General features: G+C 29.5%; 17 protein-coding genes and 2 long non-coding RNA genes across 36 annotated transcripts in view; 7 read left to right on the top strand and 12 right to left on the bottom strand.

Annotated features, from left to right (window-relative positions):
• Positions 1-2,475: 2,475 nt before the first annotated feature.
• Positions 2,476-26,418, bottom strand: LOC137834654 (uncharacterized). 7 transcript variants are annotated; one of them, XM_068642755.1, is made up of 15 exons: positions 26,363-26,418; positions 9,395-9,439; positions 8,407-8,852; positions 7,793-7,870; positions 7,161-7,247; positions 6,928-7,049; positions 6,410-6,506; positions 6,210-6,315; positions 5,807-5,964; positions 5,566-5,703; positions 5,408-5,475; positions 5,093-5,323; positions 4,547-4,566; positions 3,877-4,458; positions 2,476-3,521 (listed from the first exon to the last, which is right to left on the bottom strand). In XM_068642755.1, exons 3-15 carry the CDS (start codon positions 8,644-8,646, stop codon positions 2,644-2,646), a joined length of 2,805 nt encoding a protein of 934 aa, XP_068498856.1. In that variant the 5' UTR covers positions 8,647-8,852; positions 9,395-9,439; positions 26,363-26,418; the 3' UTR covers positions 2,476-2,643. The 7 variants fall into 7 exon arrangements, with proteins under 7 accessions (XP_068498856.1, XP_068498855.1, XP_068498854.1 ...); XM_068642754.1 differs by lacking the exons at positions 9,395-9,439; positions 26,363-26,418 and adding an exon at positions 9,450-9,571; XM_068642753.1 differs by lacking the exon at positions 26,363-26,418 and having other exon boundaries at positions 9,400-9,534.
• On the bottom strand, positions 15,221-19,763 carry LOC137836187 (eugenol synthase 1-like). The gene is made up of 5 exons (XM_068645039.1): positions 19,560-19,763; positions 18,775-18,906; positions 17,718-17,946; positions 16,704-16,907; positions 15,221-15,481 (listed from the first exon to the last, which is right to left on the bottom strand). Exons 1-5 carry the CDS (start codon positions 19,746-19,748, stop codon positions 15,282-15,284), a joined length of 954 nt encoding a protein of 317 aa, XP_068501140.1. The 5' UTR covers positions 19,749-19,763; the 3' UTR covers positions 15,221-15,281.
• LOC137834657 (uncharacterized) lies at positions 24,098-26,473 on the bottom strand. Its single transcript, XM_068642765.1, has 3 exons — positions 26,363-26,473; positions 25,593-26,213; positions 24,098-25,245 (listed from the first exon to the last, which is right to left on the bottom strand). The coding sequence occupies exons 2-3, from the start codon at positions 26,209-26,211 to the stop codon at positions 24,368-24,370; spliced, it is 1,497 nt and encodes a 498-aa protein (XP_068498866.1). The 5' UTR covers positions 26,212-26,213; positions 26,363-26,473; the 3' UTR covers positions 24,098-24,367.
• A 2,736-nt stretch (positions 26,474-29,209) lies between these two features.
• Positions 29,210-29,943, bottom strand: LOC137834085 (uncharacterized). The gene is made up of 2 exons (XR_011084882.1): positions 29,828-29,943; positions 29,210-29,483 (listed from the first exon to the last, which is right to left on the bottom strand). It is a non-coding gene; the product is annotated as an uncharacterized lncRNA (long non-coding RNA).
• Positions 29,944-33,874: 3,931 nt separating this feature from the next.
• On the bottom strand, positions 33,875-34,604 carry LOC137836186 (uncharacterized). The gene is made up of 2 exons (XR_011085201.1): positions 34,492-34,604; positions 33,875-34,147 (listed from the first exon to the last, which is right to left on the bottom strand). It is a non-coding gene; the product is annotated as an uncharacterized lncRNA (long non-coding RNA).
• Positions 34,605-40,089: 5,485 nt separating this feature from the next.
• On the top strand, positions 40,090-43,917 carry LOC137836185 (eugenol synthase 1-like). Its single transcript, XM_068645038.1, has 5 exons — positions 40,090-40,290; positions 40,781-40,912; positions 42,551-42,779; positions 42,901-43,104; positions 43,681-43,917. Exons 1-5 carry the CDS (start codon positions 40,111-40,113, stop codon positions 43,878-43,880), a joined length of 945 nt encoding a protein of 314 aa, XP_068501139.1. The 5' UTR covers positions 40,090-40,110; the 3' UTR covers positions 43,881-43,917.
• A 1,833-nt stretch (positions 43,918-45,750) lies between these two features.
• LOC137834653 (eugenol synthase 1-like) lies at positions 45,751-49,293 on the bottom strand. Its single transcript, XM_068642752.1, has 5 exons — positions 49,011-49,293; positions 48,377-48,508; positions 47,583-47,811; positions 46,234-46,437; positions 45,751-46,150 (listed from the first exon to the last, which is right to left on the bottom strand). The coding sequence occupies exons 1-5, from the start codon at positions 49,194-49,196 to the stop codon at positions 45,948-45,950; spliced, it is 954 nt and encodes a 317-aa protein (XP_068498853.1). The 5' UTR covers positions 49,197-49,293; the 3' UTR covers positions 45,751-45,947.
• Positions 49,294-53,074: 3,781 nt separating this feature from the next.
• On the bottom strand, positions 53,075-57,986 carry LOC137836184 (eugenol synthase 1-like). Its single transcript, XM_068645037.1, has 5 exons — positions 57,619-57,986; positions 57,069-57,200; positions 55,105-55,333; positions 53,850-54,053; positions 53,075-53,653 (listed from the first exon to the last, which is right to left on the bottom strand). The coding sequence occupies exons 1-5, from the start codon at positions 57,802-57,804 to the stop codon at positions 53,451-53,453; spliced, it is 954 nt and encodes a 317-aa protein (XP_068501138.1). The 5' UTR covers positions 57,805-57,986; the 3' UTR covers positions 53,075-53,450.
• A 3,817-nt stretch (positions 57,987-61,803) lies between these two features.
• On the top strand, positions 61,804-64,774 carry LOC137834652 (hexose carrier protein HEX6-like). The gene is made up of 3 exons (XM_068642751.1): positions 61,804-61,964; positions 62,548-62,870; positions 63,567-64,774. The coding sequence occupies exons 1-3, from the start codon at positions 61,835-61,837 to the stop codon at positions 64,617-64,619; spliced, it is 1,506 nt and encodes a 501-aa protein (XP_068498852.1). The 5' UTR covers positions 61,804-61,834; the 3' UTR covers positions 64,620-64,774.
• Positions 64,775-66,287: 1,513 nt separating this feature from the next.
• Positions 66,288-68,444, top strand: LOC137834651 (hexose carrier protein HEX6-like). Its single transcript, XM_068642750.1, has 2 exons — positions 66,288-66,737; positions 67,036-68,444. Exons 1-2 carry the CDS (start codon positions 66,288-66,290, stop codon positions 68,098-68,100), a joined length of 1,515 nt encoding a protein of 504 aa, XP_068498851.1. The 3' UTR covers positions 68,101-68,444.
• A 2,019-nt stretch (positions 68,445-70,463) lies between these two features.
• On the top strand, positions 70,464-73,056 carry LOC137834648 (hexose carrier protein HEX6-like). The gene is made up of 2 exons (XM_068642745.1): positions 70,464-71,020; positions 71,820-73,056. The coding sequence occupies exons 1-2, from the start codon at positions 70,571-70,573 to the stop codon at positions 72,918-72,920; spliced, it is 1,551 nt and encodes a 516-aa protein (XP_068498846.1). The 5' UTR covers positions 70,464-70,570; the 3' UTR covers positions 72,921-73,056.
• On the bottom strand, positions 72,938-76,194 carry LOC137834650 (probable isoaspartyl peptidase/L-asparaginase 3). Of its 4 annotated transcripts, none has more exons than XM_068642748.1 (7): positions 75,987-76,194; positions 75,682-75,853; positions 74,856-74,920; positions 74,351-74,754; positions 74,219-74,277; positions 73,838-73,942; positions 72,938-73,430 (listed from the first exon to the last, which is right to left on the bottom strand). In XM_068642748.1, exons 4-7 carry the CDS (start codon positions 74,735-74,737, stop codon positions 73,205-73,207), a joined length of 777 nt encoding a protein of 258 aa, XP_068498849.1. In that variant the 5' UTR covers positions 74,738-74,754; positions 74,856-74,920; positions 75,682-75,853; positions 75,987-76,194; the 3' UTR covers positions 72,938-73,204. The 4 variants fall into 4 exon arrangements, with proteins under 4 accessions (XP_068498849.1, XP_068498847.1, XP_068498848.1 ...); XM_068642746.1 differs by having other exon boundaries at positions 74,351-74,743; XM_068642747.1 differs by having other exon boundaries at positions 74,351-74,743; positions 75,696-75,853; positions 75,987-76,176.
• A 14,493-nt stretch (positions 76,195-90,687) lies between these two features.
• LOC137834647 (prohibitin-3, mitochondrial) lies at positions 90,688-93,773 on the bottom strand. The gene is made up of 2 exons (XM_068642744.1): positions 92,816-93,773; positions 90,688-90,875 (listed from the first exon to the last, which is right to left on the bottom strand). Exon 1 carries the CDS (start codon positions 93,661-93,663, stop codon positions 92,827-92,829), a length of 837 nt encoding a protein of 278 aa, XP_068498845.1. The 5' UTR covers positions 93,664-93,773; the 3' UTR covers positions 90,688-90,875; positions 92,816-92,826.
• A 2,877-nt stretch (positions 93,774-96,650) lies between these two features.
• LOC137834646 (ceramide kinase) lies at positions 96,651-109,181 on the top strand. 7 transcript variants are annotated; one of them, XM_068642739.1, is made up of 13 exons: positions 96,651-97,105; positions 97,602-97,658; positions 99,871-100,029; positions 100,113-100,280; positions 100,379-100,471; positions 101,618-101,710; positions 103,691-103,916; positions 104,485-104,578; positions 105,978-106,127; positions 106,901-107,002; positions 107,643-108,023; positions 108,666-108,732; positions 108,808-109,181. In XM_068642739.1, the coding sequence occupies exons 1-13, from the start codon at positions 96,932-96,934 to the stop codon at positions 108,943-108,945; spliced, it is 1,902 nt and encodes a 633-aa protein (XP_068498840.1). In that variant the 5' UTR covers positions 96,651-96,931; the 3' UTR covers positions 108,946-109,181. The 7 variants fall into 7 exon arrangements, with proteins under 7 accessions (XP_068498840.1, XP_068498839.1, XP_068498838.1 ...); XM_068642738.1 differs by having other exon boundaries at positions 96,728-97,105; positions 97,602-97,703; positions 104,494-104,578; XM_068642737.1 differs by having other exon boundaries at positions 96,728-97,105; positions 97,602-97,703.
• Positions 109,182-110,136: 955 nt separating this feature from the next.
• Positions 110,137-118,671, bottom strand: LOC137834645 (U-box domain-containing protein 35). 3 transcript variants are annotated; one of them, XM_068642734.1, is made up of 10 exons: positions 118,222-118,671; positions 116,988-117,198; positions 116,040-116,161; positions 115,839-115,960; positions 115,421-115,611; positions 114,546-114,868; positions 114,047-114,148; positions 113,369-113,797; positions 111,352-112,104; positions 110,137-110,573 (listed from the first exon to the last, which is right to left on the bottom strand). In XM_068642734.1, the coding sequence occupies exons 2-10, from the start codon at positions 117,187-117,189 to the stop codon at positions 110,391-110,393; spliced, it is 2,427 nt and encodes an 808-aa protein (XP_068498835.1). In that variant the 5' UTR covers positions 117,190-117,198; positions 118,222-118,671; the 3' UTR covers positions 110,137-110,390. The 3 variants fall into 3 exon arrangements, with proteins under 3 accessions (XP_068498835.1, XP_068498837.1, XP_068498836.1); XM_068642736.1 differs by having other exon boundaries at positions 116,040-116,119; XM_068642735.1 differs by having other exon boundaries at positions 116,988-117,221; positions 118,222-118,359.
• A 3,883-nt stretch (positions 118,672-122,554) lies between these two features.
• Positions 122,555-126,732, bottom strand: LOC137834644 (derlin-1.1-like). The gene is made up of 7 exons (XM_068642733.1): positions 126,582-126,732; positions 126,146-126,281; positions 125,537-125,610; positions 125,328-125,421; positions 125,039-125,167; positions 123,959-124,119; positions 122,555-123,396 (listed from the first exon to the last, which is right to left on the bottom strand). Exons 1-7 carry the CDS (start codon positions 126,596-126,598, stop codon positions 123,168-123,170), a joined length of 840 nt encoding a protein of 279 aa, XP_068498834.1. The 5' UTR covers positions 126,599-126,732; the 3' UTR covers positions 122,555-123,167.
• A 2,863-nt stretch (positions 126,733-129,595) lies between these two features.
• LOC137834643 (cell number regulator 6-like) lies at positions 129,596-132,790 on the top strand. Its single transcript, XM_068642732.1, has 5 exons — positions 129,596-129,666; positions 129,771-129,875; positions 131,034-131,148; positions 131,452-131,720; positions 132,382-132,790. The coding sequence occupies exons 2-5, from the start codon at positions 129,771-129,773 to the stop codon at positions 132,613-132,615; spliced, it is 723 nt and encodes a 240-aa protein (XP_068498833.1). The 5' UTR covers positions 129,596-129,666; the 3' UTR covers positions 132,616-132,790.
• A 255-nt stretch (positions 132,791-133,045) lies between these two features.
• Positions 133,046-136,452, bottom strand: LOC137834642 (QWRF motif-containing protein 7). Its single transcript, XM_068642731.1, has 5 exons — positions 135,796-136,452; positions 134,844-135,077; positions 134,531-134,620; positions 133,414-133,524; positions 133,046-133,247 (listed from the first exon to the last, which is right to left on the bottom strand). The coding sequence occupies exons 1-5, from the start codon at positions 136,447-136,449 to the stop codon at positions 133,167-133,169; spliced, it is 1,170 nt and encodes a 389-aa protein (XP_068498832.1). The 5' UTR covers positions 136,450-136,452; the 3' UTR covers positions 133,046-133,166.
• Positions 136,453-139,742: 3,290 nt separating this feature from the next.
• LOC137834641 (F-box protein At5g07670-like) overlaps positions 139,743-141,062 on the top strand; it is a 3,166-nt gene continuing 1,846 nt past the window's right edge. The window contains exon 1 of the mRNA XM_068642730.1: positions 139,743-141,061. Within this exon, the coding sequence (XP_068498831.1) occupies positions 140,016-141,061 (1,046 nt within the window). The 5' untranslated portion in view covers positions 139,743-140,015. The remainder of the gene's footprint in view (position 141,062) is intronic.

Genomic DNA, 141,062 nt, shown 5'->3' with positions numbered 1-141,062 from the left:
TAAAGTTTTAAGAATATTTACTAATCCTATCATTAAATAAAAGAATAGAGATTGTTTTAAATACTAAACTTTAAATTTTTTTTTTCATTTGGTAATGTATTCTTATGCAATTGAAAATTACTAATTTCAAACAATATTTTAAAATTATACATCAAACAAATTTTTGTTAATTAATAACACTGTAAATTTTGATCAAATTATTTTATGAAGAAAAGTCAATTCTATTTTTTTTTTAATTTTATAACATAATTTTTAATTTTTTATTGATTTAAAATAAAAAACTTATATAATTAATTTCATCTATTTCTATAATCATTAATAACAACTTTCTTAATGTACACAATTACTTATCCATATTACCCTTATCTATTAGTATTAATCTTTAACTATTAGGATTTCCTCTCTCACCATTGTTTAGTATACCAATTGGTAATTGAATTTACATTTATTTTTATTTTATTATTTTAAGAAAAAACTACCTATAAAATATAATTATTATAACATTAAAAAATTCAATAAAAAAATATTTAAATGTTATTATTATAGAAAAATAGTATTTCCATTTATGTTTAAGGAACCTACTTTTATAACTACGTGTTTAGTAAAAATAAGCATAACAATTATAAAAGGAATATTTGTTTGACACTTTTGTAAAGTTGAGTTAAACATTCGTTACGAGACAAATGATGAAACTTGTTTTAAGTTGCTAGACAAATGTGCAGAAAACAAAGTTTTGAAAGGGCATGAACTTCTTAGGGAACTTCTGGAAAATGGCTTACATCCTGACAAGTTTATCTATTTCTATTAATTGTCTTCTCTAGTTCTCCTTCACAAGAGCAATGAAACCTGCTCCTTAAGTGTAGAAATTGAACTAAATACTCATACATGAAGAAACTCTGAATTGAGTGTCTAGATATGTGAGGAGTTTGATTGCAGAAACAGAGATTTGATGCTGTATGCCTAACATGAGAACTATTAAAAAATTACTGTCTTTTACTTATGAACAGACTACGTATTTACTTATCAAATTCATTATTTTCTTGGTAATGCCTTTATGTGTCATGAGTTGATTCGATTGTGGAAGATTGAAGAGTTTACTTAGAGATTGTGAAAGATGCTCTAACTTGGTTGTGAATGACAAAATATTCTGTTACACTCGAGATTTTTGTTATAAACTGATGCTAGCTGAAAATTTGTCTGCTGTTGTCAATTATGGAGGAATTCTTGGTTAATGAATGGATTATTTCACAAATGGGGAATACTTGGGGATGCTTGAGTGCACAAATTCTCTAATATTGACATTTCCCATTAAGGGATGCATAGAAAAATCATTTCAAGAAAGTTCTTTAATTTATTTTAAGAAGCTTCACAGTTAGTTTTCTGACAAAAGCTTTTAGAATAAGTACTTAATTAAGCTGTTTACCTAAATACCCCATTAATCTTTGTTTCTTGAAAGTTTGAATGGATGAAACTTGATGAACTATTATCTGGCAGTGCCAATGTGAGTGGGTATAATAAGTGATTGATGAAATTCTAATGAAACTTTCAAGCTATGTACCTTACATTTCTTGCAAGTATCCTTTCTGCAGAAAAGGCATGGGAAGTAAAAGTGATCTTATCTTTGTACTTTACTTTAGCACAGGTGGCTCACATGTTTAAATGAACATGTCCATGTTCATTGTTGGATTCTCAGTCACTTGGTATTTTTTATATGAAAGCAGTTGTTCATTTTTGAAGTTACTAAGTTCACAAGCTTCATGAGTGTGCCAGGGATACAAAATATATCATGTTTGCTACACCTTACAATTATGTGGTGAATGAAGATGTCAGTAATCGTGCTATGACCATCTTAAACAGTTTTCTTTTATGCAAATCTGCTTACAGCTACATTCTTGTTTATTTTGATTTTTTTTTGTTTCTAGCAGGTGGTCTTGACAAACCTTTGCCATCATGGTGGACTTCTTCTATGCTGGTGAAAAACAATTTCTGGTTTGAACCAATTTGTGTTGGTATCTTGATCATGCACACTTGAGTTTATAATGTATGAAAAAGTTGAATCTACATCTCTTTTAAATAGACATTTACCCGTTCTACATCTACTTAAACTCTGCTTTTACAAAAATTCACTGCAGGTTATATGCTTCTGCCAAATCAGGTAGTGATATACTTAACATTTGCCTATTATATCAGGCGTCTTAACAGGTTTCTGATAGAACTATGTTAGAAATCATGAATTGAAATAAGAAATAAGAAAGAAAAGAATGTTTTTTATTGAATAAAATGAAAACAACAAGAAATAGGAGAACATGGAAGCAAGAAACTTACAGCCTAAAAGTTTAATATTACAGAATCAAGAAAAAATGGAAGCAGATCTTTCAACACTGAAAAGTGACAGGGATGGAGTGTAGTGCAGATAAATATTTTTCCTCCCCCATTTAACATAGTTTCATAAATTTTCATGAGTATTGAAGGGAATTCATCAAAATTGCTCACACATCTATAATTTTCTATTATAATGATTTTTTCTTAAGCTTCCATTGACAATGGCAGCAGCAGTTAAAGGGAAAATAATCCCAACCTAAATTCAATAACAAGATCGTATAAACATTCTAGAAAAGACCAGGATTTATAGATACAACTGAACTATAGTGATTTTTCACAGGAGGGGATGTTAACAAGCTTAGGACGTCTAGTTCTCTGATCAACTTCCACTTGTAGACCGAGTGCATTAATTTCAGGCACATCAGCAGATCCTTGAATCTCCAATTCAGCAACTAACTTCTGGTTTTCATCATTGCCCCACAACATATTCCTCACAGACCAAAGCCCCCATTCCCTCAGGAAAGGGTTGTCTTCATCAGGCACACATTGCTGCAATAGCAGTAGAATTCCATTCCTATCCCTTATTTCATCTTGTGCATGCTTCCTTCTATAAACACAATTGCCAATTAGCGCAACTATGTCGCGTCTGAAGCCCTTGTAAGGGCATGGTTTTGAGCAACAACTAGCATTATCTTGATTCTCAATTTGTTTGAGCCCTTTCCTGATTATTGCTGGAGGTTCAAGGGCACCAAGCAAAGACAAAAGAAATTCTATGAGGCCATATGATAATAGCACATCAACAACATCTTTTGTATTGCCTCTCATACCATCTTGAGCACAAATGTCCCTCAATATGGTAAGAGAGTAGCCAAGAACATCAACCCCAGTAAAGCCACTAGGAAGACCAGATTTCCCTCTCATTGCATGTTCAAGAACCCCAATAGACTTCTTGAAAATTCCAAAAACAAACAACACAACATCCTTTGAAACAGTAACATCTCCAAGCCGCTCATTCAAGATTTCTGATAGGATTTCCAGAAGAAATGCTTGTTCAAATGAAAACTGACCATTTTTTGATTCAATAACTTCACCCTCTGGAACATCCACAGATTGCAATTTGGAAAACAACACAGGCAATTGAGATTCTTCAAGGAAAATTCTTGAAAGGAGCAACTTCAACCAATCCTCATCAAAACTAGCTGGCTCAGGAGAAACAAATGGATAAGGAAAAAGATCAATTTTACAACTAAAAAACATCACAATCCCCATATGACACTCATGACAGCATAGGAAAAACAGAAACAGTATACTAGCAACATGTTTGCAGCCACAACAAAAGCAATGTCCAACAAAATGAAGTCCTGAACAACACAGATTATACAACGTCATTGTGTTTTTGTCAAAAAGACTATTCAGATCAATGAAAAGAATTATAAGCAAAAAAAGGAATGACCAATTGAAAAAGGATCATAAAAATTAAACAAAATCAGTGCTACAACTTAAACACACTCACAACACAACCCCAGATGACAGAACAGCATACAACTAACTTACCAGAAGAAGCTGTTCTCACTATTTCTGCCACAACAGGCCAGCCATCATCACTGGACAACTTTTTAAACCATTCAGGATTTCCATCACAACATGTATAAATCACCATACACAATGGGTCACAAATCTCCTTAGTGCCAACTCTAGCAAGTGAAGCAAACCCAATAGGATAAAGTTCTTCCCAAATAGCACGTTGATGTTGTTTCCCCCCCAAAGAAACATTGGCCAGAACCTGCAGACCCCACCGAACCAATCTATGATCAGGGCCTAATGAGCCAGCCTCTGATCTCAGAACACTCCAAACAACTGCTACGCCATTAAGCTCAATGAATGAGACCTGGTTTGCAGCCTCTCCAGCACACAAGTTTCTGAGGAGCTTAAAACATAGGGAAAAGGTTTGATTATGATGATGGTGATGTGAAGCTTGAGCAAGTGACTGGACTATGTTAAGAACTGCAGGGAGAATCCTTTTAGAAGCCAGTTCCAAACGCCCAGAATCGGATTTGGCATTCTGAATGAGAATCTCTAAGGACTTTTCCAAGTTGGAAGAATTGGAAGCTTGAAAGAGTAACTGAAGTGTATCCTCTGATATGGGGTGCTCCAAAAATGTTGTATCAATCATTGCTTGATTGAAAAAAAAAAAAAAAAAAAGCAAAAGTAAAATGTAACCAACCTGAGTCTAGCCCTGCACCCCTAGATAAGAAAAAGTAAAATCAGTAAAAAATAATGCATCAGATATGATGAGGTTAGGTAATATTTCCTTACAACAGTTAGGTAATACATGCAATATAACAAATCTATATATTTCGACTGCAGCAGATAACTACTAAATTTGTCAATAAATTGTAGAGAAAAAAGGGCTAATCAACAATTCTTTTCTTGCAATAAATCAAATATGAGGAAGTTAGGTAATATTTCCTTACAACAGTTCTTGAGATAAATTAATGTAGAGTGGGTATCTTTTCTTTCAATTCTTGATCATAGTTTGTTCACAGATTCCAATAGATGGATTCGATTTCTTAATAAAAAAAAACAGGGAAGCTACTATACGTAGAAAAAACATCCTTTGGAGAGCTAACAGGCAGTTATGCTTGGTAGATTTTATATCACTTCAGTTGTGATTAATAACTTTTCAAAATAAAAAAATTTAACAGATAGATAACAGTTAAATTCAAAAGAGAGACAGAAGGTCATGTAGCATTGAGTATGAAGATTGAACCTCCAAGTAACACCTTCAGGAGTGTTTAGTGTCTGATTTGGATATAATCCGGTAGGCATGGTATGTCTAGAAGGGTTTGGCCGATCCAATCCAGCACTAATTTGGCGTGCAAGCTGTTCATCACTAGATATAGTTCCCGCGTCAGAGCTTGCTTCATTTTGAGGCACACCCTCAAAAAGTGGCTTTCGACAAGTTGGACAAGTATATATATCAGTCAGGCCTTGATCCAACCTGAAATCAGTAAAGTAACCAATAGCATCGTACAAAAATTAACCCAAAGAGTAAAAGATACAGATGTCCAAAAAATAACCATACCAAGATCTCAAACATGCAAGATATAAGAGATGATTGCAGTTTAGCTTTTTAGCCTTAGCCATTGGTTCCTGTCATAAACACATTCATTATATTGTTCAAAAAATACATCTAACCAATACCAAGATCAATCAGAAAGACAGAGGGCAGAACTAGCATACTCTACAAATAGCACATTCATCATCATACGCTCTTAGCTCCTCAGTTGTTGCATCAGGAAGAGCTGCATGAAGTGTTCCTAGAGCTATCCTTAGCTTGATAAAGCCTTTTATGCGATTTACTATTGCACTAAGCAATGCCTGTTCAAAACAACACCAATGATTACAAGTAGTTAATAAATAAATGTCAGCTAAATTTCCGTGGATGGTAAAATTCACAAAGAATTGAGAATGAAGTAACTACACGTATATTTAGAAATAGCACTGCATCTACAAGATGGAAAGCCATTCCATGAAGCCTCCATATATACAAGTAATGGCCAAGTGCCATAAAAAATGTAGCCATGTCTAGGAAAAACCCCAAGTTCCGAATAAGAATTCCCTTCCATTCCAACAATGAACCTGCAGCCACACCACTTAATCAGGAAAGCTAGAATTAAGTTCCTCCAAACAAACAAACAGTAAATATTTTTAGTGATTTTTTATTTCAAAACAACAGACTTATATTTCAAAAAGATAAAAACAAAATTATTAGTATTGGAAACCAACAATGTAAAGAGAACATCCAAAGGAAAAAGTTGTTCATAATATCCAATCATATTATTGAGTTATTAAATGTTTAAAAAACAAACTTTTAGCCAAACTACCTGCAGTTAATGTGTTAAGCAGTTTAGGTGTTCGGAAATCACTGCTATTGCAAGCTGAATGATGCAGCCATATGTCAAGTAGCTGAAATCCATGTACCAAAATGGCCTACAATTCATATGACACAAAAGATTAAACCAGGCATCACTTCCCCACTGGAACCTGAACAGGTGATAAAAATGTATCTCAGCAGTCTAAATACCTGTAGGGTCTCAAAAGCAATACTGAAAGGCTCAAAGAACAATAGCAGATACATGGAGGACCCGTGTGTTCTATATATTGTCAGACAAAGCCTTATCCTACGAGCATAAAAATAGTTATGCATCAGAAGCATGCTAAAGCTATCAAATTACAATAATAACAAGGATTGTTTCAGCCGTCATGAAATTAAATATAATCTTCAAAGTGGATTGATCATACTATAAAATCAAAAGGGAAAAGCATAAATTCTACACCCTTAGCTCCCCAAAAGAACACTTGAGACTACAACTGGTGATAGTCATGGCATTGCCACTATTGATAACTAAGTGGTTCATCTATCAAACTGAGCTCCATATTGGTTACATACAGAGCAGGATATGAATCCCATTGGAAGCATTGTGTCCAGGACAAAAGCTATGCCCAAGCAGGGAATAGAAGAATATCAAGTATCATAATAATGGTAATTGCAATGGCAATATGAACAATAATATTGCTATAGAAAAACAGAGAATTTAGTACCAGAAAACATCAGCCATGAAAACAAATAATAATGCTGAATAAACACGAAGATACATCCAGGGTGTAGCAGATGGAGATGCATTCAGCCGTTCCAAACGATCTCTAGCTAAAGCTTGAAACATCTATGCAATATGTTGAGCATATCAGAACAAGTTACTAAACACTGTCTTTGTTTGTATATACCAAATCTCAAAAGAATTATCTCCATTTGTTCTTTTTAGGGTAATATCTACCTTCAGAGAGCAAAGCACAGTCAACCAAGTTGACCAAAGACCAGCTTGATAAATTGTTGGTGGCACAATCAGTGGAAGAAATGTCCCCTGTCCATCCACCATTAAATTTAAATATAAATAACAATTATGTATTGTCAATTTATGACTGATAAACATCACACAGTTCTTAATGTCCATAAACTACTCCGTTACACAATGTTTTCAAAAGTAAAATAAAAAATGAAGTGGATAATTCAAATAATAATGATGATGATAAAGATGTTTTCCTAGGCATCCCAGCAAATCAAACTGGCTAGTAAAAGAAAGACATCATAGCACCTATTCACTGTCACTCGTGGTTAGATATGCACAGATTATTTGTTTATCCAGAAACTCCACAATTTACATATCTAAGAAACACGGGAAATGATCATGTGAATTAGATAATCAACTCTTGCTTAAACAAGAGTCTTAGGAGCAACTTCTAAACACCAGACCAAACATCAAGAATAAGTTCTGTATTGTATTCAACAAAATAAAACTATTAAATGGTTTTTAAAAAAACATAATTTAGTAATATACATTGTCAATAATAATCAGAATAAAGTCACAGTGACATGTTTGATAAACCAGTGAAACAAAAAAGCACTAACCTTGTAAATGACATAATTAACAAGACGCTCAATCAGTTTACGAGTCTCAGAAGCATATAACTCTGAGAAAAACACAGCCTGCAAGTGATAAGAGGTTCATTAACAGTAATAACTTAATAAGTATATTAACTGATATAAGCATGGGCACCTTAGCCTGAAAGATTGCTTAGAAAGAAAAAAAGAAAGAAAAAGCAGCATAAACGGAACAATGTGTAAACTGTTACCCTTCTGTAATGAAGAAAGTATGTCCAAATCTCTGGCAGTAAACAAATTAATGATAATTGAATATGTCATTTTTTTTCCAGAAACTGTATTAGATTAGATTATCTTATTCATGAAACAACTCACTAGCGCAAAATACGAAAAACACCACAAACAAATTACACCAATGCACGTGGCCATTCTACTTCAGAGCTACTTATATCTCCCTCTATCTTAGTTTGTAACGAGGCAGGTGAGACTCATGATATATAGTTAAGCACGCAGCTATATTGAATGATATTATTATACACAATCTCAGCCCAGGCTGAACATACAGGCCCCCACAAATCAACATCATACATTAGCATAATACTTGAATTCTTAGTAACCAATACTCAATACAACAAACTCACCTTGATACAAAGATTGAGAAGGACAAATAAATTGATCATGCAATTCAGCAGTAGCCCTATGGTGGTGTACAAACCCGAAGGCAACTCAATCTCTTGGCTGGCATCGTCCAAGTGAATTAAATTCCAGCCTATTAGTCCATCTGATCTAAGTTTCTCCAAAGACAGGTCTGTGCAAAACTGAAGACCCACAAAGCTCAAAAATGTAGAAACCGCCGAAACTGCTATAACCCTCAAAGCCATTAGTAATAATAACTTCAGCCTCTTTGCCCACAAAAATTAGCTGAATTTTCATCTGACATTAAAAATTATAGCCATCCTTTGCCCATCATAAAAATGGTTCAAAATCAAATGGAACCAGAGGGCAAAGTCAATAAATCAGCTTAAAAGAACACCATCATTCTGCTACAGCTTTTATCATGTCAGGTCTCCAGATAAAATAGGATACCCTGAAAGAGAAAGAATTAACAAAGTCATCAGTTAAAATGCACCAAAAACAAGTAAAAAAGGATGCATAACAACCCATTTGCCAGCTAGGGAATTTACACAGCCAAAAGGAAAAAAGGTAATATTCAAATTTGCAATTTCAAGCACTAAATGAGTTGCAATTTGGACAAAAAAACGTGCGAATTTCGAATTTTTCCTGGGGAGCTATCAATACCCAAACTTCAAAAGCGTTTCCCTTCCATTTCAAATTCAACACCCACAAAACATGACGGAAATTAATAGAATCCCATTTCTATCAATCACAAAATCCTCCCACCGATCAACGAAAAAAATCTACCAATCAAGCTCAAAATCGTTGAAAACCCTAGAATCATGGTTCGCAGATGATGCAGAACTTGCAACAAACCCAAATCAATCATAAAATTCAAATGGTAATTGATGCGAAAGTTAATAAAGAAAACAATTTAATTGTGTCTGAAAAATGGATAAATGCAAAAACAAAATTGGGAAAAAAAAAGGAATGAAAACGAAACACGCAAAGAACCTGACTCGATCTAGGAGAATGGAGAGGAAGGGAGCGTTAGGGTTTCTGCAATTACCATTCGCATCGGAATCAAGACAAAGACACGAGAGAGAGAGAGAGAGAATTTAGGTGGAAAGAGAAAGAGAAAGACAAAGAGATAGAAAAAGAAAAAGAAAAAAAAAGTGTCAATAATTTTGGGGAATTTTTAATTTAATTACTTGTTAAAATTAAACGAAAAATTGTTACAATAAAATATTTATTCTAGTAGTAGAATATTTCTTTATAAAAGTTGTATTATTAAATTCACTTAAATAAAATTATATAACTCAAGTGATTAGAACAAAGTTAAAAAAAATGATGAAATTTGTTTGAGAAAAAAAAATCACAAACCAAAAATACGAAATGATTATATTTATTTATTGATCGGTTCCAAGTTTGTTTTAAATTTATAACTTAATAAAATTGACTTTAAAAAATGTAATTTAATAAAACTAGCGGGCACACAGGCGCGCGCCTCTGTATCCACATTTTTTATATTTTTATTTTTATTATTATTATATGTATATTGATATTTATTTAAATGAAATATAGATTTATGTGTATTTATATTTTTTAATTTTTTTTATAAGCTTATGTGTATATGTATTCTATAATATTTGACAATGTATTTGTATTTTATAGTATTTGATAATGTCTGTGTATCTGTATTATTTGACAACACTACACTTGTGTATATACATATAAATTTAAGAAAATAAAAATAAAAATATAGATACAGACATTGCCACACATTGACATCTTATGTATAAAAGTGTACTAACCAGGTTGTGTAACATGTGTGTTACTTGGTGCTACTTCGTTATCGTTTGACCCTTCAAATATCAAGTTAAATGAATGAATGAATAAAATTATATATTAAAATAATTATTACAAAATAATATATGTTTTGTTATATAATATTTTTGTTACATTATTTATTGATCGAGCCAAATGTCGAATAGATGTCAATCTCCTTCCTAAAACAATATTGGGATATGAATAATATTGTTTGTCATTTCTCTATAAGTTTTTCTTCGTATAGATATTCCATTTGTCTTTTAAAATATTTTTTTAAAATTTGACATCTTATGCATAAAAGTGTACTAACCAGGTTCAGTAACATGTGTGTTACTTCGTTTTGCCTCGTTATTGTTAAATCCTTCAAATGTCAAGTTAAATGAAGGAATAAATAAAACTATATAAAAAAATTTTAAAAGTAATAATTGTGGAAAGTTAAATGTATATATAACATCTTTGTTACTTGCATTATTGATTGATCGAGCCAAATGTCGAATTGATTTCAGTCCTTTGTTCCAGGTCATTCTTCGTTTTATGTTTGCAATATTTAGTTTCAAGTTTAGTTTTGTCGTTCTACTATTCATCTTTTGTATTTATATTTTAAATTTTGTTGTGTAATGTATTAAACTGTAAAAAAATAATAAACATTAGAAAAATTATTTAAAAAATTCTAAAATATAAATCAAAACTAAAAGCAAAACAAATTATAAAAACACTGTTGCAAACAAATAAAGAAAACCAAAAATCAGTAATGCAATGCAAACATACATACAGGAAGAAAAAAAAATTAGTATGTGACAAAAAATTGATAGCTAAATTAAAAATATTTTCAGAAAATATTTTACAAAATGTGAAAATAAATATATAAAATATGATAATATTTAAAAAACACTTTGATCTATATATTAAATATTGTTTATGTAAATGAAAAAATATAATTAAAAAATATCTTCATAAAATAATTCGCAAAAATATAAAAATAAATATATAAAATATGATAATATTTTTAAAAAAAATTTCATCAATATATTGTTTAAAAAAGTAGCGTAAAAAAAATATCTTTAGAAAATATTTTTCAAAATGTGAAAATAAATGTATAAAAAGCACTTATATTTTCCATTTCGTTATGTAATGTATTAAAATGCAAAAAAATAATAATAAACATTAGAATAATTATTTAAAAAATTCTAAAATATAAATCAATACTAAAAGCAAAACAAATTATAAAAACACTATTGCAATGCAAACATACATATAGCAAGAGAAAAAAAGTATGTGATAGAAAATAGATAGCTAAATTAAAAATATTTTCAAAAAATATTTTACGAAATGTGAAAATAAATACATAAAATATGATAATATTTAAAAAAAATATGTATATATTATTTAATATTTTATTTATTTAGATGGAAAAAATAGACAGCGTAAATAAAAAATATATTCAGAATATATTTTTCAAAATGTGAAAATAAATATATAAAATATGAAAATATTTAAAAAAAAAATTTAATCCATATATTTATTTAATAGTATTTATTCAAATTTTATTATTTAATAGTATTTTATTCAAATTTTATCCTTATATTTATGTTTTATTTTATTATTTTAAAAATATATGAGAGGAGATATTTTTTATTTTGTAACTTCTTTATTTTTTAAATCTAAATTTTGAATTTTAAATATTAAATATTAAATTTTAAATTACCTATATATAGGGGATCTCCTCCTAACTACCATTTTAAATTTAAAATAGTGAATTTTAAATTATGAATTTTAAATTACCTATATAGGAGATATCCTCTTAACTACCATTTAAAATGTAAAATTTTGAATTTTGAATTTTAAATATTTAATTTTTTTTAAAACTAAATTTTGAATTTTAAATATTAAATTTTATATTTTATATTTTAAATTACCGGGATGTCCTCTTAACTACCATTTAAAATTTAAAATTTAAAATTTTGAATTTTAATTTTAATTTTTTAATAATTAATATTTAATTTTGAATATTTAATTTCGTATACGTTTTATGTACTAATAAATTTTAAATTTTAAATATTAAATATTAAATTTAAAATTTAAAATTATCTATATATATATAGGGGATCTCCTTTTAACTACCATTTTAAATTTAAAATAGTGAATTTTGAATTTTAAATATTAAATATTAAATTTTAAATTTTAAATTACCTATATATAGGGGATCTCTTCTTCACTACCATTTTAAATTTAAAATAGTGAATTTTAAATATTAAATTTTAAATTACCTATATAGGAGATCTCCTCTTAACTACCATTTAAAATTTGAAATTTTTAATTTTTAATTTTTAATATTTAATTTTTAATTTTTTTAAAAACTAAATTTTGAATTTTAAATATTAAATATTAAATTTTATATTTTAAATTTCTTGGATCTCCTCTTAACTACCATTTAAAATTTAAAATTTAAAATTTTGAATTTTAATTTTAATTTTTTAATATTTAATTTTTTATATTTAATATTTAATTTCGTATATGTTTTATGTACTAATAAATATTAAATTTTAAATTTTAAATTTTAAATTTTAAATTATCTATATATAGGGGATCTCCTTTTAACTACCATTTTAAATTTAAAATAGTAAATTTTGAATTTTAAATTTTAAATTTTAAATTACCTATATATAGGGGATCTCCTCTTAACTACCATTTTAAATTTAAAATTTAAAATTTAAAATTTTGAATTTTGAATATTTAATATTTAATATTTAATTTTTAATACCCTTTTGTACTAATACTAATATATTAATTAATATAATAACTCAACAAACATGGGTTAAGAAAATCATCGTAATCCCTAAACTCCTAATAAACAATTTTCGAACTCTAAGGAACAAACCATAATCCCTGCAACTCACCCATCACTGCAATGCCTCTCAAGATCCTTTGGATGGAAACTTCCTATATGTTTTCTCATATAGTAATCTCTCTCATTGGTGCATTTTTTTCTAGTACTTAATTTCTCTTTCAACTTTTTAATAATTCTATTTGTTTGTGTGAGCACAATAATTATAATATTGTCATCATATAATGCCAAAGACATTCATAAATGAATAATCAATAAAAGTAAAATCAAAATATATATATTTTATAGTTGAAAAACAACACTTACGGATTGAACGGAAGTGGTGATTCTGGAACTTGCGACTTCTGGTAATTTGAATTTGAAAAATGAAAGTTTGATGGGATAAAAGTGAAGATGATTGGGAGAAAAAGATGATAGAAATGATAGAAAGTTTGATGGGGTAAGAGTGAAGATGATCGGGAGAGAAATATGATAAAAAGAGGATAGAAAGTTTGATGGGATAAAAGTGAAGATGAACGGGAGAAAAAGATGATAAAAAGTGTAATGAAAAGGAGAAAAAGATGATAAAAAGTTTAATGAAAAGGAGAAAAAGATGATAAAAAGTTTGATGGGATAAAAGTGGAAGATGAATTGGAAAAAAAGATGCAATTGTAGAATGTTTAAACTCTTTGAGATATAAAATTTAAACTCTTTATAAAATGACAAATAAAATAATAAGATATAAAGATTAAATAAGATGGTAGTTAAAAGGGGAATCCCCTTTATATATAGGTATAGATATATAATTTTAAAATGTAATACAATAATATTTGGTTTAATTGATTAGTCATTTTAATTTTTATAGTTACGATACTCTCTACTAACTTATATGAATTAAATCTTAGATAAATCATATTAAGAGAGAAATAAACATATAATTTACGTTTTAGTAATTATTTTTAACAATAAATAGAAGAATAGAGATTGTTTTTATATACAAAAATAGTTGATAGTTTAAACTTCTTTTTAACTATTTATAGAGTTAATTAAATTATAGTAATCATATAAACGTTCTATTATTATTTCATTTGGTAATGTATTTTTATGTAATTAAAAGTTATTATTTACTAGCAGAAATACATACTACACCTTCATGTATTTAATAACTTAAAATAGTAATGAAAATATTCTTAATAAAATAATAAAATAAAATATTATTAATATAAAGATAAAATAAAAAATAATTGTGTAAAAAAAAGTGGTTATAAAATATAAAAAATTGTTTTATCTTTCAACTACTCTGTAATTATTTTATTTAAATTTAAAAAAGTTGTTTGATAACTACTTATTAACTGTTTTTTAATTATTTTATTTAAATCAGAAAAAGTGTTCAGTAACTACTCTATTAATTTTTTTTATAGTTATTTTATTTAAATGAAAAAAACTGATAACTACTTTATTAATTATTTTATTTAAATTTTAAAAAAACTGTTTGATAATTACGTATTAACTACTTTTTTTAATTATTTTATTTAAATCAAAAAAAACTGTTAAGGCGGATAACTACTCTATTAATTATAAAATAATAGAATAATTAAAATGAAATATTAATATAAGAAAAAAATTATATATACTTAAAAAGATTGGTAATGTATTTTTATGTAACAGCAGAAAATCAAACTGTGACTTTATTTAATGTTGCATTGCTTTGAATTTTGCATTTGTCATTTTTTTCATGCATAAATGTTTATTTGGAAATTGAGAATTCTCTTGTTTTATACCAGTATTTTTTGGCTTATTAATTACTTTGAAGGTGTTATTTACAGGTAAAATTAATCATTTTTTATTTTATACCAACATTTTCACCATATTAATTCAATCCTAAAGTGTTTAAACACAACATAAATTAAAATAAACAATTGTAAATTTATTGTATATATTATAATTGAGTTATATGTGAAATTTTTACAGTAAAAACACTTTAAATTTTGACTTTATGCTGAGATTTGAAACAGTTATTGTGAAAAATATCATCAATATCAAACTTGATATCTTAACAGATTGACGCTTCAAATAATAATAATCATTTGTCATTAACCATCATTTGTCAACTTTATATCTTAACAGATTGACACTTCAAATAATAATAATCATCTGTCATCAACCATCATTTGTCAACAGATGAATGATGACTATGACTGATGAAAAATAATATTATTAAAAATAAAAAAAATACATTGCAGATGTTCATTCAAAAGCAGCTGATGCAGAAGGCAAAGGATGAAGAAGAAAGATATTAAGAAGTTGATCAATGGAGGTATATTCATAATCTGGATATAGTTGTGAAGCTTCAAGGTCATCTTCTCCAATCTCAAAGTTCATCAGGTCTCCTCTAACAAATATACTGTGGAGAATGGAAACTGGAATATTCTGTGGAGAAGGTAAAGCTGCAACAACATTAAACAACTTTAACATAATTCATTTTTAATTTTAACATAAACCATCAAGAAAATAAAATTTAATTGTAATGAAAATGCAAAGTATTTGCATATTTTACATTCACACAATTTTGTATTGCAATTTTAATTATGTTTTAAAGATATTGTTCGTTTTGAAGTTTTTAAATTATGTCACGATTTTATTTTTCAAAATGTATCAATAGATTAAAGAAGAAAAAGTGTATTTAAACTACATTGACTTCGACTCCGACTCATAATCGATGTGAGAATATATTTTTTATGATACCGAAACAAATTTTTTTTAAGTGAATCTTAATTGTACGATGTTGATTTCTCATAATTAAGTGTATAAAGGTAATATATTAAGAAAATATCTTTCAAGTTTAACTCATAATTTTTTTTAATTGAGATTTTTAACAAATTCAATATTAAACTGGCATGTATTTAACTCTCTTAAATTCAAATAACAATGAAAAAAATTATAATTATATAAATTTTAAAATAAAGTTTTAAATAAATAGAGTGTTTTAACACTACATTAGTAATTAAAATCTTTATATCTAATTAGATATTAATTTAGAAACTAGTTTATAAATTTTATTAATAATATAAATCACTTTATATACGAATAATTTTCTTAGTCTTTAAAATAATATTTAATTTAATTAATATAGTAACTAATTATTTTTTTATTTCTAAAACTAATTTTTATTTAATAATTTTCTTGTAGTGTAATAATTTAAACGAGATCTCTAACATTAATTTTTATTTAATAATTTTTTTAGAGTAATAATTTAGACTAGATCGTGAAAATGTGATAAATATGTATATAGTCATCTTTATTTTCATGTTTGAATTAAAAATGAGATATATTTAATCAATTTAAGTGTTTCTTATGAACATGAAGACAATGTTTTAATTATAAATTATTTTCATTTTTAATTATTTATTGAATTTTATTTAAGTGTAACCAAACAATGACATGTTGATTTGTTACTATGCTAAGATGTCTTAATTACACTTTTATATCACAATTGTGAAAGAAAAAAAATGTAATTAAGTCATCATGATGTAATATGCTTAACTACAACATAATTATGTAGTTAAATGATTTAATTTGAAGAATAACTAATTATTGAAAGATAAGATATGCAATTAAACCTAATTATAAAGTTGATATGAAGGAAAAGAAGTTAATAAAATGTCTTACTCTGTGATAGTTTGATAATCTCTTCCTCTGAAACAAAATCCTTGAGAAAATTCTTGCCACTTTTTTGTTCCCACAATGAAATCAAATCATTTTGTGATATAATGTTCTTTGAGGGTCGATAAATAACAACACGATTGCATGTTCTTGGATCATTTGCTGCTTTAATGGAGTACATGGCAATGTCTTCTTCATAGTTTAGCACAGCTGATGAATAATGCAATTTTTACATGAGATTTTTCTTCATTGTCCCAAGGCAATGTGTAGAGAAAATGAATTGAAAATTCAAAAGAAAAATTAAAAAATTATTATTATTTTTTATATTAACTAAATTAGATATTATTTTATGGACTAAAAACATTATTGATATTTAAATTAGTCTCTGATAGATAGTGTGAAACTGATGTATAATTAATTACCAATGTTTTAACTATCAACTTTAGGGTTTAGGGTTTAAAATTTAAATAATTGATAACTAAAATCTTAGTAGTTAATTACACTATAAGAAATCTATTAAATAGCAACCAAAATTAGAGACAAAAAATAATTAGTCATTATATTAACTAAATTAATTATTATTTTAGAGACTAAAAATTTATTTGTATCTAGAGTGATTTCTATTATTAGTAAAAATTTATAAAATGATTTCTAAATTGGTATCTAATATATTAGTAGCTAAAACCTTGGTAGTTAATAGTCAGATACCAAATTAAAAACTATTTTATAAATTTTTATTAATAATATAAACATACCAATAATTTTTTTAGTCTTCTAAAATGGTCTCTAATTTAGTTCATAATAACTAATTATTTTGGTCTCCAAGATCAGTTGCAATTTGATGATTTTCTTGAGTGTTAGCTACCAAGTTAAACACTATTTATCAATAATAGAAACTAATTTAGATATTAATAATTTTCTAATTTCTAAAATAGTATCTAATTTAGTTAATTAATTAATTTTTATTTAATAATTTTTCAGTAGTAATTGTTAAATAAAATAAATAAATAAAATGTGTACCTTTGGCATCACCACTACCATAAACCATAGTATGGTTGGTTTTGTCATAAGGACGAAGGAGATAATTAACAAAGTATGCAGCAAAGCAATTGGCAGAGATAAAGGTATAAGGAATCTCAGATGCTTCAATTTCTCTCCTAATTTTTCTTTTCTTGTCAAGAAAAGCTTGGAATGGAGGAAGAGGTTTTACTCTATCTTCTTCCACTCCAAAATCTGATGGAAGAAATCTCTGCAACACCAGTTAATGTAAAAACAATAAAATCTATCAATAATTTTCTAATATAAATTTTTATAAATGATAAGAAAAAACTTAAATTTAGTAAACAAACCTATATCTTTTCTTATTTATAATTATTTGAAAATCTTATTGTAGTCTAACTAAAATGTTTGGTTAAGATGTCAGATTTTATAATAGTGTCTATACCTTTTTAATTGATGTTTGGTTAAGATGTCAGATTTCATAATAACGTCTATATCTTCTTAACCGATGTTTGATTGATATATCAAATTTCATAGTAATGTTTATACTTCTTAACTAGTTAAGATGTCAGATTTCATAATAATGTTTATATCTTCTTAACTGATGTCAGATTAATATATCAGATTTCATAGTAATGTTTATACATTCTTAACTGATGTTTGGTTATGATGTCATATTTCATAGTAATGTCTATATATCTTCTTAATCGATGTATGATTAATATATCGGATTTCATAGTAATGTCTATATCTTCTTAACTGATGTCTAGTATGTCAAATTTCATAGTAATGTCTATATACATTCTTAACTGATGTCTGATTATGATGTCAAATTTCATAGTAATGTCTATACATTCTTAATTGATGTCTGATTATGATGTCAGATTTCATAGTAATGTCTATACATTCTTAATTGATGTCTGATTATGATGTTAGATTTCATAGTAATGTTTATACCTTCTTAACTAATGTCTCATTGAAATATCAAATTTCATAGTAATGTTTATACTTTCTTAATTTTTAACTGGAACAAAACCAAAATATTGTTAATAAGCATGGAAAATATTTTGATTGATACCTTTATATTACCAGCAACTTTGATAGCTTCTATGATTTTGAGTTGCTCCATCACTTGAGGGTAAGGAAGTGCACATATCACAATGTCTACTTCTTTAATCACTGCCAAAATCTGTTCATGCTCAAACTCTCCCTGCTCATGCAACCATACTCATATTCAGATAAAAGTTAAGTTCTTTCACATTTAAGTTTGGATAACTTTTATCAACTAACTTAATTTATAAAATTTAACTTTCACAACATAGAGAAGACAAATTTGTATTTTTTTTATCAGGTTATTTTTTCCTACACCTCCTGCATCTCAACAATTTTAAAATTTAATTTCCATAACATAAAAGTCAAAAAAAATAAAAAAATCAGAGTAATATTTCCGAAACAACTATTTTACCTTTCGGAATCTAGAACAATTATTTTCATTTTTGGAATTCGACTTTCAGAAGTAATGGGGTGCAGGAAGAAATTTGGGGAAGTACATGAAAAAACATCATTTTTATTATTATGCGGCCTACCCCACCCGTACTTGACTCACATGATTTATGGATTGTGCGTGATAGACCTAAACATATCAACAGACCAAAATAACGAGTCTCTCGTGTTTTTCATTACAAATTGCAAGTTGACGGACCGCCCCACATTATCATCCCTAACTAAAAAAATTAATAATAATAATACATAAATAGAATGCAAACCTTTACATATAAATATCAGATCGAGTTAAAGATTAACTCATTTATTTTATTATTTTTTAAAAGGCTAAAAAAAAAGGAAAGAAGATAATATACTAACTTGAACAAGTGTGACTCCCATATGATTGAACTCCTTGCAAAGTTGTGCCTTAGAAGAAGAAGTTTGTGCATTAAGAGGACGAGTATAAACAAAAGTTGGATGACCTAATGACACACTTGCCTTAACCAAGTACTTCCCAATGTAACCACTTCCTCCAAATATAACAATCTTACTCTTTCTTCCCTCCATTTTTAAGCAAATGCTTACTATGAGGATCCACCATCACACACCCTCTTTTATAGCTTCTTTCCAATTTCAAAACCTGTCAAAACCACACTATCATTTTCACACAACTTGCAACAAAATATTCAGTTAATGCAACCACAATTCAAATTTGAATTCTTTTCTTAAAAAGTTATTAAATTATAATATATATACATAAAAAAATGGGACTTAAAACTTTGAATTTGTATGTTGTGGACTCTATGGGGGCAGCCATTGGATTTGGAAGTGTGGTTTTTTTAAAGGTGTATATGTGATTAGAATTTAACTTTTTAGTTTAATAAATGAAAATATTTATTAATTAGTTAAGATTAATTAAAATCTTGATTCACGAGATTAATTGGTGTTTCACTACTAATTACTAAAAAATTATTACATTAAAACAAATTTTAAATACTAAAAATAATTAGTTGTTATATTAACTGAAGATTAAAAAAATTATTTATTTTTAAATTAATTTTTATTATTAATAAATAATTTTTAAATTAATATCTAATTAACTACCAAAGTTTTAACTATCAATTATTTAAATTTTAAATTTGGTAGTAAATTATATATTAATTTAAAAAATATTTATTAATAATAAAAACTAATTTAGAAACCAATAATTTTTTTAGTCTACTTATTTTTTATTTAAAATTAATTTTTATTTAATAATTTTTTTATTTATTAAAAAAAGTGGCCTAACTTTTTTGACAAAATTGGTACTGTACATCTATGATAAATAGTTAGTACGTTTTGGTTGCTACCAAAAGTAATGATGAAAGCTACACCACCATAGTAATTTCAACTAGTGTTGAGTGTACAAAAAATAAATATCTCATTTAACAATTCAATAAATTAATATTTAAAATATATTTATTTTATTTATTAATTTAAAATATTATTTTATTAGTATAAGGGATTGTGAAATGAATGTGTCAAATCATCTTTTTCCAACAAGTCAATCTTCATATCTATTGTGAATTCAAGTTGCCTTAACCAAATTGTACAAGTAAAGAATATCTACAATTTTTATTTTTAAGAAATTTTTATAGATAATCTTCATTGAAGTGATTTACTTTGTTATCATATATTAGAGAATAAAAAATATTTAATTTCTGAATTAGTTTATATTATTGTTAAATGGTTTCTAAATTGATGTCTTTGCTATCAATTATTTAGATTCTAAATTTGATAAAAAAAATCTTGATTGTTAATTAAACACCAATTTAAAAACTATTTAACAATAATAGAAACTAATTTAGAAACCAAAATTTTGTTAATCTCTAAAGTAGTATCTAATTTAGTCACTATAGTAACTAATTATTTTTTGTCTTTAAAAATTGATTTATATTTTATGAATTTTTATAGTGTAGAAATAGGTCGGTTGATAGGTGTCAACATTAGCTTATGATAGGTGAAGTAGTAAAGTTTTAAAAATATTTACTAATCTTATCATTAAATAAAAGAATAGAGATTGTTTTAAATACCAAAATAGTTGATAGTTTATTTTTTTAAAATATTTATAGAATTTAATTAAATTATAGTAACCATCTAAACTTTTTTTTTTCATTTGGTAATGTATTTTTATGCAATTGAAAATTACTAATTTCAAATAATATTTTAAAATTATACATCAAACAATTTTTTGTTAATTAATAACACTGTAGATTTTGATCAAATTATTTTATGAAGAAAAGTCAATTCTAATTTTTTTTTAATTTTACAAAATAATTTTGAATTTTTTATTGATTTAAAATAAAAAAAACTTATATAATTAAGTTCATCTATTTCTATAATCATTAATAACAACTTTCTTAATGTACACAATTACTTATCCATATTACCTTTATCTATTAGAATTAATCTTTAACTATTAGGATTTCCCCTCTGACCATTGTTTATTTAGTATACCCAATTGGTAATTGATTTTGCTTTTATTTGTATAATTTATTTTATTATTTTAGGAAAAAACTACCTATAAAATATAATTATTATAACATTAAAAATTCAATAAAAAATTATTTATATGTTATTATTATAGAAAAATAATATTTCCATTTATGTATAAGGAATCTATTTTTTTATAACTACGAGTTTAGTCAAAAAAAAGAGTTTAACAATTATTGAAGAAATATTTATTTCACACTTGACACTGTTGTAAGATTGAGTTAAACATTTGTCACATGATAGATGATGAAACTTGTTTTAAGTTGTAGATGGTATAATCAGTTAGACGATCTCGTAACATAGGAGTTTATATATTTTGATGATAATAAACATTATAGAATATTAAGATTTCTAATAAAATTACTAATTTAGTTAGATACTTCATTCAAATGGTCTAGACAAATGCTACTATCAGAACATCTATTGCATGTAAAGATTAAATTGTCTAGTCAGACTACTTACTTCGATTAAAAACACAAAATTAGCATAAATAATAGTTAAGATCAAAATAAATTTAATTACACAAATCTCATATACGATTGTGGATTTATTCATGATTACTGTCCAAAAACAAAGTTATGTTCGGGTTGTCCCTTGTAACAACTTGGAATGCATATATGTTGAGTTGTTTGACTGCTGGGAGGACTAATCTGGTTTGGACATTGTATGAACAGATGACAGAATCCGGTGTTGTTGCTAGCATTAATGTGAAAACTTTTGGATTTCTGATAATGACATTTTTGTGAAGAAAACAAAGTTTTGAAAGGGTATGAACTTCTTAGGAAACTTTTGGAAAATGGCTTACATCCAGACAATGTTGTTTTCAATGCACTTATTAGGGAGTTATGTAAGGAGAGATAATATGCTCGAGTATCTGAGATCCTTCATATTATGATTGCCAAGCAATGCAATTCTGATATCTTTACTTATCAAAAAATCATAAATGGACTCCTGAAGAGGAAGAATTCTGAGGGCTTCCAGGTTTTTAATGATAAAGACAGAGGAAGATCTTTGTGGTTTCATTTTCCTGACTTATGGTTGGAGAATATCATAGAAAGAAATTGATATAACTGATTTTGTTGTTTGTATCTTCTATTTACTATCTATGACCAATGAAATAGAGAATTTTTGTGAGCTTCTCTTGTAAACATGAAGCTACAGATTCTTTGTGTACGTTTTGTTTTGAAGTTTGTTTTCATTGTTAAAGCTTCCGATTGTACATGTTGAAACTGCAGCTTGTCAGCTGGTGTTTTTTCAGTTTGTAAATTTAAATTTGTGGTTCTTTTTTAAGCAAAGGGGTTATTTGCCTTATATAAAACTGCAGAGTTTATCTATTTCTATTAATTGTCTTCTCTAGTTCTCCTTCACAAGAGCAATGAAACCTGCTTCTTAAGTGTAGAAATAATGCTCATACATGAAGAAACTCTGAATTGAGTGTCTAGATATGTGTGGAGTTTGATTGCAAAAACAGAGATTTGATGTTGTAAGCCTAACTGGAGAACTATTCAAGAATTACTGTCTTTTACTTATGAACAGACTATGTATTTACTTGTCAAATTCATTATTTTCTGAGTTTAGAAGTTATTGCACTTGATGGAGTGTATAACTCACTTGTTCTTCAACTTTTTCTTTCAATGCTTAGTGATATGTGTTCCCAATTTCTAGTGAACTTTTGTGAAGTTCTTTTGCATATTCTTTCACTGCTCAACAAACTATTCCTTCTGAGTTTTTAGTTGATAAGCTAGAGAAATTAGGATTTTGTGTGCAACTTGGTAATGCCTTTATGTGTCATGAGATTGATTCGATTGTGGAAGATTGAAGGGTTTACTTAGAGGTTGTGAAAGATGCTATAACTTTGTTGTGAATGAAACCTGCTTCTTAAGTTGATGCTGGCTGAAAATTTGTCAGCTGTTGTTTTCAGTCAACTATGGAGGAATTCTTGGTTAATGAATGGATTATTTCACAAATGGGGAATACTTGGGATGCTTGAGTGCACAAATTCTCTAAGATACTGACATTTCCCATTAAGGGATGCATAGAAGAATGCATTTCAAGTAAGTTTTTAAATTTATTTTAGGAAGCTTCGCAGTTAGTCTTATGGCAGTTTTATGATAAAAGCTTTTAGAATAAGTACTTAATTAAGCGGTTTACCCATTAATCTTTGTTTCTAAAAGTTTGAATGGATGAAACTTGATGAACTATTATCTGGCAGTGCCAATGTGAGTGGGTATAATAAGTGATTGATGAAATTCTAATGAAACTTTCAAGCTATGTACCTAACATTTCTTGACAAGTATAAGAAATAGGAGAACATGGAAGCAAGAAACTTACAGCCTAAAAGTTTAATAACTACAGAAAGAATCAAGAGAAAATGGAAGCAGATCTTTCAACACTGAAAAATGACAGGGATGAAGTGTAGTGCAGATAAATATTTTTCCTCCCCCATTTAACATAGCTTCATAAATTGTCATGAGTATTGAAGGGAATTCATCAAAATTGCTCACACATCTATAATTTTCTATTATAATGATTTTTTCTTAAGCTTCCATTGACAATGGCAGCAGCAGTTAAAGGGAAAATAATCCCAACCTAAATTCAATAACAAGATCGTATAAACATTCTAGAAAAGACCAGGATTTATAGATACAACTGAACTATAGTGATTTTTCACAGGAGGGGATGTTAACAAGCTTAGGACGTCTAGTTCTCTGATCAACTTCCACTTGTAGACCGAGTGCATTAATTTCAGGCACATCAGCAGATCCTTGAATCTCCAATTCAGCAACTAACTTTTGGTTTTCATCATTGCCCTCCAACATATTCCTCACAGACCAAATCCCCCATTCCCTCAGGAAAGGGTTGTCTTCATCAGTCACACACTGCTGCAATAGCAGTAGAATTCCATTCCTATCCCTTATTTCATCTTGTGCATGCTTCCTTCTATAAACACAATTGCCAATTAGCGCAACTATGTCTCGTCTGAAGCCCTTGTAAGGGCATGGTTTTGAGCAACAACTAGCATTATCTTGATTCTCGATTTGTTTGAGCCCTTTCCTGATTATTGCTGGAGGTTCAAGGGCACCAAGCAAAGACAAAAGAAATTCTATGAGGCCATATGATAATAGCACATCAACAACATCTTTTGTATTGCCTCTCATACCATCTTGAGCACAAATGTCTCTCAATATGGTAAGAGAGTAACCAAGAACATCAACCCCAGTAAAGCCACTAGGAAGACCAGACTTCCCTCTCATTGCATGTTCAAGAACCCCAATAGACTTCTTGAATATTCCAAAAACAAACAACGCAACATCCTCTGAAACAGTAACATCTCCAAGCCGCTCATTCAAGATTTCTGATAGAATTTGCAGAAGAAATGCTTGTTCAAATGAAAACTGACCATTTTTTGACTCAATAACTTCACCCTCTGGAACATCCACAGATTGCAATTTGGAAAACAGCACAGGCAATTGAGATTCTTCAAGGAAAATTCTTGAAAGGAGCAACTTCAACCAATCCTCATCAAAACTAGCTGGCTCAGGAGAAATCAATGGATAAGGAAAAGATCAAATTTACAACTAAAAAACATCACAATCCCCATATGACACTCATGACAGCATAGAAAAAAACAGAGAAGTATACTAGCAACATGTTGCAGCCACAACAAAAGCAATGTCCAACAAAATGAAGTCCTGAACAACACAGATTATACAACGTCATTGTGTTTTTGTCAAAAAGACTATTCAGATAAATGAAAATAATTATAAGCAAAAAAAGGAATGATCAATTGAAAAAGGATCATAAAAATTAAACAAAAATCAGTGCTACAACTTAAACCACTCACAACCCCAGATGACAGGACAGCATAAACTAACTTACCAGAAGAAGTTGTTCTCACTATTTCTGCCACAACAGGCCAGCCATCATCACTGGACAACATTTTAAACCATTCAGGATTTCCATCACAACATGTATAAATCACCATACACAATGGGTCACAAATCTCCTTAGTGCCAACTCTAGCAAGTGAAGCAAACCCAATAGGATAAAGTTCTTCCCAAATAGCACGTTGATGTTGTTTCCCCCCCAAAGAAACATTGGCCAGAACCTGCAGACCCCACCGAACCAATCTATGATCAGGGCCTAATGAGCCAGCCTCTGATCTCAGAACACTCCAAACAACTGCTACGCCATTAAGCTCAATGAATGAGACCTGGTTTGCAGCCTCTCCAGCACACAAGTTTCTGAGGAGCTTAAAACATAGGGAAAAGGTTTGATTATGATGATGGTGATGTGAAGCTTGAGCAAGTGACTGGACTATGTTAAGAACTGCAGGGAGAATCCTTTTAGAAGCCAGTTCCAAACGCCCAGAATCGGATTTGGCATTCTGAATGAGAATCTCTAAGGACTTTTCCAAGTTGGAAGAATTGGAAGCTTGAAAGAGTAACTGAAGTGTATCCTCTGATATGGGGTGCTCCAAAAACGTTGTATCAATCATTGCTTGATTGAAAAAAAAAAATCAAAATGTAAAATTTCTGAATGAAAATTTGATTTTGATGAAAAATTCAACCACCCCAGAATCTAATTGGTTCAAGTTGACACAAAATTGCAAGAAAAAGAAAAAAATAGTAATTGATGAAACATGGTACCTGAAGAACACAACACGAACTGCAACAGTGGCCTGGGTTAGGGTTTAACTTACTTTCCTCTGCTCTTTACAGACACAGTTTAAGGTTTAAAGTGTATAAAAAACATTATTAATATAGGTATATGTTTTATATTTATAATTATATCAGTGCTTTAGTTTTTATACTGTCGATAATTAACATTTATTTTATATAACTAAAAATTCCAATAAAAAAATTGGTATATAAATGGTGATTTATTTGTCTCATTAGTTTTTTTATAGATAAAAAATAGTGAATAAAGTTAACTTTATTTATATACATTACTTTAAGGGATAATTTTATTCTCAGGTTAGTTAATAAAAAAAAAAGTCTATACATATATTTTTTTCTTTTTTTCATTCTTTTACTCCTTTTTTCTTATTTTATTTATTTATTGTTCCTCATATTCCTCTTGTTCTTTAATTTTTTCTATTTTTTATTTATTTTTCTCCATTTTTAATGGTAGTGATTATATAGATTATTAGGGACAAAAAGAAAATTAAATTTATTGAAGTGGTGTAGTTGGGGAGAAGAAAGAAAACGGGAAAGTCAAATATAGGCACTTTTTAGTTTTGAATAGAAAGTCGTTTTCTTTTTTATTTAAATGTAATAAACATAAAAAAATATGAAATATAATTTATAAGCCATTATACAGCTAATAATAATATAACTATTCAAATATATATTACTAAAAATCAAGTAATTATTTTTTATAGTGAATTTTTAGGAGAATGCAAAATGCACATTACAAGTATTAACACATATATGGACAATTGTTACCCAATGTAAATATTTGAAGGATGACTATAGAATGTTAAATTTAAATAAATGAAAAATCAATAAAAAGTAAAAACTTTACATATATTATAACTTAATAATAGTGACATTAATTACATTGACAAAGTTATATTTGATTGAAAATAATAATTATTTATTATTGAATTTAGATAAATTTTTTATTGTTTATTTTTGATTTTGATTTTGATTTAATATTTTATTAGATAATAGAGGCATTATTACACTAATTTTTTTTTTCTTTCCTTTACTTGTATTCTTAAATTAATTAGAGTATGTGTATTTATGTTCTTCTACAATTGATTATTAATTTAATCTTTTTCTACATATTCTTTCTAAAAATAATTCTAAGAATGATAAACCCAAACAGATAACATAACTTGTTATACACTCCACCCTCCCTCGTATAAATTCATAAAGAGAAGGAAGAAGAGTCTCTCAAAAGTTTGAGAAAGTAAAATTATTTAAAATAAAATATTTATTGTTTTTATTAAATTATATAAAAGAATCATAATCTTATTGTGAAAACAAAATAAGAAAAATTGTTTCATTATATTAGTAATTTATGTATTTAACAATGATTAACTCTAATCTTTAAAATTTAAAATTAAAATTTAATTAAAGATTGTTTCGACCTTAAATTCTGTCATATAGACTTTTGAATGGTGTATTAAATTCGTACCTAAATAAAAAAATTCATAAATAATATTTATTATTTTTTTATTCAATATATTAAAGTTAATATTATTATTTTTACTACAAGAGCAAATTGAACATAAGTGAAGAACAAGGGAGAAGATGTAATCACTAACCATATGACAATTTAGTGATCATAATATTATTTATATTATGTTATTATTATTAATACTATTATTATTAATAATACTATTATCATTAATAATATACTATTTTTAATATTATTATTATTATTATTATTACTTTTATTATTATTATTAATATTATTCTTATTAAAATTAATAATAGTATTATTGCTATTAATATCATTATTATTAAATTTAATAATATTTTTATTATCTATAACAATATATAAAAGTGATTTTTTTTACACATTTTGTTTTCTAATTTTATCCTTTGTAATATTAAAATGTAATAAACTTGACAGTTATTTATTTTAAACTGAAAATTTGAATTTTAAAATACATAGAACAATTTGAATTTGAAAAAATAACAAATTTATTTTTTAACAATTTTATCCTTTGAATAACTATTTTTTTTAAATTCAAATCATTCTTTCCAATAAAAGATCATCTACATAATAAAAAAAATACATACAATAAATTTTTTTTAAAAAAAATTATAATAAATTTTAATAAAAAATATATTTTTATTTCAATAGTTATTATAATAATAGTAATTTTTTGTCAAAAGAAAAAAAGTGTACAGTATTTACATTATTCATCTTTTAATATAAAAATAAATTATATATTTGTTTAATAAAATAAATAATTGAATGTTATTTTTATTTTAAAATACTTAATTAATTTATCTTTTTAAAAATATCGGTTACATATATATATATAATAATTTATCTTTTTTTAATATATATATATATATATATATTATTCTCTAAAACAAAATACTCAAATTTTTTATAATTTAATAAATTATTTACTTTTAAAAAAAAATTATCAGGAACCACCCTTCTACCAAATCCATTAGTATGTGAATTCAATAAGCTAACCTTATCAATTTATTATATCCTATAACTCTCAATAGTTTGTAATCTAGCATCACATTGTGTCTCATTTCTAAAAATTATGATTTTGAGAATTTGGTCTTCTGAATTGAACTTAGATAACAGCTCAATTTTTACAATTTTCTTCAATTGCTAGTAATTTGCATTTTGTCTTCTTATAATTAATTTCAAATTGAACCATCTTCATCTTCTTGTAATTAAGACTTAAAATCAAAGTTTAATTAGAAATTGTTTCGACTTAAAATCCGATAAACTGTTATTGATATTGATTTCTGAATGATGTCAGACTATATTAAATGTATGGGAACATAGATATATAAAAGAATTAAGAAAGTTTATTGATGTTTCCAAAGTTGGCTTACATATATAGAGTGAAAAATGTTATTATAAAAGAATAACATAAGAGAAACACTCTTCATTTGGTGCAACAACACCTTTCTCCACCAGGAGGAATACAATAACCACCATTTGTGTGTCCAAAGAATTTACAATAAGATACACATTTTTCATGGTTGGGACATATTCCTCCTAATACTTTTGGTATTTGGCAAACCATTCCAGCAGGTGTTGGTGTATACTCTCCTGAAATTTCTGCAAAATAAATATTATTACAAATTATATCCAAATTAAGCTTTTTCTTAACTTTTATCAAATCATATTTAACAAGCCGAGTTAATACTCTATCTCATTTTATTCCGTACAAAGTGTTAATGAAAATTATTAAGAAATGGACTTTAAGTCTAACTCAACTTTATAAAACCGGTTCAATGTGAGGTTTGCATGACCCAGCAAATTTTGTTAGGATAGGTTCGAAATAACACTTATATAATATGAAATACTCTAATTTCTAGTCGATGTGGAATCTCCAATAAAAATAGGAAAACAAAAATTACAACTAAAAACCATACTAAACAAAACATATATGAGTTTATTACCTGAAACCAAGAAAAAAGCAATGCAAACAATTTGGAAGAACTACATCAAAGTTTTGATCTTCATACTCATTCTTTGAAGAAGGTCTGAGTTTTTTTCTTTAACTTTTGAAACTTATATTGATATGTATGCTAGAGAAGATATGGTATGTATAGATATCGTACGTATATATATAGATAGATGGATGAAAGTTAAACCCTATAATATTTTTATTGTGCACAAACTTAAAGTAGAAAATACTATATTTAATAAATGTATACTGTGATTTTAAAATTAAAAATTCATCATACTCAATAATATTATTAAACTCAATTATATATTACCTTTAAGAAATGCTTACATATATAAGTATTGTATTATTATTATTGGTCTAAAAATATATTTTAAGATAATCAACTTTTTTTAAAAAATAGTTATTAATTTTAAAGAAGGAGACATTTAGATTATAAATTTAGTTTTTTTTTATCAATGAGATTATAAATTTAAATACCATATTAATAAAATACATTACTAATTATTAATTATTGATGAAACCAATTAATTATAAAATAAAAGCATTTGCAAACATAAGTATTATGTAAAAATTTCGGAAATATTTAAATAAGTACTTTAAAAAAAATAAATGAAGATAAAACTATGAAAGGAATCTTTTATTATACTTAATCAGTATATAAGTTGAATAGTTGTTTGAGTACTAATAAAATTTTTTCTTAAAAGAGTAACAGAAATTTGTACCTAAATAAATAAAATTAAATAAATAATATTAATTACTTTTTTTATTAAATATATTCAAGTTAATATTATCATTTTTACTACAAGAGGAAATTGAACATTGGCGAAAAACAAGGGAGAAAATGTAATTACTAACTGTATGACAATTTAGTGATCTATTATGTTATTATTATTAATATTATTAATACTATTATTTTTAATAATACTATTATCATTAATAATATACCATTTTTAATATTAATATTAATATTATTATTAATATTATTACTTTTATTATTATTATAATTAATATTATTCTTATTAAAAATATATTATTAATAATAGTATTATTGTTATTAATATCATTATTATTAATATTGATATTATTATTTAATTTAATAATAATATTATTATATATTATTAAAGAAGGAAACATTAAGATTTAGATTATAAATTTAAATGCCACATTTATAAAATACATTATATATTATTAATTATTGTTGAAACCAATTAATAATAAAATAAAAGCATTTGCAAACATAAGTATTATTTAATAATTTAGGAAATATTTAAAATAAGTACCTTTAAAAAAATAAATGAAGATAAAAAAATGAAAGCAATCTTTTATTATATTTAATCAGTATACAAGTTATATACTTGTTTGAGTACTAGTAAATTTTATTCTTAAAAGAGTAACTGAAATTTGTACCTAAATAAGGTTAAATAAATAATATTTATCACTTCTTTTAATATATTAAAGTGAACATTATCATTTCTACTACAAGAGAAAACTGAACATAGTATTATTACTATTAATATCGTTATTATTATCATTATTAAATTTAATACTATTATTATAAATTTTTGTTGTTATCTATAATGATATATACAAAGAATTTCTTTTACACATTTTCCCACCTAATTTTATCCTTTATAATATTAAAACATAATAAATTTGACAGTTATTTATTTAAAACTGAAATTTTTGAATTTTAAGATACATAGAAAAATTTGAATTTGAAAAAAATAACAAATCTAATTTTTTTACATTTTATACTTTAAATAACTACTTTTTTTAAAAATTCAAATAGTTCTTTCCAATAAAAAACCATCTACAAAATAAAAAATTACATACAATAATATTTTAAAAATATTTATTTTTATATTAATAAAAATTATTAATTTAATAATATATTTTTATTTCAATAGTTATTATAATAATAGTAATTTTTTATCAAAAGAAAAAAAAAAGTTTACAGTATTTAATAAATATTTATATATACATATATTTATATATATATTTAAAAAAAAAATTTAGTCATTCCTGTTATAATTTAATAAATGAATTATTTAACAAAGTTTCATCAGAACACCTTCACTACAAGAAAATAAAAATCAATTTAGTGACAAAAAATAATTAGTTGCTATAATGACTAAATTAAATATCATTTAGAGATTATAAAAAATTTTGGTTTCTAAATTAGTTTATATTTTTGTTAAATAATTTCTAAATTGATATCTAATTAGCTACCAAAGTTTTAACTACCAATTATTTAAATTCTAAATTTGGTAGCAAAAACATTGATAAATAATTAGATACCAATTTAGAAACCATTTAACAATGATAGAAACTAATTTAGAAACCAAAAGTTTTTTTAGTTTATAAAATGGTATCTAATTTAGTCATTATAGCAACTAATTATTTTTTTTGTTTCTAAAATTGATTTCTATTTCATTATTTTCTTGTAGTGCATCTACCAAATCTATATAAGAATGTCAATCCAAAAGGTTTGGAGTTCTTTGCTAACCTTTCCAATTTATTCCTTGAACATTTTGAACAACACATCAATAACAATTTTCACAACTACTATCAAATTAAGAACCTTGTTTTCCAAAATATCAAAAGAAACCACAAATAAAAAGAAATAATTGATTATCTTCATCATATAGTCATACATGTTAACTATGTCTCCTTCCATTCACTTATTTAGTTAGGTGGTTTTTCATAAATGAAAAAAAACTTTAAGTTTAACTCAATCTTATAAAATTAACTTATAAGATGAGGTTTACGTTAACTTATATATTATGAAATATTTTTATTTTAGTTGATATGGAATCTTCAATAAACCTTTCATCCTGGTAAAGTATTTCAATCAAATCTTTATACACGAAATTCTTCAACGTGAGATACCTATCTAACAAAGCTTCCAATAACTCCTTTGCTTCAGAGTTGTTCTCCACCAAGTAATTCATTGAACAACAAAGTGTACAAGGATTCTTTGAGGCCACATATACTCAAAGCTATCTCAAATAATTCAAATCACTACACTTGCAAAGGGATTTAATCAATATTTTGAAGAAAGATATATTAGGGATATACCATTAAATCAAGGGATGGTGTTCCATTATGCACCTAATTATGTCAATTTAGTCTTGGAGAATGTCTGGATTGTGATGGTTAGTGAAATCTGACATATTAGGAACAAGGTCATCTTTAAAGGTAGAGTAGTGGATCATTTAGAGGTTTTCTCTTTGGTTCAATTGAAGGTTTGGTCTTGGATCTCCTCTAAAATTCCATCTGTTAGTTTTTTACATTCAGATTGATGTCTTGAACCTTTGGTTTGCCTACACTCGATTTAGTTTTAGTTTTAGTTGGTTCGTTTATGGTTTTGGGGAATCTTGATAGAGTAGTTTGATTGAAAAAGTTACATTGACAAAGTTATATTTGATTGAAAATAATAATTATTTATTATTGAATTTAGATAAATTGTTTATTTTATTTATTATTTTGTTATTGATTTAATATTTTATTAGATAATAGTGTCATTATTACACTAAAATATTTGTTTTCTTTCCTTTACTTGTATTTCTAAATTAATTAGACTATGTGTACCTTTTATGTTCTTCTACCATTGATTATTAATTTAGTAATTTTCTACATATTCTTTCCAAAAAGACTCTTAAGAATGATGGACCAAACAAATAAGTCACTTGTTAGACACTCCATCCTTACATAAATTTTCATAAGAAGGAGGAGGAAGAAAAGTCTGAAAAGCTTGGGAAAGTAAAATTGTTTAAAATGAAATATTTGTTGTTTTTATTAAATTATATAAAAGAATCATAATCTTACTGTAAAAATAAGATGTGAAAAATTGTTTCATTATATTAGCAATCTATGTATTTAATCATCTCAGATAAAATGACTAACTCTAGTTTTTAAGACTTAAAATCAAAGTTTAATTAGAGATTCTTTCGACCTCAAGTCGGATAAACTGTTATTGATATTGACTTCTGAATGATGTGAGACTATATTAAGCGTACTGGAACATAGATATATAAAAAAAATTAAGAAAGTTTATTGATGTTTCCAAAGTTGGCTTACATATATAGAGTGAAAAATGTTATTATAAAAGAATAACATAAGAGAAACACTCTTCATTTGGTGCAACAACACCTTTCACCACCAGGAGGAATACAATAACCACCATTTTTGTGTCCAAAGAATTTACAATAAGATACACATTTTTCATGGTTGGGACATATTCCTCCTAATACTTTTGGTATTTGGCAAACCATTCCAGCAGGTGTTGGTGTATACTCTCCTGAAATTTCTGCAAAATAAATATTATTACAAATTTTATCCAAATCAAGCTTTTTCTTAACTTTTATCAAATCATATTTAACATGCCTAGTTAATTCTATATCTCATTTTATTCAGTACAAAATGTTAATGAAAATTATTAAAAAATGAACTTTAAGTCTAACTCAATCTCATAAAATCGGTTTAAGGTAAGGTTTGCATGACCCAACAAATTTTTCTACGATAGGTTAGAAATTATACTTATATAATATGAAATGCTCTAATCTCTAGTCGATGTAGGATCTCTAATAAAAATAGGAAAACAAAAATTACAACTAAAAATCATACTAAACAAAACATATATGAGTTTATTACCTGAAGCTAAGAAAAAAGCAATGCAAACAATTTGGAAGAACCACATCAAAGTTTTGATCTTCATACTCATTCTTTGAAGAAGGTCTGAGTTTTTTTTTTTAACTTTTGAAACTTATATGAATATGTATGCAAGAGAAGATATCATATGTATAGATATCGTATGTATATATATATAGATAGATGGATGTTAAACCCTATAATATTTTTATTGTGCACAAAATTAAAGTAGAAAATACTATATTTAATAAATGTATACTGTGGTTTTAAAATTAAAAATAATTATATATTACCTTTAATGAATTGTTTAAATATATAAGTATTGTATTATTATTGGGCTAAAAATATATTTTAAGATAATCAACTTTTAAAAAAAATAGGTATTAATTTTAAAGAAGGAAACATTTAAATTTAGATTATAAATTTAAATGCCACATTAATAAAATACATTATTTATTATTAATTATTGTTGAAACCAGTTAATTAGAAAATAAAAGCATTTGAAAACATAAGTATTATGTAATAATTTAGGACATGTTTAAAATAATTACTTTAAAAAAAAATAAGTGAAGATAAAAAAATGAAAGAAATCTTTTATTATATTTAATCAGTATAGAAGTTAAATAGTTGTTTGAGTACTAATAAATTTTATTCTTAAAAGAGTAACAGAAATTTGTACCTAAATAAATAATATTTATTAATTTTTTTTATTAAATATACTAAAGTTAATATTATCATTTTTACTACAAGAGGAAATTGAACATAGGCGAAGAAGAGGGAGAAGATGTAATCACTAACCATATACAATTTCGTGATCATAATATTATTTATACTATGTTATTATTATTAATATTATTAATACTGTTATTATTAATAATACTATTATCATTAATAATATACTATTTTAAATATTAATATTATTACCTTTATTATTATTATTAATATTATTCTTATTTTAAAAATATTATTAATAATAGTATTATTGATATTAATATCATTATTATTAATATTAATATTATTATTAAATTTAATGATAAATTATAAATATTTATATCATCTATGACAATATATATAAAAGGGATTTTTTTTACACATTTTGTTTTCTAATTTTATCCTTTATAATATTAAAATATAATAAATTTGATAGTTATTTATTTTAAACTGAAAATTTTAATTTTAAAATACGAACAATTTGAATTTGAAAAAAATAACAAATTTAAGTTTTTACAATTTTATCCTTTAAATAACTACTTTTTTTTTAAAATTCAAATCATTTTTTCCAATAAAAAATCATCTACATAGTTTAAAAAATTACATACAATAAAATTAAAAAAAACTATAATTAATTTTAATAATAACAAAAAAAATTAATAATATATTTTTATTTGAATAGTTATTAAAATAATAGTATTTTTTTTCAAAAGAAAAAAAAGTGTACAGTATTTACATTATTAATATTTTAATATAAAATTAATTAATTAATTATTTTAATAAAATAAATAATTGAATATTATTTTGATTTTGAAATAATTAAATATTTTATCTTTTCAAAAATAACAGTCACATATGTATAATATTTTTTTTAATATATATATTTTTTTATTCTTTAAAAAAATTATTCATTTGTTTATAATTTAATAAATGATTTACTTAAAAAAAATTATCAGGAACCACCTTCAAATAAGCTAACCTTTTCAATTTATTCTATCCTATGATTTTGCATAGTATTGTGTCAATTGTCAATAGTTTGTATTCTAGCATGTGTCTTCTTCAACTCACTCAATACCACAAAATTCATCACATTATCTTCTCCAACACATCCAAAAACAATTTTCACTCCTACTATCAAATCAAGAACCTTGTTTTCCAAATATGAACAAAAACCAAAAACAAAAAGGAATAATTGATTGTCTTCATCATCATCAATATCATTCACTTCCTCCATTGTTATATAGTTTTTCAGAAATGAAAAAGCGGATTTGAAGCTTAATTCATCTTTATAAAAATCAGTTTATGAAATGGTGTTTGTATTTACTTATATACTATAATCAGTTTATGAAATAGTGTTTGTATTTACTTATATACTATGAAATGTTATCCGGAATGAGAAAAAAGCTTTCAGATCTTAGTGTCAGAAAGACATTCCTGTGCTACCGATGATCATATCCGAAAAACACATCTCAATTTTGAATTTGCATATGCAATTATGTATTTTATATATATATATATATATATTTTATTCAAAATAGTATTAGAATATTTGTGTTTATGATGTTATACGAAATAAGATAATTTGTAAAAGTTGTGTTGAGATTTGATTGGATGAATGTTAGATAGACATAAAAATGGACCACACATACAATGAGAATTAGGGTTCATGCTAAAATAATCATTATAAGTGGTCGAGAAATTGTAAGATTGAAATAAAGTACAAATCACGATCCAAGATGAAACATTCGCTTTCACATTTATGTATTTGACGTTTATGATCATAATTCTTAATGATAGTTTTAAACTGCTATTTCTTTAACAACACTTATATTAATAATGATTCTAAACTCGTTTTTTAAAAAATATTTTAATTGGTATTAAATTTTTTAGCACAGTTATAATTATATAATCTACGTATCTTATACTGGTTAGCTTCTATATGTACTATAATATATACGATCCCTCATCTGGATATGTATATATTATTTTTTACTGATAAAAAAATTGAACTAGCTTGAGGAGTTGGAGCAGGAGCAGATGGATTTTGAACTGGTTCATGTCAAGGAAGTTAAAATTGGCTTTTTAATAAGTGTACTGAAAAAAAATTATTAAATAAAAAATAATTTTAAAAATTAAAATAATTAGTTATTATTTGACTAAATTACTAAAAAAATTATTGATATTTAAAGTAGTTTCTATTATTAATAAAAATTTATAAAATAGATTTTAAATTGATATCTAACATGGACTTTAAACCTAACTCAACTTCATAAAATCAACTCATGAAATTGAGGTTTGCACCCACTTATATACAATAGATTGTCCTCATATGTAGTTGATGTGAGATCTTCAACATAACCTTTAGTTACCAAAATTTTAACTACTTACTACCTTATATTTCAAATTAATTTTTATTAGTCTTTTAGAGACTAATTTAGAATGTAAAATATTAGTAACTAAAATTTAGATAGCTAATTTAGATATAATTTAAAAATTATTTTATAAATTTTTATTAATAATATAAATAAGTGTAGTAGCACTGAACCTTCGTCTATGGAAGAAGAAGATGGAGAGTTACGTGTGGAAAGAAATCATTTAAGTTTATGAAGTTGTTGGTTTTTAATTGGAAGAAGTGAAATGTTGAAGTTGAAGTTCCCAAGAAGTATGGTTCTTCTGATAAGAGTGGCTGCTGTTTATTTTATTAGGTAGCTGATGAATGTTGTGCCAAGGGCTCTGCATCGCCACCATGCTTCTACTATGTCATTCAATCACCAATCTGCACCCTCATCAAAAGAGGTGCTGTTTTTTTTTTTTTGCAGAGATGATAAGATCATTTTTTTAATCAATAACAAAATAATAATAGTAATAAATATATCTTGTATAATAGCTCATATATGCAATCTAAAATGGTCTTTTTATTAATATCTATCAAATTTATAGGAAAATAGTTGATATGCTGCAGAGAAAATTGAGAACGAATCAAATGAGATGATTCTATTTCTTATTTTTAATGTTTTCGATTTCGATTCCGTAGGAACAAGTCATAGAGATTGAGAAAAACAATATTTACAATGTTGCAGACCAAATTTTCTCCCATTGATTTAGCTATCGAAATTTTGGTTGCTAATTTGGTTTCTGATTTTGGTGACTAAATTTATCTGCGATGAATTTAGCGTTTCTGAATTTTGGTAACCAAATTTCCGGCGATCGAGTTAGCCATCGAAATTTTGGTTGCAAATTAGCGACCACTTTATAATTCAGTAGCTAAAGGCTTTGTGATTAGGGTTTTCACTTCCATCTTTATTTGGTGACTATTTTGGTCGCAGATGTGTTTAACGACTGATTATAATGCTTTTAACAACCAAATTTGATGGTCGCTAAAAGTGATTTTTTTTAGTGATCATATTAAAAAATAGATTTTGAGTTTAGTTCAATCTTACCAAACTCAATCATAAAGTAAAATTAGCTATATACTATAAAATATATTTATTTCAAGTCGATATAAAATTTTCTAACATTCTAAATTACAAAAATTTTTAAAAAATCTACAAACTCAAATTAAAATAATATTTATTGCTCTAAGAATATGTTTCTAGAAACAACTTTAGAGAAGAAATATACGAAAACATAAAATGAATTTTCTCATGAACTAAAATTAGTTTATTTGGTAGGAAATTAGATATATTGTCTGTAAATGAATGATTTTGACTTGAGGAAATTGTTATTGTAATTTATAAAAATATAGTTAAAATTTTATAAAAATAGATAAATAAATATGTTATACATTGTATACCATACCTTTTGCCGAACCCTAATCCAAATAGTTCCACCATGCAAGTGGTACCATTGATTTTGATTTCTTCTTTATTGATGTTCAGTGATTGGTTGGTGGGTATCAATCACATGTGACACAATGTACATGTTATGTACGTGAGACCCACTTCTTATGCTTTATTTTTAACTACAAAAATCATTAAATAACAATAAATTTTAGACATAAAAAATAATTAGTCACTATATTAACTAAAATAGCACTACAAGAAAATCATGAAATAGAAACCAATTTGTAGAAACCAAAATAATTAATTGCAATAGTAACTAAATTAGAGACCATTTTAGAAACTAAAAAGAAATTTGGTTTCTAAATTAGTTTCTATTATTGTTAAATAGTTTTTAAATTGGTATCTAATTAGCAACCAAGGTTTTTGCTACCAAATTTAGAAACTAAATAATTGGTAGTTAAAATCTTAGTTGCTAATTAGATACCAATTTAGAAACTATTTAACAATAATAAAAAATAATAGAAACTAATTTAGAAACCATTTTTTTTTAGTTTCTAAAATGGTCTCTATTTTAGTTTCTACTGTAACTAATTATTTTGGTCTCTAAAAATTAGTTTCTATTTCATGATTTTCTCGTAGTGTAGATGTTATTCTAGACATTAAAAATTTATTGATATCTAAAGTGGTTTCTATTATTAATAAAAATTGGTATCTAACGATTAACTACTAATTTTTAGAGACGGATTTAGAATCTAAAACATTGGTAGCTAAATATTAGTAGTTAATTTAGATATTAGTAGCTAAAACATTGCTGGTTAATTGAGATATCAATTTAGAAACTATTTTATAAATTTTTATTAGTAATAGAAACTACTCTAGATACCAATTATTTTTTTAGTTTATAAAATGATCTCTAATTTAATCAATATAGTAACTAATTATTTTGGTCACTAAAATTAGTTTCTATTTCACAATTTTATTGTAGTGTATTAATTGGTGATTGAAAAGTTGGTAGAAAAGACATGTGATACGTATGAGTGATTAAAAAAAGCATGTGAGAAACAATGTAGAATGTTATTTAAAGGGTTAAGCTAGGCATTGATTTGGAATAGAAGAGAAAAATTGAAGAATGGAGAGAAAGAATAGAATAGTTGTATTTGGAGGAAGTGGTTACATAGGGAAGCATTTGGTGAAGGCAAGTATCTCTTTAGGTCATCCAACAATTCTCTACACTCGTCCTTCACAAACTCTTCCTTCCAAGACACAACTTTACAAGGATTTCATCTCCATGGGAGTCACACTTGTTCAGGTTATCTTCATTCTCTCTTAAAAAGAACTTTTTTTTATCAGTAAAAAAAAATTAATAAATTGAAGTATTTAAGGAATGTTACAACTCGTATAATTTCTATTCAAATCTCCATTTTTTCTTTAGATTCTACGTTATTTAAATATTTGACTTCTTTTATTAGTACAAAATAGTAAATTAATTGAAATATTTTAGAGATATTCCGACCGTATTACAAAATTTACACGATACCTAATTCTAAATATATATGGCTTAGCTACTCAGATAAACCAATTTAAAGATATGACTAAATTATGATATATTTAAAAAATGAAAAAAAAGAATATTTTAGGATTACTTCAATCTTATTATAAGATAGGTTATCTATATATATAATACTTTTTATTTTAATAAATAGGTTGGAATAAGGTTAATTTTAATTTTTTAATAATTTTTTTTAAGAATATTATGTAGTTTCTCTAATTTTCCTAATGAGTGTTAATTGGTGGAGCAGGGAGAACTTGAGCATGAGCAAATTTTGGGTGTGATTAAAGAAGTAGACATTGTGATTTGTGCACTTCCACTCCCTCTACTTATGGAACAACTCAAAATCATAGAAGCTATCAAAGTTGCTGGTAATATAAAGGTGTAAGAACATTTTCATTAATATTTCTTTTATTGACAAAGAATATTGCTAATCACTTCACAAATCTTTATTTTTTTGGATTATTATGTTAATCCAAGAGTGATATTTTTTATCTAAAGTATAAAAATTACTTAAATTTATTTTTCTTATTGATGTCTTGATCCGTTTTTGAGTTTAGTTATGATTATAAGTTTATGATAGTTTATAATTTGTGTAAATAGATTTATTGGTATTGTTTTTTTTGTGTGTATTTGTTGGTAGGTTTTAACAAAATTATTGGATTTTTCTTTTAAATGGAATAGGTGACATGTATTATTATTATTCTTTTCTGGTAAGAAAAATGTGCTCAAATTTGTGAACTAATTCGAGTAACTATTAACAACTTTTTAAATTTTTTTAATATTTTTAATTCTAATTATTTATTTTAAATTATGTAAGTAAATATATTTTTTTTTGAAATTAAAGTTTCCCAACACTATTTATTTATTTTTATAAATAATTAATGAATGAATGAATATATTAAAATATTTATGGGATAAGTACAAACAATAAAGTCTCCCAACCCAACCCATGCTGTTATAACTCACAGCATCTATACCCTGTTCCCTCCCATAAGTACATTACATTAAATAATTACTTATTTTATTTTATTTAAAAGTAACATATTAATTAAGCTTAAAAAAAATAAAGTTTGAAATAAAAAATTAAATATTTTTGTTTATAAAATTCAAAAAGAATAATTATTATACTCTAACAATATCTAAAAGATTTTATACTACCACTCAATTCTAAATTGTCTTACAACAATATACAAAAGTACACTTTTTAGAAGACATTGCTTTAATATAAAATAAATAATTGTAACAATATATATGATTAAATTTATAAACTCACTATTATATTTAAATATGATTTAATAAAAATTTAAATATTTCATAAAAAATTACAAATATAGATAAAAATAAAATAAGGAGTTTGGGTGTTATTTTATTAATAACATAATGGACATGTACATGTTTATTCTAAATTGGAAAAGGTATAAATGTGAGAAAAAGTACCTTAGAGTTGGTGTGGGTTTAATTTTCTATAAATAAATCATGTTATTTTTTATTTTAAAACTTTATTGCTTCATATTTCCCTTTTTAATTAAATTTTAAGATGTATTATTTTAAGTAAAATACAGAAAGTGAGTGAGATTTTTTTGAAAATATAAAAGAATGAATATCATTTTACTGAAATTATAAGAAAGAGATAAACAACTTTTAAAAATTAGAAATTATGCAATTTTTATATTATTAAAAATTTAATAAATATTACTATCTATTTTAAACCTAAAGAAAATGTAACTTTGTTTAGAAAAAACAATTGCTTATCTAATCTAACCAATAATATTTCATCACCTACCAGGACAACTCAACTATGAAATAAACTTTAAACTTTTATTATGTGCATAAATATATCACTACAAGAAAATCATGAAATAGAAACCAATTTTAAAAAAAAATAAAAAATTATAGTGACTAAATAAGAGACTAAAAAAAATTTGGTTTTTAAATTAGCTTATATTATTGTTAAATGGTTTCTAAATTGGTATCTAATTAACAACCAAAGTTTTTGTTACCAAATTCTGTGTTGCAGAGATTCATTCCAACAGGGTTTGGTGCAGAAGAAGATAGAATAAATCCTCTTCCTCCATTCCAAGCTGTTCTTGATGAGAAAAGAAAAATTAGAAAGAAAATTGAAAGTGCTGGAATCCCTTACACTGCTATCTATGCAAATTGTTTTGCTGCATACTTCATTAACTATTTGCTTCATCCACATCAGAATCTCAACAATATTAATGTTTATGGCAATGGTGAAGCCAAAGGTAATAAAATCTCATAAACTACCCACATAATACTTTTCATTTATTCAAATTAATCAACAAAATTTGCATGATGTGTTTTTATTTTTGTAATATTAATTTGATTAAATTTTGTGTTGATTAGCTGTGCTAAATTACGAAGAAGACATTGCCATGTTGACTGTTAAAGCTGCAAATGATCCAAGAACACTTAATAGAGTGCTTACTTGTCGTCCTCCAAAGAATATCATATCACAAAATGAGTTGATATCATTTTGGGAGCAAAAGTGTTCTCAAACTTTTACCAAAACTTTCATTGCTGAGGAACAACTTGTCAATCTCTCACAGAGTAACTCAATTTATTTGTCAATCTCTTTCTGACACGGACAATGATATGACACAGACATAGATACGAAAATACGTATAATTTATAAAATGTAGGAGGGACACAAATCTACATATCTTATATAATTATGAATTATAAATTGACAATAAAGATTTATGTGCACAAGTATGTTTCAGTTTTTTTAACAAAAGATATTTCTCGTGGATGGTTCAAAAGGATTTGTTCTTTATTTTCATAATAAAATTTTATACAATAAATTTTAGTTTTTAGAAAATTAATGTATTTCTCCTTTCTAAAATTGTGTTAGAACCGTGCTAGAATGGTCAGAAATCTAACAAATATTTTTTGAATTTGACACTTCACCGATACATATCTTACAAGTGTAATACGAGAGTCGGTGTCCGAACTTACATGTAAATACCTTCTTTATCTTATATTATGGCTATGTTTTGCATCGCAATTTTTTTAGAAAATTGATTTGACTTTATGCATAGTATTTAGCAAATAAAAGTTTTGATGTTTGAGTGGTTTGATCTTTTGTAATGGTAAAGTTTCTTTTCCATATGATCCATCTTGCAGGTTTGCCCTCTCCCCACAATATTCCAGTTTCCATAATTCATAGTGTCTTTGTGAGAGGAGACCTTGTGAGCTTTGAGATTGGAGAAGATGAACTTGAAGCTTCATTGCTATATCCTGATTATAATTATACTTCCATTGATGAAGTTCTTGACATTTTTCTTGTTGATCCTCCAACTCCTGCATCTGCTTCTTTTGGATGAACTTATTTCAAATTCCATAAACTACCTCTTTTGGATGTGTCTTGTGGTATCAAGTTTAAGGACTTAAACCAAATGGAATTCAGTTTTTATTCTGCTATAAAGTTTATGGGTTTGTGGTTGTTTATAGAAGCAACAATTTTTTTGCTTGTGTTTTAAGATGGGAGTAATTTTTTTTAATACGATTAAAGCATTCCTTAAATACTTATTTTAATTCATTTATTTTTTTATATAAAAAAAAATATATTAAATAAATAAATATAAATTACTTGAAGGTGACTCAATCCTTATACAAAAATAAATAAATAAAATAAGATAGAGTTTTACATCCGAACCTATTCCAAACTCCCAACAAAAACTATCAACTAACCCTTATCTAAAAAACAACACATCCAAAGAAGTTCACCCTTATCAACAATCAGAGTACATCAACATGTCAAACTCATGAAAAACATAAAACATAAACAAATCACTAAGCATAAACCGCCAACAATTAGGGGAACTTATAAAAATCCCCTTTACAAATATTGCATCAATTGAATATACCACGATCTCAACAAAAATCATAGGTATTCCTTTTCACATCACTAATATTCCTCCTTAGAGTCTCTTTATTCTAAAATAAGAGATAAATGCTCTTTATGTAAACAAGCTCCTTACTCCACTTAGGAGGACAAATTGCTTAAGACCATTTTGTAAAACATACAACTTTTTCCTTCCTAAAACAAGGAGTTAGAGAGACATACAAAAATAAATTAAACAAATCTATTTAAAAAAATTTATACATACTAGAGGTTTCAGACACCAATCAGACTAAGTGAATTCTGCAATTTTTTTTTTACTAGTAATCCAAATCCAGACTTTTCTTTGAGCCACCGTAAAAACCTCTTTTTTAATACTTGGTTTGCCTTTGCCTTTTCTTTTTGTTTTCAATATTTTTCTTTTTGTTTTCAATATTTTTGTTTTGTACTGTTTTTTAACTTAATCAATTATATCAGTCAAACTTAATTTAATTGTTGTTTTATTTTTTTCTTTCTTTTCTCACCTTTTTATATTGGGTAACCTTGGCTACTATGAAAAAGAAAAATCATGGTTTTGATACAAATTATCATTGAAATAAATGCATTTCCTTCAATCAATTTTTTTTTTTTATATTTTTTGTAGTGAATGAATTGGATAAATTTACTTGTAAGTGAACAAGATGAATAATGGATAATGGATTTTCTTTTAACCTCTAAAAAAATATAATGTACAGATATAGAGTTATATGGTATAAAGGACATCAAATATCCTTTACATTTCGAATATCATAAGAGTCAAAATGATTAATGTGTTCTTTCTTATATTCAACACCATTAAGTTTTTTGAACAGACTCTTGATTGATTCAATCTTAGAATCTTACCATTGTTTTATAAGTTAAATATGTTCTTTTGTCTCTGTACTATATCGCGAAATTGATCTTCATTTTTAATCTAAACTTTAGACCATCGAGGTGTCTTTAGTATGACAATGATTGGAATGGGCCTTTGACCACATATGACATTAACTTTTTTTGACATGTATTATATTATAACATTCACGTCAGTGATAGTCGTTGTTCACATCAACATGAAAGTTCAGGTTAAGATTATTTATTACTGTTGTGAATGTTATAATAATATAATATAATCCATACTGGAACTTCATTCATCACGTAAAAAATTTTTAATGTCGTCTCGTATTAAGGATGCATTCCAATCGTTTTCATGCTACAAACATTTCGATGATCTAAAGTTTAAATCAAACACAAAAACCAATTCTGTATTGTAATACAATAAGAAAAACTATATTTAACCCTCGAATCACATGTTGTGAGTGGAATTCGAGATAAACATCTTCAATTGATCTCAAAACTTTATTCTCCATGGTGGTGTGACCTAAGTCCATGCGATCAAAAGATAAAAACACCATCTTTATTACATGATTTAAAAACTCGACCAAATCTTATTTAGACAACATTTCTTGAATAGTTTACATGAAATTTGAAGCTTAAACTTTATGTATATATATTATATAAATACAAAAGAAGTTCATTCAAAAGCAGCATATGGAGGAGGAGGTAAAGGATGAACCCTAAAAATATGAAGAAGTTCATCAATGGAGGTATAGTTATAATCAGGATATAACTGTGAAGCTTCAAGCTCATCTTCTCCAATCTCAAACTTCATCAGATCCCCTCTTGCAAATACACTGTGAAGGATAGAAACTGGAATATTGTGTGGAGGAGGTAAACCTGCACATTATATGCTCACACAAAAAAAACTTTACCATTAGGAATCTCACAAAAGCTAAGTACAAGTTAATAAATTTTCTTACTCTCTGATTGTTTCACTAGTTCTTCCTCCAAAAGAAAAGTCTTGGTAAAAGTGTGACCACATTTTTGCTCCCACAGTGATATCAACTCATTCTGTGATATGATATTCTTTGGAGGACGACAAATAAGCACTTTATTGAGTGTTCTTGGATCATTTGCTGCTTTAACAGTGAACATAGCAATGTCTTCTTCGTAATTTAGCACAGCTAATCAACACAAATTTTAATCAGAGTATAAACAAATTTATATTAACCAAAGAAAAACACTGTTATATTAATTGTTATATTAACAAAGAGACTAAAAAAATTATTAATATCTAAATTAATTTTTATTATTGATAAATAATTTTTAAATTGGTATATAATTAGATATCAAGATTTTAAATACTAACTTTATGATCTAAATAATTAGTAGCTAAAATTTAGGTAACTAATTAGATACTAATTTAAAAATTATTTATCAAAACTAAAAATTAATTTAAATATTAATAATTTTTTTAATTTTTAAAATAATATATAATTTTATCAATATAACAACTAATTATTATTTATCTTTAAAATTGATTTGAATTTAAAGATTTTTTTACTAGTTGCATGCAATTAATATTGCTAATAGTAATATACAGAATAGTATCATTGCATGCTACCACTTAATATTTTTGCAACAAAATAAAGCAGGGTTTGCTCATATTTTATTATTATTTTCTGAGATTTTATTTTACTATTCATTTTACCATCAAAATTTCAATTTTCACACATTTTATTCGTTTTTTTTTTAATTTTTACACATTTTTCTATTTGGGTTAATAAAAAAAAGTCCATTTTCAAAAACTAGTAATAATGTTTTTTAAGAAACATATCATTACTTTGTTATACATTTAACATATCAAGGTACAAATATTAAAAAATATGATATATATATAATGTTGTTAGAATTCTTTAAAAATAGATATAATCTACCTATGTATTATTTTTATTAATATATAAGTTTTGGTATAAACCTTATTTTTTGTATTTTATTTTTAATTTTTAATAATATTTTTTTTATGTGATGAAAAATGATTGTTGTTACTTTAAAAAATTTTATTAAAAAAAAAACTGAGTAAAATATAGAAAAACAATGATAGTGAAGTAGCAAAAAAATATAACATTAGGTCAAACCAAAAGCAATTACATTTTTGTGAATGCATGCATGTGCCCATTAGTCAACTTAAATACAAACTAAAATGAATAATATTTTTAAATTTATTGATTTTGAGGTGATAATTAATATATATTGCAAAAAGAAAATAAGATCTGTATATTTGTATTAATGGTAATAATTTAAATAGTTAATTTGTGAGATTTGATACCTTTGGCTTCACCATTACCATAGACTACAATATCCTTCACATCTTCATATGGACGAAGCAAATAATTGACAAAATATGCAGCAAAACAATTTCCATTAATAGAAGTGTAAGGAATTCCAGCAGCTTCAATTTCTCTTCTAATTTTCATTTTCTTTTCCAATAAAACTTCAAATGGAGGAAGAGGCTTTGTTCTTTCTTCTTCTGCTCCAAATCCTGATGGAACAAATCTCTGCAATACCAATGCACAAAACTAACTCAAATACTCAAATAAACAAATATTTAATTACTGGGGAAATCAGGTTTAGGATTATCCATATTTTTCATGAAAGGAATGTGTGTACTGATAAGTTGGCTAATTTAAAATTTATTTATATAGAAAATCTTTTCTTTGATATAATAGGTTGTCATCTAATCTGTTCTTAGAATTCTTTATGAATAGGTATATATAATCTACCTATGTATCGTTTTTGTTAATATATGAGTTTTGGTCTAGTTCCTCCATATTTTTGTATTTTCTTGATTTTTCTTTTTTAATAATACTTTTTTCATGCGATGACAAATGATTGTTGTTACTTGAGATGTCAGCATAACTAAGATGTTAAGTTGCATAAAGATACCTAACATAAAAGTTTTTATTTAAAAAACAAATATTTATTTAGACGAGTGTTTCTTTTAATTAGATTTTGTACTGAAAATGGAATTCTCAAACTTTATATTTAGATTATTTTATTATAATTAGATTTTGAAAGAGGTATATAATTTGGATTTTGTAATGATTAATGAGGAAAATGTACCTTTATATTTCCAGCAACTTTGATGGCATCTATAATTTTGAGTTGGTCCATGACTTGAGGGTATGCCAATGCACTTATCACAATGTCTGCTTCTTTAATCACTTCCAGAATCTGTTCATACTCAAGTTCTCCCTGTGCTTGCACTTTACACTCTTTTAGAAAATCACCATATCAAAAATCTATTTTTCAAAGAAAAAATATATTAACAATACACTTTCACCACATTATTTAAATGCATTATTAAGAAGTGGACTTTAAGCTTAAGTCAACCTTATAGTCGATGTGGGATCTCCAACACACCACCTCACGCTTATAGTGACAGTTCGTGTGTGGGACAAGGCTCTGATACCATATTACAACGTGGACTTTAAGCCTAATTTAACCCCATAAAACCGACTCATGGGGTAAGGTTTGCACCCACTTATATACAATGAAATATTCTAATCTCAAGTCGATGTGGGATCTCCATTTATTATTATTACTATTTTTTTATCAGCAATAAAAAAAATTACTTTAAAGTAATTCAACGCAGGTACAAAATTGCATAGAAACGAAGAACTTCTTTTCCTAAAAACTTGTTACTAACTTTTTACTAGAACAAATATCGTCTCATACAAATAAGTATATATATGACCTGTATAAGTGTGACTCCCATGGAAGTGAAATCCTTGTAAAGTTGTGTCTTTGAAGGAAGAGTTTGTGAAGTGAGAGGACGAGTGTAGACAATTGTTGGATGACCTAAAGAGATACTTGCCTTCACCAAATGCTTCCCTATGTAACCACTTCCTCCAAATACAACTATTCTATTCTTTCTCTCCATTTTTCAACTCTTCTCTTCTCTTCCAAATCAATGCTTAGCTTATCCCTTTAAATAACATTCTATATTTTCTATCAAATGTTTTCTTTTATTAGCATATATATCATATGTCTTTTTTACATGCTATTAATATTGATACCAACCCAATGAATACCAATTAAGAATAAAGCAAAACAAGTGGTCTCATATGCATAATATTGTATTGTATCATCACATGCATTAATTGATACCTACTTATCAACCACTGAATATTAATTAAGAAAACAAGTGGTGCCATATGGCACTTAATGTGTGGGGATGTATAACACGTGGTGCCATATGGCACTTAATGTGTGGGGGAGGTATAAGTACTCGTTTCAAGTTCAATAGTTTTTTTTTTTAAAAGTTTTCATATTAGGCATCACTATGCAACTTGACATCTCAGCTAGGCTAACACCTCAAGTAACAACAATCATTTGTCATCACATGAAAAAAATATTATTAACAAAAAAAAAATACAAAAATATGGGGGGACTAGACCATATTGGACGAATGATGTTTATAAATATATACTCTTCTTCACTTATTGTATGGTGAAATAAGCATTAATACTACCAAAAATTTATTTAGTCTCTAAAATGGTCTCTAATTTAGTCACTATTCCAACTAATTATTTTTTGTCTCTAAAATTGGTTTCTATTTCATGATTTTCTTGTAGTGTAATTACTAATATTTAGCTACCAATGTTTTAGATTCTAAATTAGTATCTAAAAGTTAGATACCAATTTAGAAACTATTTTATAAATTTGTATTAATAATAGAAACTCCTTTAGATATTAATAATTTTTTAATTTATCTAATTTAGTTAATATAGTAACTAATTATTTTTTATGTCTAAAATTTATTGTTATTTAATAATTTTTTAGTTAAAAATAAAGCAGAAGAAGTGGGTCTCACGTACATAACATGTACATTGTGTCACATGTCATTGATACCAACCAATCACTGAACATCAATAAAGAAGAAATCAAAATTAATGGTACCACTTTGCATGGAACTATTTGGATTAGGGTTTAGCAAAAGGTATGGTATACAATGTATAAGATATTTATTTATCTATTTTTATAACATTTTGCCACAGAGAGTTGTAAGAAAAACTATATTTTTATAAATTACAATAACAATTTCCTCAAGTCAAAATCATTCATTTATAGACAATATATCTAATTTCCTACCAAATAAACTAATTTTAGTTCATGAGAAAATTCCTTTTATGTTTTCGTATTTTTCTTCTCTAAAGTTGTTTCTAGAAACATATTCTTAGAGTAATAAATATTATTTTAATTCGAGTTTGTAGATTTTTTTAAAAATTTCTGTAATTTAGAATGTTAAAAATTTTATATATGACTTGAAATAAATATATTTTATAGTATATAACTAATTTTACTTTATGATTCAGTTTTGTAAGGTTGAATTAAAATTAAAATTCATTTTTTAATATAATCACTAAAATAAAATCACTTTTAGCAAGCACCAAATTCGGTCGCTAAAATCACTATAATCGGTCGCTAAACACATTTATGACCAAAGTATTCACGAAATAAAGATGGAAGTGAAAACCCTAGTCACAAATCCTTTAGTGACCGAATTATAAAGTGGTTGCTAATTTGCATCCGAAATTTCGATGGTTAAATCGATCGTAAAAATTTGGTCACCAAAATTTAGAAACGTTAAATTCGTCGCAGATAAATTTAGTCACCAAAATTAAAAAACCAAATGAAATTTCGATGACTAAATCGGTCCTAGAAGCAACATTATGTGATTATTGTTTGTTTCCTTTCAACATATCAACTATTTTCATGTAAATTTGATAGATATATAAAATGTCCCGCAATATATATATATATATATATATAATATAAAATTCCAATAATAACATCAACCATATATTAAGTTGATAGACAAATAATATAGGATGAAGATTTGGTACCATCTCTGTTTTCAATATAATGGTAAAAAGACCATTTTAGATTGCATCTATGAGCTATGTTGTGGTATATGTTCTTTGCTTTTGACCTACTAAGTGGTAGAGTTTTTAGCCTTATATATAAGGGTTGAAACATTTCTAAAGTGTTCCATTTTTTTATTTTTTTTATTGTTCAGAAAAAAAATATTCAAATTATTTGATTGGAAAGGGAAGGACTTAAACCAAATGAAATTCATTTTTTATTCTGGTATAAAATTTATGGGTTAGTGGTTGTGATCTTATGTGTAGAAGCATGAAGTTTAAGGACTGTTTTTTTTGCTTGTATTTTAAGATGGGAGTAACTCATTTTTTTATACGATTAAACATTTCCTTAAATAATTATTTTTATTTATTTATTTATTTCTAATAAAAAAATCTATTAAATAAATAAATATAGATTACTTAAGGGTTACTCAATCTTTATACAAAAATAAATAAAAAAATAAGATAGGATCTTACACTCCAACCTATTCCAAGTTCTCAACTAACTTTTATCTAAAAAACAGCACATCCAAAGAAGTTTACCATTGGCAAGAACTAGAGTGCAACACGTCAAACTCATGAAAAACGTAAAATATAAACAAACCACTAAGTATAAACTGCCAACAATTAGGGGAACTTATAAAAATCCCATTTACAAATAACGCATCAACTGAATATACCACGATCTCAACAAAAACCATAGATATTGCTTTCCTAATCACTAAAATTCCTCCTTAGAGTCTCTTTATTCTAAAATAAGAGATAAATGGTCCTTATGTAAACCAACTTCTTACTCCACTTAGGAGGACAAACAACTTAAGATCATTTTGTAAAACGCACAACTTCTTTCTTCCTAAAACAAAGAGTTAGAGAGACATGCCAAAATAAAGGAAACAAACCTATTTCACAATTTTTATACATACCAGAAGTTTCAGGTAGTGAACTATGTATCTTTTTCTTTACTAGTAATCTAACTCCAAACTTTTCTTTGAACCACTTTAAAAAAATCTTTTTTTTAGTTTGCCTTTGACTTTTCTTTTTGTTTTCATTATTGTTGTTTTGTACTTTTTTTTAACCTATATCAGTCTAACTTAATTTAATTGTTATTTTATTTTTTCTTTCTTTTCTCACCTTTTTATATTGGGTAACCTTGGTTACTACGAAAAAGAAAAGAAAAATGGCACAAAGTCTCATAGGTTTTATAAAAAAATATAAGTCCAAGAATAAAACAAATATAAAAATGACAAGAGTCATGCTCTTTTTTTAATCATGGTTTTGATACAAATTATTCATTGAAATAAATGCATTTAATTCAATAATTTTTTTTTTTTAATATTTTTGTAGTGAATGAATTGGGTAAATTTACTTGTAAGTGAACAAGATGAATATCAGATAATGGATTCTCTTTTAACCTCTAAAAAAAATACACATCTAGAATAAATTTACAGCTATAGAGTTATATGGTATAAAGGACATAAAATATCCTTCACATTTCGAATATCATAAGAGTCTAATTGATATGTTCTTTCTTATATTCTACACCATTAAGTATTTTTAACAGACTCTTGATTGTTTCAGTCTTATTAGAACCTTACCATTGTTTTATGAATTAAATATGTTCTTTTGTATTTGTATTATAACGTAAAATTTATCTTTATTTTTAGTCTAAATTTTAGACCATTGAAGTGTATGTAGTATAAAAACAATTGGAATAAATATTTGACAACAAGTTACATTAACTTTTTTTTACGTGCATTATATTATAATATTATAATATCAACACTAGATAATCGTTATTCACATCAGCATGAAAGTTTAGGTTAACATTACTTTATTATTGACGTGAATGTTATAATATTATAATATAATCTATACTGGAACTTCATTCATCACATAAAAAAAAATTTAATATCGTTCTCGTATTAAGAATGCATTTCAATCGTTTTCTTGCTACAAACATTTCGATGATCCAAAGTTTAAATCAAATACAAAAACCAATTTCGTGTTATAATACAATAAGAAAAACTATATTTAACCCTTGTTTCACATGTTGTGAGTGGAATTCGAGATAAACATCTTCAATTGATCTCAAAACTTTATTCTCCATGTGGTGTGGCCTAAGTCCATGCGATCAAAAGATAAAAACACCATCTTTATTACATGATTTAAAAACTCGACCAAATCTTATTTACACAACATTTCTTGAATAGTTTACATGAAATTTGAAGCTTAAACTTTATGTATATATATTATACAAATACAAAACAAGTTCATTCAAAAGCAGCATATGGAGGAGGAGGTAAAGGATGAACCCTAAATATATGAAGAAGTTGATCAATGGAGGTATAGTTATAATCAGGATATAACTGTGAAGCTTCAAGCTCATCTTCTCCAATCTCAAACTTCATCAGATCCCCTCTACCAAATATACTGTGAAGGATAGAAGCTCGAATATTGTGTGGAAGAGGTAAAGCTGCACATTATATATATGAAAAAAAAAAAAACTTTATCATTAGAAATCTAAAAAAAAATTAACAGTAAAAAAAAATTACTATATTAACTAAATTAAATATTATTTTAAAATTTTTTTAGTCTTTAATTTATAAAATAGTTTTTATTTTATTAAAATTTTTGTTAGTGTAAAATACAAAGTTAATAAATTTTCTTACTCTTTGATTGTTTCACTAGTTCTTCCTCCAAAAGAAAAGTCTTGGTAAAAGTATGGCCACATTTTTGCTCCCACAGTGATATCAACTCATTCTGTGATATGATATTCTTTGGAGGACGACAAATAAGCACTCTATTGAGTGTTCTTGGATCATTTGCAGCTTTAATAGTGAACATAGCAATGTCTTCTTCGTAATTTAGTACAGCTATTCAACACAAATTTTAATCAGAGTATAAACAAATTTATATTATAAAAAGAAAAGCACACATTACAAGAAAATTAAAAACCGAGTTTAAAAATAAAAATAATTAATTACTATATTAACAAGAGACTACAAAAATTATTAGTATCTAAATTAATTTTTATTATTGATAAATAATTTTTAAATTGGTATCTAATTAGATATCAAGATTTTAAATACTAATTTTATAATCTAAATAATTAATAACTAAAGCTTAGATAACAAATTAGATACTAATTTAAAAATTATTTATCAAAACTAAAAATTAATTTAAATATTAATAATTTTTTTAATTTCTAAAATAATATATAATTTTATTAATATAACAATTAATTATTATTTTTCTTTAAAATTGATTCATATTTAAAGATTGTTTTACTAGTTACATGCAATTAATATTGCTAATAGTAATATACAGAATAGTATCATTGCATGCTACCACTTTAATATTTTTGCAACAAAATAAAGTAGGGTTTTCTCATATTTTATTATTATTTTCTAAGATTTTATTTTACTATTCATTTTACCATCAAAATTTCAAATTTTCACACATTTTATTATCGCGTTGTTTAATTTCTACACATTTTCCTATAAATGGGTTAATAACAAAAAAGAGAGTCCATTTTCAAAAACTAGTAATAATGTTTTATAAGAGACATATCATTACTCTGTTATACATTTAAAGATCAGTAAGGTACAAATATTAAAAAATATGACAATAATATATATATATATATATATATATATATATATATATATATGAAAAGGTGAGTAAAATATAGAAAAACGATGATAGTGAAGTAGAAAAAATATAACATTAAGTCAAACCAAAACCAATTACATTTTTGTGAATGCATGTACCCATTAGACAACTTAATTAATACAAACGAAAATGAATAATATTATAAATTTATGGATTTTGAGGTGAATAATTAATATATATTGCAAAAAAAAAAAGATCTAATATTTGTATTAATGGTAATAATTTAAGTAGGTAATTTGTGAGATTTGATACCTTTGGCTTCACCATTACCATAGACTACAATATTCTTCACATCTTCATATGGACGAAGCAAATAATTGACAAAATATGCAGCAAAACAATTTCCATTAATAGAAGTGTAAGGAATTCCAGCAGCTTCAATTTCTCTTTTAATTTTCATTTTCTTTTCCAATATAACTTGAAATGGAGGAAGAGGCTTTGTTCTTTCTTCTTCTGCTCCAAATCCTGATGGAACAAATCTCTGCAATACCAATGCACAAAACTAAGTCAAATACACAAATAAACAAATATTTAATTATTGGAAAAATCAGGTTTAGGGTTACTCGTATTTTGTAGGAAAGGAATGTGTGTGCTGATAAGTTGGCTAATTTAGAATTTATTTATATAGAGAATCTTTTCTTTGATATAATAGGTTGTTGATGAGCATATATTTATTCACACTCACTAGCCTTATTTATAGATTATTGGACTATAATAATAAATAAATCCATTGTTTTAATTAATATTCTTATAATTGGGTTTATTTGGGCCTTAACTATTATTATTGTTAATTTTGTCTATCCAGAGGAAGCATCTACTTTTGTGAATGGGCCAAATATGCAAAAGTCCAAGTTGCTTCTTGAACCAAAACACAAAAAAAATATTCTGAGGAGAAGAAAGAGAAAATAAAAGCTACAAGATTTCAGAAACAGAATTGGAAGCAAATCTTCTGCAAAAATACAAGAATTATGGAAAGTAAAACTGTTTACAAAATCTAAACTGCAATATTTTCCCAAGATCTTTGGAGCAGAAAAGCCTATAAAAGGACACAAGCATCAAGGAGAAAAGAGGGAGCTTCATAGGGTTTTGCTAGTTTATTTTCTTCTTAGTAATTCTTTTGTTTTGCCTCCGCATGGAAGGCTAAACCTTTTTGGTTGATTCCTTTGTAATTTCCCATTGAGTTCTGAGGTTTTGTTCAATAAAAGTTTCGATTTTTAATTCTCTATAACAGATGTTTTTCTTGTCTAATCTTCTGGAAAACTATTTTTGTGAGAGGTTGTACTTGAACGCATGATTGAGAGTCTTCCTTATCTTAAACTTTGGTTTCTTAGTTAGTTCGCATTGTTCTAATTAATTTCTTGGGCGCATGATTCAAGGGAGAGGAGGTAAGCATTCCCATGGAGTATACGCATGGAACAAAGTGGGTATTGATTAAACCAGTCGACACATGCTTTACTGGTGAGTTTCAGTTGAATCAGATCGGCGCATGTTCAATCTGGTTTAGCTCTGTTGGAGGATTGAGAAAAGATTAATCTTTAGAGAACCTGTGAAGAATTCAATGGTGGGAGAACTTGGGATCAACTGCTTTTTATTTTTTTTATATTTTCTGCACAACTATCTCAAACCCCCTTTTTATCTTTATTGTTATTGCTAACTTTTATTGTCTGCAGATAGATTTTAAACCCTGATCAACTGATTTTACTATTGGATTCGTTGGGAGACGACTTGGGGACATTTGTCCACAATTATACTATCATCTCTCTAGTGTTAGACAAGTCTACGCTAGAATCATATTAATTTGACAGCAAAACGACAACTATCAGTTGTCATCAAGTCTGTTATTAGAATTCTTTATGAATAAGTATATATAGTCTACCTATGTATCGTTTTTGTTAATATATGAGTTTTGGTCTAGTTCCTCCATATTTTTGTATTTTCTTGATTTTTCTTTTTTAATAATATTTTTTTTCATGTGATGACAAATGATTGTTGTTACTTGAGATGTCAGCATAACTGAGATGTTAAGTTGCATAAAGATACCTAACATAAAAGTTTTTATTTAAAAAACAAATATTTATTTAGACGAGTGTTTCTTTTAATTAGATTTTGTATTGAAAATGGAATTCTCAACTTTATATTTAGATTATTTTATTATAATTAGATTTTGAAAGAGGTATATAATTTGGATTTTGTAATGATTAATGAAGAAAATGTACCTTTATATTTCCAGCAACTTTGATTGCATCTATAATTTTGAGTTGGTCCATGACTTGAGGGTATGCCAATGCACTTATCACAATGTCAGCTTCTTTAATCACTTCCAGAATCTGCTCATACTCAAGTTCTCCCTGTGCTTGCACTTTACACTCTTTTAGAAAATCACCATATCAAATAATAATCTATTTTTCAAAGAAAAAATATATTAACAATACACTTTCACCACATATTTTAAATGTATTATTATGAAGTGGATTTTAAGCCTAATCTCATAAAACCGACTCATGGGATGAAGTTTGCATCCACTTATATACAATAAAATATTCTCATAGATGTAGGATCTCTACTTATTATTATTACTATTTTTTATCAACAATAAAAAAAAATCACTTTAAAGTGATTCAACGCAGGTACAAAATTGCATAGAAACAAAGAACTTCTTTTCCTAAAAACTTTTTACTAACTTTTTATTAAAACAAATATCGTCTCATGAACTTAAATAAATCATTTATTTTTAATTGAATACATACATATAAGTATATATATAACCTGTATAAGTGTGACTCCCATGGAAGTGAAATCCTTGTAAAGTTGTGCCTTGGAAGGAAGAGTTTGTGAACTCATAGGACGAGTGTAGACAATTGTTGGATGACCTAAAGAGATACTTGCCTTCACCAAATGTTTGCCTATGTAACCACTTCCTCCAAATACAACTATTCTATTCTTTCTCTCCATTTTCCAACTCTTCTCTTCTCTTCCAAATCAATGCTTAGCTTAACCCTTTAAATAACATTCTATATATATATAAAAGATATAGATACAATACTTCTAAAAAAAATTAATATAATTATATTTTTTTAAATTAATTTTTTTAATTCTTAGTTATTTTACTTTGTATATATGTTTAAGTTTATTTTGACTTTTTTTACTTAGTCTTTATTGATTCTTTATTTTATATTCTCTCTTTAGTTGAAGCTATAATGAGTGTATTGGTTTATTGTTTATATATATCATGACACTTTGTTTTGATTTCAATTAAAAAAACAGAAAAAAATGTCTTCTTAAAAATATATGTTTTCCAAATCAATCTTAACCCTTTAAATAATGTTAACATTTTTTATAAAATGTATTTTTTAATAAATTTTTTATTAGTATATATAACATGTTACTGTTAGAAAATATAGAAACTAGTTTTAAAGAAAAAATAATAATTAATTGTTATATTGACTAAATTAAATACTATTTTAGAGATTAATTATTTTTTTTTAAATTAAATATTATTTAATAATTTTCTCTTATATGATATTGATACCAACCTAATTACTAAATACTAATTAAGATTAAAGCAAGACAAGTGGTCTCAAATGCATAATTAAGATTAAAGCAAAAGAAGTGGTGTGAGATATAAGTAGTTGTAGGAAGTTCAATAGTTTAAATAGAGAATGATTAGTGACAATAATGGGGAATACACATATAGTATTTCCTAACTTCACTTTTTGTTATGCCCAACACCAATGTGTTTTGGAAGGCACTAAGTTGGTTTACATTGTCATCTCCAATTCATTGCAACACCAAATAATAATGGTTTTTCAAAAGGGTTTAGGGAATTTACTTTAATTAGGGAGGTGTGATATTACAACATATCTAAATAGTTCTTACATATATTATATTTTTTTGTCGATAAATAAAAATTTAATAAATAAAAATATTTAAGAAATCTTTCAATAATTTAAAAAATTAAAAAATTACCACAAAAAAATCATAAAATTATAATTAATTTTAGAAATCAAAATATTTAGTTATTATTGGACTAAATTGGAAACCATTTTAGAGACAAAAAAAGTATTGGTATCTAGAGTAATTTTTATTATTAATAAAAATTTATTATGTATTTTTTAAATTGGTATCTAAATTAACTACCAAGATTTTAACTACTAATATTTTATATTATAAATTGGCCTATAAAAGACTAAATAAGACCAATTTAAAATATAAAATATTAGTAGCTAAAACTATGATAACTAATTTAGATATGAATTTAAAAATTATTTTATAATTTTTTATTAATAATAGAAAACATTTTTTTTTATCTTTAATTTTAGTTGTTATTTAATGAATTTATTAAAATATATAACTATAAAAATTCTTTATATGTATTATGCTATAAGGAAGCACTTTGTGTTGCCAGTAATTTCATATAATAACAATTAAAGAGTCTTAATATAATTGCATTTATCATATTTTAAAAATAAATAATAAAAATAACATTCAATAATAATTAAATTTAAAGATAAAAATAATTAATCAATATATTGATTAAATTCAATATTATTTAAAAATTAAAAAATTATTTATGTCTAAAGTGATTTCTATTATTAATAAAAATTTATAAATAATTTATAAATTGGTATCTAAACTACCTATAAAAGTTATAAAGTAGTTTTTACAAAAATCTAATTTAGAATATAAAGTAATAAATAACTAAAATCAATCTTGATAACTAATAATTAGATACTAATTTAAAAATAATTTTATAAATTTTTATTAATAATAAAAATTATTTTAACACTAATAACTTTTTAGTTTATAAAATAATTTTTAATATAATTATTATTAATAATTAGATATTAAAAAATAATTTTATAAATTTTTATTAATAATAAAAATTATTTTAATACTAATAATTATTATAAATTATTTTAATACTAATAATTATTAATAAATTATTTTAATATTAAAAATATTTTTAATTTATAAAATAGTTTTTAATTTAATAAAAAGACAAGTAGTTTCTAACTAACTATTTTTAGATACTTGAACAGAATTTTAACATTACACAAAAACTAACTTATTAAATTTTAGTAATTTAATAAAATCAATCACCCCTACCAATCAAGTTCACTATTTTTTATTAAACTAAATTACCTCATTTTTTCTTCACATCACTGTAAATTACTTATCTTTTTCACTGACAAAATAGTATATCAGACCTCGGTTTTCTATGTATTATTGCCATGAAAAAAATATTAATAAAGAGAATCTAAAATATTAATAACTAAATTTAAGTAATTAATTTAAATATTAATTTATAAATAATTTTATAATTTTTTATTATTAATATAAATCATATAAATAATATTTTAGTTAGTATAGAAAATAATTATTTTTTATTTTTAAATTTAATTTTTATTTAATAATATTTTTGTAATATTTAAGAAATAAAAAAAAAAATTATTTGTATAACTCAAAAATCATAATTCTCTCTTTTAAATAAATAAAGAAAGGACATTGCTATAATTATACTACTTGCAAAATTGTAAAATTTTTACATATATAATATAGAAAGAGTTACATATGACAAAATAATTCTTAGAATCTTTTATTACTTTTCTAATCATTACAACTATAAAGAGTTACATGGATATTACTTACTATATCCTTAATATCTTAGAGGATATCAAGTACCATCCTTTTTCAATTAATTTAATGCAAACTAGAGATAACATTTTGAAGTTATTAACAACAAATACAATAAAATTATTAAATAAAAATTAATTTTAGAAACTAAAATAATTAGTCATTATATTAACTAAATTAAAAACTATTTTATAAACTAAAAATTTATTGATATTTAAAGTAGTTTCTATTATTAATAAAATTTTATAAAGTAGTTTCTAAATTGGTATATAACTATTAGCTACCAATGTTTTAATTACTAATTACTTATGTTCTAAATTATTCTCTATTAGTCTTTTAGAGACTAATTTATAATTTAAAAGATTAGTAGTTAAAATTTTGGTATGTAATTTAGATACCAATTCACAAACTATTTTATAATATTTGTCTGATAATAGAAACCGCATTAAATATCAATAACTTTTTAGTTTCTAAGTTAATATCTAATTTAGTTAATAAAATGATTAATTATTTTTTTATCTATAAATTTGATTACTATTTAATAATTTTTTTTACCAAAAGTTTTATGCTTAATTGATACTCATGTTTTTTATTTATTTATTTTGTTCGAGTTAAGAAAACAACAATTGTGTATTAGAGAGTGCCTACACGTGTGTACACATCTCATGTGCAACTTCAACATTCTACGCACGTGAGAGACCAAAGAAAGTGACATTCAAAATTAGTGGCAGCATTGACTCATAATAGTAAAGACAAAGACTATGTTTAAATAAACCTTTGAATAAATATTTATAATAAAAAATAAACTTTTGGTTTAATTGTATTTATTTTACTCTATTACAAAGTGGACCTTTAAACTTAACTCAACCCCAAAAAACCAACCCATAGGAATGAGGTTTGCACCCACTTATATACAATGAAAGGCTCTAATCTCTAATCGATGTGAGATCTCCAACATACTCTTAACTTTTCATTTTCTTGCTTCATTTATAACTATTTTTTACACATTGTTGTTTTCAACGCTTTCTAATGATGTGAAAATTTTCTTTCATACTCATGTTAAACTCCAAATGAAATTAACATAATATAATTTTATCAGTTATTATACAACTTCAAATCTTAGTTAAGCTGACACCTCAAAAAATCTCTTACATTCTCAAATATTTATCCAAAAATATTATTCAAAATGGCCATAAAATTTAAGTGTATTGATGTATACAGAATTAGTCAAGAAAGACTGCACTTAGTCTAAGTCCTTCACTAAATTTGAATTGACTCACTATATATGCACATTCCAACACCATGTGTTCACTCAAGTCTGCAGAAGAACCAAATTGCAGGAACAGCTATGGCAGTGGAGGTGCCAATTGCAAATGATGAAAGAGGTTACAATGGGAAGATCACTTGTATTGTGATTCTATCTTGTATGGTGGCTGCCACAGGAGGCATTATCTTTGGTTATGATATAGGAATTTCAGGCATGAATATATACCTAAATTTCATTCTATTGATGCTTTTAGTTACTTTCTTACTGTGGAAATATCTGTTAGATTGTAAGATCTTGGTGTTGTTCCTTTCTTGTTTTTACTTCCAAGACCACACACACTTGTTGAAAAGCTTAGTGAAGGGAAAATCAAACTAGGAAGGAAAAACAGATGGATTAAACTGATTAATTTTGTTTAACTTTTGTGTTTAATTTATCTCATCTCAGTTCTTTGTATTAGAATTCTCTTGAAACTATCATAAGAACTAGACTAAATCTTCTTAAGTAAAATATCATATTCAAGTATTGTGGATAAGAAAAACATAGTTTTTTTATTTTTTATTTTTGTAAAAACCTGTCATTTCAGTTAAGCTTACATCTTAAGTAACAACAATCATTTGTCATCACATGAAAAAAAGAAAAACATATTTAAAGATCATTCAGATTTTTTGTACTTCATCAATATTTCTTTTACTCTGTAATCCATTCATTCAAATCATGTCCTCAAGTTTTCTCCTTCATTTTGATCATTGAGCCATGTACTTTGATGAGCTTTCACTAATTTGCTAGAAGTGCAGGTGGAGTAACATCTATGGTGCCATTTCTGGAGAAATTTTTCCCAGAAGTATACATCAAGATGAAGCAAGACACCAAGATTAGCAACTACTGCAAGTTTGATAGCCAGCTTCTAACAACATTCACTTCATCACTCTACATAGCAGGTCTTATAGCATCCTTCTTTGCCTCATCAGTCACAAGAGCCTTTGGCAGAAAACCATCAATTCTCATAGGTGGTGCTGCATTTCTCATTGGAGCAGCTCTTGGTGGTGCAGCTCTCAACATATACATGCTTATACTTGGTCGAGTTATGCTTGGAGTTGGGATTGGCTTTGCCAATCAGGTACCATTTTCCTTACAACTTCCTTATATATACTGGTTTTACCATGTACACCAAATGAGAAATTATTATATGATCTTTAATAGTACATGCCTATGATTTGTGACCAACTTTCATGTCACATATAATCAGGATTTTATATTTAAAACAAAGAGTTAATAGAATTTGGTTGTTGTGTGGGAATTAGTCTACATTATAACTATTAAGAAGTGGATTTTAAGCTTATGAAATGTCTTAATCTCTAGTCGATGTGGGATCTCCAACACACTCCTCACGCCGAGGTTACCAATTCGTGCATGGAAATATATGTTATGGGTGGTCCGATAACGACCCGATAGCGGGTGACACGATAGGTCCAACAAACTCTCGTTAGGATAGGCTTTAAATGACTCTTATACCATATTAAGAAGTGGACTTCAAGTCTAACTCAACCTCATAAAACGAGTTTATAAGATGAGGTTTGCACCCACTTATAAAAAAATGAAATATCCTAATCTCTAGTCGATGTGAGATCTCCAACAATAACAATCTTGTACTCATGTAATAATTTTCTCACTTGCCAGATCTATAAGGTATTTATGGTCACATTTGTCTGCAACTTTCTGTGACATCAAGAATGGTAACGAAATCAACACTGTGACAGCAATTTAGAACCTTCACTATAATGTTATATGGAAGTAAAATTTCACTGTTTTGCAGTCAGTCCCTTTATATCTCTCTGAAATGGCACCTCCAAGGTACAGAGGAGCAATCAACATTGGTTTCCAGCTTTGTGTTGGCATTGGTGTTCTATCAGCTAATCTGATAAACTTTGGAACAGAAAAGATCAAAGATGGGTGGGGTTGGCGTATTTCTTTAGTTATGGCAGCAGTTCCAGCCTCAATGCTCAGTTTGGGGTCACTTTTCCTCCCAGAAACACCCAACAGCATAATCCAACACAGCAAGGACCGTCACAAGGCTAAGCTAATGCTGCAACGCATCCGTGGCACCAATGATGTCCAACAAGAACTTGAAGACCTCTTTGAAGCAAGTGATATTTCAAACTCCATCAAACACCCTTTTAAGAACATCTTGCATAGGAAGTATAGGCCTCAACTTGTCATGGCTATAGCCATACCCTTCTTCCAACAATTCACAGGAATCAATGTCATTTCCTTTTATGCTCCAATCCTCTTCCTAACCATTGGGTTAGGAGAAAGTGCTTCACTTCTTCTGTCAGCAATTGTAACTGGGGTTGTAGGCACTACTTCAACATTCATCTCAATGCTCATGGTTGATAAACTTGGGAGAAGAGTGTTGTTCATATCTGGGGGCATCCAAATGTTCTTGTCACAAGTTATTGTAGGGAGCATCATGGCAACTCAGCTTGGTGACCATGGTGAAATAAGCAAAATATATGCATATTTGATTCTACTTTTGATATGCATATATGTTGCAGGGTTTGCATGGTCTTGGGGGCCACTAGGATGGTTGGTTCCTAGTGAGATTTTCCAACTGGAGATTAGATCAGCAGCACAAAGTATCACTGTTGCTGTGAATTTTCTCTTTACCTTCATAGTTGCTCAAACTTTTCTTAGCATGCTGTGCCATTTCAAGTCTGGCACATTCTTCTTCTTTGGGGGGTGGGTTGTGGTGATGACAGTGTTTGTATACTTGTTGTTGCCAGAGACCAGGAATGTGCCAATTGAGCAAATGGATAGGGTGTGGAGAGAACATTTTTTTTGGAAAACAATTGTGGGAGAAAAAAGTTGATATATATTTTGTTAGAAAAATCTGAAGTAATTCTCTCTCTTTGTTCACGTTACGGTGGATATCAACTCTTTCTTTTATTCTGTATGTTGTTATTCTCACTATGTTGTTCTTCTCACTTGTTTTGAATTTTTCTTCCTTAGAAGTTCCCTTTTATATATAGGATGAGAAGAAGACCTCTTCATAAAGAGATAGTGAAAAATTAATGTTCATTACATTTTTAAGAGAGTTAAACTCCAAGATTTTCGGGATGACCATCGTTGAATATATTCAATTGATCAGACATCAAGATTCATTAGAATAAAAAGGAATTCCATATATATATATACTATTATGAAGAATTTGCTTACCGACTTTACTTGTTCCAATTTGGAAGGATGGGGAAGAACATGAAAAAGAATAACATAAAAAGTATTCATATAGATACAGAAAAAAATAAAAATAAATATATATATATATATATCCATTGTTGAATTCACAAGTTAACGAAACACTTTAAAATTGAAAGTTGAGATTATATTTGTGGATCATAAAAGTAAGAAGGGAAGATCTTTTTTCACATCTTCAAGATCAATTATTGTTTGAGAGTTACTATTTAGCTGTGGTCCTAACTAGTACTTATACAACATGTGGACAATATAAAAAGGCTTTATCTTTTAATAGAATTATAGAAAAATGAAAGACATGATCATCTTCTGTTTGAATCAAATCTTACAGAAATTAATTTTCAAAATTAGTTTAAGATTTCTAAAAGCAACTGTTCCATGATCATCTTCTACCATGAAAATGCCAACAATAATGGTCATAGTCATAATGTTATATAGATTATCTATAAATTATTGTTGTTATTGTTGAAAATTTGTCATTGTAAAATTTATATCCTTTTCATTTTCAAGATTACTATTTTATTTTAGTTCTTACAACATTTCTTTTATTTTTAGTTCCTATGATTCTTTTAAGTAGTCCCTTTGAAAAGCAAAACGGTAGGTACATAAAATTTTCACATATTATGAGAACTAAAATGAAAAAGTGAGTATTATAAAGACTAGAACAAACTACTAAGTTCCAAAAAAAATTAAAATCCATTTTATAATGATAAAAATGTATCTAAACATACAAAAAATGTGCCCAGTTGAACTATTATGTTCAGCAAAACCAGATACTTATCAGTATTTAAAAACTTTATATTCATGGCAATTTTATTTAACAGATGAGATACTACTTGTGAGATATTTTCAGTCAGAGATTCCACTCTAGGTTAGAATTTCAACATCATGTGCAATGTTCCAAAGAACTTGCCAATATGTGTCAACTCCTTGGTCCTATTGGTCCCCCATGCACTTCCCTCTACAAGCTTGACTTAGTCAAATTACACAATCATACATTAAAGAAAAAAGTCATCATTTATGTTGTTGATCTTTTTTCTATCAAAGTTAACAGTTAACAGGTTTAGTCACTTTAGACAATTTTCTTAGCAAATTTCTAAAAGAAAACACAATTTTATCTAACAAAACTTTAGCAGTGACAGTCATGATGAAAATGACTACAATGGTTGGTTGGCTACAATGGTCACGAAGTAATAATTGCTTATCAGTTATCATGAACAATGTATGAAACCTCAATCAATATCCTCTCTTAAGTTTTTTTCTGTGCATAAAGAAAAGGCTATTAATGGCTGTTGGATTTGCTATAGCAAGTGAAAATGGCCAAAGCAATGGTAAGATAACCCTGTATGTTGTGCTGTCTTGTATGATGGCTGGCATGGGAGGTGTCATCTTTGGCTATGACATTGGAACAGCAGGAGGGGTGACCTCAATGGACTCATTTCTGAAGAAGTTCTTCCACAAAGTGTACCTTAAGAAAGAAGATGCCAAGGTCAGCAACTACTGTGTATTTGATAGCCAGCTATTGACATCTTTTACATCCTCTCTCTATATTGCTGGTCTTGTTACTACCTTCTTTGCTTCTCATGTCACCAAAGCCTTTGGCCGCAAACCATCCATAGTAGCCGGCGGCGCCGCCTTCCTGGCTGGTACAGCTCTTGGAGGTGCAGCTTTTAATGTGTACATGCTCATAGTTGGTAGACTTTTGCTTGGAGTTGGAGTTGGATTTGCAAACCAGGTAGCTGCCTTTTCCTTCATTTTTCTACACTGTAACAAGCATTTCAAATATTGAGTAAAATTAGTTAATTTATCATTTCTTACTTTAGAGGAACCAAGTAACCAAGACATTGGATCCCAACTGGTTACCTGATAAGAAGCTTGTGTTGAAATTATTTGTATAAGAGTTTGGACACTCCTAAATCCTAAAGTAACTGCTTTTATTTTATTTATTCTTTGTTGATAAAAAAAAAACTTTAGAGGAGCCAAAACAAAACACAAGACACTAATTTCTTTCAAATTGTGTACTGCTTCTGTAGGCTGTTCCATTGTATCTATCTGAAATGGCACTACCAAGACTAAGAGGAGCAATTAGCAATGGCTTCCAATTAAGCATTTGCATTGGTATTGTGTGTGCTAATCTAATCAACTATGGAGCAGAGAAGATTGAAGGTGGCTGGGGATGGCGTGTGTCGCTAGCCCTGGCAGCAGTACCAGCCTCATTCCTAACACTAGGTGCACTTTTCCTCCCTGAAACTCCCAACAGCTTAATCCAGCGCAGCCATGACCATCAAAAGGCCAAGTTACTGCTTCAGAGAATTCGAGGCACAGAAGATGTGGAAGCAGAATTTGATGATCTTATCAAAGCAAGTTCTTCAAAAACCAACAACAAACAATCACTTAAGATAATTTTGAAACCAAGGTATAGGCCTCAGCTGGTGATGGCAGTAGTTATACCATTTTTCCAGCAATTTACAGGGATCAATGTCATTGGTTTCTATGCCCCTTTACTCTTTAGGACAATTGGGTTAGGAGAAAGTGCATCCCTGTTGTCAGCTGTGGTGACAGGAGTTGTAGGTACTGGCTCAACATTCATATCAATGTTCATAGTTGATAAACTTGGAAGGAGAACCTTGTTTATTATTGGGGGCATTCAAATGTTTGCATCACAGTGTATAGTTGGTGGCATAATGGCCTTTCATCTGAGAGATCATGGTGGATTAAGCCAAGGTTATGCTTGTGTTGTTTTGGTTATGATACTCATATATGTTGCTGGGTTTGGGTGGTCATGGGGGCCACTGGGTTGGTTAGTACCAAGTGAGATTTTTCCTCTCGAAATTAGATCAGTGGGGCAAAGCATCACAGTGGCAGTGAGCTTTATCTTCACTTTCACTGTTGCACAGACTTTTCTGTCCATGCTTTGCCACTTCAAGTATGGGATTTTCTTCTTCTTTGGAGGATGGGTGGTGGTGATGACTATATTTGTGTACTATTTCCTGCCAGAGACCAAAAGTGTGCCACTTGAACAGATGGAGAAAGTGTGGCAAGATCATTGGTTTTGGAAGAGAATAGTGAGTGAAATAAGTGATAGAGATGAGAAATGAATATGATACTTCAAGAAAGTTCTAAATCAATTTCTACCTATGTTAGCTTAAACATTTGTCTGTATGACATTACCTTGACTGTAAAAGCAATAAAATGGTTTTCAGTTTGGAAAGCTAGATTCTAAACATACAAACTGATTAGCAATATTTGGAAGAGACAGAAAAAATCAACCATCAGAAAACTAGAGTCCATGGATAAACTGCCAAAGAGCAAGATGTAGAACTTGAATGCATCTAGACTTAGCCATATTACTTGAGAGAAAAGCTTAGTTTCTTGTACCTTTTTACTTGAAAGGATGGCACATGCAATTCAAATTATTTAAAGAGTTTTCTCCCATCTTAAACTATACCTCTTATTATTGAAATATAAGGTGTCAGGTGTCAACTAGCTAGCTGAGATTTCAATTTTTATGGTAATGTGTAATGAAATTTATAACAAGAAAAAATAACTATACCTCTTACTTGACTGAAGAAGCTATGGCGAGTGGAATGAATTGAAGATCAATTTCAAACATGAAAGTATCAAATGTCGATAGAATCAAGGTGGTTTAAAAATTCTCACTATTTTTCTTATTTGTGTCTGGATTGGAAAGGAGATTTTTCTTATGTGTGTTTAGATTGGAGAGGGGATGTGCGGGAATTTGAGAAAGTGGCTGTGTAAGGATTTGAGTGAAAAATGTGAAAAAAGTGCACTTTCATGCACATCACTTGATCCAATAACGTTCATGTGGATATCTTTCCTCACACTTTCATGCACATCACTTGATCCAATAATGGATATCATTGTACATCATCTCTTGTAATAGTATTTTCATTTAAACAAACAAAGACTAATAGTAGTTTATGACAAAAACAATGATTTTTCCCTAATCTTGCATCTTAGACGATATGAAGCAGTACCATCCTTTTACAAATAATTTGATGCTAACTAGAGAGAAGATTTTGAAGTCATTATGCAGAATTGAAACACTTGACAGAAGCTTTATGCTTAACTGATACTCATGCTTTTATTTATTTACTTTGCTTCTGAGTTGCCTTGTGGAAATGTTTAAGCAATTAACTTTCTGTAACAAGCAATGTTTGCATCACTTCCTGAAGAAATGGAGATGATGACAAGAAAATCAGTTGCAGAAAAAGAGTTGTCTAAGAAAGCAACAATTCTGTATTAGAAAGTGCCCACACGTGTGTACACAGCTCATGTGCAACTTCAACTTTATACGCACGTGAGAGACCAAAGAAAGTGACATTCAAAATTAGTGGCAGCAATTTGACTCATAGTACTAAAGACAAAGACTATGGTTAAATAAACTTTTGAATAAATATTTATTAAAAAGTACACTTGAATAAATTATTTGTTTACTTGTATTTTTTTTACTCTTAACTTTTTTTCTTGCTTTATTTATAACTTCTATTTGACACATTTTTGTTTTCATAATGTTGTGAAAATTTTCTTTTTATTATACTTATGTTAAGCTCAGAATGAAATTAACATAAATATAAGTGTTTAAAATAATATAACGAGGAATTTTAAATATCATTATTAATAAATCTTATTTTAAATTTGTATCTTTATTGCGACTGTGTGAAAGATTCTGTGGATGGTTAGTAAATAAAATAAAATTTACTAATAGTAACAGTTAAAAACTGTCACTATATTAAAAACAACTTTTTTATGTAATATATAAGAAAAGAACATTGAAACAAGTTGAATGTAAACTGTGTTAAAAATTGATGACAATTGCCAAGAAATTCATAAAAAAAAATTCCTTTACCTTCTTCAAAATCCAATCTTATCTTCTGAGAAAATCTTATTTCACTCTTATTTTTCTCCTCCAAATATTTATCCAAAAACATTATACAAAGTGGCCAAAAAATTTAACTGTATTGATGTATACAGAATTAGTCAAGAAAAGCTGCACTTGGTCAAGTCCTTCACTAAATTTGAATTGACTCACACTATATATGCACATTCCAACACCATATGTTATCTCATATCAGTTCTTTGTATTAAAATTTTGTATTTTATATTTACTTTAAGGAAAAAAGTCACCATTTATGCTGTTGATTTTGTCATTAAGCATATGGTTACATTTCTCTCACAGCACATAAAAGCTTATCCTATCATAAAGGCAATCCAAGTTTGACATTTCTTACTGGTGTTAGAAGACTAGAAATAAGATCAAATTTGTGAACTTGAACTGGGTTTAATTTTCACTTCCTAATAGTTAAAAAAGTTGTTTTATACAATTTTCTTCCTATATTTCTAGAAGAAAAAAAACATAATTTTATCCAACCAAATTTAAGCAGTGACAGCTATGTTGTTGAAAATTCAAACCAGTGTACTGTACTTTAGTTTGGTTGACTACACAAGTCAAGAAGCACTACTTGCTTCTCAATTATCATGAACCATATATGAAACCTCAATCAATCTCTCTTAAGTTTTTATCTGTGTATAAAGAAAAAGCTATTAATGGCTGTTGGTTTTGCTATAGCAAGTGAAAATGGCCAAAGGAATGGTAAGATAACCCTGTATGTTGTGCTGTCTTGTATGATGGCTGGCATGGGAGGTGTCATCTTTGGCTATGACATTGGAACAGCAGGAGGGGTGACCTCAATGGACTCATTTCTGAAGAAGTTCTTCCACAAAGTGTACCTTAAGAAAGAAGATGCCAAGGTCAGCAACTACTGTGTATTTGACAGCCAACTATTGACCTCTTTTACATCCTCTCTCTATATTGCTGGTCTTGTTACTTCCTTCTTTGCTTCTTATATCACCAAAGCCTTTGGCCGCAAACCATCTATGGTGGCCGGCGGCGCCGCCTTTCTGGCTGGTACAGCTCTTGGAGGTGCAGCTTTTAATGTGTACATGCTCATAGTTGGTAGACTTTTGCTTGGAGTTGGAGTTGGTTTTGCAAACCAGGTAGCTACCTTTTCCTTCATTTTTCTACACTGTAACAAGCATTTCAAATATTGAGTAGAACTTAAGATTCAATTGGAAACTAGACAATGCTTGTCTAGCCAACCAAAAGGAGAACAAAAGTTTTATCTTACAAGGTTAGATCGGTTACATGGATCATTCGATATCATTTGTGTCGATTAAAAAGATATTTTTCACCAAGAAACCCCTCTTATCCTAACAACTTAGGATGTCTTTCTTGGCCTCCCTCTCCCCTTTTTAGAAGATTAAAACTATGTAATTGACTTTCCTGAAATTTAGGATCTAGTTTCTTTTTTGCAAAGTTCATTTATCCTGTTGAAGACAAAATGAAAATAAAGAATACCAAAGAATACTGCAAGATCCAAATTATATGTTCAGGACTTTTGTCATGCTTTCTAGAATAAGTTGAGCATGGCTGATGTCTACTATGCTGCAAACTTGGACATGTTTTTTTGTAGTTTTAGCAAATACTAACAAGTGAAATAAGCGTATTGTTTAAGAAGAAGAAAATTAAAGCATTTCATAAGAAAAAACAGTACTTTTTAATGCTCTTTGACCAATGTCTTTTTGGTTAACAATAATAAGGATTGGATTTGTAACATGTTACTTTTGAGAAAGCTTAAAATATTAGTCATTAACCAGAAAATATGAATGTATTGGAGTGTCAATTTTTTTCTTATCAACGATTAAGATTAGTTACTCTATCATTTTGTTACTTTAGAGGAGCCAAATCAAAACGATAAGACACTAATTTCTTTCAAATTTTGTACTGCTTCTGTAGGCTGTTCCTTTGTATCTATCTGAAATGGCACTACCAAGACTAAGAGGAGCAACTAGCAATGGCTTCCAATTAAGCATTGGCATTGGTGCTTTGTCTGCTAACTTAATCAACTATGGAACAGAGAAGATTGAAGGTGGCTGGGGTTGGCGTGTGTCACTAGCCATGGCAGCAGTGCCAGCCTCAGTCCTAACACTAGGTGCACTTTTCCTCCCTGAAACTCCCAACAGCTTAATCCAGCGCAACCATGACCATCAAAAGGCCAAGTTACTGCTTCAGCGAATTCGAGGAATAGAAGATGTGGAAGCAGAACTTGATGATCTTATCAAAGCAAGTTCTTCAAAAACCAACAACAAACAATCATTTAAGATCATTTTGAAACGAAGGTATAGGCCTCAGCTTGTGATGGCAGTAGCTATACCATTTTTCCAGCAAGTGACAGGGATCAATGTCATTGCTTTCTATGCCCCTTTACTTTTTAGGACAATTGGGTTAGGAGAAAGTGCAGCGCTGTTGTCAGCTGTGATGACGGGAGTTGTAGGTACTGGCTCAACATTCATATCAATGTTCATGGTTGATAAACTTGGAAGGAGAACCTTGTTTATGATTGGGGGCATTCAAATGTTTGCATCACAGTGTATAGTTGGTGGCATAATGGCCTTTCATCTGAGAGATCATGGTGGATTAAGCAAAGTGTATTCTTGTGTTGTTTTGGTTATGATACTCATATATGTTGCTGGGTTTGGGTGGTCATGGGGGCCACTAGGTTGGTTAGTGCCAAGTGAGATTTTTCCTCTGGAAATTAGATCAGTGGGGCAAAGCATCACAGTGGCAGTGAGCTTTATCTTCACTTTCATTGTTGCTCAGACTTTTCTGTCCATGCTTTGCCACTTCAGGTCTGGGATTTTCTTCTTCTTTGGAGGATGGGTGGTGGTGATGACAATATTTGTGTACTATCTCCTGCCAGAGACCAAAAGTGTGCCACTTGAACAGATGGAGAAAGTTTGGCACGAACATTGGTTTTGGAAGAGAATAGTGGGTGAAATAAGTGATACAGAGAGCACAAACATGAGAAATGAATATGATACTTCAAGGAAGTTGTAAATCAAATTCTACCAGTGTTAGCATAAACTTTTGTGTATATATCATTACCTTGTAAGTCACTTTCCTTACTACTTGAGCAGATAACATTGAAACTGTAGTCTGAATCTCATGCAAACATTGTTAAAATTGTAAACAATCTTGCAATCATTGTTAATTGAAATATCAGACGCAAGAATAATATTACAATAAAAGCACATTTATGCGCTATTAATCTTCCTCAGTCAACAAAATCAGCTTGCAGATTTGAATTCCCTTGTTGGGAGATACTCATTTCTTGAATAGTTTCAGTCTGAAGGTAGCACAGTAAAAACTTCAACGTCTTCCATTGAAGGGCTCCTAACTGAGTATTTAAATGTCCAACCATGGCAGGCACCAGCATGCTCTCCCTTTTTATTGAGGGCAACAACGGCTCCCAAAAAATCTGGAAATTTTCTTGCTATCCGTGCCATTGCATCTTTGGCAGCAAGTTTGGGTTCCATTCCCAACCTCATACTTTCCACAACTTGATAGCTGAAATTGAATACAAGTATCATCAATCTAGATATTCTTAATTGAAAACACATAAGAATATTTAATTGAAGTCTAACTATACAAAAAGAGTAAGACTGCTTGAAAGTTGAAACTACCAAGGTAAAGAATATGTTTTTTACAGGTCAATGTGCTACAAAAAGAAGTTTAATGCACTATAGTTACAAAAGGGTTATCATTTAGCTATTAACCAAGAACATTACATGATGGACCAGTTATGCTCAGCCGAAATAGCAGTTGCTTGCCAAAATTAACAAGCAATAGATATGCAATGAAGATAAGACACCATCAAACTGTCTGTGTGTATATGCCAATATGGATAACTTTCTGAAGACAATAAAAAGCAACTCAGTATGTAAACTAGAGAAACTAGAGACTTTCTATGCTACCATGGAAGGAAGCGCATCATGATGTCACCATCCCCAGTTGCACAACATGCACCAACTTCCTCTACAGCATATGCTGAGGATCCAGCTATGGGACCATCACCAACCCTGTAATCAAAGAAATAAATATAAAGAAAACTTAATCATAAAAATCAGTAAGAGAACAGACTAAGAGAACAGTCTAATTGCTAAAGCCATCCCTTCTCATGCAAAGTATAATAGTCATAGGAGTTAATGGGAATTAGTCACAAACACAATCATAAAAAAGGGACTAAAAAAATTCATGTGCCTTCAATAAATCCAGATAATTTAGCTTGAAAAGGAAGAAAGGTGTGGTCATTCAAGAAATGAAAAGATCAGTCCACTTCTAATACACAAGGTTACCTGCCAGGAATCTTGAATGTTGCCCCATTAGTTGATGTGCCAACAGCAATGTGTCCCATCTGTGCCAAAGAAAACTTGTCATTTGCATAGACAAAAATGATGTATAAAAATCAGTTTTACTCTAAACCTTACTCTATCAATAACAGCCATTGATATAGTATCATGGCTGTGAAGACCAACAAGAGGTAATCCAGAATTACTAGTCAGCATATGAGCAGTGCTGGAGCATGTTTCACCAGGATGCCGCAGGTAATGTGTTGGACTATAAGGACCACAACTATTTGCAGGTGACACATTTTTCCTGAAATTTGGTTGACAACTACCATCTTTCCATTTGGTCCACTTCTCCATAGATTCTGGTGAACTCAAGTTTGTTGGTCCCGGAAGACCCATTGAAATAGCAAATTCTGATGCTTTCTCTCCTACCAGCAAGGTATGTTCAGTATGTTGCATTACTAACCTTGCAGCCTTGATTCCATCAGTTACGTATCTCATGGCTGCAACAGCTCCTACTTCCATTGTCAACTGTGTGTCCCCTTAGCAGAACATGAGTCAAAAAATCATGCCAGATCAAGAAAAAGTACAATGCAAAACACAAAATGACTAGCAGATTCAGAAAATGGTGATTGCTAGTTACCGCATCCATTATCAGAGCATCAATTGTAGTTTCCCCATTCTCATCTGGACTTCCACCTGGACCAACTGTTCAGAGTAGGATATTCAAAAGGCATGCATTTGCATAACAGTAATATCATGAAGAAATGAAGAAAAAACTCAGAAAGGAATCTCAAGATGGTTAAGGACTATAAACAGAAAGAACAAAAAACAGAACCAAACTCTGTCTGATTCATTCTTATAGGGGTAAAAGCAGAGAAATTTTCACAACTCTTCCCTTCCCACGAACTATAAGGCTCGGACACTCCCCTTAAATGGTATATCAGTGTCGAACACTCCCCTTAAATGGTATATCAGTGTCGGACACACAACACGACACTCGTAAGACACATATCAGTGTATCAGTGAATTGTCCAATTCAAAATATATTTATTGGATTTCTAACAATTCTAACACAATTCTAATACAGTTCTTATAGTATAAATTTTTATTATGATTGTAAAAATAAGGAACAAATCTTTTTGAACCAGTCATGAGAAACATCTTTGTGATCGAAAAACTAAATAATACTTTTACATATAAATTTTTATTGTCAATTTATATAATTTATAATTATATAATATATAGATCGTATTTCCGTGTTCTAATACGTATTCCGTTTATTTCTGTGTTCGTGTCATATAAGTGTTTATATTCTAATATGATTCTCGTGTTCGTGTCATATAAGTAATTGTAATACATATTTCCGTATTCTAATACGTATATAAGTGTCGTGTGTGCTACATAGCCCACGAAACAAGTTTTATTATAAATTCTCAATGTTATGTTCCAAACATTGAAGTTCCAACCTGTTCCATCACACCTGAGTTCCTCACAGGCAGAGCAACCTTCAACCACGGAATTCACAGCCGAAGAGCCACCATCAACAGCCTTCCATGCAGCTCTGACAGCCTCAACGAAGGGCCACGTGCTCACGACCAAAGGGTACTCTTCCGTTTGCACGGTTTCATGCCCCACCACCTGAATACAAACACACCCATCACATCAAAACTTGCCTAAAGAAGAAAAGATTAAGACTTTGAGTGCTGGGAACTCAAAAAATTGATCAGTTCTACTCTGATTATAGACAGAGCCCAAAAAGATTTGAGAGTACCAAAGAGAGTAAAGGGAGAAGGAAGATAATGATGAAGGAGTTTGCAGGCATGGAGATGAATTGGTGATGGAAGTGTTCTCCAAGGTCTCTGGAATGCATTGAAAGCAAACCAATTTGGAGAATTTGATTGGGTTAAGAGAACACTTCCCTAGACATTCAAGATATTATTGTTTGAAATATTGCAGAAAAAACACTGTCAGACGAGAATGTCTTTAGTCTTTTTTTAAAATATTAAATATTAATTTTTTATTTAATAATTTTTTTATTTCAACTATTATAATAATATGAAAAGAAATTAATAATTCTGTTTTAGTTTTTTTTTTAATATTAAATGTTATTTTTTTTAATAACTCTTGTTATTTTAACTATTATAATAATATGAAAAGAAAGTAATAAAATTATTATATGGAATGTTTCTTATTTTTTAAAATTATTTTTTTATTGACTTTATTTTTATTTGTAAGAGTGAAAAAAAACTGCTCAAATTCAATTTATAATGAAAAAATAAAATATATTACAATATATAATTTGATTTGAAGAAAAGGAAAAAACTTGATTTAAAGTTATAACATTTCCAAAGAGTATTTTTAATATCATCAATGGAGTCACTTCACTTTTAAGGTTGCTTATGCTTTTTTTACACTAAACATTATTCTTCTTTTCATTTTTAACATGTTTTTCACTCTAAAATCTTTCACATAACCCATCCTACTTCTAGAATATGTTCTATATATATTTTTGTTTATAAAGATTTTCCTTTTGAATCATAGTAGTGTTCTTTTCTTTACATTTTTCAAACTTAAATTTCTTCAAAATTTTATTGACATACTTTTTTTTATAAATGAAGACTTGGTAATCTTTTGCTTGAACTTCATTTCAAAAAAACCATGAAACACATGTAACTGTCTTCTTGTTTTCTAGAATGGTTATGTGATAATTAAAGTAATATTTAAAACTTTATTTCCTATTATAAACAAATAACTATAAAAAATGAAAGATTGTTTGTGAAGTTTTTGTAACTTTATCAAATTTTATAATGCAATTTTAATAAAAATATTATAGTGGATATATAACAAAAGATAATTGGGTGAATGAATATTATCTTTAAGTGTGATGGTGAACTTTTGTTTTAATAATAATAATTCATTTGTAAGATAGAGTATATTGAATATAATTAATTTCAAGTTGTTGTAATGATAAGGAGGAATATCATGGACACTTCCCACCTACAACTCCTATGTGTACCACTTTCTATTTTTCTAACATATGATATTTAAATGATTGAAATTAATTAGAAGTGAAAAATAAATTTAATTAGTTAAAATATTAACTTGAATAATAAAGTAATACTGGGATGAGATACAACTAAATACTAAGTTAGAAAGTATATTTTTAATTATAGGAAAATGATGTGAAGACTATAAGTGTTCAATTAAAAGTTTTATTTTCTTTTAATATTTTGTTTCAACTAAATCCTAGGTGGTGAGATTCTGTTTTCTCTCTGTTGGAGATCCCACATCGACTAGAGATTAGAATTTTTCATAGTATATAAGTGGGTGTAAACCTCACATCATTGAGCCGGTTTTATGGAGTTGAGTTAGGCTTAAAGTCCACTTTCGTGGGATCTCCAACACCCCTCACGCCCGAGACCAACACTCTCTAACGATAGCAATAATGGAGTTGAAGAAATGGTCTTATGTCTCAAACTTTTGATTAATTTTTCCTTTACTCAAAGGATAAAATCATGATATTAAGAATAAAATCATGATGAATAATTTCTTACAATGATTTTACATCAATTTTATATTAAGTATAAAATCACTAATACTTTGATTAAGTATAACATCACGAAGTTGTGAGTTTTAAAATAAAGAATATTTCCGATGTAACACAGTTGACTTAGTAATGCTATTTTAATTAACTTCAAATTGGAACACGAAATGATTTTTTTTATAAAGTTTAAAACAAGAATTTAAAGTATTATATAAATCTTTTTATAAATTAATTTATATATAAAAGGTTTATTTCAATTTTCTTCTTTCCTTTATAAATGTGTATAAAGAAGTTATTATAAATAAACAAATTATTGTTTGAATGAATTTAAAATAGAATAAGAAAACTTCATTTTATTTTCCCTTTTTAATAGTTTGTTTAGTCAAGAGGGGAAAAATTAAACGGAAGAAATTGTTAAAAATGAAAAAAACGAATATGTAAAAATTCAAAGTATTTAGTATAAGATTTTTTCTTCTAAAAATGTGTGTGGAGAAAGTATTTCGAAGAAACGCATAAAGATTATTTTGAATAACTTTTTAATGAAACAAGAAAAGTCGTCTCGTTTTCACTCTTTAAGACCTGTTTGTTTTTTAGGGTGGAACTGTTTGCGACGATGGAAGTCAGTGTCACCCCGTTTGCTTCCAGTGTTGCATCCGGGTGAGGGAGGAAGTGCATAGAAAGTGGAGGGATGTGAGATCTTCTCCAAAATGAAAAGAAAGTTGAGAATAGCACAGCAAATGCCAAGTCAGACCTAACAACTTACCCTTCTACCCTTGCTTTTCTCCTCCATGCCACGACAAAGCATTGCACCTGCATGCATGGCACATGAGATTCCTGAGCGTGAGATTCCTAACTTTGGGTCAAGAATCCTTTGACCATTAAAGGCTGTGAATGCAATGAGTGAGATGGATGAGAGTAGGTGTGTGCAATAAGTTGGTGTTTCAATATATAAAAACTAACCAAACAACATATGAAAGTACTTGTGCGAATCTTTTCAATGCAATACGGACCCAAAATAAAATTTCAGAAAGTAGGGCGAAATTTAACGAGTTTCGGTAGAGGATAGCCTTGGTTTGCACAAAATTTCCGAAAAATTCTCCCAAAATAGTTTTTTTCTGAAATTCCACGTAAGAATCTCCACTGAATTTAGGAAAAAACGAGACAAATTTCAGGTCAAACGGATGAGTATTCGCCCACGAAAAAAGTCAAACAGTTTCACACACAAACGAACCTTCCTTTCAGCCCTGACAGTGATCGATAAAAAATTTATTGTCAATCTTGCGGGATGAGTCTGAGCCTCAAATCTCATCCAAAACTAAATAGACACAGTGACGAACGTCTGGTAAAAATTTCATACCAAAACACCAAAAGAGTAAGGCGTAGTAAGTCCCAGACCGAGAGTCAACAAAAATGGTTTTTCGAAAACAAAACGTCCCGGATTTTCTTCCCCATATCTCCTTTTTGTGATTCTTTTATGGACGTGCCTCCTTACCTGGGTGCAAACAACATATAGAAGTACTTGTGTGAACTTTTTCAGCGCAATACGGACCCAGAATAAAAATTCCGAAAGTAGGGAGAAATTTCACAAGTTTTGGTAGAGGATAGCCTTGGTTTGCACAAAATTTCCGAAAAATACTCCAGAAATAGTTTTTCCTGAAATTCCACGTAAGAATCTCCATTAAATTTGGGACAAAACGCGACAAATTTCAGGTCAAACGGATAAATATTCGCCCACACAAAAAAATCAAACAGTTTCACACACAAACGAAAACCTTCCTTTCAGCCCTGGCAGTGATCAATAAAAATTTTATTGCAAATCTTCTAGGATGAATCTGGGCCTCAAATCTCAGCCAAAACTCAATAGACACAGTGACAAACGTCTGGTAAAAATTTCAGACGAAAACACCCAAGCAGTAAGGCGTAGTAAGTCCCAGACCGAGAGTCAACAAAACTGGTTTTCCGAAAACAAAACGTCCTGGATTTTCTTCCCCGTATCTCCTTTTTGTGATTCTTTTATGGACGTGCCTCCTGACCTGGGTGCAAACAACATATGGAAGTACTTATGTGAACTTTTTCGGCGCAATACAGACCCAGAATAAAAATTGTCGAAAGTATGGCGAAATTTCACAAGTTTTGGTAGAGGATAGCCTTGGTTTGCACAAAATTTCCAAAAATTCTCCCGAAATAGTTTTTTCCTGAAATTCCACCTAAATATCTCCACTGAATTTGGGACAAAACGCGACAAATATCAGGTCAAACGGATGAGTATTCGCCCACGAAAAAAATCAAACAGTTTCACACACAAACGAACCTTCCTTTCAGCCCTGATAGTGATCGATAAAAAATTTATTGCCAATCTTGTGGGACGAATATGGGCCTCAAATCTAACCCAAAACTCAATAGACACAGTGACGAACGTCTGGTAAAAATTTCAGACCAAAACACCCAAGGAGTAAGGCGTAGTAAGTCCCAGACCGAGAGTGAACAAAACTGGTTTTCCAAAAATAAAACGTCCTGCATTTTCTTCCCCGTATCACCTTTTTGTGATTCTTTTATGGACGTGCCTCCTTACCTCACAAGTTTTGGTTTTCCGAAATTGCCTTGATTTGGACAAAATTTCCAAAAAATTCTCCCGAAATAATTTTTTCCTAAAATTACACGTAAGAATCTCCACTGAATTTGGGACATAACGCGACAAATTTCAGGTCAAACGAATGAGTATTCGCCCACGAAAACAATAAACAGTTTCACACACAAACGAACCTTCCTTTCAGCCCTGACAGTGATCAATAAAAAATTTATTGTCAATCTTGTGGGACGAATCTGGGCCTCAATTCTAAGCCAAAACTCAATGGACATTGTGACGAACGTCTGGTAAAAATTTCAGGCCAAAACACCCAAGGAGTAAGGCGTAGTAAGTCCCAGACCGAGAGTGAACAAAACTGGTTTTCCGAAAACAAAACGTCCTGCATTTTCTCACCCGTATCTCCTTTTTGTGATTCTTTTATGGACGTGCCTCATTACCTGGGTGGAAACAACATATGGAAGTACTTGTGTAAACTTTTTCAGCGCAATACGGACCCAGAATAAAAATTGCCGAAAGAAGGGCGAAATTTCACAAGTTTTAGTAGAGGATAGCCTTGGTTTGCACAAAATTTCCAAAAAATTCTCCCGAAATAGTTTTTTCCTGAAATTCCACATAAGAATCTCCACTGAATTTGGAACAAAACGCGACAAATTTCAGGTCAAACGGATGAGTATTCGCCCACGAAAAAAATCAAACAGTTTCTCAAATAAACGAACCTTCCTTTCAGCCCCGCCAGTGATCGATAAAAAATTTATTGTCAATCTTGTTTGACGAATCTGGGCCTCAAATCTCAGCCAAAACTAAATAGACACAGTGACGAACGTCTGGTAAAAATTTCAGACCAAAACACCCAAGGAGTAAGGCGTAGTAAGTCCCAGACCGAGAGTGAACAAAACTGGTTTTCCGAAAACAAAACGTTCTGCATTTTCTTCCCCTTATCTCCTTTTTGTGATTCTTTTATGGACGTGTCTCCTTACCTGGGTGCAAAAAACATATGGAAGTACTTGTGTGAACTTTTTCAGCGCAACACGGACCCAGAATAAAAATTGTCGAAAGAAGGGCTAAATTTCACAAGTTTTGGTAGAGGATAGCCTAGGTTCGGACAAAATTTCTGAAAAATTCTCCCGAAATAGTTTTTTCCTGAAATTCCACATAAGAATCTCCACTGAATTTGGGACAAAATGCGACAAATATCAGGTCAAACGGATGAGTATTCGCCCACGAAAAAAATCAAACAGTTTCACACACAAACGAACCTTCCTTTCAGCCCTGACAGTGATCGATAAAAAATTTATTGCCAATCTTGTGGGACGAATCTGGGCCTCAAATCTAACCCAAAACTCAATAGACACAGTGACGAACGTCTGGTAAAAATTTCAGACCAAAACACCCAAGGAGTAAGGCGTAGTAAGTCCCAGACCGAGAGTCAACAAAACTGGTTTTCCGGAAACAAAACGTCCTGGATTTTCCTCCCCGTATATCCTTTTTGTGATTCTTTTATGGACGTGTCTCCTTACCTGGGTGCAAACAACATATGAAAGTACTTGTGTGAACTTTTTCAGTGCAATACGGACCCAGAATAAAAATTTCCGGAAGTAGGGCGAAATTTCACAAGTTTTGGTAGAGGATAGCCTTGGTTTGGACAAAATTTCCAAAAAATTATCCCGAAATAGTTTTTTTCCTGAAATTCCACTTAAGAATCTCCACTGAATTTGGGACATAACGCGACAAATTTCAGGTCAAACGGATGAGTATTCGCCCACGAAAAAAATCAAACAGTTTCTTCACACACAAACGAACCTTCCTTTCAGCCCTGACAGTGATCGATAAAAAATTTATTGCCAATCTTGTGGGACGAATCTGGGCCTCAAATCTCAGCCAAAACTCAATAGACACAATGACGAACGTTTGGTAAAAATTTCAGACTAAAACACCCAAGGAGTAAGGCGTAGTAAGTCCCAGACCGAGAGTGAACCAAACTGGTTTTCCGAAAACCAAACGTCCAGCATTTTCCTTCCCGTATCTCCTTTTTGTGATTCTTTTATGGACGTGCCTCCTTACCTGGGTGCAAACAACATATGGAAGTACTTGTGTGAACTTTTTCAGCGCAATACGGACCCAGAATAAAAATTGCTGGAAGTAGGGCGAAATTTCACAAGTTTTGGTAGAGGATAGCCTTGGTTTGGACAAAATTTCCGAAAAATTCTCCCGAAATAATTTTTTCCTGAACTTCCACGTAAGAATCTCCACTGAATTTGGGACAAAACGCAACAAATTTCAGGTCAAACGGATTAGTATTCGCCCACGAAAAAAATCATACAGTTTCACACACAAACGAACCTTCCTTTCGGCCCTGGCAGTGATCGATAAAAAATTTATTGCCAATCTTGTGGGACAAATCTGGGCCTCAAATCTCAGCCAAAACTCAGTAGACACAGTGACGAACGTCTGGTAAAAATTTCAGACCAAAATATCCAAGGAGTAAGGCGTAGTAAGTTCCAGACCGAGAGTGAACAACACTGATTTTCCAAAAACAAAACGTCCTGCATTTTCTTCCCCCCTATCTTCTTTTTGTGATTCTTTTATGGACGTGCCTCCTTACCTGGGTGCAAAAAACATATGGAAGTACTTGTGTGAACTTTTTCAGCGCAATACGGACTCAGAATAAAAATTGCCGAAAGTAGGGCGAAATTTCACAAGTTTTTGTAGAGGATAACCTTGGTTTTCAATAAAATTTCTGAAAAATTCTCCGGGAATAGTTTTTTTCTGAAATTCCACGTACGAATCTCGACTGAATTTGGGGCAGAACACGACAATTTTCGAGTCAAACGGATGAGTATTACCCTAGGAAAAAAATAAAACCGTTTCACACACAAATGCACCTTCCTTTCGACCCTGGCAGTGATGGAAAAAAAAAATATTGCAAATCCTGTGGAACGAATTTGGGCCTCAAATCTCAGCCTAAACTCAATAGAAAAGTGACGAATGTCTCGTAAAAATTTGAGACTGAAATACCCAAGGAGTATGGCGTAGTAAGTCCCAAACCGAGAGTCAACAAAACTGGTTTTCCAAAAACAAAACGTCCTGGCTTTTCTTCCCTGTATCTTCTTTTTCTGATTTGTTTATAGACGTGCCTCCTTACCTGGGGGCAAAAAACATATGAAAGTACCTGTGCGAATCTTTTTAACACAATACGGACCCAAAATAAAAATTCAGAAAGTATGGCGAAATTTCACGAGTTTAGGTAGCCTTGGTTTTCAATAAAATTTCTGATAAATTCTTTAGGAATAGTTTTTTCCTGAAATTCCACGTAAGAATCTCGACTGAATTTGGGGCAAAACGCGACAAATTTCAGGTTAAACGGATGAGTATTACTCTAGGAAAAAATAAAACAGTTTCACACACAAACGAACCTTCCTTTCGGCTTTGGCAGTGATAAATAAAACAATTATTGCAAATCCTGTGGGACGAATTTTGGCCTCAAATTTCAGCCAAAACTCAATAGACACGGTAACGAATGTCTGGTAAAATTTTGAGACCGAAATACCAAAGGAGTAAGCGTAGCAAGTCCCAGACCGAGAGTGAACAAAACTGGTTTTCAGAAAACAAAACGTCCTGGTTTTTCTTCCCCGTATCTTTTGGTGATTTGTTTATGCACATGCCTCCTTACCTAGGGGAAAACAACATATGAAAGTACTTGTGTGAATCTTTTCAACCCAATACGCACCCAAAATAAAATTTCAGAAAGTAGGTCGAAATTTCACGAGTTTTGGTAGAGGAGAGCCTTGGTATTCAATAAAATTTGTGAAAAATACTCCCTGAATTGTTTTTTCCTGAAATTCCACGTAACAATATCGAATGAATTTTGGGCAAAAAGCGACAAATTTCAGGTCAAACAGATGAGTATTCATCTAGGAAAAAAATAAAACAGTTTCACACACAAACGAACCTTCCTTTCGGTCGTGGCAGTGATGAATAAAAAATTTATTGCAAATCATGTGAATTTGGGCCTCAAATCATAGCCAAAAATCAATAGACATAGTGATGAATCTCTGGTAAAATTTTCAGACCAAAATACCAAAGGAGTAAGGCGTAGTAAGTCCCAGACCGAGAGTGAACAAAACTGCTTTTCCGAAAACAAAACGTCCTGGTTTTTCTTTCCCGTATCTTATTTTGGTAATTTGTTTATGGACGTGCCTCATTACCTAGGGGCAAACAACATATAATAGTACTTGTGCGAATCTTTTCAACGCAATACGGATCCTAAATAAAATTTCAGAAAGTAGGGCGAAATTTCACGAGTTTCGGTATAGGATAGCCTTGGATGTCAATAAAATTTCTGCAATATTCTCCCGGAATAGTTATTTCCTGAACTTCCACGTAAGAATCCCAACGAAATTTGGGGCAAAACGCAACAAATTTCAGGTCAAACGGATGAGTATTCACTTAGGAAAAAAATAAAACAGTTTCACACACAACCGAACCTTCCTTTCGGCCGGGGCAGTGATGAATAAAAAATTTATTGCAAATCCTGTGGGACGAATTTGGGCCTCAAATCTAAACCAAAACTCAATAGACACAGTGACGAAAGTCTGCTAAAATTTTGAGACCGAAATACCCAAGGAGTTAGGTGTAGTAAGTCCCAGACCAAGAGTGAACAAAACTGGTTTTCCGAAAACAAAACGTCAAGGCTTTTCTTCCCCGTATCTTCTTTTTGTGATTTGTTTATGGACATGCCCCCTTACCTGGGGGCAAACAACATATGAAAGTACTTGTGCGAATCTTTTCAACACAATACGCACCCAAAATAAAATTTCAAAAAGTAGGTCAAAATTTCACGAGTTTCGGTAGAGGATGCCTTGGTTTTCAATAAAATTTCTGAAAAATTCTCCCGGAATTGTTTCTTCCTGAAATTCCACGTATGGATCTCGACTGAGTTTTGGGCAAAACGTGACAAATTTTAGGTCAAACGGATGAGTATTCACCTAGGAAAAAAATATAACAGTTTCACACACAACCGAACCTTCCTTTCGGCCCTGGTAGTGATGAATAAAAAATTTATTGCAAATCCTGTGGGACGAATTTGGGCTTCAATTCTTAGCCAAAACTCAATAGACACAGTGACGAATGTCTGCTCAAATTTTGAGACCGAAATACCCAAGGAGTAAGGCGTAGTAAGTCCCAAACCTAGAGTGAACAAAACTGATTTTCCGAAAACAAAACGTCATGGCTTTTCTTCCGCGTATCTTCTTTTTGTGATTTTTTAATGGACGTGCCTCCTTACCTGGAGGCAAACAACATATGAAAGTACTTGTGCGAATCTTTTCAATGCAATACGGATCTAAAATAAAATTTCAGAAAGTAGGTCGAAATTTCACGAGTTTCGGTAGAGGATAGCCTTGGTTTTTAATAAAATTTCTGAAAAATTCTCCCATAATAGTTTTTTCCTGAAATTCCACGTAAGGATCTCGACTGAATTTGGGGCAAAACGTGACAAATTTCAGGTCAAACGGATGACTATTCACCTAGGCAAAAAATAAAACAGTTTCACACACAAACGAACCTTCCTTTCGGCCATGGCAGTAATGAATAAAAAATTTATTGCAAATTCTGTGGAACGAATTTGGGCATCAAATCTCAGCCAAAACTCAATAGACACAGTGACGAATGTCTGGTAAATATTTGAGACCGAAATACCCAAGGAGAAAGGCGTAGTAAGTCCCAAACCGAGAGTGAATAAAACTGATTTTCCGAAAACAAAACATCATGGTTTTTCTTCCGCGTATCTTCTTTTTGTGATTTTTTTATGCACGTGCCTCCTTACCTGGGGGCAAACAACATATGAAAGTACTTGTGCGAATCTTTTCAACGCAATACGGACCTAAAATAAAATTTCAGAAAGTAGGTCGAAATTTCACGAGTTTCGGTAGAGGATAGCCTTGGTTTTTAATAAAATTTCTGAAAAATTCTCCCGGAATAGTTTTTTCCTGAAATTCTACGAAAGAATCTCGACTGAATTTGAGGCAAAACGCGACAAATTTCAGGTCAAACAGATGAGTATTTACCTAGGAAAAAAATAAAACAGTTTCACACACAAACGAACCTTCCTTTCGGCCGTAGCAGTGATGAATAAAAAATTTATTGCAAATCCTGTGGAACGAATTTGGGCCTCAAAACTCAATAGACACAAAGAGGAATGTCTGCTAAAATTTTGAGACCGAAATACCCAAGGAGTAAGCCGTAGTAAGTCCCAGACCGAGAGTGAACAAAACTGGTTTTCCGAAAACAAAACGTCATGGTTTTTCTTCCCCGTATCTTCTTTTTGTGATTTGTTTATGGACGTGCCCCCTTACCTCGGGCCAAACAACATATGAAAGTACTTGTGCGAATCTTTTCAACTCAATACGGACCCAAAACAAAATTTCAGAAAGTAGGTCGAAATTTCACGAGATAGCCTTGGTTTTTAATAAAATTTTTTGAAAAATTCTCCCGGAATAATTTTTTTCTGAAATTCTACGTAAGAATCTCGACTGAATTTGAGGCAAAACGCGACAAATTTCAGGTCAAACAGATGAGTTTTCACCTAGGAAAAAAATAAAACAGTTTCACACACAAACGAACCTTCCTTTCGGCCGTAGCAGTGATGAATAAAAAATTTATTGCAAATCCTGTGGAACGAATTTGGGCCTCAAAACTCAATAGACACAGAGAGGAATGTCTGCTAAAATTTTGAGACCGAAATACCCAAGGAGTAAGCCGTAGTAAGTCCCAGATCGAGAGTGAACAAAACTGGTTTTCCGAAAACAAAACGTCATGGTTTTTCTTCCCCGTATCTTCTTTTTGTGATTTGTTTATGGACGTGCCCCCTTACCTCGGGCCAAACAACATATGAAAGTACTTGTGCGAACCTTTTCAACTCAATACGGACCCAAAATAAAATTTCAGAAAGTAGGTCGAAATTTCACGAGATAGCCTTGGTTTTTAATAAAATTTTTGAAAAATTCTCCCGGAATAGTTTTTTTCTGAAATTCTACGTAAGAATCTCAACTGAATTTGAGGCAAAACGCGACAAATTTCAGGTCAAACAGATGAGTTTTCACCTAGGAAAAAAATAAAACAGTTTCACACACAAACGAACCTTCCTTTCTGCCGTAGCAGTGATGAATAAAAAATTTATTGCAAATCCTGTGGGACGAATTTGGGCCCTAAATCTCAGCTAAAACTCAATAGACACAGTGACGAATGTCTGCTAAAATTTTGAGACTGAAATACCCAAGGAGTAAGCCGTAGTAAGTCTCAGACCGAGAGTGAACAAAACTGGTTTTCCGAAAACAAAACGTCATGGTTTTTCTTCCCCGTATCTTCTTTTTGTGATTTGTTTATGGACGTGCCCCCTTACCTCGAGCCAAACAACATATGAAAGTACTTGTGCAAATCTTTTCAACTTAATACGGACCCAAAATAAAATTTCAGAAAGTAGGTCGAAATTTCACTAGTTTCGGTAGAGGATAGTCTTGGTTTTTAATAAAATTTCTGAAAAATTCTCCCGGAATTGTTTCTTCCTGAAATTCCACGTATGGATCTCGACTAAATTTGGGGCAAAACGTGACAAATTTCAGGTCAAACAGATGAGTATTCACCTAGGAAAAAAATAAAACAGTTTCACACACAAACGAACCTTCCTTTCGGCCGTGGCAGTAATGAATAAAAAATTTATTGCAAATCCTGTGGGACGAATTTGGGCATCAAAATCTCAGCCAAAATCAATAGACACAGTGAAAAATGTATGGTAAAAATTTCAAATCGAAATACCCAAGGAGTCAGACGTAGTAAGTCCCAGACGGAGAGTGAACAAAACCGGTTTTCCTAAAACAAAACGTTCTGGTTTTTCTTCCCCGTATCTTCTTTTTGTGATTTGTTTATGGACTTGCCTCCTTACCTGGGGGCAAACGACATATGAAAGTACTTGTTTGAATCTTTTCAACACAATACGGACCCAAAATAAAATTTCAGAAAGTAGGTCGAAATTTCACGAGTTTCGGTAGAGGATAGCCTTGGTTTTCAATAAAATTTCTAAAAAATTCTCCTAAAATAGTTTTTTCATGCAATTCTACGTAAGAATCTCGACTGGATTTGGGGCAAAACGCGACAAATTTCAGGTCAAACAGATAAGTATTCACCTAGGAAAAAAATAAAACAGTTTCACACACAAACGAACCTTCCTTTCGGCCCTGGCAGTGATGAATAAAAAAAATTTTGCAAATTCTGTGGGATGAATTTGGGCCTCAAATCTCAGTCAAAACTCAATAGACACAGTGACGAATGTATGGTAAAAATTTGAGACCGAAATACCCAAGGAGTAAGGCATATTAAGTCCCACACCGAGAGTCAACAAAACTCGTTTTCCGAAAACAAAACGTCCTTGGTGTTCCTCCTCGTATCTTCTTTTTGTGATTTGTTTATGGACGTGCCTCCTTACCTGGGGGCAAACAACATATGAAAGTACTTGTGCGAATCTTTTCAACGCAATACGAACCCAAAATAAAATTTCGGAAAGTAGAGCGACATTTCACGAGTTTCGGTAGAGGATAACCTTGGTTTTCAATAAAATTTCTGAAAAATTCTCCCGGAATAGTTTTTTCCTGCAATTCCACGTAAGAATCTCGACTGAATTTGGGGCAAAACGCGACAAATTTCAGGCCAAACAGATGAGTATTCACCTAGAAAAAAAAAAAAAACAGTTTCACACACAAACGAACCTTCTTTTCGACCCTCGCAGTGATGAATAAAAAATTTATTGCAAATCCTGTGGGACGAATTTGGGCCTCAAATCTCAGCCAAAACTCAATAGACACAGAGATGAATGTCTGGTAAAACATTGAGACCGAAATACCCAAGGAGTAAGGCATAGTAAGTCCCAAACCGAGAGTGAACAAAACTGGTTTTCCAAAAACAAAACGTCCTGGTTTTTCCTCCCCGTATCTTCTTTTTGTGACTTGTTTATGGACGTGCCTCCTTACCTGTGGGCAAACATCATATGAAAGTACTTGTGCGAATCTTTTCAACGCAATACGCACCCAAAATAAAATTTTATAAAGTAGGTCGAAATTTCACGAGTTTCGGTAAAGGATAGCCTGGTTTTCAATAAAATTTCTGAAAAATTCTCCCGGAATTGTTTTTTCCTGAAATTCCACGTAAGAATCTAGATTGTATTTAGGGTAAAACGCGACAAATTTCAGGTCAAACGGATGAGTATTACCCTAGGAAAAAAATAAAACAGTTTGACACACAAACGAACCTTCTTTTCGGCCCTGGCAGTGATGAATAAAATTTTTTTTACAAATTCTGTGGGACGAATTTGGGCCTCAAATCTCAGCCTTTGCGCAAATCTTTTCGACATAATACAGACCCAAAATAAAATTTTAAAAAGTAAGGCGAAATTTCACGAGTTTCAATAGAGGTTGTTTCACTTCACTCATCAAAGAAATCTGCTCCTTATATGTACTGACTTCTGAATTGGTGAACTTGGCTTGAAAAGATTCGTAAGGCATCGGAGTGTGGTAGGAGCATGATTTATGTAGTTTAATAGATTGAAATTAAAAAATAACAAAAAAACTAAAAATTACAAATATTTAATATATATATATATATATATATATATATTAAATGAGTACTAATCTATAAGACTCAGATACACCTGTTAAATAGTGTACGTGTCAAACACAGAGCACACATATCAGACACGACACTCGTCATGAAACATCAATTAACAAAAAATATTTGACAATTCTATCATAACTTTAGAAAGAAAACATAAATTAATTTTTTTTAAATCAAATTTATTGTATAAATTTTTTTATAATTATAAAAATAAAAAACAAATTTTTTGAACCACTGAAAATCTACTACAAAAGAAATTGAAACATAGTTCCACACGTAAATTTTTATTATCAAATTATATTATAATTAATATATATATTTATCTCCCCGTGTTTACATATCTCCGTATCGTATAATGTCTATACTATGTAGGTAACAGTAACATACGCTTACTTTTCAATTCTTTTCTTATTTTTTGAATATACCTTATTTATTTTGACACTCACCCCATCAAGAAAACAACGCATAAGTTACAAGAAAAAGAAACAAACGATCATACATTCAATATGTATAATATTTATTTTTTAATAATTTCATAACTTTCAAATAAGTAATTGTAAAAATTAAAAAAACCATAAAATATAACAAATATTGTCTTTTCATTTCTTAATATTTTATTTAAGTAGAGTGGTCAATTTATTCCTTGAAAGGGGATGAAAATGGGAAAAATGAGAAAGGATGTATTGAAATAGTTTTGGTAAATTGATGATAAAGGTCAGAGAACTTACATTTAAGCAAGCAATGAAGTATTATAGTGAATTGTCCACAAATGAGACAGAGTCTAGAGTAAAAAAACTCAAGAAAACTACTCCCAACAAGGGAAAAAAACAAATCCATCAAAGCATGTCGTGCCACCGCATTATTAGGCCCTGAAATGAAGCAGGAAGTGTTAGGTAAATACTTTCCTGAACCTACAAATAAGTGGGATGTAAAATTTCATGGTCTTTTATTTCTTTTATGTGGAGAGGCAGAAGCAGAAACCTTAACCTCAGAAAGTAACAGCTAATTAATGTCAGTAATTTAAATTTAAAATGAAAATGGCAGTAACTTGATAGAACTGAGTGAACAGTGTTAGCATTCCAGCGAAATTTTCATAACCATCTAGATATCATATCAGAACAAAAATTTAGAAAAGTAAAACCAGGCATGGAAATGGGTTCAAATGTTAATGGGTGAGAGGGGGTGGTAATGTATGCAAAAGTTTGCCCATGTCTGAAAACAATTTAGCACTTAAAGGTTTGTGTTGAATTGAAAGGTTGAAGCTCCCTGAGGATATTATTTAGACAAGATATCTAACTTGCAACCTACCTATATTTGTACGAGAAATCTCATGCTGAAACTACAAAATAAAAAGTCTACTCTGTTGATAAGATCAGCACTGAATTAACCATGTATAAGACGATAATCCCAATAATCTCTGATGAAACTTGAAAAGGTTAATTTGATATAAATTCATTAACTCCATAAGAAACCCGATCACCAACAAAAAATTCTTCACTCAAGGGTTTTCCAATCAAAAGAGAAATTCTAACAAATACCAATACATTCTTTGTTACTTTCTTTAAAGGCCTCTAGACTCTCACTTTCTATTAATAATCAAGTCCACTCTACTATCAAGACCAGCATAAAACTTCACTTAACAAGAAGGTTTTTAGACTGTGATTACATTCATTGTTACAGTTTCGTAGGGATCCTTGCCACTGCAGAACACTATGGGACATGTGCTGACAGACACCACGAAAACCTTGATATTGTGGCCACAATTGTGGTTGTGAACCTTTTCTTTAAAAATTTGCACTGAATACTCAAAGAGTTCAATTTTTTATGCTGTCGGTATAAAGAGCTCTATGCTATTGACCTATTAAAAATCATGTAGGTACAACTTCAAAATACATATGGTAAAAGTCAACAAACTTAACCATAAATAAACAATATGTGATTGAATGACAATATATGTAACGACCACCCTTTACACTGTCAATGCTAAACTATTTACTCCACTAAAAATGCATGTAAAATAGTGAATTGTCAATTATGTGTATAGCATTACACTCCTCCAATTTAGGACACCCAATTAATTAACTCAATCTCAAATGCAAGTAAATTAAACCAAAGCTAACCACGCATTACACACAAAACTTAGACAAAGTCTATTGTGCATTTTCATATTGTTCTCTAATCACAATTTTAAGTGTCAACTCTCATATTGATCTCATAATAAAAGCTTGCATCCAATGTCAAGCATAAAAAACTCCACTTCTAACCATGCAACAACATCAACAAGCATGTAAGAAATTGTGTCTAATTTTAAAGCTAACAACACAATTACCATCATGATGAGCTAAGCGTCATGCCACATTGGTTCAGAACCGACTTTGAATTAAAAACAACTTTGAGCAGCTTTCGTTAGGGTAAAAGGTTTACAATTTAAGTTATACTACAAAGTTGCTTTCAGAATTAAAAAAATCCAAACATAGATTATATAGTCCAAAATCAATTTTGCGCTCAAAGCCATCCACACATTGTGAAGGACAAGTAAAAAAGCGCAATGAACACCTTGTGCATTGCATTACACTGATTCCCCAACCTTAGGGGACACAACTAATCAACTCAAATGCAAACAAAATGAAAGATTGCGATCATTAAGATCATCTCGAGAGACTAGGAGCCATGAGGGTGTGGTCAAGAGTACAATGTGCACCATGAGCATTGCATAACACAATGCACACCAATTACAATGATTCCTCAAAGTTAGGACACACAATTAATCAACTTAAACAAATCAATCTAAAGCCAACAATGCAATTACCATAATGACGATCATCGGGCGTTAAGAGCCATGAGAAGGTTCTGTCCGCCAGGCAAGTACGAAACATTCGGAGACTTAGCCAAGGTGGAGGCTACCTCCCTGGAGGCTTCAATCCTCCTGAGTTCAATCAGCCCCATTCCAGCCGAGGCGGTAGCATCAGAAATCAGCTTCGCCGCATCGCTCTCTCCCTCGGCGCGGATAATCGCGGCCCGCCGCTCCTGCTCGGCCTTCATCACCACAAACTTGGACCGCTCCGCCTCCTGCTGCGCCACCTGCTTCTGCTCCACCGCGCGCGAGAACTCGCTGCCGTAGGAGAGGTGCGTGATGGCGACGTCGTCAAGAACGATGTTGAAGTCCTTGGCGCGGCGAATGAGGCTGTCGCGGACGAGGGCGGAGACCTGGGAACGGTCGGTGAGGAGCTGATCGGCGTTGAACTGAGCGACAACGGCCTTCAGGACCTCGTTGCCGATTGACGGAAGAACCTTCTCATCGTACTCGAGCCCGAGGTTCTGGACGATGACGGGGAGCTTGGCGGTGTCAGGGCGGGAGAGGACACGAAGCGTGAGGTTGACCATTTGGAGGTCCTTGGTGCCGGAGATGGAGGAGAAGGTGTGGGGGCGCGTGCGGATGTCGAAGATGTAGGGTTTCTGGACCCACGGGATGAGGAAATGGGTTCCCTCGCCGACGGTGGAGTCGAGAATCCCTCGGAAACGGTCGAAGAGGACGGCGCGCTGTCCGCCGTCGACGGTGTAAAGGGAGGAGGAGAGGGCGGTGGCCGCCACGCCGAGGCCGAAGGCGGAGCGGGCAAGATTGGTTAGGAAGGATACGGCGGCTTGGCTGCTTCCCATTTCGGAGAGGGGTTTAGGGTTTTGGAGGGTTTCTTCTTTCTTGCTTCCTTTAAGGGTTTTGAACAACCAAATCAAAGGCTTGTTTCTTGCCTTGGGGAGGAGGTTATATTTTATATATATATATATATATATATATATATATATGTTTTTTGTGTTTTTATTTTATTTTTTGCATTAAAAATATATTTAACCCTTATTTTTTTACTTAGAGAAAAAATGTTGTAGCTTTATATAAGTATGGTAGGAAATGATTTTATATTGATATACATAAGCATTTCACACATATAATAACAATAAAAAAATTAAACATAAAATAATATAATAAATAGTTCAATTAAACATAAATGCTTCTTAGGATTGTTTCAACACAAAAATTATGAACCAAGAGATATAAAAGTAAAAAAATCTCAAATAGGAAATTAAGAAAGTACATTTTCATGCTAAATTATTAGTTCATGGTGATTAACTAGTAGAAAATGTTCAATAACATTATATTTATATTAAACAAAATAAAATAAGATAAGGTAACTAGATAAAATTGATTGCTTAAGCGAGCAGGGTTCAACTTGGGTATCAATTTGAGTGAGTAGAAAGATAGTTTAATTTTTTCATTTAAACACACCAACACCACCATGCAAAACTTGTGACTGACTGTCTTTAGTATTTTTTACCACTTAGTTACTTGTGGCTAAAAACCCGAGTATTGTTTAACACACAATTACTCATGGTTAAGACAAATATTATATAGGGTGTGATCAAAAGATCACAAGGTCGCTCATTAGATAGGGGTTACTTTTTTCGATATTTACAAGGTTAAACTCTCTCTACTAGTTTGCACAAATACAATATTGTTCTTACAAAGCTATTAGGACACAGAGATTTTGGCAACACTTTAGCACTAGCAAACAATGACTCAGTTCCTTGTTCTTTTCTTTTATTTACTCTCTTTGTTTTGTCTTTTAGTTTCGTTCAAATAACGTGCATGAAGAAGAAAATGTGTCGAAGTAAGAGTCACAAGACGAAAGCAAAGAGTGGTGGGCTTTATCATTAAAATGGTCAAACTAAAGCAACACATGTAAGAAACCTAGAGGCACATTCTCAGGGTTGCATGAAAAAACATAAATCAAATATTGTAAATTGAGGGTTAGATGTGTAAGTCAAACACTCACTTCAACCTAGATAGTTATTCCACTAGACACTGAGATTATATGAGAGATCATACCATAAGTGTTAAGTTATGAATGATTATGCATGTTGTTGTTAGAGGTTGATAGAGTTAGCTAACTCGTGTAATTCTTTTTATCCTTTATAGGAAGGTCTATTATTCAGTTAATTGTTTTTACTTGATTTTTAATATTTATTTTGAATATGATAGTTTGATTCGTGATTATATATTTTCAACTTGGAAAACCTTTGTTTTAATTAGGATCTAGGTAAAAACACAAATAACACTTATTTTTAAGAATATGAGTAAGATTTATCAGTCAATTTTTAAGTCTTCATCCTTAATGTTGATTGTTCAACAAAATTACTAAAGAATTGAGATAATTTTTAATGAATTAGGTTTAAAATAAACAAAAGAATTGTTGAATTGATTGATTAATTGGAAATATTGAATAAGGATTTATAGTAAATTGTGTACAAAATAGTAGTGAGATCAATCTCCAACACATTTCATATATTTGAATTACCTTCTATCTTAATTATTTTCTTTTTACTTATATATTCTTTATCTTCATCTATCTTTCATTATTAAAATAAAGTATTTTTTTTATTTTGTACCTTTGTTTTAAATTACAAATGTTAAATATCTCAATTATTAATTATAGAGAACACAAGTTGATGTGATGTATAATTGATTTTTTTTTTCTATTTACTACTTTGCCAAAAAATTATATTCTTGTTAAGAAATCAATAAAAATGAAGTTTTGAAGCACATTTATTCATTCCTCAATAGTGTTAATTATTTAAAAGTTTTTTATGACAAAATACCCTCTAACATCTACTTATATGAACAATGCTTTCATATTGTCTTTATGTGCAAATTTTTGTAGAAAAGATAAAGAGAACTCCATGCATAAATGGTATTGGTGGAGCACCCAAGTAGTTAATTTTGATTATTTGCTCATTCCTTTTGACGAAAATCCCTTGTATGTATTATCATCAAATTGGTTATTGTGCACTCTTTCGTGGACTATATGAAAAAATTGCAATATCTCAAGGTTTGAAAACGTGGCTACTCCTTTGAGACGTGTTATATACACTATTACATCTTTAAATCACATAGTCTCTTTAAACAACAATTTTCAACGACAAGATTTCTAAATTCTTAAATATCCCTCTCATTCATTATTCCATCGATAACTCCTAAAATTTTGAATGTCATTGACATTTATCTATAGTTAGTTATATTAATGCAACAATGATAATGCTTTGAGTAATAATTTCTTATAAGAATCCAAATAATTTTAATTCTACTTTTAGTGAAAAGGAAAAACTTGAGCAACATATATTGAAAATGTTGTACGATTTTAGATTGAAAGTGCGGTAATCTTCTATATGGGTTGACTCATGAATCATTGGTACTAAATCTCCTTAATGTATTTCTTCAAACGATTCAACAATTTCAATCTCGTATATCTCGTATCTTGTGATGATATTCCTCGTAATAAATTCATGTTTTTTTAATACATATCATCTTGGTTGTTAGAAATACATATCATCTTGAATAATATTAAAACAATTCTTATTTATTTATTGTTAGAATGATCTTTTAATGGCAAAATAATTCCACAAAACTATTTTTAAAACCCAAGACAAATATGCTTTTTCTAGGACTATATTAACATGGTTTCAAATGTTAAAGGATCAAATTGGTTAAATTATTTTACTTAAATATTAAATTTGAATTTGACACAAAAAAAAATTGTATGAAAAAAAAATAATAACCATTCACTCTTTTGGTATGCAATCTTTGGAAAATGAATATTCTGTTCAATTTTGGTATCAAAATTTGTGGTGAATGGCATGCTTGCGCTAAATAGAGTCAATGGTTTTGCCCCTCACAAGTTGCGTTGGAAGAAAACAGAACACCAAACGAAACCATAATAAAAGATTTTCCTTTCAACTTTCCTTCCACTTTCCAAACGCTACAAACTCGAGCCTTTTTCACCTGGTTGAAACTTTTCAACCTTTTCCACAACTTTTTAATTTTAATTTTCGGGTAAACAAACATCAACTCGTTTCCTTGACTCTTCTTCCCTTGTGAATGGAGAGAGAAGGAAACGATTGTCATGTGGGGGACACGTCTCTCACAGCTTCACTTTTTGATGATGAAGCTTCCGTTTTGAGCTCCACCTTTTTGTTGGATCACGTTGGGGAGGTCACCCTCACCTTCCACGAGGACCGCTTGTCTTGGAAATTGGTGGGACCGTTGGATAATGTAAGCCCATTTCATTGCCTTCAACGTGTTTGTCAAAATGTCTGATTTTTGGGAAATGGGGTGGATCATTGATCTCACCCTTGTTTTAGATTATGCTGAATCATAGTTATTGAATTCTTTCAATAATTCGGGGTATTATTGAATTCGGGGTACCACATACCAGGTTTTCTTTGAAAACTCTTGTGATAATTATGAAAAAAATGACGAACCATGTGTACCTATAGGTACCTTGTACCAGCACCCGACCACATGTTGGGTTGAATATTGGTTTTGATCCTGATTTTTTCTGACTGTGTATGATGTAGTTGGTGTGTTTTATAAAATGTATTAATTGAATGGGGTCTGAGTTTTTTGATGGTAGAGCTTGAGTGAGGAGCCAAATTTGTGGGTAAGGGATGGATTTGTTGGCTGTTTTAATGGAACGCAAGTTTGACTTTAAGCTCCCATGAAGTTTGTGGAACCACTAAGGGAGTCATTTCATCGTTTCATGCTACAGGATGATACTAGGAGGGGCGAAGCGCAGCATTCAAGATTTGTTTTGAGAACAGTCAGTGTAAGATCACCTATTTTCAAGACAACACATAAACCGCTTTTCATGGTCAGATTTCTTACTGCTCTTATGCAAGACAGAATGTGATAGGTTTCCAATTTCTAATGAATCAGGACAATCAGTATGGGCTACTAGCAGGCCCAAATGTCCATGGTCCACTATAGTTACCTTAGGTGGAAAGCAGGGAGGGAGGAAAAATTTAGTTATAGAGAAAGAAGGGGAGAAATGAGGTTATATATAGAGGAGCTAGAGAGGTATTTAGGGAATAATTTTAGGTTGTTGTTTGTTATTAGGCAGATAAATAGTTTCTCTGAGTAGTTAGTTCTCTGGGATTATAGGGGGTTTTCTTCAGCAATAGATTTATTTTTCAGTCTATAATACAAATTTACCAATATTTTGTCCCAATAAATTGGTTCAATGTGTTGGATTGCTCAAGAGAGACCCAGTGTATCTGGAGATGGAGAACACATGAATGTTGGAGCAGCCAGACTTTGTGGGAATGAATTCTATTGAGTGGATCGTTAGAGCTGAAAGGTTCTTTGAGGAGCAAGAAATTCAATTATGTGATAAACTGCAATGGGAATTCACGAGCATGAAGGGTGAGATGAAGCCATGCTTTGGTTTCAGTCATGGTGCCAAAAGGATCTCGATGCAGATTGGGAGTCATTTTCTGTTGCTTTCTATGATTAGAAGATGCAGAGAGAATGCCAGTTGTAGTTTTGCTGAGGGATTGACCATAGAGGAGGGTGAGATCAACTTACACGCTCCTGGTGAAATGAAGAGGAAGAAAACCCAAATGGTAATGGGTTTGGGGTCAAAATGACAAGTCCCATTCTTGTGCAAAGGAGAGTGGTGGTGAGACTAGTCCATTGGGTAGATTGTTAGAAAACAAAAAATGAAGGTAAGCTTGCATCGACAAGAGGAGACATTTGTGAATTGCTTCTAATGGTGGTCAGTGGGTGGTCATCAAGCTCATCTCAACTTACAGTCTAGTTGCTTGGTATTTTTGACAACTTGAACCTACCAATAGATACATGAAATTGTGGTGTTGATATTTTGGAAGACACTACTTGGTGATGGAGGGGAAGGAGAAGATACATGCTATTGTGGCGTTACATGGTAGCAACACATTTTTGGAAAAAGCAAGGGTTGGGGCTGAATTGGGACAAATCAGGTTAGACCAAATACAAAGGGGGGCACAACTGGTATTTTGTAAAGTGGGTAAGTTTCTCAATCTAAACGAAGTCCCATAATTATAGGATACTTTTGCAAAAGGGTTGATCCAATTCCAACCAAGTGTATCAACGTTTATGGTTTTGGACAAGTGGGTGAGTTGCGAAAGGCTGAAAGGAATTTTGTGGTTCATGAGACCCCATCTGTGAAGCTTGAACAGATGGTGGGTATTACTTGGCAGTGGGTCAAGACCTGGAGAGAGGGATCTGTTCATCTGACTTTGGCAATTATTAACCAGATACATCCAAACATAGCTGTGTGTATATGACAATATTGGCAACTTAATTGAGTCATGTGTCTTGGTTCATTTCTTTAGTCATTTGAGTGGTTTTGCTATGTGAAATAGAGCTGCCTACAACCAACAATCCAATATCTTGGAAGGCTGTTACATGGACAATCAAATTGCTATAGTGCATCTAATAGTTGTAGAGGAACTGGCATATATAAAACATATACTCACAAAGATTCATACGTAGTTTTAAACAAATTATAATGTGTAATTCTCATAAAATTGAACAACTGCCATAGAGTTTGGCATATAATATAAAATAGGGCAGCTTTATAGTCACATTGTATTAGATTTGATCGTGTGTAAATTTTTAATATAGCCAAATGCCATACTCTTTGCTGCAGAACCGAATGAAATACTATCATTGTCAAGTAACAACAATATGTTTTCTTATAAAAAGATTTTTTTCAAGCATTTTTCATATCCAAATTAATAATGGCAGAGCTTCCCTTGTGTTTAAATTTCTTCTAGCATTTCATCCCTGTCATGGCTTGTTTATGTTTTCATTTTTCATTTTTACTCTAAAATACATATATATATATATATATATATGTATGTATATAATATTTATAATTAGTTGCAATAATATGACCTGATATGAGCAATGTGTAGTTTTTAAACTGGTAATTACTAAATTGAGCATGTAGTTTGGGTTCTTCTAATACTATTTTTCTTAAATGTTCAATGGATCAGGATGTTTCAACTTGTTTACGTGTTAAATATTTTCCTAAGGTTGCTACTGAGATCAAACTTTCTGAGATATATGCTGTTGACTTAAATGATCATGGTTCAATTTACATATCGAGTCTCCCTCCTGCTACTGAATGTCTACTTTTGGGTGAAGACATACAGGTTTGCTCTTGTTGTTTACAATTATGCAATTTTTTTCCTTAAGGTTTGTTTTGTTTCTCTCTATTTAGCTTACAATTATGCAGATGTACCGCTTTACTGTGCATGGTTTTATAAGGAGCAAGAATCAACCTTCTCAGTGTATCCTGGCTGATTATACTTTTGGTCATACAAATTTGCAAATGTGTCGGAAGTGGGTTAATCAACTTAATGCTTCTTTGAAACGGGAAGTTGGAAGACCAAAGAATCTTTTGGTATGCTCTATTATTGGTCAAACATTTACAATTTTGCATTTTACTTTTATTGATTAATTAAAATGAACTTTTCCCAGATATAATTTCTGATTCACTAGGTTTTTGTTCATCCAAGGAGCGGTAAAGGTAATGGCTGTAGAACCTGGGAAGCTGTAGCTCCTATATTCTCTCGCGCTAAAGTAGAAACAAAGGTGAAACTTTAGAATCTCTGACAATATCCTAAATGAATAGCTCTTGATAAACTTTCAATGTTATGTTTATGTATGCTTAACTCCTATCCAAGTCTTTGGCCATCAACTCCTTGCTCAATAGCTTTTAAAATATTATTTTTGGACTGTGCCCAGCTGTTGTAACAGGAATAAATGATTCCATTTCCATTAATTTCATGCTGTTAACTTATGAATTTTAGTAAATATTTCTTTTAATAATTCTTTTAGTAAATATTTTAATTTTAGATTCATTTTTAAAATAATATGTTTTGTGCTTGCCTTGGCCAGTCAATCTACAGCTTAGACTAGTGAAATGAACAAATAAAACCACCAGAGATCTAGTTGAGCTTGTCCTGTTAAAAGTTGAGTTATAATTGCACTTTATAAATGTTTAAAAAATAATTATATGTATATGGTAGATCTTGATTGAGAACATGGTCAATTTCGATGCTTGATTAAATAGAGTCCGATCTATTATGTATATTTAATAATTAATAATGTAAATAACATAAAGACAAAACTTATGTACTGTACTAGAGGTACAATTAGTGTTTTTGTCCAATTAAATTCGGAATTTCATTTTTGAAATATATAATGCATTTAATAAAATGTAAATTCCCAAGGTGAAACCCCAAATTTATGTACCTAAAAAAGTACAATATGTAAGATTTGTCCATAACAAAAAATGACATTATTTTGTCAATGATCAACAAAAATAAATTTATTAAATGAAAATATGTAATAATATATTGGAGGTGAGGGGAGAATGAAGTAATGACCAATTTTGTGTGCATTTGTTTCTTCAAATAACCTTACTGACTTGTGCTCTGTCTGTTTAAGCACATGATTGATATCTTATGTGAGATTTTGCTCAAGATTGATATATTTTGATTGAATTAGCTTGAGGTGATTGTCTTTTAATTTTGCTCAGCTTATTTACCGCCATACCTTTAGATCTCAAGTATAGGTGTCTAACATAAATCTATTAACATCACAACTGTTATTATTTGCTCTGGATGCAACTTAGAGAAGGAGAACTTAACTTTGTGATAATATTATGTGGTAACAGATAATCAAATGAAATTATTGATCTCTATCCTAGTAATAAGATTTGCTTTTCTTTGCTAGGTGATCGTGACAGAGAGAGCAGGAGAGGCATTTGGTGTGATGTCTTCTATAACAAATATGGAGCTTAACTCATATGATGGTGTTGTAGCCGTTGTAAGAACTTATCTCCCTTCTTTACATTCAAATAGAACTAGACCAGAAGTAACTGAGTTTTGATGCTGATAACCCTCATTATGATATAGTTAAGACTAGAGGAAATGATTGAAAAAAACATGTATATTTATGATTGATTAAACCTTACAAAGGACATGAATGGAGGTAAATCTAGAGAGACACGATGATACAGGAAATATGATCATAATTACCTTAGGTACAAATCTCCTAAAAATGTTATTTACATAAATACAACTAAAAGCTGATATAAATTAGAACAAAGTCATTTAAATCAAACTTGTCATATTTTTTAATACATCTCTATAATCTACATAATATTTTTCAACACTTCCCCTCAATCTGGAGCGTATTAGCTGGATGCATCAAGCTTGCAACATATGTTTGCTATTCTCAGTCCTTGAAGAGACTGGTGAAAATGTCTGTTGACTGCTCTGAGAACTACAAATGAACTCGTAATTTCTCCAGACATAACCTTCTCATAATAAAATGGAAATAAATCTCAATATGCTTAGTCTGCTCATTAAAGATTGCATTGGAGGCAATGTGCAGGGTTGCTTGGTTTATTACAAATGAGATTCATTAAGTGTACTTCACAGAAACGCAATTCTTGGAGTTGATGTTTTAGCCATATTAGCTCACATGTAGTGAGAGCTGTACCTTGTTACTCAGTCTCTGCATTGGATCTGGCAATAAAATTTTGTTTCTTCCTTTTTCCATGAAATCATATTCCTCCAATGAGGAGACACATTCTTGATTGTTAGCTACACATTCCTCCATTAAGTCAAGAATACAAAATATGTAAACAAAATAAAGAGGAATAAGGGATACAAATACAATCCTTAATCGTTAGTGAGGCATATTTCCCTATTTACAGAGGATCTATCCATATCTGTAACCCTAGAGCATATATATCACGAGTCGAACTTATTACAAATGTTATCAACATTGAGAGAATTAGTGAACAAGTCGGCCAATTGGTTTGGAGCTGACAAAATCAATAATGATTTTTTTGAGAGCACTTTCTCTTTCACAAAATTGAAATAAATTAATTTTCTTATAGAATGAATGAATTAGAGAATGTGTTAGAGCTCACAAAGGATTCTCTATTATAATGATCAAGAATACAAAATATGGAAACAAATTAAAGAGTAATAAGGGATGCAATCCTTGATTGTTAGCTGTATATATTTCCCTATTCACAGAGGATCTAATCTCTGATGTTTGAAGTTTCTTTTTTGTTAGGGGTCTGATAGTTAATCTGTTAGTTATTAAAATTTATTTGTTATTGGGCGGAGATTGAGAAGAGTTAAGCCATATTACCTATAAATAAGATGAGAGGTTTACAAACAAATATATCTTGTCATTTGAAAGGATTGGATTGAACTCGTAAAAAGTGGGAAGAGTCAGGGTCACTCAAATACCCTAAGTACTACAGTACCTCATGTCTGGCTCTATTATGAGAGTTATGCTAGAGAATAGTACACATTTCATCACTTCTCTTCTCTTCATTTATTTTCTCCACTTGTTTCTGTCTTGATCCAGTTCTATCACTTTTCTGTTTTCGCCTTTCCTCAACAATTGAATAAAACTTGTCTAAACTCTGGAACCATAAATGAATGTGAAAAACTTAGCTTTCTGATCTAATATACTCTATCAAATGATACAGTGTCACAAGATTTCTTTGATATGATGAGCTTGTGCAATATCAAGATTGGCATTTGGATTTGATATTTATCATAATGCCTTGCACAACATTGCAATTTCCAAGAACCTTATGTGCATATTCTTGTTATGATCTAATTCCTCAATCATTCTTTTGAATGTTTATGAGATTTTTTGTTTATCAAGTTTCAAACCTTTATATTTTAGATGCATCTGTTTATTCATTTTTCAACTTGTTGCTTTCAAATGGTTTTCCTCAGTTTTTAAATTATATTGTTCTAACTGTGGTGGTTCCAGGGTGGTGATGGATTTTTCAATGAAATCCTAAATGGGTTTCTTTCTCCCAGGTTTAAAGCTCCATACCCACCAACGCCTTCAGATTTTGTGCATGTGGTTAAAGATAATGGTTATTCCTTAGATCATGATGACGATGAAATAGTTGCTGAGACTTCAAGTAAAAAGGAAGACCAGTTTCCTCTGATTTCAAGTCCAAAACAATTTGGATCTAGAATCTCAAATCTGAGTGAGTTTAATTTATCTGTACACCATTACTTCCCAAACAAATGCTTTGTACTTGTGATAAGTTATTGACTCGTTCAGTACATATTGTTTTAGTTATTGGATGCCTTTGAAACTGGAATGAGTTGGGAAACATGAAAATAGATACTAGAGACACGAGGATAAATTAAGAGAGTAATTTGTGAATTGCTTGACTGATTTGGCCATAGCATATTTGTATTTATATACAGGAAAAAGTAAATACAACTTATATTTACAAAGACAGTGAATAAGCATTGAGCTACTTTCTAAGACCTTAATGTTTCCAATGCTACAACAACTCCCGATAATGTCAGTTCTGCATTAATTACGGTCATCATTCCGACCCTTCATAATTGCATTGTATCATTTCTATCATTTAACATGTTAGTTTTTTCCATACTTCAGTGACTACTGTGAAATGTTAGTTTCTGCAACCACCATTTCTCCTCCTTTACATCTCTACTTTACTTTATAGAAGCACAAAGCCACTATTAACAGAAAGGAAAAAAGGAAATGACATTTAATGCTTGGTTATTGTGTTGCTTTTGAAGATTCTGCAGATAAGGCTGCTGAATTTCCTGTTCCCAATGAATGGTTTAGATTTGGGATTATTCCTGCAGGTTCAACTGATGCCATTGTAATCTGGTAACCTTTTTCTTTCGTACTTTCCATTCCGCACTAGAGATGATATATATGTCATATCTAATATCAATTTATAGAATATATTTATGAAGAATCATGTGCTTTGATTTTTATGCATCAAGAACCAAACCAATTTGCAATATCTTCTATCCAAATTTCATTTTGCCTTGTTCTGCATAAATTACATTTAGTTGTTACTATTGTACTTTCTAGCAGTTGGATTCGGAAATTAAGGGTCACAATCACACACAGGGAGATGAACATATATATTAGTCATATAGTAAATACAATCTTTAATCAAGGAGGCTTAATTATGGTCACTAAATGAAAGGGTTGCCTATGGACTACATGCATTGAAACTGGACATAATTTTTTTATTAGAGGATGATGGATCTATGGGTATCCGTGTTTTTCTTTCATTTTGGGTTACCTCTCTAAAGCACTAGTTACCATGTTGAAAGAGAAAAAATGGAGACAATTGCAAAACTAGTGCCCTCAGTCAGTCTCAGGAGCTGCATATATCTCAATATATACCAGCTTAATCAAGGAAGCCTAACCATGATAACCAAATCTTAGGAATTGACTACTCACTACATAGTTCATACATAGACATTAAATTAACCTAACTATATACTTATTTCCATCTGTACTATCTTTCACTGATTTGCTAGAAAATAAAAATGCCTCCATAACTATTCATGATGCCTGTAAGAGCATATTGATGTTATATCTATAATAAAAGTTGCATACTGTATAAAATTTAGTGATGTTAGATTGATATGGTGCTGTATCAATACTATACTAGTCACTAAATCTTGTCCTAGTAATTGTGGTCATTTATATTATAATATGATAATTAGATTGAGTTGATAGAACCTAGATCAGATTGTAGATGGAAATTATCTTTATTAATGGGAAACCGTGTAACACTCCTTGTATTTGAGAGACCTGGTTCTGTCCCAAAGAATTCCCAAGACGACCTTCTCCCTCATAGCCCCTCTTATTTATAGGCAACTCCTATATAACTAATGGGTAACTACTGCTACATAACACAAGTACTAGAGTAGTATTACTCTTACAAGCTTAAGCCTATCATTACAATAAACTAGTAATCCTGAATAAAGGAGGTAAATCAGGTAATAAAAAATTAGGAAACAATTTTATGCATTAATTAGATAACTAGTTTATTTCTCAATATATTCTAAAGATCTTTGATACATTCTAAAATAGTCTAAGGTACACTAAAAATATTCTAGATTTTTTATAAACATTTTAATATATACTTTTGAAAATTATATGCACTTAAGATTTCTGTAGCCAATATTTTTTTGTAATTTTAGAGTTTTCTGATACAATTCACATGGGTTATGTGAAATTCTGAATAAAACTCTGTATTTTGTAGTACAACTGGAACTCGAGATCCTATTACTTCTGCATTGCAGATTGTCCTTGGTAAGAGGGTGCACCTTGACATAGCTCAAGTTGTACGGTGGAAAACGACTCCTAGATCTGAGGTTGAACCTAATGTGCGCTATGCAGCTTCCTTTTCAGGGTAATTCCTCTGTTATGTGTTCTTTAAATATAAAAAGAAGACAATCCTAACTCTTGCTTTAAGCTTACTTTAGTTGCAAATGTTTATCTTTCAAGCATATTTCTGGCTTCATATTCAAAGGAACCAAGTGCTGTATGGCAGTTGAGGGAATTAAATTAGCAAGCTTTTGTTAGTTTGATTCATGAAAATTGTAGAAATTTAGCTTGCTAACTATACTGAGTTTTGGTCCTTAGTAAACCTATTTTGAAGTCCTAAGCTCTCCTCTCAAGTGATTAGGTTTTACATAGTGTAGAGCTTATGGTATTTAAGGGGTTTCCCTTTTCAGATATCTTAAAAGGTGTACTTTAAACGTAAGTCAATTTCACAAAACTAGCTTTTAAGGTAAGGTTTGTATCAATTTATATACTAAATTTGGTTATATCTCTAGTCAATGTGAGATCTCCAACAAATATGTTCAATGTGTGGGTAATACTGAATTTTCTTTTTCAAATAAGAGGATATTTTATGCTCCAATATATTTTTAATCTTCTCTCTTTTTATCTCAATCAATTTATAGATATAATTTTGGGTTGGATCTTGAATTTACTTGCACATGACCACTAGCTGTGAGAATAGACCGGATTGAATTGAAATTTTTCTTGACCCATCAAGAAACCGGTTTTCAATTTATTACCCATTGAGGCATGTACTGCTAGTCATCTTGCATATACTACAAATTAATTCTAATAGTTATAAAGATTTAGTAATACCATATCCTACATTATTGATCTCAGGTATGGATTTTATGGTGATGTCATCACAGAGAGTGAGAAGTATCGTTGGATGGGTCCCAAACGTTATGATTATGCCGGAACAATGGTATTTTTAAAGCACAGGTAATCTCTAAGTAATTCGCTTTCTTGAATTCCATACTTTTCTTATTTTACTCTCTTATTCTGTCTGTTATATTGGGACTATGTAATGTGTATTCTTTCTTTGTTTTGAACCACAACCAGAGATTCCATTTTCATAAAACATATGTTGTTTTTCTCATAGGTTCCATTAGTTGGGATACTTGAAAAATATCTGATAATATCTTGATTGTATTTTAGAATAATTTAGAGAGTCTTTGGTTGTCTCTTTGGATTACTTTCCTTATTTCCTTACGCACTCTCAGGAGTCTTGAATGAAGTGTGCACAGTCCTTATCTCTTAGGATATAAGATTGTAACCATGAATTCGGTTTTTGTTGATGTATCATGAGGGATTATTTTTGCTATTGTTTCCTTTGATTTGGATCATAAAATTTTCTTGAATTAGTTTTCAACTCCATGGACGAATTGAAGAATCGCTCCTTGTTGGTTCTTATGAAGAGAATGAATCTTTTTATTCAATTATCATAAAAAAAATGGTTAAAGACCTCCTGGGGGAATAGTTGACATTTTTTATGCATAAACTAATAGGGTTGTTGCTTTTTTCTATTATTGACACTTAACATCTTGCTTATTTAACTTGGCCTTTGCATGCATATCTTCAGGTCGTATGAGGCAGAAATAGCATACCTAGATGTTGAATCAGATGAAATCAATTTGACTTCCAAAAGAGATCATCAGGGTAATTTGATACGGGCAGTAAGGTCTTCACACATATCAGAAAAACGTATCTGCCGAACTAATTGCAATGTTTGTAATGAAAAGCCAAATCATGCATCCGTTGGAGTTTGCAGCCTCACACCTCATCTGAATTCAGAAGAAACCAGATGGGCAAGATCCAAAGGACACTTTCTTAGTGTAGGAGCTGCTGTAATCTCTTGCAGAAATGAAAAAGCACCGGATGGATTGGTGGCTGATGCACACCTGTCTGATGGTTTTCTTCATCTAATATTGATTAGAGACTGTCCTCATGCATCTTATTTATGGTGAACACCACCTGTCTTCTTTCTACATTGTGCATGTGAAATTATGAAAGTCAATAAGTCTCTTTGTAAATTTTGAATCTGTTCTTTGCTATGAAGAAAGAAACCTTTATCTAGCTTATGTTTGGAAGTATTGCGTTGCAATGCCATTTCATATCATTCTTTTGAATCCTTGGAATTTTTTACATGTAGGATCTGCTTAATTGAGTTGATGGAATTTTCGAATTGAAAATTAACTTTTACATTAAATGTATGCTATTCATTGGCCATTTAATATAATGGCTTGCACCTGGTTTTGTAGTGGGATATTTTGCTCTTGGTAAAAGTGTAATACATACTATTGCTTAAAAAATCCTCTGGAAAGCTGGCACTTCCAGTCTTACATTACAATAAATAGAATAATAATCTTTTACACAGCCATGTGGCCAGTTTGTGAAGACTGAATCATGAAAAAGTTTAGTGATGCTCTTTTCTGTGGAACCTTAATTTGTTATTTTTAAAATTTATATGCTCTGCTCCCATATATGTTATATAGTTTAATTGACTGTATTTTATATGTTTGTCTCATTATTTCTGCAGAAATCAAATATATCTTACACATTCAGTAACAATATTCTTTTTTCTTTGCTTTACAAAATGATGCAGGCATCTGACTCAACTTACAAGAAGAGGGGGAAACCCCTTGAATTTTAAGTTTGTTGAACATCATAAGGTTAGTTTTACCCTAATCCACACCACCTCCAAGTATGACCATGGACAATATATTAATTTTATCTAGCTTTTGCAGACCCCTGCATTTTCTTTTACTTCTTCTGGCGATGAGAGTGTATGGAATGTGGATGGAGAGATTTTTCAGGCACACCAACTTTCAGCCCAAGTGTTTAGAGGTCTTGTATCCATGTTTGCATCTGGTCCCGAAGTTTAATTGTGGAAGTAGCTACTTGCTCTAACAGGAACCAGGATGAAAGGATAATTAACACCAAGGTTTTGTGTATAATATATATCTATTTACCAATGTAACTGCATCATTAAGTTGAAAGTTTGGAACTTGTAACCATGGAGGGAAATTTTTGTAATAGGAATATATATATTTTTGTGTGCTTTGTTCATGATTTTCTATTGGCGATCGCAATAAATGGAAGAAGGCTTGATTATTTTGTACATCACACTTTTCTATGTACATCATTACTCTTATACCATGAACATCTAATACAAGTTTGTTCAACATTTTCATTCTTAAGTAAGATTTTGCTTGTGTAGTTATTTAATTTATTATGTAGAGCAAAGTCATTAAATGTCGTGGTTGTATTTTTAACATATTTTAAAGGGTTAATTTATGCTGTCTTCCAAATTTTCGGATAACCTTTAAATTTTAGATATCCTTTTTAGTCTTTCATATATTTTTTAAAAAGTATAGTTTTAGTCACTCAAATTTACTGTTTAAGAATTAAAAATGGTTCTATAAAGTCCTTTTAATATATGGAACTTAGTATATAAGAAATCTCTTGCAAATTTTTATCTTTTGGAATGGTCAGTTTGGAACATAAAATTTTCCGAATGTAAAATTGCATTCTGGACGTGTGTTTATTATAGTTTATACACATTTTTACAATTTTCCTTTATAAGAAAATATCATAGGAAAAATGTATGTCTATATTATGCTATTTTCTGCAAATAAAAAAAAATACCCTTTAAAGTGTTTTAACACTTGCATCCATACAAACACTCTTGTTTTATATTATAAATTTTCAAAAACTGTTAAGAGGATATATATATATATATATATATATATATATATAATATAAACATAAATTCAATTTCTATAGAGCTCTGAATTAAGCACGCAAAAATACTTTTAAAAACACGACTTATTCATTGACTATTTTCTACTTGTGTGATAAGAAGTATTGGATAATTATGTGGATTTATCTAGCTTTAAAGTGGTTCTTATAAATCATCCAACATGGAAGAACCACCAAGGGGTTATTCCAGCTTAAACAATACTTGAGTTGAATCCTAAACATGCAACTACATTCAATACTTGAAAGGAGAGTTTTATGGCTTATAATACTCTTATCCAACTCAAACAAGATTGTTTATCCCTTAGTACCTTGTGTATACAAAAAAATACATTCTTGTTTTATTTATTTATAGTAAGAACAAGATTAACATTTGTAACAGAATCAGACAATAGAATCACATTTATCTACACCTGAAAATCAATCTACCTAAATTAATCAAAAGGCATTCTTAGGTGGTACAGCTACAAAAAATATCTATATCCAACACACTGCTACATTGTTTTAAGAACCCTAAATCAGAGAAATATTGGGCTTGATATCAACTTCGAGAAAGGAACTGCTGCTGATATCATGATTCTCTGGACTTCCACTCCAAAATTGCTGACAAAAGTGTGTAATTAGGAATTAAATGCTTGTGAGGTAAGGCCATGTTTGTCATTGGTGAATTGTCATTCTCTTGAAGCCACTTTTCAATTGCTTTGCGATCATATGTATATCCATCAGCAGCAACACAAGGATCATCCATCACATCCTGCATCACATAAAGTACAACAGACACCTTCAAGGACATTGACAAGACAGTTGGATGACAAAGTTTAGCTCAAGCTACTGTGCTAACTAGTTAACATGCACAGAATGTTCCTTATGTTTTTATGAAAGCTGTTATCAGAATCTACAGGTGAAATCATTAAAAAGGTTGTATATAAGTTGATATTTTACTATCCAACATGATTTACAATGGTGGTCCAAATACTTATACGGTTTTTACATTTAGTCTCTACTTAGAAACTTGACCTTTCAGTCTCTGCATATGAACATTTAATTCTGTTTTGGTCCTTCCATTTCATAAAACCGTCACAAATCAATATTAACAGTGTAGAGTTGCTACAATTTTTTTTTGGAAGCTATTAAACTATCACAAATTTGTTGCTAAAGTGACAATTTTGGGGGTTTAACATGCGCTATACAATTTGTCATGGTTTTAGCTGAAGGGCTTAGGACACACTTAACAGCAGAGATCAAAACATAATTCTAACTTCTAAGAGTATATGTACAAACCAAAACATTCAGGTTTTAGGTATAAAGGCAAAAATGTAAAAGTAATAAGTATAAGAACCAAATAAGTAACTAAAACTTAAAATAACATTATGACATTTTTTTTATCAAGGTATCCAACCTCATCATGAGGAAAAAGGTTGGGTTTGTTGCTACTAGAATTTAAAATATGTTCACCCAAAGGCTTAGGTAACACATTTTATTTTTGTGGCATAGAAAATGGATAGTATTATCACTATGGAGTATTGAATTACCTGAAGAATTGGACAGATAAAGTGATTAGGAGGTTTGGATTTAATAGTAACAGTTGAAGCAGAATGTTGGGCCCTATCAGCAACTTCTTTCAATCTCTCAAGTGTTGGAAGCACTTGATCTTTTAAATCAGGCCGGTCTCTACGCCGAAGTTCTGCACAGCTCAATCCTAACACGGCCAAATCTAGTGTCTCTTTAAACGGCCAAGCCCCTGCCTCTGGATCCAATATATCTGTCAAATTCCCACCTTCAATTGCAATTTCAACTTTATGAGCTAGTGCTATAGCTGGTTTTGCTGTCAATAACTGTAAGATCACCATTCCAAAAGCATAAACATCAGACTTTGGAGATATTAACCCTGTCCTTTGGTACTCAGGATCAATGTAGCAGAGTGTTCCAACAGGTGCTGTGTCCTTGAACATGGTAGATAAATTATCAGAATGGAGTACTGTAGAAAGTCCAATGTCACCAATCTTGCTGACAAGGTTACGACCAAGCAAGATGTTTGCTGGTTTTAAGTCACGATGAATAATAGGTTCTGGGTTTGAGCTGTGAAGGAAGGCGAGAGCCGATGCAATTTCCCAAGCTATTCGAAATCTATCAAACCATGTGATTGGGGAAGTGTTGTTTTTCCTCAGCAGTCTGTCTTCCAGGTTACCATTCTCCATATATTCATATACAAGACATCCATGATCATGACATGCACCAAGAAGAAGAAGCAAGTTTGGATGACGAATTCTGCTCAATATCTCTAACTAGAAGAAAAGAAAAGATATAAATCAATATTATTGTCTGGTTCAGTTCCTGTCTTATAATTATTTGCAACAATCTTCATTAAATTTTGTTCAAGTAAAGTGTGCTGGAAATTAGAAAAAGCATAAAAACTTGCAATGCCAGATAGAGAAAATAGAATCTTGTTTTGGATGCCACCCAGACCAATGACCTGTTTTTTGGTTGTATGTTTTAAATTTACTCTACTTAACCTCTGATAAAAATAATTGTTTAACTTGATACATTTCAAACATAGATGATTTCATATATTGCAGTTCTTTAGCTATTTTTGGTGTTTTTTTCTATCAGAAGTAGAGTTTAATATTGATAATCCATGTAATATATTTTCATTAGAAGTCAACTAGACTACCGAGGTGAAACTCTAATTTTGATTGAAAAACTGTATAAAAGACACTTAAGGAACTATATCTAAGTTTTGTCCACATACTCTCTTAATAGATAAAGGGGAAATCAAAGTCCCATATCGATTAGAAATAGTGTCAAAATAGAATATACAAATGGAGGTAATTGTCATATTATAAACCAGTTTTGTACAATGGAGTTAGGCCTAAACCCCTTCCAAAAATGATAGTGCTTTGACACTAAATCAAAATGAGTTCAGATCCATTTTCACGAGATCAAATTAAATTTAAAATCTAATTTAAATTTGATTAATCTAGTTTACATGATTTTTCCAACTTAAATTTGAAGCCAGACCAGCCTAGCTCAACTTGACTTTTGAGTGGCTTGGTTCGACTTGTCTTGGGCCCAACCCAACCTTGCATGACTTGGACCCTAGTCAACTCGACTTTACATGAGATAGGCTGGTCTGGCTTCAAATTTACTCAGCTTATCTTGGCCTAACATATTCATAACTTGAACTAACTCATACTTGCATTGATTTTGGATTTTCAAAATCCAAAAATTATCCAATCCAAATCCACTTAAATGGATTGGACTTAAAATCCTAAAATATGGATTTAGATTTGAGATAAATCCATTAAAATAGACTTAAAGTAATATGGATTTGGATAATTATGGATTAGATTTGAAGATTTGGATTGTTTGCCCATCCTAACCATTATATTTGAATTAGGATTATAAACTTTGATATATCAATGAGAAAATCCAAACTTGCCACTCAAAATGCTAGAAACATCTGCAGCAATGAAGCGCTATATACTTATTCTTTTATCTCATTATGGAACATTTTTTTGCTTTACCATTTTATTTATAAATTTTTCATACCTCCTGTTGGAATTGCTTGCTTTCACGATTTCCATTAGTGTTGAGAACTTTAACAGCAACAGTTGTGTGATACAAATTGCACTTGTACACTGTTCCATATGCTCCCATTCCAATTCTCAGATCTTCAGAAAAAGATGAAGTAGCTGAGACTATTTCATCCCATGTAAACTTCCGGTACTGCAACATTGTACCACTTAGAGCATCCACCAATTTTTCTTTCTCTTTTGTAGCACGGATGACTCTCAACTCTGTTTCTTTCCTTTCTGCAGCCTCTCTTTCAGCACATTCTTTCAAATATACAGCTTCTCTGGATGCATCCTGATATTTCTCACTTTCTAGTTTTGCTAATTCCTCTGCCTTCTCCTCCTTAGCAACAATCTCCTTCATTTTCATGGTTTCTTCTGACCGTCTCTTGCTAAGGTCATTCAGCTGTTCCAAGCAATAAAGGATGTTAATCCATTTGACAATACTAGCAAAGATTTTAGTTGCAGGCATATGGAAGGTGCATTCATCTTCCAATTGCAATAATAAGGTAATGCATCTTTATGGGTGCTAAAGCAAAGAAAGAGAACCTAACAAGGAAACAACTTAGGTATGCCAGGGTGCAGGGTTCCCATTAAATTATTGCACTTATTAGGTAGAAGAAATTGTTTCTGGCGATAAGAAAATAGATATTACCTTCCGGCATGCTTCAGTTTTCTCACTTTGAGCTACTGCATGCAGTCCTTGGGCATGTCTTAGTTCAATTCTCAACTTTTCCAGCTCAAGGTTAAATTTTGCCTGATAAAATAAAGAACCACAAAGAAAGTTCACTTGCAAATTGGAGTTGTATTTAACTGGAATTTGCTGAAGCAATAGCTGTTTGACAAGCAACATATAGTTTTCTATGAAGGATTGCATATGAATAAAATTTTGGATTGTGCACAACATATTTGTAGTTTTGCATTTGCATGAAACACTATTGTTCTAGTGAAGATAAATTTTTTGTGTTGCTGGAGACTTGTCAAATATACGGTACAACGAAAATAAAAAAAGGTATTAATACTTTACCCTCCAATGTTAAATCATGTCACAAGTATACATATGTCTACGTTTTCCAAGAAGGTGCCATCACCTGATGAATGAGTCGGACATAAGAACTATTTCATCAAGCCAGATGAAAGAAAATTCAAATTACCTGCATATTAGGTGATGGAAATGTAGTTGCTAGTGCTACATCCTTGATAGAATTTTGATCATACATCCAAGATTCAGTATCTGAAATAAAGCTTTTGCAACTAGAGACTCGGCTTAAGGCATGATCAATGTCTGAGTTTCTTGCAGAGCTGGTAGCAGTGTTTTCTCTCCCAAGATCTAGAGATTGGCCCCTAGAATGGCTAGTGTCAGATAAACTTGGATTTGTGCTTAGAAGGACACTATTTATACTTGAAAGAGCTTGAAATCGTTGTGTTGCTAGGGAAGACGAGTGTAAACCAGCATATGATGAAACTGAGGTAGATTCTGTACACATCCAAAAAGGATAATAATTATACTATACAGGGGATAGTCAATTTTGATGTTTTCCATTATGCAACACGTATCTTTGAAACCAAGCACCCCACTGTGTTACCTTTATTTGCAATCTAATGTGAACATTAAATATCAAAGTAGAACTCGTAAAATATAGAGTCATAGTTTAAGTGTAGATGGTTTCTTATTATATTTTTCTATTTCTAATAACCCACATGGGAGTCATTGGGAAATTATGATTTGAAGAATAATGTGAATTTCTACCATTTACTGGAGTATATATGAGCAGGTGCCTATCTGTGTACTATCAATGCTGCAACACAAGTATGTTAAATTAGAAAATTTCAGGTATTGGATATGTACTTATACTGACATGATGCTAGCAATTTAAGAATTTAAATATGCTGTCAACACTTCTTTTATATATAAAAGTTTTCATGTTAGGCATCACTATGTAACTTGACATCTCAGCTAGACTGACACCTAAATTAACACTTATTTAGGATTTACATAGTTTTGAAGAAGTTACTAGTAGTAGTATACCTGTCTGAGAGGTGGAAGTGTAGTTAGATGAGCTGCTGGAAGAAAAACTGGTTTCACTAGCATCATCCATGATGCTTACATCAATCGGCATGTCGGACTGTCGTATGGACAATTTTCCCTTCGAAATAGCATAAACTGTGCAAAATCTTGGAGTGCTTACTGATATTTTCATAGACATACCCTTCTGTTTACTGAAAACAATACATTAGTAAAGGGGAGATATAATCAGATAGAGACCAAAAAGAGAAAACCAAAAAAAAATGAAGTACAATTTATGATAAGCCAACAAGTAGTAATTAATGGTAAAAAAAACAATGGTATTTAAGTGTTTGGTTCTCTCCCCTTATTAGTTAGCTTTTGAGATCATTTGTTATCAGAACTGGCTTATTGAACTATACATCAACATATCAATAAATACCTTTTAAATATGCCACTAGATGAAGCTCCAACAACAAGTTTGGTTATAGCACCCTTAGCCACTTCCTCTGCTACTGCAATAGCCACATCATCTGATTCAATCACTACAACATCCACATGCACCTGCACCAACAATATCAGAATACAAATCCTACATTGCACTAATTATTCTGGTTAATCTGCATGATCTATCATATCTGACCTTTCTTTGCTCACACAATCTCTTGAAAGGTAGCATCATTTGGTTTTTTTCCCACTCCACTTCCTTTCTGAATGCAGTTGCTACATCATTACGCACTTGTGAAAGAGGGATCACATTTCCCACTGGAAATACAAAAATGTTATATTATCCTAATGAAATAATTTTCTGCTAGTTCATAACCATCTTCTACCCGTTGTCACTTGTGTATTATCAGATTAATTGTTATATAGAAAAACTTAAGTAACCCACATAATTACTAATCTTCTCTGGCTGAAAACTCTTAAACATTCACTACAAGAAAATCATTAAATAGTGACCAAAACAAAAAAATATTTAGTCATTGTAAGACTAAATTAAATACTATTTTGGAGACTAAAAAATTATTAGTATCTACAATAGTTTCTATTATTAATAAAAATTTATAAAATAGTTTCTAAATTTATATCTAAATTAACTACAAAAGTTTTAACTACTAATATTTTAGATTATAAATTAGTCTTTCAAAGACTAATTTAGAATATAAAGTAGTAAGTAGTTAAAATCTTGGTAGTTAATGTTTATATAACAATTTATAAACTATTTTATAAATTTTTATTATTAATAGAAACTACATTAGATACTACTAATTTTTTTAGTTTATAAGATTGTCTCTATTTAGTTAATAACGTCTCTAAAATTAGTTTCTATTTAATGATTTTCCTGTAATGATTAAAATGAAAACAGCAGAAGAAACATGGCCCGAAATCGCGTTCTAAAGTTTTGTCATGTTGACAAAAGTAATGCAAATAAGAAAACTCCCTAACTTTGAGGCACAAAGAAAGACTGCTAAACAAATTTCTTCAGAATACAGCAACTGATGCAGTTAGCATTACATCTAGAAGTTTGCAAATGTAACATATGCATAAAGTTCATACTTTATTGAAGATATTAAACATAAAAATGCATTACTTGGCGTTGGAACTCCTTGTATATTAGCATGGACATGTATCAGCTTGAAGATAATCATTCCCTCAGGAACAAACTTATTAAGTGCCCACTGTACCACATATTTGCTTTTCTTGTTACCCTTGATTGCCAGAGCAACAACTGAAGAAGAAGATGAGGAACGCTGAGATACAATGTTTCCATCTGCATCCACAATCCTCTCCATCTCTCTTCCCTACAAAGAAGGAAGCAAGTTATCTGTAACAGCCCAAAAGAAACAACAACAAAATGAATGTTCCATCAGAATATCAAGTTACTTGCAGGCTCTATAAATAACAAAGCTCCAACTGTGTAATAACAACTCCATATTAAACACTTGCAACACAAATTTCTCAAGCCAAATTAAGGACTTACTAGGGTAAACTTCTTCATAAGTACTTTTAAGAGAAGAAAGTAAGATAGGAAAATGAAATAAATTGCTCTATTAAGTGAATATATATGTGGAGATCTCACATCAACTAGAACTTCACCTTATAACTTCACCTTATAAGAGCGGTTTTATAAGGTTAAATTAGGTTTTAAAGTTTTTATAGAGCCTTCTTCGTAAAAACAAGTTTTTAGATAATCATACTTCTATAAATTAACTTATGCATAAGCTAATTTTTATCTATTCAAAGTACCTTTTTTTTTTTTTTTCTTGTTTTACTTCTCTTTTGAAGCATTTATACAGAAGTTTATCTAAATATATCTTATCCTAGCCTTATGTACATCATAACTAAGTAGGGGTAGGGTGTCATATTTCATCTTAAAATCAATTAACATTAAGCGAAATTGTCTATCAATATATAACTCAATAAAATTTACCTATGCAGTGAAATCTCAGAAACATACAAAAGAAAAGAGTGTTGTTTTTTTAAAGAGAAAGCAAATCTCCATTATTTTGACAAAGAACCTGACAAATCAAAGGGTTTCAAGCATCAAATTCAAACAATTGAATTTCTGAATTTCACAAGGGTACACTTTTTCTCTCAATGCATGAGTCAAAAAACCTAATCCCTAAATCCCCAATTTTGGAAACAATCCCCAGAAAGAACCCAGTGAGCAATTATCAACTTTAAATGATAAAAAAGGGAAATTTCAAAGATCCAACTACATTCACAAAGGGACAGAGAGTGTGATAAAAATTCAGAAACCCATTTACTCAAACAAACAAAACAAAACAAAAAAAAGAACAATCATAGAAGGTTTTTCAACTAACCAGTCAAACCCCAGCTTAGTTCAATGTTGAAACTGTGAAAAGCTTCAAATCCTTTCTGGTAAAGAAGCTACTCCCACAACTCTTCTCCAATATGAAACCCTTCCCAAGTCTCAAACAAGAACACCACCTCAGCACCCCAAAATTCATCACATGTTTGTCTCAGACATAAAAGAACAAATAACGTGAATCACACATTTTCTATTAACTGCAACAACCTAACCATGCCTTCAGGCAATGTCCACCTTATAATAACAAAATGTCACTGTCATGATGAGGCTTTTGTTCATGCAATTTAACAGTTCAGCAATGTCCAATAATGCAAAAGGGGTTCATCTACTTTCAATTTTCAAGACCATTTTCATTCAATTTTCAACTCAAATCACTCAGAAGGAGATTAGTCAAAACCTGTAGCCGCCTCAGACATGTTGTTTTAGTTCACACCAAGAAATTGAGATGTAATAGTAACACTTTGTTTTAATAATGATTTTTTTCTTGTCTTTTTCTAACTTCCAAAACTATTAGAAGATGAATCATTAAAATTCTAAGTCAACTCATTTAGTCTATAATTTAGACATCATTGTCAGAGTAAAAAAACAAATAAAAAAAACTTATATACCTTTTAAGGTTTTTCTGCATTGATTAAATTATATACTTTTTACTAATAGATTCAGAATAATAAATAAATATTTGTTGTGAATAGGATTTTATTAAAACATATTTAATTTTAATGAATATATTGTGTTTATTCTAATCATCAAGATTCAGATCATTTATGAGAGCAAATTAAAAAATAATAATGGTGCATCTAGAATTTATAACCATTAACAAAAAGATGAATTTTTATATTTATTTTTTAATAAATATTTTCTTACTATTTCATCTTTAAAATTGTGATAATTGTTTTTATTGTGTTACATGTTTGGAGAAAAATGAAGAAGAAAAAAGAGTAGTTATTGTATAGGAAATGTGATAAAAAAAAGTATTAACCATTTTGATAACTTTTTTGGGGTGCTGATTTTTTTTATTAATATAAAAAAAGAAAAACACACAAGTTTACCCTAGCTATAAATAAAGAAAATAAATTATTTTTAAAAAATTACAAATGTTAAAATTATAGATAATTTGAGATGATTGGAGAAAAAAAAAGTCTTTGACTTAAGAGGAAAATAACTTCAAGTTGATAGTTCTATAAAAGTTAAAATTTCATTAATTTCAAAACTGAAAATAACAATAACTGTAATTTCAAAGGTTGTCACATTCAATGATTAGGAAAGGCAAAAATTACAATTGACTTTGTTTTCATCTTCTTTGAAAGTAAGATTTCATATTTACTTTTATTTCTAAATATTTTTTTATAAAAAATAAAAAATAATATAATATCATTTAAGAATTTAATGTAAAAAAATAATTTTTATTCTTTTTAATGTCAAATAAAAATTACAGAAATTTTAAAATAAAAAATTAAGAGCATCTCTAATTTAAAACAAAGACTAACAGGCAAATGAAAACACATCTTTATAACTAATTTATAAAATTAAGTATTATCTATATTTATTTTTATTCGATTAACAAATTCGAACTATAACTATAATTAGAATTTTAGTTGTCGTCTCTAATATAGAAAATTTAAAAATTCCAATAAATATCCATTATTTTCCAATAATAAATCCAATGCTAAATATATTTTTTATTCAAAGTATTTTTGTTTGAATTTTATTATTCTTTTGGTCAATTTTCCAACTTGTTCAAGTGATTTTTTTAATAGTAATTTGTGTGTTGATAATAGTTAGAAGAGACCCACTCAACCCCACTTAGGTTGACCTTTATAACTTACACCACAAAATTCCAAAAAAATAATTAAGTTACACTGTTCTTTCAGATCAATTAAAAAACATAAAAATCATAAACTTTTTTCATACTTTATCAGTTAGTAATATCATAAAAGTGTTATAAAATTGTTTGCTGTGAAACCAAAAGTGAAAAGAACTACTATTTTTATTTTAAAGCAACTTTTTATATCCTTTAACAACCAATATGAAAAATTTAAAAAAAAAAACTAATTTATCAATCTATCTATGTAGCACATACATTGACACGAATATTGATACGATATGGATAAAAGAACACAAATTTATATATTATATAAAAATGAATTATATAAATTGACAATAAAAAATTATGTGCACAATTATATTTATTTTTTTAGCAGAGAGATGTTTTTCATGACGGATTCAAAATGATTTGTTACTTATTTTTATAATCATAATAAAAATTTATATAATAAGTTTGATTTTTTAGAAAATTAATGTATTTCTCCTTTTTAAAATGATATTAGAACTGTGATAAAATTGTCAAAAATCTAACAAATATTTTTTGAACTATACATTTCATCGATACGTGTTCTACGAGTGTCGGTATCTAATACGTATGTCCAACATAGACATACAATTTGAAAGATGTGTCTGAATCTCATAGTTTAGCATTGAATGAGTCCAGAATCTCAATATTATAATATTTTAATTTTCAGTTAAAGAATATCTTATTTAAATAAAATATAAGTATTCTAATATGCTTGTTCAAGAAAAAGAAAAAAAAAAGGTATTAATTGCAATTATGCATGTTTCATGCAACTTACAACGAAAGAATAAGATTGCGTGAAGCAATGATGAAATCGAAATAATGATTAATCTGAAAATTATAATGAAAAATAATATTATATTCTTTCTACATTAATTTATATTTGAGGCACATAAATATTTCAATTCCAAGGGATTTTGTGAAGAATATCTCCTGTTGAAAATTATTTTCTTCTTTTTTTTCTTTATTTAATTATAATAAATGCAAATGATGGTAGATGGTGATACAATAAGTACTTGATGATTATGACAATAATAAAGAAAAATAGAATATAGAATAATAAGATAATTAGCAATAAATTTAAACTTAAAATAATTTTTTTTTAAATATAAGTATTTTTTCTGAAAAAAAATCACTTATTTAAAAACCATATAGGATTTTATTCTTTAAAAAATAAAAAATAAAACTACTTATTTTTATAAATAAATAAATAAACTCGATAAACACATTAAAAATCAGAACTTTTCTTAATTTATTAACATATTTTTAAATAATAAAAAATAAACGGGTTTAATATCAATGATAGATATATAATGATGGTGATTAATATTATAGTAGGAGATAGTAATTAACAATTAGAAATAATTAGTGTTGTTACTAAAAAACAATGAGATTAAACTTAAACAAATATTAGAGAGAAAAAATAATTACATGGGCATAGAAACCAGGAGGAAAATAACTTATTTTATTATATTTTTTATAAAATTCATTAGACAGTATATCTCATTATAAAAAATAACATAAAATTAGAAAAAATAAACAAATATAAAAACTAAGTTAAAAAAAGAAAGAAACTTTCAAAAGTAAAGTAAATAACTACACAGTGAAAGTTTAAACTAAAAAGGGAAAAAAATATTAATGGAATTTGAGCTTAGAATAATGATTCCAAAATTCGACTTTTTGTTCCTACACCTCCATACTTTCTTCTTTTACCTCCATAAATTTTTGAATTTTCAAAAATGTTCCTCTATAATATTCCAGATTACATAATCCATAAGTCATTTTTTAAATTTATAATTAGTTTTCAGATTATGTAATCCGGAAGCCTTTTTTGAGATGCATAATTACTTTTTGGATTACATAATCTGGAAGTCTTATTTAACTTCGGGATTATGTAATCTGGAAGTCTTTTTTTAAATGTGTTCTGGATTACATAATTCGGAAACTAGTTTATGAGGTTGAAAAAAAAGATAAAAATATATTTTCATGATGTGTATGGAGGTGACAAAAGAAGATATGGAGGTGCAGGAAGAAACAGTCTTCTAATTCTGAATGCCGAATGTTAAAATTATAAGGGTGTTTCCAATGGCTTCCTGCACCCCCTCTTTCTCCAAAAAAACCATTTTACCTATTTTAAAAATATTTATAGATTACTCTTTTTGGAATATTTTCGGAACATATTTTCTGTAACATATTTTATGAATTTCAGATTTATCATTTTGAAAATTAAAAAAATTGTGTTTCAGAAAGAATATTTCGAAATAGTTTTTTCCTTCTGAATTTCCTAAACCCCTGGAAACACATTTTCTTAGAGAACCTTATTTTGGAATCATCCAAAATTATCAAGGATAATTTTGGGGTGCAGGAAGAAAAATATAGGGTGCAACCCAAATTATAATTGGAAAGCCCATTTAAATCTTCAACCCAATCCTATATATCCAATTATGTGCAACAAAAGGTCATTAATGTGAAATTGTTGACAAAAAAAATAAGAGAGAAATTGCATATGATCATAATCACTAACATACAAAAATATTGTACAATGTTGTTTACAAAATTTAAGAAATAATACATAACACACATTACAAGAAAATCACTAAACAACAATCAAATTTAGATTCTAAAAATACTCAGTCACTATATCAACTAAATTATATACTATTTTAAAAATTAAAAAATTATTGGTATCTAAAGTGATTTGTATTATTAATAAAAATTTATAAAATGATTTCTAAACTGGTATCTAAATTAGTTATCAAGCGTTTAGCTACTAACATTTTAGTTTCTAAATTAATCTATAAAAGACTAATAGAGACTAATTTATAATATAAAACAGTAAATTGGTAAAAAACATTGGTAACTAATAGTCATATACTAATTTAGAAACTATTTTACAAATTCTTATTAATAATAGAAATTTCTTTAGATACCAATAATTTATTTTTTGAAAAATATCTCTATTTTAGTTAAATAGTAACTAACTATTTTTTAAAATTAATTTATATTTAACAATTCTCTTATATATCTTATATAGTGGTGTAGCAAATAGTTAAATAAAAGTTACAGAAAAAGAGAGTGATATACCAGAGTCATGCATTCAAACGATGACTCTTTCCTCTAAAAGCAACTCCATTGGTGTTACTGTGTTGCTGAGGTGAGGAAGAAGAAGCATTCTCTTCTGCTGCTGCTGCTGCTGGTGTTCTTTCAGTCCCACCAAGACGATGACTTCTTCCTTTGAACACAATTCCAGCAGAAGGATCAGACTGCACAGGACTATTTATCTGTGTACCTTCTCCCCAGTATGCTACTATTTTCTGACTGATACATCATCAAGGATCACAACACTGCATCAAACTTCAGATTTTGCAATGCTAAATTATGTGAAAAGTTTTCTTTTAAGTTTACTTCAATATTCAATTGTGTTTAATCATGTATTTATCCTGTTACAACTTAATAGTTTGTTAAAATAATATTATAGTTTTAGAGTTTTATCATTCTATCAACCAAGGAAATCCTTTCCTTAAACTTCGATAGAAGGGTTTGTTCTGATATGTTAATATAGTCTTATATCGCTTAAAAGTCGAGACTAAAGACAGTTTATATACTCCTTTCTTTTTCAACTCTCCAACTCACCTTTTAAGAAGAAAATCGTAATAAAGCATCGACTTCCAAAACGGACAATATCTCTCCTTCAAATCTCCAACTCACCTTTTTAGAAGAAAACCGTAATAAAGCATACAATATCTCTCCTTCAACTCTCCAACTCACCTTTTAAGAAGAAAACCGTAATAAAGCATCGACTTTCAAAACAGACAATATCTCGATAGTCTTAAAATAAGAGCAATTTGATATAACGATAAGGTGATAAAGAAAAGGATACACCCAGAGAGGGGTTTTGAATTTGAAGCGTCCTCCAGCAAGAGGATGAAGAACTGTTAAGAAGTAATATATGTGTCCTGCAAGCATACCTACAATGTCTGGCTTTAAAGGATTTCCAAATATTAAATCCAGAGCTAACAAAGCCCATGGAAGGTAAAATCCCTGCACAGATATATCCATGGTTAAACTATAATAATTCTAACACAAAATACTCATAACTAAATAAGCTAAGTTGCTAAAGAAAGAAAAATACTCTGTTCTGTAAACATTATTACAGAGAGAAAAAAAAGTATCATTTTTATATGTTACAATTAATTTATTCACAAATAAAAAGTAGTAAGTAAATATAAAAATTAATTTTTTAATAAAATAAATTTAACTTACTACAAAATTAACTTCATTTTTTTCTAAAACTTAACAAAAAGAAACATGCTTAAATAAAGCAATTTCTTGGTTCTTCACTACAAGAAAATCATTAAATATAAACCAATTTTAGAGACAAAAATAATTAGTTGTTATAATTAATTTCTATTATTTATTATTGATAAATAGTTTCTAAATTGATATCTGGTAGTTAAAATCTTGGTAGTTAATTATATACCAATTTAGAAACTATTTATTAATAATAAAAATTAATTTAGAAATTAATAATTTTTTTAATTTTTATAATAATTTCTAATTTAATTATTATAATAACTAATTATTTTTTGTATAAAACTTATTTCTATTTAATAATTTTCTTGTAAAACGCGTTGGTGTTTTGTAACAACATACGTATGGAAAAATTGGCATTAACTAAACCTGAAACAACAAATATTATCAATAAATTTCAATCCCTGAATACCAATATCAACAACCGACGACATATGTGAAATACGTTAAGATAAGGATTATTAATATACACTAAACTATGTGAAGAATTAAGTAATTAGCATACATAATCATGATTAAAAATGTATTATATAATTTTTCATACAATTTAGTGTGTATTAGTTATTCTTTTATCTTGACGTATTTCACAGACATTCGATATTAAGATTAACGGATTGTCCGGTTCCGACCGATACAAATTTGATTATACCTTCAACGATACGACACCATAAATGTTGATTCGTGCATTTGGAAACTCGCGGCTCCAAACATAGACGATCATGAAGACTAACGAAACTCCCATGAATGGATACCGAAAGTATGGCACTGCTGAAATCACCTAAGAAGACCACAAATTTGTTACCCTTTAATGTTTTTAGGATGAAAAACATATCCAAATCTTGTTTGTGATCAACAGTAGTACAATCATGAAACATGTTTCATTTGTAGAAATGAAAATCAGGAGATGAAAAGTAACATAAACAAACAGCAACACATACCAGAAGAGAGAGTGCACCAAATACGAACATCCAAACATAATCTGCAGTTCTCTTGTCAAAGGGTCCTCTTTCCAATGAAACACCATACTTTGCTCTGCATAGTAGTTCATCATTCAAAACAATAACAAAAACTGTGTCATTGAAACTACCTTAATTACATTGGCTGTGAAAAGCAGAATGAGGTGTAAGAAGTTGCATAAGTAGCTTACATCATTATCAGACGCATAGCAAATGGAAATGAAAACGAGCCAAGAAAGAAGAAATTTGTTATAAGCCTCCAAACCTATAAATACATAAGCAAATATGTCAAAGAAATTTGGTGAAAAAGTTTAAAGTTCTTTAACTAGTATTAAAAAGTGTACTTTAAGATTAATTCAACCTTATAAAACCGGTTTATAAGGTTAGGTTCGCTTCTGAATGATCGGATCCGATAATAAGTGACAAGTTAAAGTCAATAATAAGTGATTTTAAGCCTAACTTACTTTATAGAATCAAGTTTACAACCACTCATTTTGCCTAATACAGTTTAAGTTTAAGTTTGAAAATGGGAAGTATATCCAAAATAACTCTGAAATTATTATATCAGGTTCATGCAGAAAAACATAGAGTTTAATTTTTATACAACATCACTTCAAAGATTTTTGCTTTGAGAAACCATTTTAGGTGTGACTTTTGAAGTAATTACTATAAAAGTTAACAAACATGTTTACATGCAACAAAAGTATAAAAAAGCATGCATACTATAATCAGATTAAATTCAGATACCCTATTGCTGCAGATGAGAAATCAGATTCAGAACAGTTTTTGGATTACAAAACCTGAAGACGTTTAAACACTAGTCCATAATCAAGTGCTATGTTCCATGCATCATAGAATTCCAGATAGTATGCAGAAGTGGTCATCAAACAGGCCACTCCATAGAACTTGCTCACAGGTGGCAGAGATCGATAGTATCTGAAACAGCAGAGGGAAATCTTGATCAATTACTATTCATCATTCTCTCACAAAAATACTTATGAATTCATCACAGATAAAAAATTAAGCATGACTAAGATGAAATTTTGAGCATCTGAATAATACATAGCAGAATAAAAAAGCATAGAAGTTGAATTGACCATGTATATGTCATGTGAAGTAAAAGGAAATTCCATGCGTAGATTATATTATCAGTTGCAATTTTTAATTCTTCATGGTTCTGAGATAAGAGACAGAAAAATTGAGAGAGAGAGAGAGAGAGAGAGAGAGAAAGAGTACTCTGCTGGTGTAGACATGTTGAAGGAATTGGTGTTATCAATGCAAGAGTTGAAGGTTAAGATGAGTGAAGGAATTGAAAATTCCAAAGAATGGAGTGAGCATTATAAAAGGAGTTCTACCACTAAAGTCCCACACCGAATGACACTCCAACACTGCTTTTGCAAATTTTCTTCTTATAATTGACTTGTTGACTTTGTCCTATTCTCTTGACCTTTTCCACCGTCCTATCTTCATTGTTTAATTTGCAGAATTTTTTTTTCTTTTTTCCTATTTTTTTCAATTTTTATTTTCATAAGATTGAACATGTAAGTTTATATATGTAGCTAATATTAATTTTAATTTCATCTCTTTAAATAAATTTGTATGAAGTTTATTGATGTATTTTCTTCTACTCTTAGCCTCTTAGGTTCTGTTTGTTTGAAGAAGAAACAAATATTTACCCTTAACAAAATTATTTATATATATATATATATATATATATATATATATATATTACATTTACACCAAGTTTCTTTTTAACTTTTTATTATATTTTAAATTTAAATATAATTATTTTTATGTAATTTTAAAGTGTTTTATGTTTTGATTATTTATTTTTGTAAGGAAGAGTAACCACAGGAACTAAAAACAATTTTTTTTAAATTAATAAATAAATTCGTATAAATAAAAAATCCAAAACATATTTCAACTATTATTTTAGTTTAATGTGATAGGATAAGATAATAACTTGCTATAAAACTGATGTATGAGTTGTCTCAAGATATTTGTATCTAAAATATGGTAAAGCTAGATATAGTTATGAAGTAGGGGCAATTATGACATAAATGTTTACTAAAATATCTTATATAAATATTAAATTGACAAATTTTCTCTTTAAAAAAAAAATTGGTAGGTTAAGAAAGAAAAGAGTATATAAAATGTTATTGTCTCCACTTCTAAGAAATGTAGAACTATTGAACAGAAAAAAAAAGTTTATGAATTGTTTTTGGTCTCGACTCCTAACTGATGTAGGATTATCAAAAGAAGAAGTAAACATGTAATGTTTTATAATATAAGGACTAATTAAACAAAATATGTTTTAGAGATGGAATTGAAAATTTGTTAATAATTTTGTTAAGGATAAAATATGTTTTTCGTTCATATACTATGATATGAAATTGGTTTTTGTCTCTTAGTTCAAAATTTAGACTTCCTAAGTACTTAAAATAAGAAAATTATTAAAATATGTTCTTAACAGTATTTTTTTACATAAACGATTTTTTAACGTGAACTATATTATAATATTATGACATTCACTTTTATCACATCCACTTCAAGATAAAATATTTTAACATCTTAATTCATACAGAAAATTCATTTAGCATCTAAAAATATTGTTAATATTTCAATAGTTTTTTTATTATAAGGGGTCAAAAAGTCTAAAATTAAGTAGAAATAAAAAATAATTTCACTTGAAAATAAAAGAAAGAAAAAAGATATTTAACCTTTTTGTTAATAAATTTTCCTATGACATGTGAGAAAATAAATTCAGACTAGGCTACTCCATGTGGCAGTAATGTTATAATTAGGTTACTTTGAGGGTAAAAATGAGATTCGCAAAATAAAAAAGATACATTTGGTAGTTAGATGTTGAATATTTCCTTTTGCATTTATTGTAAAATATACTTTTCTATTTGCAATTAATAATGATGAAGGTCAACTTTGAATTTTCTGTATATTGCACAAAAAGTTAAAGGCAAAAAATATAATTCAGGAATTATATATATAGTTCTCATAATTATTTCCATTTTTTTAATAAAATTCATGTTGAATTTTTATCGGATATATATTTGTATTAATTTTTATATTATTTTAAATATTTCTTATAAAAAAATTAAAAAATATAATATTATCAAGAATTCAATATTAAAAAATATAACTTTTTTATTTGATGTCAAATACTTAGGAGAAGTTTGTATAGAATTTAAAACAAAGTACCAACTATTTCCACAAATATGAATAATTATAGAAGAGTAAAGAAATATATTTGAAATTTCATTACAATTACAATATTTATTATTTTTACGAGTCTTTCAAAAATATTAGGATTTGTATTTATTTAAAGTTTTAAATATTTTATGTATCTTAAATTTTTATTTAAATATGATTTTAAATAAATTTTCTGACAATCCTAAATATGTTTAGACAGTTTGACAAAATTCATATTTTTTTCTGAAATTAATTCTTACAACCAGAAATAATATTTAAACTAAAAATAATTATAATTTACAAATAAATAAATCTAATTGATTTGTCAATATTTTTAAATTGAAAGATAAATTTGTAATGTTATAAATATTTCATATTTCTTTACTCAAATATGTTTAGAGAGAAAGGTAAATTTGTAACCTTAAATTTTACACCTTTTAAAACAATACAAAATTTTCTTACAACCACTACAAATCATTAAATAAAAGATCAATTTTCGACACAAAAAATAATTAGTTACTATATTAACTAAATAATTAAATACAAAATAATTTTAGAAATCAATTTTAGATATAAAAAGTATTTTTACTCTCTAAAATAATATATAATTTAGTCAATATAGAAACTAATTATTGTTAGTCAATATACTAACTAATTATTTTTAGTCAATATATCAACTAATTATTTTTAGTTTATTGAATAGATTTTTATATAATGATTTTTTAAGTAGTGAATCATGACACTACTCACCAACTTTAATATATATTGTTTTCAAAAATTCACTCGAATATACTCCGATCTAAATACTTATTATGATAAAAAAAAATTGAACACATTTTACATTTCATGGCTCTTTATCATTAATTTTTTAATATATATTTTAGAATTATATTTTTTAGTTCTTGCTCACGTGGGTACTGATTTATGATGAAAAATGGTAATAAAATTATATTATTTTGAATTTTGAACTTCTTTTACACGATAAAGTGTTCCATTTTTAATAAATAATTAAAATATATAAAACGATTTATAGGTAACTCTTGAATAATTTTGTTGGTTGGGAGTATCCAACATTGGTGTTCCTTTGTTATCCCAGTTTCCTTAGATCTCTTAAACTGTGAACTTATGTTTCTGATTTTTCTCTATTTATCATAACATTCAAACACAGCCATTTTCCTCTGATTTATCATTGTGTTTGCTTTGTTTGGTTTTTGAGATTAGATGGGGGAAAGGCCAGAATCGCGTTACGTGAAGCTCACAAAGGATCATGGTCCTTTGGAAGATATCACCCCTGGTGAACTGAATCAGCCAATTGAGGTCCCTCAGGTTTGGATTCATTTTTTTCTTCAATTTCATTGAGAAATTTTTGTTTTTTGGATTCTGGGTTGTTGTCTGATTGTGGAATTGGCAATGTCATGGTTTTAAATTGCAGTGGCTGTCTTGATTTTGGCATGATCCTCAATATTTTGGGAAATTGTTGACAATGTGGGTTGATGTAGTTGCAATTGTGGTTGTGAACACTCTAAAAACCTTTGTGTGTGTTTTGACCGAATTGTGGTAGCAAATCCTTGTTTAAATCTACTAATAGAGATTTTCAGGAGAAAACCTTGTTAATGTGGGCTGGTGTAGTCGCAATTGTGATCACAGAAGCCTTGATGTTTTTTGGCTGAAAATTTGCAGTAGCAAACTGTTTTATAAAATCTCCCAATTTTGATATTCATGATGAGGAAACCTTGTTGAAGGGTTTTTAGGTGCAATTTAAGTGTGGTTTTGCCTTTTCATGAATTCTAGTCGTGTGAATGAAAAAGCAGCAAACTGGTCTAGTGTTGTTTGCGTTTGCATTTGTGGAGATGGAGACGTGGAATGTGAATTTGGGTGGGGAGATTGGGTTGTAGATGATTGATTGAAAATGTAATATAATCAGTTTACATTCTCTTCACACCTAACGTTGCTATGTCGTGTGTGTTGTTTCATCAAATGTCCCTAACAAGGTGGGAATGTGAATTCCGAAGTACATTGGTATATTGTTTGTCCTGAATCTGTGTTTGTGTGTTTTGAATCAGTGATTTGGAACTTTTACCCATTTGAAAATTAAAGCAAGGTTCTAAGTAAAATCCAAAATTGGGCGTATATCATTATTGGAGATCACAAATCGATTAGAAATATGACTAAATATAAGTCGGTGTAAATCTCACCTTAAAATTCGGTTTATAAAATGAGATTTGCATCACTTGTATTTTAGTCTGGTTGAAATCCTGAATTTTTAGAATTCCAAACAAGGGTAAATATTCCTTTTGCATCTTATCCTAAGGAGAAAGGGCTGTGTTTGGACATTGGAAGCCAATGTGAAACCTTGTCAAATCTGTTGTAATATTACAAGAGAAAAAAAGGAAAATTTGAAAAGATTTTGCTTGTACATTGTTTGGTGAGTCTTAATACAAGTTACTGAATAGCTATATGCTAATGGTTTTAAATCTTTTGCAGCTGGCTGTTCACAAGTGCATGGAATGTGGGCAGCCATTACCTGAAAGCTATACACCTCCTTCTGATGAAGCTTGGATGACTGGGATCTTTGGATGTGCTGAAGATAGGGAAAATTGTAAGTTAATGCATGATCAAGCTGTCAAATTTTGTTAGAGTCAGGGTGTTATCTATTATCTATATCAAACTAGTCAAATTGTCTCTGGTGAAACTAAAACTAACCTAGTGTGATATGATTCCTTTCACCATTAATCCTTACTACCAAAGTTTCTTCATATTTAAGAAGAATATGTTAAGTTGAGAGTAACATGCTGAGCACTAGAATATGAAGGAATTACTTAAATGGCTGTATTAGAAGTATTCATAGTTGCAATGAGTAAGCAGAAAAGTGTGTTGTTATGCCATTTAACGTTCATTGCAGGTTTGACAGGACTGTTTTGTCCTTGTGTGTTATTTGGGCGCAATGTAGAAAGCTTGCATGATGAAACTCCTTGGACTGGACCATGCATTTGTCATGCTATTTTTATCGAGGGTGGCATTGCTCTGGCAACAGCAACTGCGATCTTCAACGGTTACATTGATCCAGGGACATCATTTCTCATTTTTGAGGGCTTGTTTTTTACATGGTGGATGTGTGGCATTTACACTGGTCAGGTTCGGCAAACCTTGCAGAAGAAGTATCACTTGGAGGTATGTATGAGTTGAATTGAATGTCTTTTCCAATGCAATAGTATGTATCAAATGTTCATCTACAGAGAAAAAATATTGCTTCTTCTTATGGCAGATTTGTAATGTAGAATTCATTAGATGTTGAAAATAATTTCCTTTCTGTGGTAGTTTTGTTCAATTCCCAAGTCTTGCCCAAGTGAACAAAATCTATAATGCCATAATAAGACCTTTTTACATTCATATTTTGAACAGCATTAACCGAAAGAGAAACAAAGATATGCTTGTTGATGTGTAATCTAACAATGAAAAAACCTTATGGACACAATTTTAGTGTCAAATGTCAGCAATTTTCAACCAACCACAGTTTGAAAAACCATGTTTTCTTTAATATTATGGAATGATAAAACTCTGTATATGCAATGCATTTGTTATATTTGTGTTACCTAGTAACATGTAGTTTATGTCTGGGAAAGAATATTCCAGGCAAATGATCATTTTTTCCTCAAAATCTCTTGTGAAGTTGGCAAAGGAAATGCATTTTTTTCTCTCCAAAATAAGTTATAAACCGAACACACAATTAACATTTGAATAATTTTGTCTCATTTTGGTTTTATGTTTTCCCCAGAACACAAACATGGTTTTTCTTTTAAGATTTTCTCACTGGTTCTGTTGATGACTGCAGAACTCACCCTGTGATCCATGTTGTGTACACTGCTGCATGCACTGGTGTGCCTTGTGTCAAGAGCACAGGGAGATGAAGGGAAGGCTCTTTGACAATGGTTTCTCAGAGGGAACCATTGTTAATGCACCTCCCATTCAAGAGATGAAGTCTAGTGATAACAAGGAAAATCCTGAAACCTCTTCTCACAACAGGCATAGCCATGAGCACACTGGTTTGGAACTGCAGCCTGTATAGGGTATTGCTGTTACCCTTGTTAATATCCAAGATAATGACATGTAGTTTCAAATTTTGCTTGCTAGAGAATAATTTTCTTGCACCTTTGAGTTGAGTTCACTGTGTTACATTCATAGACATCACTCTCCTCTCCATTGAGTTCACACATATATTTAAATCAAATTATTCTTGGCTTCTTCTGTTCTTGGCCATATCAAGTTTCTTCAAAGATGATGATGCTATTCACAAATTCAATGGCTATTTTAAAAAAATTGTCTATTTTTTCTACAATTTCAGTCACTTAGTTGTAACTATTTGTAATTTCGTTTAATTTTCTATTTTAGAAACATTGACTGTGATCTAGTGGTTTATCATTAAACAAAGATTAAACAAAGTTACTAGAAATTAAAAACTTATGAGTTTTTATCATTAGGGTTTATCAACATGAATTCTAGGTATAGCATTGGATTTCATAAAAAAAATTGTAAGATTAATTTTTGTAATTAAAAGGTAAATACATAAAATGAAAAATAAAATAAAAAGTACAAGGAAAAGAAAATATTGGACTTGTATTAAGCAGTGGTACAGAGGTAATTTGTAGTATTGGACTCCATTGTTTGAATAAGATGCACTCCAATGCTTTTCTCATTCTCCTGTTCAATGTGAAATCAATCAAAATTATTATTTATTTTATTTAACACAAAATATTAGGCATGGAAACTGAGAAAAAAAGTAACTAAATTTTTATATATATTAAACATGATTTTAATTATATTTGTAATGAAAATAAAAAAGAGTAATTAGAGGGTGAAGGGTTACCAATGAAGTAGAGATAAGTGGAAGAAGAGTGAGAAGTTGTTGTAAGTATTCTTCTTCTTGTTTTAGGGTTGTGCTTAGTTCTGTAATTTGATAAAGAATCCTTTCAACCTGCTGAAATAAATAACACAAATTCTACAATTAATTATAAAGCTTTTTTGTTTGTGTATTATGGAATCTTTGTTTTTTTATTTAAATATCCAAATAAACCTTTTCAAATAAAATTATTTTTTTATTGTACTAAAAATAAAATATGTCAAATAATTATTGTATCTGAATATGTCAAACTAATGATCCATTCCACGAAAACATAAAAGAAATAAAACATATATAAAATAAATTTAAATAAAATTGTAGATTTTTCAAAATATAAAAATTAAAACTGTGGATTAAGAATTAAAAAATAAAAGTTACAGTTCAACCTAAATTTTTGTGAACTAATATTTGAAATAAATAATTTAAGAGTTGGTCCATATTTATTTATTTATTTATTTAAAAAATATTTGAAATAATTAAGTACTTATACAGATAAATCAAAAAAAGTCATTAAATAATAAAAAAATTATAAATTAAAAATAATTAGTTATTATATTAACGAAATTAAATATTTATTTTAGAGACTAAAAATTAATTGTATTTAAAGTAATTTTTATTATTAATAAAAATTTATAAAATAGTTTTCAAATTGATATCTAAATTAGCTATTAAAGTTTTAACTATTAATATTTCAGATTCTTAGTTTCTAAAAGACTAATAGAAATTAATTTAGATTAAAATTTTGTTAACTAATGATTGAAATTATTTTATAAATTTTTATTAATAATAAAAACTACTTTAAATACTAATTTTTTTTATAAAATAATCTCTAATTTATTCAAATACTAACCAGTTATTTTGGTATCTAAAACTAATTTTTATTAATGATATCTAAAACTAATTTTTATTAATGATATTTTTGTAATGAGAGACTACAACCTCTATTTTTGTGAATCTATTTTGATATATATATATATATATATATATATATATATATATATATATACACGAGAATATATAAATCAGTATCTGGTTTATTTAATTTTTTTGAATAAAAAAAATTGAAAGAAAATAAAATTTATACCTTTGTGTGGTATTTTGTGATTAATGGTTCCATATTCTCCATTACTGTAATGGCTGAATTCAGTGCTTCAGAGATGGATTTCGTGTCTACCTATCAACACAATCAAAATATTGTTCAAAAATTTTAGAAAATAAAAACATAATTAAACATCCATATATAATAACTTTTATTGAATATAATTAATGGCTAAATATAATAAATTATATATAGTTATAAGATAAAGAAGATGTAATATATATATATATATATATATATATATATATATATATATATATATATATATATATATATATATATATATATATATATATACCTTAAGGTAGGTTAAAGGGATTATGGTGGAGAATGCTGATAATTTCCTTGACAATCTGGCAACAGATTCTTGGTTTCTTCTCTCTAATTCTCCCCATTCACTGAGAAGATAGAGTTGTCCATTCAGAATTTTATAAAGCTTCATCACATCTTTCACCTTTCTCACTTCAACACTTTTTGCTATTCTTATCTTTCTCAGCTTTACAATTCTAACCCATACTGCAAACAATTGTATCTGAAATCAACAACAGAATGGTTATAGGAATTTTCAGGAAATGTGGACAATTTTTGCTCTTTATATCACAAATGAGTTTGTTTTTGTAAAAATACCGCAAGTTGTTTCAACTTGACACAACTTCATTTAGGTCAAGTGTAACCAGTTTAAAATCTTCACCTTCATAGGTTAAAAATTGTACTATCTTAATATAATTGTTAAAAATCTTTCCATCTTTATATGATTATAAAAAATGGTACCATTTTAATGACTTCTTCACAATTTTATTGTGTCAATTAACATGACTGATCGACAAACAATAAATTAAATAGAAAAAAAAACAAAATAAAGTTCCAATCATTTAAAAAAAAATACCAAACAACTTTTCTAAACAAATACAAATCTGTCTAAACAAATGTTACAAATGTTTAAAACAAATGTCTGACCTCTCAAACCACACGCAATTCTCTGTAATTGTTTTAAAAATCAATCTCATTTAAGTAAAAAGGAGAAAATTAAGGTACTTTCTTAAAAAAAAAAACATAGTTATATCATCACAAATAAACCAAACACAGTTGTTATGGCATATCACCATTTTCTTTTCCATCAAACTATAACTTAGATTAACAAATTTGTTCATATATATTATAAATTTTTTGCTTGAAAATTGGGAAATACAACAACTATGTTCCATTTAGAGCCAAACAAAAAAAATGAATAAAAGACAGAAAGAACATACCAGGGCCATACTCTTGACATTAGCCATGGCAACTTGAGCTCTAGCATTGACAAACATCCATTGCACAAGTCTATTATGCAAAACCCTAAATTGATGGTACTCTTCCTCTTGCATTGGTGACACCTTCTTCTGCTTGAAGTACTTCAACACTTTGTTAACACTACCACCAACATTACTTTTACTTCTCACTGACGATTTCGCCGGTTGTTGAGGCCATGTGGGAGATCCCAATGACCATCTTCCCGGCGAAAGTGCCCATGCAGAAGGTGATGATGAAGCCCTCTTTGAAACTCCAACGTTACTATTATTATCGGGGCTAACACCTCGTTGCAAGAACTTGCCAAAGCTTTCATCTCTGTTCTTCTTCTCTTGATGAACTCTAGTACTTGTTTGCTTGTTCGAAATGGATGTTGTTAATGTAGGATTGTTCCCTTCATTGTTGTTGGTTGTTCTTGTTCTTGATGTTGACTTTGAACGTTGGATACTAGTGATGCTGAATCTTTCACTAGAGCTGAACCTTTGTGAACTCCTCTCCGGAGTGGTTATGGCTGCCGCGGCGGAGCCACTGCCGCTTCGACTTCGGACGAGCCGTGGTGACGGTGACACCACCGTGAGGTGGTTGCGGCCGGAGAGAGTGTGGGAAGGTTTGTCCATAGAGAGATTAGTGAGTATGGTTTTTGTACTATTTTGAAGAATATATATATATATATATATATATATATATATATATGTATATGTATTTATTTATATATATTAGAAGTTGTAAGCACGTTGAGTAACCAAGCCAAGAACGTTGAATACGTACATGTCTCCACGCCATGCAAAAATGTTTGCACGTATATGGTGGAAGTTCAAATATATATATATATATATATATATATGCTTATGAAATATGACAAAGGGTATATAATTGATGAATAAACAATCACTAGTTTGTTTGTTTGATACAGTCAAATTGAAACTTTTTTTTTCAGAACTTTTAAAATAAAGTTTATGGCATGAGGTTGAGTGGATCATGTGTATGGGATAGTGATATTTTTATTGCCCTACATGTGGTTGACTTTGTAACAAAATGCCTCTTTTGATTTTTCTTCAAAAAAAAATTGTAGTGAGAAATTAGTGATTACTTAATGATGTCACTTTTTTTTATGCTAATATATATGTTTATGGAGATATTAAATATATAAATGAATGTAACTTTTACTAAATACTTTGAGTTTAGTTTTTAATATAATATCAAAGAGTTTAAAATCCATCATAATAAAATTTATTGGCTTATCAAACCATTCATTATCGAGTCTATATCCACATATATATAGTTTTACACTACAAGAAAATCATGAAATAGAAATCAATTCAATTTTTAAAGATCAAAATAATTAGTTGCAATAGTAAATAAATTAGAGACCATTTTAGAAATTAAAAAAAATGGTTTCTAAATTAATTTCTATTATTATTAAATAGTTTCTAAATTGGTATGTAATTAGCAATCAAGGTTTTAACTATCAATTATTTAGTTTCTAAATTTGGTAGTAAAAACATTGATTGTTACTTAATTAGATACCAATTTAGAAACTATTTAACAATAATAGAAAACTAATTTAGAAACCAATTTTTCTTTTAGTTTCTAAAATGGTCTCTAATTTAGTTATTATTGTAATTAATTATTTTAGTATCTAAAAATTGGTTTTTATTTCATTATTTTTTTTAGTGTTACACCATTTTTTATTTTTTATTTATTCTTTGACTGTTAAACTGTGATTAGTCTTGTAATATCATATTAATTGATAACTTTTTTCTTAGCTTTTGTAATAGAGTGCTAACAAAGCAGTTGTAAGACCATTGGGCCCAAAAGCCCATGCCCTCCCTTTCTTATTTTTTTTTTCTTCATAAAAGTTTTCATGTTAGACATCACTATGCAACTTGACATCCCAGTTAGGCTGACATCTCAAGTAACAACAATCATCTGTCATCACATGAAAAGAATGTTATTAAAAAAAAATACAAAAATATAGGGGGACTAGACCAAAACCCACATGTTAACAAAAACGATACATTGGTAGACTATACCTATTCATAAAGAATTCTAAGAACAGACTAGATGGAAGTCTATTATACCAATGAAATGATTCTCTATGAATGAACCCTAAATTAGCCAACTTATCAACACATGCATTTCTCAATTAGTTATAATCTTTTCAATTAGTGGTTTTTTCATTATTTTGGTAGGCACCTAATTAATTCAGTTCTCTTCCATTTAATGCTTATAGAAAATTCAAAATAAGAGAAAATAACTTTGAAATACAATTGAATTTTGAATATTTAATTGTTAGTATTTGTTTGTTTTACACTTGAATTTGGTATGATATATTCAATTTGAGTGATATTAGTCATTACATGTATTTATTGTCCTTTATGTGTTATATGGTACATTTTCAACAGGCATGAATGAGTGAGAATTATACAAAATTATTCCTTCAACATAATTGACTTAATATATTAGTTTTCATCTACCAACAATGATGAAAACTAGGATTTGTTAATTTATAATTATTCAATGAATTAATTCATTCAATGATTATAAATTCACTTGATGAAAACAAACTTGAGTAATTTAAGAAATTCATATTAGAATTTATATATATATATATATATATATATATATATATATAAACATGATACTAATGTTAATTGTTTTACATAGTGATATGACAAATAAAAGAATTTACATATTTATTAGCCTTTTGACATGCAAAGAGGCTATAAACTTATGAAGATTTTTTCTTTAGGTGCCTCATTTTGCTACATTAATGCCCACATAGCATTATTGTCTTATAAAATTCGGAATAATATATACATATTTGAGAAATTAAATTTATTCTCCTATTTTATTTACAATAGTTAATTAATATAAAGATATATACTATCCTTAAATCTAATAAATGCTGTACAATTTAATAAACCGATTTAAATAAATGAGACAGGGGTTAAGATATATTTTTTTATAATAATTGTTAGTTAAATTTAATTTTTCAAATACATTTTTCGATAAGTATAAACAATTTGCTAAGTATTCAGCTGTGATTAATATATTGATAATAAAGTCTACGTGTTTTGTCTTAATATTAATTATAATTCATAATTTATTTGTATGAACATAATTATTTCAGAAAATAATAATTTTCATTAATTCATCTTTAATGTTTAATTACGTAAAAAACTTACATTCTAAGACTAGAGCTTTGTACCTTAGTTTCTGGATGTTGTTGTTTCTCATTTGTGTACTCATAATCATATTAATACTTCAATTTCTAATAGGAAATACATAATCATATTGCATGTAGAAAACAAAATGAGTAATTGGAATAGATTTTTTTTTAAAAATAAAATAAAAGGATAGAAGGGTTTTTAATACAAGGTAAAAAATGAAATTTATCAAGATATCTAGAAAAAAAAATAACAAACTAGTAAGATGAAAATATGATAAATAAAGAGTCAAGTGAGTTTCATATTCCATTATCTATTAATTTAATATAATTTTAGTGTTATTATTGATAAAATGATCTGTAAAATTCGATACTATCGAGTAAAAATTTAATATTCGATCAAGGTTGACTGACGATACAAATTTTGAGAATAAGTTACGTTATGAAAATAAGAAGAAATCATTTAAACCGAAGATATCATTTAAGCCGAATAGATCAAAGGTAGATCGACCGAATGAGAAAGAAGATAATAAATTAAAAAGTAAAAAAATTATAATTTCAACAATTTTCTTTTGTTTTAGAAAAAAAAGGAAAAATAAAAAAAAGGAAAAAGAATGAAGAAAGAGAAAGAATGGTGAGATTTGTCTGTAGTGGTTTGAATGGCACGAAGAAGAAAACAAAAAGGAAAAAAAATGATTGGAAAATAATAAAAATTTAGAGACCCACAAAAATGGTTGTTAAGATATATTTAAAGATTATAGAAAAAGAATGGCGAACACCAAACACGCCCCAACAACACCAACACTCTCTGCTCCACTTCACTGATAACCGGGAGAATACGAACCTTCTTAACACCACCACCACCTCCTCTTCCAAACGATGTCGTTTCACCCAACTCCTTAACCAACCCTACTTTCACTCCAACTCCATAACCAACCATAGTTTCCCTCCTCCGCCGCCGTTAAATTGCTGCCTCAACTCCGCCGCCGTCGCCGCCGCCGAAACCCCAACCCTATGGTCCTCGCCATGCATCTCTCTGACCCGAAATCCAAAACCCTAATTCCCAATTCCACGCTAATACTAATGGACCGAACGCTGCTCCTCTCCGACGAGATTCTCATCAGAATCTTCCAGAAGCTTCCAGATTCGCAGCGAAACTCTAATTCCCTCGTCTGCAAGCGCTGGCTGAACATCCAGGGTCGGTTGGTCCGAACCTTGCGGCTCCTCGACTGGAACTTCGTCCTCTCGGGTCGGTTAACCCACCGCTTCCCGAACCTGAACCACGTCGATTTGGTTCCGGGTTCGTTCGCTTCGCCGCAAAACTCAGCCACCATTGTAGTTAGTAACAAGCAGGTTTCGCTGCGCGTGAATTCCACGTGGCGCGTGGGGAATCTGCTACCCAGTGAGGCCGTTGACGCGGGTCTCAGATCGCTCTCCGGCGGCTGCCCCAATCTGCGGAAGCTCGAGGTCGCCGGTGCCAGCGAAGAGGGGATTTCGACCGTCGGTTCCGAGTGCGCCACGCTGCAGGAGCTCGAGCTGCAGCGGTGCGACGACGCCGTCTTGCGCGGCGTCGCGGCGTGTCGGAATTTGCAGATTTTGAAGTTGGTTGGGAGTTTGAAAGGGTTCTATGACTCCGTGGTTTCGGATATTGGGTTCACGATTCTGGCGCAGGGGTGTAGGAGGCTGGTGAAGTTGGAGCTTGTTGGGTGTGAGGGGAGTTTCGATGGGGTTAAGGCGATTGGGCAGTGCTGTGTGATGTTGGAGGAGTTGGTGATTGTTGATCATAGGATGGATGATGGGTGGCTCGCGGGGGTTTCTTTTTGCGAAAATTTGAAGACTTTGAGGGTTCAGTCGTGTAAGGTGATTGATGGAAGCCCTGGGTTGGAGGAGCATTTGGGGTGCTGTGAGGCCCTTGAAAGGTTGCATTTGCAGAAGAGCCAGTTGAGGGATAAAAGTGGCGTGGGAGCGTTGTTTTCGGTGTGTAGGAATGCTAGGGAGATTGTTCTTCAGGACTGCTGGGGGTTGGATAATAGCACCTTGAGTTTGGCTATTGTTTGCAGG

This window comes from Phaseolus vulgaris, chromosome 5, assembly GCF_000499845.2.
Source record: "Phaseolus vulgaris cultivar G19833 chromosome 5, P. vulgaris v2.0, whole genome shotgun sequence".
Classification (NCBI taxonomy): domain Eukaryota; kingdom Viridiplantae; phylum Streptophyta; class Magnoliopsida; order Fabales; family Fabaceae; genus Phaseolus; species Phaseolus vulgaris.
The sequence above is the reverse complement of the archived record's forward strand: the minus strand, read 5'-3'. Positions and strand labels throughout refer to the sequence as shown.

What these genes read in the sequence shown, in the direction of transcription:
- LOC137834650 (XM_068642746.1), bottom strand. Translation starts at nt 76,085, where the DNA reads ATGCATTCCAGAGACCTTGGAGAACACTTCCATCACCAATTCATCTCC. An exon ending in ATGCTCTGATAATGGATGCG is followed by an intron (nt 74,744 to 74,855) that starts GTAACTAGCAAT and finishes GGGGACACACAG; the next exon opens with TTGACAATGGAAGTAGGAGC. An exon ending in ATGATGCGCTTCCTTCCATG is followed by an intron (nt 73,431 to 73,837) that starts GTAGCATAGAAA and finishes ATTCAATTTCAG; the next exon opens with CTATCAAGTTGTGGAAAGTA.
- LOC137834645 (XM_068642734.1), bottom strand. Translation starts at nt 117,189, where the DNA reads ATGGAGAGGATTGTGGATGCAGATGGAAACATTGTATCTCAGCGTTCC. An exon ending in ACAAGGAGTTCCAACGCCAA is followed by an intron (nt 116,162 to 116,987) that starts GTAATGCATTTT and finishes TTGTATTTCCAG; the next exon opens with TGGGAAATGTGATCCCTCTT. An exon ending in TTATCTGTCCAATTCTTCAG is followed by an intron (nt 110,574 to 111,351) that starts GTAATTCAATAC and finishes TATGTGATGCAG; the next exon opens with GATGTGATGGATGATCCTTG.
- LOC137834654 (XM_068642755.1), bottom strand. Translation starts at nt 8,646, where the DNA reads ATGGCTTTGAGGGTTATAGCAGTTTCGGCGGTTTCTACATTTTTGAGC. An exon ending in GCTTAACACATTAACTGCAG is followed by an intron (nt 5,965 to 6,209) that starts GTAGTTTGGCTA and finishes GTGTGGCTGCAG; the next exon opens with GTTCATTGTTGGAATGGAAG. An exon ending in GGGTGCAGGGCTAGACTCAG is followed by an intron (nt 4,459 to 4,546) that starts GTTGGTTACATT and finishes ACCCCATATCAG; the next exon opens with AGGATACACTTCAGTTACTC.
- LOC137834646 (XM_068642737.1), top strand. Translation starts at nt 96,932, where the DNA reads ATGGAGAGAGAAGGAAACGATTGTCATGTGGGGGACACGTCTCTCACA. An exon ending in GAAGACCAAAGAATCTTTTG is followed by an intron (nt 100,281 to 100,378) that starts GTATGCTCTATT and finishes CTGATTCACTAG; the next exon opens with GTTTTTGTTCATCCAAGGAG. An exon ending in ATGGTATTTTTAAAGCACAG is followed by an intron (nt 107,003 to 107,642) that starts GTAATCTCTAAG and finishes GCATATCTTCAG; the next exon opens with GTCGTATGAGGCAGAAATAG.
- LOC137834642 (XM_068642731.1), bottom strand. Translation starts at nt 136,449, where the DNA reads ATGGACAAACCTTCCCACACTCTCTCCGGCCGCAACCACCTCACGGTG. An exon ending in TCACAAAATACCACACAAAG is followed by an intron (nt 133,525 to 134,530) that starts GTATAAATTTTA and finishes TATTTATTTCAG; the next exon opens with CAGGTTGAAAGGATTCTTTA. An exon ending in CACTTATCTCTACTTCATTG is followed by an intron (nt 133,248 to 133,413) that starts GTAACCCTTCAC and finishes CACATTGAACAG; the next exon opens with GAGAATGAGAAAAGCATTGG.
- LOC137836185 (XM_068645038.1), top strand. Translation starts at nt 40,111, where the DNA reads ATGGAGAGAAAGAATAGAATAGTTGTATTTGGAGGAAGTGGTTACATA. An exon ending in TGGGAGTCACACTTGTTCAG is followed by an intron (nt 40,291 to 40,780) that starts GTTATCTTCATT and finishes TTGGTGGAGCAG; the next exon opens with GGAGAACTTGAGCATGAGCA. An exon ending in AAGTTGCTGGTAATATAAAG is followed by an intron (nt 40,913 to 42,550) that starts GTGTAAGAACAT and finishes TCTGTGTTGCAG; the next exon opens with AGATTCATTCCAACAGGGTT.
- LOC137834657 (XM_068642765.1), bottom strand. Translation starts at nt 26,211, where the DNA reads ATGATTGATACAACGTTTTTGGAGCACCCCATATCAGAGGATACACTT. An exon ending in AGTGAGAACAACTTCTTCTG is followed by an intron (nt 25,246 to 25,592) that starts GTAAGTTAGTTT and finishes CTCCTGAGCCAG; the next exon opens with CTAGTTTTGATGAGGATTGG.
- LOC137834644 (XM_068642733.1), bottom strand. An exon ending in TAGTGTTTAAACGTCTTCAG is followed by an intron (nt 125,611 to 126,145) that starts GTTTTGTAATCC and finishes ATGTATTTATAG; the next exon opens with GTTTGGAGGCTTATAACAAA. An exon ending in TTCAAAACCCCTCTCTGGGT is followed by an intron (nt 123,397 to 123,958) that starts GTATCCTTTTCT and finishes ATGATGTATCAG; the next exon opens with TCAGAAAATAGTAGCATACT.
- LOC137836187 (XM_068645039.1), bottom strand. Translation starts at nt 19,748, where the DNA reads ATGGAGGGAAGAAAGAGTAAGATTGTTATATTTGGAGGAAGTGGTTAC. An exon ending in TGGGAGTCACACTTGTTCAA is followed by an intron (nt 18,907 to 19,559) that starts GTTAGTATATTA and finishes TTGCATGAGCAG; the next exon opens with GGAGAGTTTGAGCATGAACA. An exon ending in TGGTAGTGGTGATGCCAAAG is followed by an intron (nt 16,908 to 17,717) that starts GTACACATTTTA and finishes ATTATTCATCAG; the next exon opens with CTGTGCTAAACTATGAAGAA.
- LOC137834643 (XM_068642732.1), top strand. Translation starts at nt 129,771, where the DNA reads ATGGGGGAAAGGCCAGAATCGCGTTACGTGAAGCTCACAAAGGATCAT. An exon ending in AGCCAATTGAGGTCCCTCAG is followed by an intron (nt 129,876 to 131,033) that starts GTTTGGATTCAT and finishes AATCTTTTGCAG; the next exon opens with CTGGCTGTTCACAAGTGCAT. An exon ending in AGAAGAAGTATCACTTGGAG is followed by an intron (nt 131,721 to 132,381) that starts GTATGTATGAGT and finishes TGATGACTGCAG; the next exon opens with AACTCACCCTGTGATCCATG.
- LOC137836184 (XM_068645037.1), bottom strand. Translation starts at nt 57,804, where the DNA reads ATGGAGAGAAAGAATAGAATAGTTGTATTTGGAGGAAGTGGTTACATA. An exon ending in TGGGAGTCACACTTATACAG is followed by an intron (nt 57,201 to 57,618) that starts GTTATATATATA and finishes GTGCAAGCACAG; the next exon opens with GGAGAACTTGAGTATGAGCA. An exon ending in AAGTTGCTGGAAATATAAAG is followed by an intron (nt 55,334 to 57,068) that starts GTACATTTTCTT and finishes TTGGTATTGCAG; the next exon opens with AGATTTGTTCCATCAGGATT.
- LOC137834653 (XM_068642752.1), bottom strand. Translation starts at nt 49,196, where the DNA reads ATGGAGAGAAAGAATAGAATAGTTGTATTTGGAGGAAGTGGTTACATA. An exon ending in TGGGAGTCACACTTATACAG is followed by an intron (nt 48,509 to 49,010) that starts GTCATATATATA and finishes GTGCAAGCACAG; the next exon opens with GGAGAACTTGAGTATGAACA. An exon ending in TGGTAATGGTGAAGCCAAAG is followed by an intron (nt 46,438 to 47,582) that starts GTATCAAATCTC and finishes TGTGTTGATTAG; the next exon opens with CTGTGCTAAATTACGAAGAA.
- LOC137834652 (XM_068642751.1), top strand. Translation starts at nt 61,835, where the DNA reads ATGGCAGTGGAGGTGCCAATTGCAAATGATGAAAGAGGTTACAATGGG. An exon ending in TTATGATATAGGAATTTCAG is followed by an intron (nt 61,965 to 62,547) that starts GCATGAATATAT and finishes CTAGAAGTGCAG; the next exon opens with GTGGAGTAACATCTATGGTG. An exon ending in GGATTGGCTTTGCCAATCAG is followed by an intron (nt 62,871 to 63,566) that starts GTACCATTTTCC and finishes ACTGTTTTGCAG; the next exon opens with TCAGTCCCTTTATATCTCTC.
- LOC137834651 (XM_068642750.1), top strand. Translation starts at nt 66,288, where the DNA reads ATGGCTGTTGGATTTGCTATAGCAAGTGAAAATGGCCAAAGCAATGGT. An exon ending in GAGTTGGATTTGCAAACCAG is followed by an intron (nt 66,738 to 67,035) that starts GTAGCTGCCTTT and finishes CTGCTTCTGTAG; the next exon opens with GCTGTTCCATTGTATCTATC.
- LOC137834648 (XM_068642745.1), top strand. Translation starts at nt 70,571, where the DNA reads ATGGCTGTTGGTTTTGCTATAGCAAGTGAAAATGGCCAAAGGAATGGT. An exon ending in GAGTTGGTTTTGCAAACCAG is followed by an intron (nt 71,021 to 71,819) that starts GTAGCTACCTTT and finishes CTGCTTCTGTAG; the next exon opens with GCTGTTCCTTTGTATCTATC.
- LOC137834647 (XM_068642744.1), bottom strand. Translation starts at nt 93,663, where the DNA reads ATGGGAAGCAGCCAAGCCGCCGTATCCTTCCTAACCAATCTTGCCCGC.